At 46.7% G+C, this 143,128-nt stretch overlaps 2 protein-coding genes across 3 annotated transcripts; one reads left to right on the top strand and one right to left on the bottom strand.

The window, feature by feature from the left end:
- The first annotated feature begins 47,877 nt into the window (after nucleotides 1-47,877).
- On the top strand, nucleotides 47,878-86,691 carry COG2 (component of oligomeric golgi complex 2). 2 transcript variants are annotated; one of them, XM_074373194.1, is made up of 18 exons: nucleotides 47,878-48,085; nucleotides 53,929-54,090; nucleotides 55,172-55,237; nucleotides 57,299-57,379; nucleotides 58,925-59,028; nucleotides 61,656-61,764; nucleotides 62,947-63,126; nucleotides 64,790-64,914; nucleotides 68,119-68,245; nucleotides 71,593-71,732; nucleotides 76,054-76,115; nucleotides 77,373-77,524; nucleotides 79,181-79,378; nucleotides 80,261-80,333; nucleotides 80,626-80,771; nucleotides 83,172-83,311; nucleotides 84,355-84,538; nucleotides 86,041-86,691. In XM_074373194.1, the coding sequence occupies exons 1-18, from the start codon at nucleotides 48,014-48,016 to the stop codon at nucleotides 86,143-86,145; spliced, it is 2,226 nt and encodes a 741-aa protein (XP_074229295.1). In that variant the 5' UTR covers nucleotides 47,878-48,013; the 3' UTR covers nucleotides 86,146-86,691. The 2 variants fall into 2 exon arrangements, with proteins under 2 accessions (XP_074229295.1, XP_074229296.1); XM_074373195.1 differs by having other exon boundaries at nucleotides 80,629-80,771; nucleotides 86,041-86,357.
- A 4,654-nt stretch (nucleotides 86,692-91,345) lies between these two features.
- Nucleotides 91,346-102,857, bottom strand: AGT (angiotensinogen). Its single transcript, XM_010962837.3, has 5 exons — nucleotides 102,701-102,857; nucleotides 97,195-98,052; nucleotides 93,850-94,117; nucleotides 92,681-92,825; nucleotides 91,346-92,019 (listed from the first exon to the last, which is right to left on the bottom strand). Exons 2-5 carry the CDS (start codon nucleotides 98,021-98,023, stop codon nucleotides 91,828-91,830), a joined length of 1,434 nt encoding a protein of 477 aa, XP_010961139.2. The 5' UTR covers nucleotides 98,024-98,052; nucleotides 102,701-102,857; the 3' UTR covers nucleotides 91,346-91,827.
- Nucleotides 102,858-143,128: the final 40,271 nt, after the last annotated feature.

The following is a 143,128-nucleotide window of genomic DNA, read 5'->3' as shown; positions in this document are numbered from 1 at the left end:
ATTTCTGGTGTAGAGCATAATGCTTCAGTCATACATATACATATATATATATATTCATTTTCATATTATTTTTCATTCCATATGCTTTTCCATTGCTTTTTAGCATGTTTTCATTTCAATTTGAAGAACTCCCTTGAACACTTCTTGTAAGGCAGGTCTAGGGGTGACAGATTCCTTCAGGAAAGGCTTTACCTCCTCTTCATTTTTAAAGGATAATTTTGCCAGGTGTAGGATTCTTGTTTGGCACTTTTTTCCTTTCAGGACTTCGCATGTATCATTTTATCCTTTCCTGTCCTGCAAGGTCTCTGCTGAGAAGTCTGCTGATAGTCTTATGGTGACTCCCTTACATGTGACAAGTCCATTTCTCTTATTGCTTTCAAATTTCTCTCCTTAGCCTTGACGTTTGATGGTTTGATCATGTGTGTCTTGGTGTAGTCTCTTTTGGGGTTGATCTCATTTGGGACCTTTTCAGCTTCGTAAATCTGAGTGTTCATTTCTCTCCCCCAATTTGGGAAGTTTTAACCATTATTTCTTTAAATAAGCATTCTCTCTTTCTCTCTCTCTCTTCTCCTTCTGGGACTCCCATAATGTGTATATTGTTTGTTGGATGAAATCCAATAAAATCCCATAGGCTGTTTTTACTCTTTTTGTTCTTTTTTTTTTTTCTCCCCTGGCTGGATAATTTCACATGATTCCTCTTTGAATATGCAGATCCTTTCTTTTGCTTCATTGAGCCTGCTGGGCATACTCTCTATTGCATTTTCCATTTCATTCATTATATTCTTTAGCTCCAGAATTTCTATTGGGTTCTTCTTCTTCTTTTTTTTACTGACTACTCTCTTTCTTCATTGTCTCATTTTGCCTATGTACTGTTTTCCTGGCTCTTTTGAGTCATCTGGGTTCTCTTGTAGCTCGCTGAGCCTCTTTAAAACAATCAGTTTGAATTCTTTGTCAGGCAGTTTATAGCTATCCATTTCTCTGGGGTTGGTTACTGGAAAATTATTGTGTTCTTTTGGTGGTTTCACATTTTTTTTGCTTTTCCATCTTCCTGCAGCTTTGCATTGCTGTCTGTCTGTGCACTTGAAAGAGTGGTTATGTCTTCCAGACCTTATGGTCTGTATTCAATGTGAGAAGACTTTCATCAATGAGTGGGTGTGAGGGCACCAGCTGGGTGGGGTGCAACAGCTCCAGCTTAAGGGGGTGCAGTGGTGACTCTGGCCCCAGAGGACTGCAGCAGCATGGACTCTGGGTAACTCTGTCAGCTGAGGAAAGCGTTGATAAGTTCTGCAAGGGTCCTCAGTGGACAAGACTGTGGTGTCTGCAGTGGTGGCAAGGCCTGTGGGGGTCCTCCTGCTCCCCTGTTCCTCTGCAAGGGGTAGTCACAGCCAAGGTGATCCCTCTGGGTGCTGGGGTCTAGGACACAGGCCTGCAAAGGGACTGCAGGGCCAAGGTCCAGGGTGTGGGCATGTGCAAACTGGCAGTGGTACCAGGGTCCGTATTCCAAACACTCCTGAGAGTGAATTTTCTTTTTAGTCTACCTACCCTGCAGAGCATGAGTTTGAGTTTGGGAAATGCTCATATAGGAAATTATTTACCTGACAGATGGAGAGATACCCACAGGCTTTTCCCCTTTACAACTTAAAGCCCTGATTAGCAATGTGCCTGGGAAGAGGGTTTCAGCCTCATCACACAGGATAGGCTGTGGTTATCTACATTTTTGTCATTTTTGAGAGTGATGAACAAAGTTGCTGAAATATAACTCTGAAGTAAGTAGGCCATTATAAATGCTAAGAATAATTTTATGAAGCACCCTGGAGTTGTTATTCTTCTGGGATCTGCTGATGGCACCCAGAGTGAAGCCTTTTGTTCTGCTAAGTTTTGGTTAAGAAAATCTTGTTATCCATTTATAATGTGCTTCACTGAATAAGGTATGACTCAGGGCCTCCCATGCTCACACATCCCACGTGGAAATCAGCATGACATTCAGAGTATTCAACAATCAGCAAGCATGGGCAGTCACCACGCACGCGGACCCCGACCAGCATGCCACACTCATGCTTATCAGCTGAATAGCACTCTCATTTAGTGCTAACCTGTGGCCCCACTTTTAGAATGAAAAGGTAATATAAAGGTAGAAAGGTAGAAAAGGTAAATTTCATAGCCCTCAAAAGGACTTAACCCAGAAACCCCTATCAGTGCAGCTGTGCATGAGAATTACAGCATTACATCCCCAGAACGCTTTACTTAAGAGAGAGGATAAAGTAAGTGGCAAAGCCAGAGGCATTTTTGTTACAAAAAAATTATCTGACTACAAGGTGGCTTCCTATAACAATGAGATATGTGATGGGAAAGTTTGCTGAAAGGAAGAGTAAAGAAGAGTGGTGAAAATTACTTTTAATGCTATTTAAAACCCACTTTGTTTTATCCAAATGTATTTAAAACGTTCACAGGGAAAATGACTGGTCTCTTTGGTTAGTTGTCTTTAAGAAGTTGCATGTGGAAGCAGTTTGGTAAAATGTGGGGTCTATAACTCAATCAAGAAATCCTTTTCCGTGCTAAAATAGGCGTTATTTGGTGGTGGGGGAGACTGGAGGGTGTGCTGGGAGAGGCGGTGAGACAGTGATTACAAAGTGGGGGGTAAGATATCTTGACGCACCATCTGTGTGCTGTGTACGGCAAATGCTGGGACGGACCCTGAAAGCAACCCACACATTTCCACGTGCATCACTGCGGAGCCAGCCTAGTTTCGTAGCAACTTCAAAGTGGAGGATAAAATGGCTGATCATAGCTGATTTGATGGCTCCCTGCCCCTCCTCAGCACACCCCAATTCCAGACACGATGAAGGTGTGGAGGGTGAGGGGACTTGGCAGAAATCACGTGGCAGCTGAGATTGGCATTTCAGAGGCAGGAAGGAGCCCAGATTCAAGGATCAGACAATGGAAAATTTTGGAAGTGGTAATGATTGTCCAGGGCATATGTCCTCCTTTACTGATGGACATTCCTCTTAAATTTCTTGATAGGAACTATTCATGCATGTGCAGTGAAGGGTTAACTCAGCAGGTTTAGGGTATTCAAACCCTGCACATTTCAAAGCAACTAGCCCTTGACTAGCTCCTGGGAGATGAGCTGCAAGCCGTCAGACCAGGCTGCCTGGTAAGACTGTTTCTGTACACCTGGAGCTTTGGGTCATGCCAGATGGTCTGTGCTAACGATGTGACTTACGGTGGGGTCCTGGGGCCCAGGGCTCAGTTTGAGCCCTGGAGTAGCTGGAAACTGAGAACCGAGGTCACCATGTGGGCATTCCATGCTTGTGTGACCAAACCCCAATGAAAACCCTGCACACCAAGGCTTCGGGGAGCATCCCTGGTTGTCAGCGCCGCACGCATGTGGCCCCACATCACTGCGGAGAGAAGTGTGTATACACAACTCCGGGGAGAGAGGACGTGTGCAAGCTCGAGCCTGGTTTCACCGGGACTCCATCCCCTCCCTCCTTTCCCTTTGCTGACTTTAACCTGCGTCCTTTCACCGCATTAAACAATGACCATGAGTATAGCAACTCTTCTGAGTCCTGTAAGCCTAGTGAATCATCGGCAAAATTTCTACCCAAGGGTGGTCTCTCTATTTACCCTGAGGGTGGTCTGAGGGACCCCTGGCCTGTTCCTGTGCAAACCCAGACCATCCTCCCCGAGACGGCCCCAGGCTGTGGTATACACTGCCCTCTGCTCCTTTTCATCAAACGTCCATTCCTTCCAGCTTATGCTTAAGACCCAGACCGTGTTCTTCCTTCTTGGCTCCCATCTTCCCTAGGGCTGAACCCTCTCCTCCATGCCCCCAGGAGCCTCCAGGCCAGTCATACACATCCCAGACTGACCACCCTGCTCCAGGTTCTGCCTCCAGGTCACTGTCATGGTTAAAATCATCCCAGTGTCCCTCCTCTGAAACCTACTGAACCAGGGGCAGGACAGATTAAACTTCAAAAAAATAATTTCCAGCTGACTGTTATCTTTATCTCAGCCTCCGCCTATAAAGGACAAGGCAGTGTGTCCTTTGTTCTGGGAGGACCCAGAGCTCTAAGCAGGAGGTGAGTGTTGTGTCCAGTCACCGGAAGCTCACCGACTTGGCTGCCTCAGGCTGCCCTGCCCCTTCTAACTCCCACTCATCGTTCGGGTCTTGGTTTGGGTTAACTTCTCCAGGAAACCTTCCCTGTGCTCCAGTCTAGGTCAGGTGCCTTTGGGCTGCTGTTTCATAAGGTTATGATCTTTTCCTTACAAGAGTTCAGCTGTGTTTGTAATATTGTATCAGTATCTATTCCCCTGCAGACTGTGGGCTCTGTGGATGCTATGTTGATTTTGCTCACCGCTGTATCCCAGAGCGAGCAGCATGCCTAGTAGGTAGTAGGTGTTCCAGATAGGTCTCCTGAATTAAGTATGAAGTGTGTGAATCATGTCATGATCACCGTGTACTTAAAAAAAAGTTATGACCCCGTCCCCCCCCCATCTATGTAAACTCAGTCTTCCTGATCTTTCGCTCTTGTAATTTGGTCATCTGTTCACCACCTTGAAATAAATTAGAGAAGTGATTAGTTGCCAAGGTAACCCTTTTATAATTGCAAAAAGTCAGCCCTGAGGGAAGCAGATGTGCAGGCATGTGGGAATCAGTCAGGCTCCTTCTCCACACCTCTTCCATGACGGGGGAAGGGAACAGAGAGCTAATTCCTCGGAGCACCATGGACCACCACACAGAGAAATTCTCCTTGCGGAGCGGCTGGGAAGATTCTGGCATGTGCTGCAACACAGGCGGATCTGCAGTTCCTCATGCTAAGGGAAATAAGCCAGTCACAAAAGACACATCCTGCATGATTCCATTTATATGAGGCACCCGGGGTAGTCAGAGCCGTAGAGACAGAAAACAGAATGGTGGTTGCCAGGGGCTGGGGAGAGGGGTGGGGAATTGTTGTTAACTGGTACCTAGTTACAGTTGGGGAAGGTGAGAAAGTTCTGGAATGGATGGTGGCGATGGTTGCACAACAATGTAAATGTGCTGAATGCCACTGAGCTGTACACAAAATGAGTTAAATTGGAAATTTTCATGTTGTGTATATCTACCACAGTAAAGCAAAGTGAAAAAAAAGTTAACTGGAGTGATCTTTCCAGTTAATCAGGAATTCAGAGGAAGCATTGATACTTTCCTGCCTAAATACCATAATCAAAGAAGTAGAAATTCCGTAAAGACACACGGTGGGAAAACACGGCCCACAAGCAACAGTTAGGGGGAGTCTTCCCGTGACAAGGCTGAGGACACCTTGGTCCCATGCAGCAGTGGCTGAGGATCAAATGTATTTATGTTTATTTAATCTTTGCCCATAAAGTATGAGGGAAGTTTCCCTCTTCCTCGAGAGCATCCCTGCCAGCGTTACTCAGATCTACAGGCTTCGTATGGGGACAACGTAGTCAACACTTTGAGGACCATTTTCCCAGATGCTGGAGTGGGAGGTGGCATGTGCGTAACCCCTGCTGTGCAGCAGCAGCCTCTTCTTCATCAGTCCTCAGACACAAGAAGCACACCCTCGACCTAACTCAGGAAGCTAAGAAAACTGAGGTTCTGAAAGAGAAAGAACGGTCCAGAGGTTGCACGTCTTCTAAGAGGTAGAGGCAAACTTAGATCTTTCCGATGCTACGGTGGGCAGCCCCATCTCAAAGGCTTCGCAGCTTTCCGAACTGAAATCGGCTACAACCCTCTCGGCTGCCCCGCGCCCTGTGTAGTTGTGTCGCAGACACTCCGTTTGTGAAGGATGCTGGCTCTTTCCTTGGTTGGTAAGGGGGGGGACCTGTGTCATTCTGCAGATTGGCTGCAAGAGAAGCTCAAATGCCAAAATGTCGGGCAGAATATCCCCAGTACAAAGGGTTCACCGGGAGATGCTAGAAGGGACTCTCCCCAAAAAAACATGTTTAAGCAAAAGGCAAATTTCCCAATGTCACGCCACCCCTTCCTGTCTCTCTGCATAACGTTCTCGCGTGCTGTCAGGCAACGCAGGTGGTTTGGTGTTCAAAGTGGTTATGGTGCATTTGGAGAGGACACGAAGTGAGGCAGCTGGGAGAAGCAGGCTGCTGCTTTCGTGGGTAGCCTGCTCCAGAATGCCTCTTCCAGCATCCAAACCCTAGGTCCAAAGGTCACGACTTCTGAAGAAGGGACCTGATGTAAAACGCCAGAGTCTGCTTCTCTACCACTGCTCCCCAGAAACACATGTCCAGGTGACGTTTTCTCCCAAGCAAAGAGAAAGGAGCTGGTCTGACTACACCCAGGGAGGGAGTTTGGCAAAACAAGTCAGGCAACTTTCTGAAACACAGACTGGATGCTGCCCACTGGAGGCTGGAGGAATGTCATCGGGGGGTGACAGCCACCACAGTTCACACTGTCATGGCAGGAGCGGCGACAGACAGCAGGTGAGGAAAGTGGACCAGGGCCCCGGAGGGACACGTGGGCTGGGCAGCGGGGTCAGCGTGGGTGGGGGCTGCAGAGAGGGGGGTCACCCGTGAGGGGCTGAGATGAATCAGGAGCCGGGGCTGAGGCCAGGAGCCCGGGACCCGGTGGAGCGGGGCAGGGCGGTGTGCAGGACCAAGCAGTAGGGGAGGAGTAACGGGACCACGCAGAACTGGGAAGCTCATTCGTTGTAAAAGAAGTCAGAAAAGTGATAGATGTTCCATGTCAAGAACTCAAACAACAGAGAGGTATGAGAGTGAAATTAAAAGTCCCTGCCTTCCTTTCCAGCAATTTCTCTGCCCTCCCTAGAGATAACCACTGTGCACCGGCTGCTGTGAACACGTCTCTCGTCTTCTTTCTAGGTATTTGGAAAGTGTAGACTTCATTCTTCCAAATCAGATGTCATAGGAAATGCGACATTCCTTTATTTTTATTTGAATCAAATTTGATCTGAACGTAAGCCCCCATCCTCTGTCCCTGGGGCTGCCCTACCCCTAGAGCGGTACAAAGGTCCCAGGGTCCTGGGCCAGCGATGGAGCGCACGAGCGGTGGCAGAGCCACGGGGTCCTTTCTGGTCTGGTGGCTGTGCTGCTCCTGTGCATTTGAGGCAGGGTCACTCCCATCTTGGACAAACTCAGACACTGCTTCCTTGGGTCCAGCCCCATGGGGCACGTGGAGCTCTAGCTCGGTGAGGTTTGCCATCCTGGGGACAATATCAAGTTTCCGTCTGGGTCTAAACCCCTAAGTCCTGCTGCCTCTCATTTGGAGGGGAGTCTAACTTGTTCCTTTTTCTTGTTGCTGATAAGCACTCTCTCTCTCTTCTTACCCGCACACCACACTCTAGTATAATCTCTTTACTAAATGTATTGACTTTGAACAACCTCTGTTTTCTGCCTGCAAAAATCACTAAAGCAAGACATTACTCATCGTAATAAGTGCTGGAGGTAGGGGATGAGCCGAGAACAAGGCACAAAATGATACAACATGCATACACACAAATATGACAGTTTGCCATCCATGGGTCCCACTGTGCATAGTGTTCTCAGCTCGCTTTTCTCACTGAAGAACATGTGAGCTCTGTTTCTTTGCCAGTGTATCTAGATCACCATTTCCCTTTTTTAAACAACTGAGCAGTATCATATCCCGTGATTTAGTTACTATTTCTCTCTTAATGGAGGTGTCAGTTTCCTTAAACACACACCCCGTCAACCCCACGGTTATCTTTAAGCACACAGGCACGTCTTTCTGTAGAAGAGAACCTCAGAATCACCGAGGGCTCGTTCTGGATTACTGAATATGCTCTTTATATTTAAATAAATATTGCCAGCTCCTTAAAAATGCTGAAGCAGTGTATACCTCCACAGGTTCTGAGGCCACCGGTTTCCATACCTCCTCACCAATCCTGATCATTGTCTTTTTTTTTTTTTAAATCAATTCTGAGTGTGAAAAATAGCACTTCATCATTGTTTTGTTTTGCGTTTCCCTAATTATTGGAGAAGTTGAGCACCTTTTGAAGCTTATTGGCCACATCCATTTCTTTTTCATGAGTGATCTTCTAACTGCTGCTATTAGTGTTAAACAATTCCTTTTTTTTTAAATGGAGGGACTGGGGATTGAACTCAGGACCTCATGCACACGAAGCACATGCTCTACCACTGAGTTTTCAACTCTGCCCCCCAGTTTTAAACAAGTCTTGTTGACACGAAAGAGAATGTCCCCTTCTGTTTCATGGGTGTTAAACCTTTGTCTTATGTAAGTGACAGTTTTTTATTCCAGTACGGCATTTAACTGTCAGCTTGGTTTGTGGTTGTGATTCTGACTTAATGGGTTGCCCTTTGGTGGGCAAAGTCAGTGGATTTTTCCAAGCTCTATCAGGTAATTCTAATCAGTCAGGGCGGTGAACCACCAGTGCACAGAGTAAAGCAGACAGGGACCAGGAACCAGAGAAAGCTTCCAGATGTAAGGCACAGTCTCAAGTCACTGAGGTACAAAAGTGAGGCCATTTTCATACCAGGCCTATAATCTCCCTAGTTCTGTCTTACTTTCCATCTCATTCACCAAACGGAGTCCAAAGGGAGTGACGTGTTTCTCTCCAGCCAGACACCTTTCAATGGCACCCCATTGTCCTTATGATAAAATCCAAACTTCTTCCCTAACTCCTAAGGTCCCGCATGATCAGGCCCCTGTCTAGTCAACTTCGCCCTGAGCCACGCCCCACTCTGCTCCCATCAGTCCCTTCTTCCCGTTCACTCAGGGACTTTGCACCTGCTGCGCCCTGCTTTCCCCGCCTGCTCCCACCTCTCACGTATACACGGAGCACCTTCTCATTCTCTGTCCTTCACAACCCTTCAGGGATGTCTAAGGACATACCCACCCCATCATTCTCCACTCTTTGCCCTATTTATTTCCTTCATCACCTACCACGACTTGGAATTCTTTAATGCATTTGTTTATTTGTGTTGAAAACAAGTATTCCCACTGACTTGTAGACTCCACGGGGGTGTCCACCAGGATACTCCACCGCCTGGCCACCTTTTGGCTCATAGAGGCTGTTCTATCACTATTTGTCAAACGATCGAGTTACAGCTCCTCCCCACCAGTGTTTCCTCCGCCCCCGCCCTCCCCTCGGCATGGAGCCACAGCTGAGGAGAGGAAGACACGGGCCTCAGCTCCCAGGGTGAAACTTGCACGAACGCTGTCCTCCCCTATGGCCCATGTGTCCTGTTCTCCCAGGTCACCGAGGTGCTGGTGAATCTCAGCCATCGGGGGTGCCAGGGCCTCTACCACTACTGGAAGTACAGGACCCCCACCCACTGGCCCGCAGCCCAGGCCACTGCTCTCTCGGACTGCCACCCTGACCCCTACTCTGCAGCACCAGGACTCCTCTGTCTTGGACAAACAGCCCCTCTTCCAGCTCAGGTGGCCTCCTTTCGCCTCCCACAGATGGAAATGCGAGGAGTGAACGGGAGTGAGAACGTTGCCCAGAAACGTTTTCTCTCCTTTCTGAAATGGACTTAAAGCTCCCAATAGAAGCCAGGTGTGGACCCTCCTCACATTTTCCATTTCCACCTCCGTGTATGTAGGAAAACTCTGGGCCAACTCAAAGGATCCTGATGCCAGACTTTCACTCTTTCCAGAAGTCCTAGACTCGGCAAGGGGAGGGGCGGGGCTGGTGGTCCCTCGGCTCCAGAGGCCGTCATCTCCGAGGGAGACACCCCCACTCCCAAGGCGTTCTCAGTTATGGGCAAAACATCTGCCCAGCATCGAAGTGCAATCACCCGGTCACTTTAGATTGTTTAACATGCAAGTCTTGCCAGCGACAAGTTGTCACATCTCTTTATGGTGACAGCATGCAACCCATCCATCTGGAAAATAGGAATTTTACATCCAGGAGAATGCTGAGGAAATTGAGCACCGAGTACTGCTGACCACACCTGGCTTCATGGGTGTTCTTGACTGGGAGGTGGCATTGGTCAGTAAATCTACACGCTGCTTCAAGGGGACCACAGACAAAGTTGTGGGTATGATGACAGAGAATTGGTTCCTTGACCTGAGTCTTTTTCTGTTAAATCCTGGGTATTCTGAGAATGGCTGCCATCTGAAAAAGCCAAGGTTTTCTGTTTGGTAAGTATTTTTGTTTTGCTTTGTTTTTTGTTTTTTGTTTTTTTGTTTTTTGTTTTTTTTGGAGAGGGGAGAGTAATTAAGTTTATTTATTTATTTTTAATGGGGGTACTGAGGATTGAATCCAGGACCTCGTGCATGCTAAGCACGCACTTCTACCACTGAGCTCTACTGTCCCCCCAAGGTTTTCCCTTTGGGACGTAACCTCTGAAACATTCATCATTCGCCTTTGACTGAAGCTCGGTAGATTTCCTGGAATAACCCACAAGGCTCCCCAGTCCCTGGGGGACAAAATGTTAATCACCTGGAGAGGCCCTTGTACAGTTGTGATTAATATCAGTCACTCCAGCTTATTTCTAAACAGTGTCACACAATCTTAGGGGAGCACAAAAGAAGTGTCGCCAACACGCCCTGTCCCGCCTACACTCCTGTGCCACCACCTGTTTAAGTCCCCTCTAGATTAGCTGCTCTGCCTCTCCCTGGGGCTCTGGAGCGAGTCCTGCCCAGACCTTGGGCTGTCTTGTGCTCCACTGCAGGTAATGGCGCCGCTCCCCAGGCCCCAGCCCTCCAATTCCTGGGCTCCAATGGGTCATGGAATTTACTACCTTCAGCCTATATTCAGTGCTCTGGCTTAAGGATGAAATTTTTAAAAAATCCAAAATAGAAAGAACTTTACTGAGCCTCGTAAAACACATTTTTTGCAATTGAATCACCTACTTTATTGAATAAAGGGGTGGAAGGAGAAATCTGGGAATGCCTATTCGCCATTAAAATGTCAAAGCTCTGCTGTCTGTGAGAAGCAGGGACAAGGAAGCAGTTCTGCAGGGTTTCATACTGAGATCAGTCCGGGCCTCTGCCGGCACTGGGCTAACTGGTGAGAGCTCTTCACTGCGTTTCCTGCTCTCCTGGTCCTTCCATCCACCGGCTTGGAGCCAGCTATTATCTGAAGATGATGGCTGTGGTAACCCCAGGTCCTTGTCTTCAGCCCAAATCTCTCCAGATCTCCACATGGATGTCCTATGGAAACATCTGCTCAAACGTGCTTCCAAACAGCCTCATTCTTTCTCAACCCTCCACACTTCTTCCCTGGTTTCAGCTCCTGGTGTCCAGACCCTCCAGCCACCCACGCAGTGGCCTGATCCTACAATGAATCAACCACCAAGTGTTTTGAACGTGCTGCACCTACGCCTTTGGGAGATGCCACCATCTTTTCTTCTTACAACCACTTCCTTTGATTCAGACCCTCTGCCCTGGGCTAGTTTTTCTTTCTCCAGTACCCCCTGGCATCCTCAGGCCCACCACACGGCATCATAGCCCCCTGATTCCCCAGTGTGGTGGACATCTGTGTCCACCCTGCCCCCCTCCTCTTTTGCTAGGAGCTCGCTCCCTCCAGGCACACAGTGGCTGCCCAGGAACCCCATGATCCTATGTCCCTGCCTCTGGGTCACAGTAACTGGTCCAGGGTGGGCACACAAGGCAAGCTGGGCCAACCGGACGCCTACTCTGGGATCCACATCGGGTCCCAGTAACAGAGGTGATTTCTGGTGGAGGGAGGTATAACAGGAAACTCCAGAGAATTTGGCTGCATGTGGAGGAAATGAAGCCCACAGACAGAGTCAGGGGAAGGAAGCGCATCCTGGGGAAGCCTGAGGCTCAGGTATATCCCTGCCCCTCCTCTGGTTTTGCTCAGTCGGCTTTTCCCTGGACTCTGAGAGCCTAAGCTAGTTGAAGTTGGTTTTTGCAGGTTTATCTTCTTTGGGGAGGAGATTTTATTGTTATTCACAACCAAATGAGGAGGGAGGTGTTGTTTTTGTGCCCCCTCCGTCCCTGCCCTGCCCCGGCATCTAACACAGTGCCTGACGCGTATTAAGTACTTGAGTAACGTTTCCAAGTGCTTATCTCTCGCGCACTCTAGAATAAATCTTGGAAGGCATAAAGCCATGTCATGTTTCTCTGTGTGTCCTGCACCAAGCACAGTGCTTGATATGTTCACAATGCTCAAGAATGTCTACCGCCCTCGTCTTAAAGAGAGAAAAAAAAGAGCCAACTTAGAGTCACGGAGACAGAGACAGAAAAGAGGGCTGAATTGGACCAGCATTTGCTGGTAGAATCAACGGACCTCAATGAGCCAATGTGTGTGGTGTGAACAGAGACGAATCAGGGATTCGCTCAGCAAATATTCCGACTTCCGGCTTCCTGGCTTTGGTAGCTGGATGGGTGACGGTGCCCTGCTCTGCGTGGGGAACACAGGAGAGAAGTATGTTTCTTCTCCTTCTCTCAAGGTCCCCTGTGCCTCTCTTTGAGCCCAAGGAAGTTTCCAGCACTTCCCACCGTGCCCCAGGGACGGAACCGCAATCATCCTCATTAACAAACACCTGTGAACACCTGCTGTTTAGAACATGAGGAGCTATTTTTGGATTCCTCTCAGTTAAAAAAATAAAATTGCCCACAAATTTCAAAATCTCAAAGTTCTCAAAATGAATAAGGGCTTCTTCTTTAAAATCTTACTGGGAACTGATGGCTTTAACTTGAAAGTTCAAAATTTTATCAAGTGAATAAAGATAAATTCAATGAATTTCATGCACTTGTGATGCAGACTCAGTCCCTCAGGCATCCCTCACCTGCTACCGTCCTGCCAGCTACGTGGCTCTACTGAAACTCAGTGTTTTCCTGCTTCTAGAGAATGACTCGCCCTGGTGTGTTGTGTTTGTTTCCATCTGTCATTTGGAGCCTTTGGAGGTAGGTCAATCTACTGTCTCACAGGAATACTATCGGTGCTCAGTTGAGGAATAATCATAGGCTGAAAGGAAATTAAAGCTCTGTGTGTGTGTGTGTGTGTGTGTGTGTGTGTTTGTGTGTGTGTGTGTGTGTGTGTGTGTGTGTGTGATGAGAAAGAAAGAGTGGACCAAGGAGAGACAGACGTCCTAAAGAGAAGTCCTTTTCCCCGGCCACCCATGGAAATCTATTTCAGGTCAACCGGGACCAACTGTGAGTTCTGGCCTTGGGCAAAATCTCTATTTGTAGTCAGTAAATGAATGGGTGACCCCTTGAAACGGGGTGACTTCAGCTGAATCAGTGTCTGCTGTGGCAGTCCTTCCTTGGGCCAAATTTGCACTGAGGTCCCTGGGTTGGAGCTGACCGAACAGATGGTTGGACCCTTGGACTTCTCAGTTCTGTCGTGTATTCACTGAATGTCCACTGAGGTAAAGAAAAGGTACTACTCTTACAGAGAAGCTCTTTGCATTATGACGAAAGCCTTGGTCTGCACGTGTCTTCATATAAATCCAAAATGGCTTCCACTTCTTATTCCTGAAATGCGTACTTAACAAGCAGACTACAGAAGCAGTTTTTTGGGGGTTGATGCCACACTTTGCCAAGATTGGAGAGTAACTCATCCTTTTCCTCTAATTTTGAGGCAATTTTCAAAACCCTCTGTGGCATGTAGGTGAACTCAAGCTGCCCTTCTAAGACCTGGAGACCCGGAGGCTGGAAACCAAATTATCTCTACCTTAGAGAAATAAACAGTCACATGGCTGCACAAGGAGGCAGTGGTGTTTGCAGCATTTATTTACAGCAGATAAAAGCAGACAACAACCTGAAAGCCATGTGATTGTAAATCATAGGGAAATGGCTAAATAAATTCTGATTAGCTACGGTACAGAACACTATAAAACAGGTAAAAAAAGAATGAGGTGAAACTCAGGCACTAAAAAGGCTCCATCTCTAAGACACAGCAATTAAAAAAAAACAAAACCCATACTGAACCCTTATACATTGCTGGTGGGAATGTAAATTGATCAAATTACCGTGGAAGACCACATGACGGGTCCTCAAAAAATTAAAAATAGTTCTGCCATCTACCATACAATCCAGCAATTTGACTTCTGGGTATATACACCCCAAAATGAAAACAGAACTTTGACAAGATGTATGCACTCCTGTGTTTATTGCAGTGTTATTCACAACAGCCAAGATTTGGAAACAACCCAAATGCCCGTCATTGGATGAATGGATGAAAAAGATGTGGGTTATATACACAATGGAATATTATTTAGCCATAAAAAGGGATATCTTTTCATCTGTGACAACATGGATGGGCCTTGAGCACATGCGAAGTGAAAGTCAGACAGAAAGACAAGTAGTGTATGATATCGCCTGGAATCTAAAACAGCTAAACTTGTAAAAAACAGAGTAAAATGATGGACACCAGAGGACAGTGGGGAGAGGGATTAGAGTTATGGTATTTAAGGGTACAAACTTGTAACGAATAGTAAACAAACCATAGAGATCTGATGCACGGTGTAATGAATATAGTCTGTAACATCACACTGTAATTATGTAATGTGACAAATATTCCTACATCAGTAATCATATTACAATATATAAATGTATCAAAGTAATGTGTTGTACACCTTAAGCTTACATGATACTACATGTTGAATTTATTTAATGATAAAAATACTATTAAAACAACCCATACTATTTATATTAAAAACATACCCACATAAAACAATACTTTATAGTTTCTACCTTGAAGAAGGTCTGTTAAGGAAACATAACAAACTGATAAAAGGTTTCCTTGGGAGAGGCTGGGATAGAATTGGAATTAAGAATAGTGGTGAAAGGGGAATTTAGCCTTATATGAAACATTTTCATTTTTTTTTTTTTACAAAGAAACTGCATCCATGTATTATTTGCATAACTCAAATTTAAGTCCTTTTAAACAATCACAGAATTATGTGGTTAAAACATTTATTTCTTGCATTGCTCTATTTAGCCTACCCTTAATACTATCCTGAAAATCAGCTATCCTTCTTCCTGAGGCTTATTTACTCCTGAGGTTCTGTTCTAATAGACAAATGGGAGAAGGAGGCTAAACAAACTAGAATCTGAACTAAATCTCAACACGGAATAAAACAGTTCAGCAGAAACCCAGCCATCTTCAAGGCTGGGTCTTCCCCACTTTCCCGGTGTTTAAGATCACAAGACTCACATGGGGTGACCTGGGAGACAGCTCCTTCCCAGCAGATGAACATTTAAGGGACTGATCTTTTGTATATTTCACCTCCCCAGACAGAGGAACCGTCAGCCACATTAGAGCCACTAACAGCGATTCCCAGAATGGAAAATGCAGAGTTGTCCTCTTGGAAGTGGAGAGAAAAGAAGGGAACAGAAGAGGGCGGTGCAGTCCTGGGCGCCGAGCTGGAGGAACGCTGGGGCCGCAGAGCAAAGTGCCGGTTTGTCAGCTTTCACTCAGCACCAGAAAGAAGGGGCACCAGAAAGAAGGGGCCCCAGACTACGGCATTATGAGAAATCTGACCACTTAAAGCGAATCCTATGTGACTTTTAAAGTAAGCATTTCTCTCGGAAACAGGTTTTCTGCTGGATTTGCAACTTTTCACCTTGTTTTCACCAGAGCTTGTCAGGAGAGTTCAAGCAATGTTGAGGAGGAGTTGAATCGAATTTTCTGCGACAAGCATGGAAGAAAATATCTGTCTCAAAATATTGAGTGACGCTGTGTGATGATATGATGGAAGGTAGGGCACTGCTGTTAGCCAGGCCACTGCCAAGATGTGACGGCTGAATTGGCTGGAGCAGGGTGTACTTTAAGGAGATCGGATGTATATTTTACCACGACAAAAATCTGAAAAAAATTAATAAGCCAATACATTCTCTTTTTGCTGAAGCTTGTCTAAGTTGCTCTATCTGTCAGTTGCAGAAGAATCGTGATATATACACCACCTCTGTCCCTGGTTTTATCCCAACCATGAGTAATCCTGTTGAACAGGAAAGAGCTGCCCACAGGGTCCTGGAAACCTTCCTTTAAGTTGATATCAGTCAATTAATCAATACACTTTGAGGATGGTTATTAAACCAGTGACTCCTCCTCTTAATTGCAAATATCATGCAGTCCATATCTCTCTACTCAGTCCACAAGCACGTCACGAAAAACTGTCGAAGTCCTGGTGTGCTTTCCAGACCCACCTGTCAATCATCAAGGAGGAAGACCTTCCAAAGTCACGTTGTGGCCCGCTCGGCCACCACCCCGATAGCGCTGCTTGTGTCAGTGCTTTTCTCATCTTGCAGTCCCCCCGGACCTCTTCTTCCCTGACAGTTTGGAGTTTGTAAGGGCTCTTGATGGTTTCTCAGATCTCACTCAGGAGCCTCCTCCTCTCACAAGACTGGGTTCTTCAGGGTTTGGGTACCTAGAGGCTGGTCTTCCCACAGCACTTAGCAAGAACTTAACCTGCGTCAAGTGTCCAGTTACTGTGTGTTTCCCAGATTCTAGCCCTTCCAAGTCAATTCATCCTGCCTTTTTTTTTTTTTTTAAGTGATTGGTTGCAAGGCCAGCTTGGAGTGACTTTCACTCTTGTTCTTCCAAACGTAGCACCATCTGGGAACTTGTTAGAAATGCAGAATCTCAAGCTGCCTCCCCGACTTACAGAATCTGAATCTGCGTTTTAACAAGATCTCAGGTGATCTGCACAGTATACTTTCAGACACGTAGATTATTTTTCTTTTAATCTATTTTTATTGAAGTACAGTGAGTTTACAACATGTCAATTTCTGATGTGCAGCACAGTGCTTCAGTCACAGAAGAATATACATACATTCGCTCTCATATTCTTTTTCACCGTAAGTTAGAAGGTATTGAATACGGTTCCCTGTGCTCCACAGTAAACTTGTTGTTTATCTATTTTATATATAGTAGTTTGGATCTGCAAGTATCAAACTCTCAATTTATCCCTTCCCACTCCCTTCCCCTCCTTGTAACCATAAGTTTATTTTCTATGTCTGTGAGTCTGTTTTGTAAGTAAGTTCATTTGTCTCTCTTTTTTTTTTTGTTGTTTTTTAGATTCCACATATAAGTGATATCATGTGGTATTTTTCTTTCTCCTTCTGGCTTACTTCACTTAGAATGATGATCTCCAGGTTCATCCATGTTGCTGCAAATGGTAGTATTTTATTCTTTTTTATGACTGAGTAGTATTCCACTGTATGAATATACCACAGCTTCTTCTCCTCTGCCTTTTGATCACAGGTATATCACAACTTTAAATAAATCATTACAATTATTACTTCACAAATGTTGTTACCTCCATACCCAAGGATCATATTACGATTGTATTTCCTTTCTCTTTTGGGGGGGGTAATTAGGTTTATTACTTATTTACTTATTTATGTTTAGTGGAGGTACTGAATCCAGGACCTCATGCCTGCAAAGCATACGCACTACCGCTGAGCTCTGTCCTCCCACTCCGTGTTGTAATTGATTGTTAATTTTGGATTTAACAACTACATCAAGTTAATTTCCTTAGGCTTTTATGCACCTACAGCCAGTTCTTCTCACTTTCTCCACAGCCTCACAATATAATTTTCACACGATCAAATAAATGTTAATTTTCTTAAGATTCTATGTATGTGCAGACAGTTTTTCCCATGCCCTCCCTGAATTAAATTCTCCACGTGGTGAGAAGAATCTATTGGCTGCAGATCTGTTCAGTCACATCCCTCCTGAAGCCCTGTGGCTTCTGCTCCAGTTTTCCTGAATCGATGGACAGGCCAGCTGCCCCCTCTAACGCCCCAGGGGTTCCCAGCATGGTCACCGTCAGTTTGGGTCCAATCGGGAGACAGAAACCATACACTTAAAAACAGAAAGTTTAATATAAAGAATTATTAAACTGTTACAGGAGAATGACTTTAAATATGTAAAGAAAACGAAAGAGCATGCCCTAGGGTCGAGGGAGTGTCCCCTGGGAGGGGGCCTCCTCGCTGGACAAGGCGTGGTAGCAGCTCCCTGGATGGCTGAGAAGTTTGCTGGGCTGCTGGGCCAGAGCTGGTCCGCAGTCACCGGGTGAGCAGGAAACAGGCCTTCAGGGTGCAAGTCAGCCAAGGCTGGAGAGACAGTTGGGGTCCACCGTGGTCCGCAGGCCTGAAGTGCCATGTCTGTGTCAGGAGGGCCACACAGATGGTCCCTGGGTCCCAACCAGATCTTCACAGTCTCCAAGGGGCTCCCACTCTGGACCTGTAGCTGGGGCAGAGCACCACCTTTGATGTCTCTGTGCAAACACACTGATGATCAGTGCAGCCGGAGCGGTAAAAAGCAAAACAGAGCAACTGCACCTGGGCAGAGAACCTTGCCTTCAGTGCCCTCTGCTGATGAGGCTTAACTTGATGTTCACTGTGAAATAGGAAAGCTTGGGGGTTTGGTCCATGACTGCAGAGCAGGGACTGGAGGTGGACTGGAAGCTGAGAGGAGGTACGGATGCCGGGCAGCTCACCCCTTGGACCACTTTGCATCCCACACACCTTCTGCTCACATCTGATTCTCAATATTGCTACCTAACAAGATAGAGCTGTCTGGCGTACAGGAGAAGGACCACTCTCCCTTCCCCGAGATGAGCAGACACACAGTCCCAACAGTGCTTACGTCCATCCCTGGCTTTGTTAATTAATCTTCAAATTTAGTCCCAATCCCCATGGAATATTCTGTTACCTCAAGACTATATTGCAAAGTTAACCTCCAACAACTTGTATAAAAATGTAAAGATGGGAAGGAGATAAGAGAATAAATTGGTTGGCATAGGCCAATAAATGCTGGAGCAGAACAAGCAAAGAAAAAAGTGTGCAAAGTTTCTACTACTCTTAGCAGGATACCAAGTTCCATGAGCTCTGTTGATGTGTAAAGACACCTGCACAGAGATTATTCAGGAAACGGCAGCTGTAATTGGAGTCTCACCACTTGATTTAGTTTAGAATGGTCCATAGTGATTGTCCAGGATCCATCTGGCTTCTGCACAGGCCACACAGGTGAGTTAAAGGGGGGTGTGATAGGTACCCCCTTTCAGGTCTTTGCGGTCTTAATCTCTGCAGTTCGACCAGGGCTGCAGCATTGCTTCTGGCTTTCTATTTTGCCAAGGAGAGGAAGTTCCAGGAGCTACTCCTTAGCATTTCCTATTGTAATGTCCCTTGTCGCTAAGTATTTAGGAACTGGACAAACAGCCACAAAGTGGGTCCACTGTGAGTTAAGACTCAGTTATCACCTGACCACCATAAGCCTCTGCTTCGGTGAGCTTCAGTGTCATTTTGAGTGAGCTGACATTGGGCACTACTTTTCCCCTGGAGTCATTTGTTCTAATGCAGCACCTTAGACACTGAGAAGCTAAAATAAAAAACAGCTAAAAGACTGAGAAGCTGAGCGGAGTCTTCAGCACCTTCATGGGGGCAGGAGAGACAAGCATTAGGACCCACAAAGAGGAGAGACCCTGATAAACCCCACGGCTTGCATTTGGGACCCCAGAGGGCTATACGGTGGAAGGAAGGGAAATCTGGAAATAAACCTGCCGTCGTGAGATTAAAGCAGCCCAGCTTCCAATCAGCTCAGCCTGTGATTGTTTTAATATGATCTGCCCCAATGTGTCTGCAAAATAAAAGCTAATCCTCCTGGAAAAAGATAACATCATTTAAAGCCTCAAATTATCCCTCAGGTTTTTGTACTTAATGTCTAGCACTCAATTAAAAATAAGCACACATACAATAATGCAGGAGTTGAGGGGAGGGATAGATTCTTAAATAAATGATGCCAAGTTAATTGCATATCCACATGGTAACCCCCCCCCCCACCAGAATGTAAATCGGTGCAGCCACTGTGGAGGACAGTATGGAGGTTCCTTAAAAAACTAACAATAGATGTACCATATGATCCAGCAATCCCACTCCTGGGCATATATCCAGAGGGAACTTTAATTTGAAAAGACACATGCACCCCAATGTTCACAGCAGCACTATTTACAACAGCCAAGACGTGGAAATAACCTAAATGTCCATCAACAGATAACTGGATAAAGAAGATGTGGTACATATACACAATGGAACACTACTCAGCCATGAAAAAGAATGAAATAACGCCATTTGCAGCAATATGGATGGACCTGGAGATCGTCATTCTAAGTGAAGTGGGCTGGAAAGAGAAAGAAAAATGCCACATAATATCTTTATATGTGGAATCTAAAAAATAATAATAATAAGGACACAAATGAACTACTTATTATTTATACCTTAGATGATGGATTTCTTGAATACATGTGAGCGTATATGACTGTCCTTTATGATTTGATTACTGCATTCTGTGGATTCTTATTTTGTGGTTGGCTTTATTCCTTTGATGACTATGTAAGTTTAAAAAGCTAAAGCTCTAATCTGTTCTTAGAAACAATGATCAGTACACATATGTAAACTAAAAAAATGTACAGTATACTGTATATATGTATTTACATGCAATATAATGTGTATGTGCAGGCAAACTGTAATAATTCTACCTAATAAAACTGAAAAAGGAAAAAAATAAAATATAGAAATTGGACTGGGAAAAAAAGACATTGAAGCTAAAATAATTGAATACCACCATCCACCTAAAAGATTGACAGAGATTTTCAACTTTGTTACTTGGCATTGCATTAATACATTGGTGGGGTGATTATATATTGATACAAAGTTTTTGGAGTGTTGTTTGGCAAATTTACCAAACACTTACCAAAATAATTTTTCACAATGAAAAAATTTCAATTTGCGTTTATGAAGTATTTTTTGACTCACAATTTCACATTTCAAAGTTTACCCTAAGGAAAGAATTAAAATTAGTTGTGTAGGTTTAGTTATTAGCATGTTTATCACAGGGTTGCTTTTGCTAGTGAAAAATCTGAGTGAAATTAAATGTCATTAAATTGGGATTGATTACATAAATAAGGTACATTTCTACAAGTCTAGTCATTTTAATACAATGGGAAAACTTTGGTTAACTCCACAAAAAGGTCTTTGTTTTAAGATCTACTTTAAGTTGTTCATTAAGATTTACTTAATGAAAAAGAAAGCAATTTATAAAACAATATGTATAGTATAACGTGACCTTTGTAAAAATAGCTTTGTTTATATAGGCAGATTTACACGTGTAGGTGCTACAGATGAATGGTAGCCAAGTAAGTAGGTAAATACGGAGGTAAGTGGGTAGATAGCAAACTGAAAGTCTGGCAGGAGACACACCAAAACATTAATAGTGTTTGATAGCTGGAGGGTGGGACCACGGATGATTTTCATTTTCACTCTTATCTGTATTTCCTAATTTCTTCTCTGATGTGTGCGTATCTTGTTTAATTAAGAGTTATTAAAACAGACTCTACACCAACAAAAGATGTCAAGGTCAGGTCAAGTTTGGCTGCCAAATGAGCTGTGAGAAAACATCTCAGGGCTTTGTTTATCTTGCAGTTTCAGCCAAAGCATCACGGACTATAACGTTATCTGCATTTGAATTTTATTACCTATTTCCTCTAACTGGTAGGGTGGCTTGTAGAATACGGCCACTGGGATATTATTTTTTATAACTTCTCCTCTTCAATTCTTACCCTGTGCTCCGCCAAGACCCTCCCTCCCAGGCTGGATTTCAGGACGTGCGGTGAAACCCACCCTTGCTGACAACAGTCTGCGGCTTCCGTGTAGACCAAGCCCGTCCATCCTTGGGTTCCAGCATCTTGCAAATCTCTGTGAAAATCACATTTACCACTCTTGTGTTCCGACTCAAATTCACTTTATTCACTCTGCATATTCTATAACAGAATATAAACATCTGAGGTCACAAGTCTCATGTCCGGCTACCTTTCTAGGTATATTTTCTTGGGAATCACCAGATACCCCTTTCCTTGACATAATTGCTGTTTTTAATAGTGATTCTATTCAGTTAGGTGCTTCCCCTTTCTTATTCACATTCAGCTGGAGTCACTTTTGATCAGACAAACCAGCCTTTAGGCAAATAATAACCCAACAGCCATCAAAATGGATATCATGTTTACATCACACCATGTCTTTTAGAAAAAAGTCTCATGGATTTGAGTTATTAATAAAATTGTAAACTAGGATCATTTGGTCTGAAAAACATCTGTTTAAATAAAGGGAGAACGTTATTACTGTTCCCTGAGTGTTAAGACTGGTGCCGGGAAAGACGGGGGCAGCACCCGCACCAAGGCACCAGGGCTCCAGGACCAGAAAGGAGGTTGGCAGACGAACCTCCCTCTCTCTCAGCCCCTTTTCCAGGCACTGTTCTGCATAAAGTTGCTTTCATTACAAAGCCACCTACCTGTATCATTTAAAGATGGTGTGAATTATATAATTAGCCTACATAATAATGTTATTTATGGCACACCCTTCATCTCAGGATGTGCAAGAGCTGTAAAAGCTGCACTTACGCAGAATTACCGGTGCCTCACGTTTGACCTGTGAAGGCAGGTTCCTGTTGCTGAGATCATCAGGTCTGGAAGTGAAAGGATGGGAGAGGACTTCCTCTCTCTGTAGACAACCTGCAAAACTGTCATCAGCCGGTTCTCAAGATGACACCTATAATTGTTTAAGTGCACCTTAACCCCCTCCTGATCCGTGTGACTCTGGAACCCTTGAAAGAGATGCTGGAACACGGCCGTTCGAAGGAGTCGATGTGAGGGCTTCTGTGAGCTGCAGATGTGTGGGCTAGAGAAAAAGCCGGGAGAGACTTAGATGCACCCCTAACATCTTTATGACTAAAAAGCTAGCCTGGTACTAATAGATATTCTTTCTCTCTCAGAAATCAACAATCATGCTAAGTGAAATAAGTCAGAGAAAGACAAGCACTGTATGATATCACTTATGCATGGAACCTAAAAAATACAACAAACGAGTGAATATAACAAAAAAGGAGCAGACTCACAGATTTAGAGAACCAACTAGTGGTTGCCTGCGGGGAGAGAGGAGGTGAGGGGGCAAGATAAGGGTAGGGGAACAAGGGGTACAAACTCTTAGGTATAAAATAAGCCACAAAGATGTATTGTACAACCCAGGGCTTACAGCCAGTGCTTTATAAAAACCATAAATGGAGTATCACCTTTAAAAATTGTGATTCATTATATTGTACACCTGTAACTTACATAATATTGTACATCAACTATACTTCAATTACAAAATAAATAAGTCAGTAGTAGACACAAAATGAGTTTAACATTTAAAAAAAAGTAAATAAAAGAAATCAATAACTTGTAGGCATGTTTGGTAGCCCTCACAAGTCTCACATTTTTTTCAAATGTAGCATTATAATCTTCAAAAGACTGTATTTTGAAGGTGTTAGTTATTCCGTGTCATAGTTTGGAGGGAGAAGGTGGGTGGCCGTAAGGGCCCAAGAGCGGAAGTGACTTGCTTAGGGTTACCCCGCTGGTCAGGAACTCGCAGGGTTTTAAAAATTAAAATTGCTGGCAGGAGGGTACAGCTCAGTGGTAGAGCGTATGCTTAGCATGCACAAGGTGCTGGATTCAGTCCCCAGTCCCTCCATTAAAAAATAAATTAAAATTGCATGTAGACCATCTTACCTTATAATCTAGAGGGCAGAGAATGGGGAGGTAAATATACAAATAAACAGCTTAGCTACTGAAAGTTAATGTTAAAGATATTGAAACAAATAGTTTTAAAGATAAACTTTACAGGTCAAAAGAATTCAAGAGAGTGACCAGGAGTTCTCCAGTGTGACGAATCTGATCCTGCTCTGTTCTCTAATCCTTCCTGGTGGATTTTAGCTTCATGGTGCTTTCCAGCACTCCAGCACCCCCAGAGATTTGTGGGGAGTCAGGGTAGAAGTGAGATGGAAGCCAGCTATGTGGTCCCCGTGTCCCCAGGCGGACCCTACCCTCCTGCTATAGCCATCTTATGCTCTCCTTTCTTTCCCACCCCATCTGCCCATCATAAGTAGCCCCTGACCTGCACCCCTGTTCTCATTACTGGAGGCTGAAGATGTTTGCATAATCCATCCTAACCATCAAATTAGAAGCCTCGCCACATTTCAGGGTCATAGCAATGCCAAAGTGAACGCTTTTGTGCAAATGTGTGTACAGAGTGGATTCCTTCACCCCTGCTTTCGACCAAGGGGTGATAACAAATTCTCCGGAGAGCATCACACCAGAGGGCAGAAGATTCGGGTTAAGGGCCTGCTCTGCCTCGGCAGAGCTGAGCTGGGAGAAAGCAGCAAAGGGTAAACACCTCCTTGGTATTTTCCTTACATGCGGAGACACACAGAAAGCGAAGCAGAGAGAGCAGCTGGCTTGAAATCGTACCACACTGCAGATGGTCAGCCCAGAGGCACCATTCACGATCCACTTAACCCGTAGCAGGGGCCGCCTTCCACTGACCAGTCACGGGCAGGAGGAAACGGACCGCGGCCCACTGGCCAACAGCTCCCCGTTTTCTTGTCCAGAGCTCATCTGTCGTCCAGGCCTTTTCCGTCTGCCTCTAACTGAAGTGGCAGCCAGGGGTGAAAGCGGGCAGACTGGCAGCTTGGGGACTTGTACGCGTACCTGGATAACGACCAGGGAAGTGCCAGCTCCTCCTTTCCTCTCATCCTGCCCCGCTCCCCGAGGGCTCCACCACACTGCGTCCTTAACAGGCTAAAAAGGCTTAAGACATCCAACTACAATAGGGAAGAACAAATCTGCCTCCATCTTAGATCTGTCCCTTTGTCTCTAACCCTGTGCTCTGTTTCCTGGGCTCAGCCCTGCTGGTTCTGCATCTTTTGTAAAAGAATGTTGCCTAGAGCCTGAAATGTGCAGGAGAGCCCATTCTCCAGGCTCTGACCTTTAAGGGTGCACCACTTTTCCATTCTTACAGGGTTAAAAAGTTGTAGAACAGAGGGTAACATTTGTATCGTTGGAGAGTTGCAGGAACATCATGACCTGACCTGCATGGACAGCTGCAAGAACAAAGGATTCTGACACCAAGAACTTTGTAACAGTCAGCCACACCCCCTCCCCTTTCAGTATAAAAGAAGCCTGAATTATAGTTCTGGTGAGATGGTTCTTTGGGACACTAGTCCCCCGTCTTCTCAGTCTGCTGGCTTTCCAAATAAAGTCACTATTGCTCGCCCCAACACCTCATCTCCGGCTTTAATGGCCTGTCATGTGGCAGCAACACTAAAACCTCCCCCAGAGGACACCAAATCTCAGGCCATCTCAGCTCTCTGCTGGTGTGGTAAGGCGGCTTACAGGCTGGAGCCCCAAGAAGGCCACAGGTGCAGGCCATTAGGAGAAAAGCACACGGAAGTCAAGGCCGCACAGAAATGACAAGAAGGCTCCAAGGGCACCAGTAATTTCCCCGCAGTCCTAAATAATAGTAGAATAATGGTAAAAAGCAGGCATGAAGGACTCCATTGTGCACACATATTTGCATGTGTTCAAAAGGGTCCTTGCACAAGGGTGTTCATTTCAGCACTGTTTTAAAATAACAACCACCACTATCACCACCAAATACTGGGAAACCACTTAATGATTCACGAATGTTGGACTGGATACATCAATTACAACATGTTCAGATTATTAGCTGTTCAGAATACTATTCAGTAGATTAAACAAATTATTAATATATTCAGAATATTACTCAGGATATTAAAACGTGTACCAGATTTTTATGCTTTTCAAGATATATTAAGTAAAAAAAAGATTGAGTTGCAGATGAATGATCTTGACAAAAAGTGGAGTTAATTTCCAGAGACCCTCCCCTCAATCATGCTGGCAGAAGGGCATAACAGTTTTCTGTTTTCAGATGACGTTCTGTTATGCAACTAATTGGACTCACATCTCTCAATTCTTCAAGGTTGAAAGGGTCTCCCATAACCCTGTTTTACCAGGAAACATCCCCAAGCCATGCAAGATGCATATTATAAGACCCTCGAGGATAGTGCGTGGGCCATGTTTCACATCTGGGGTCTCCTTGAAGCCTCCAGTCCAAGCTCTTCTCAGGGTGGAGGCTGGCTCTGTGTTGCTGGCTGGCAGGCTCCCAAAGACTCTCCAGGTCCACTGGTGCTTCGTTCCTTGAGGCTGCTGAATTACATACGTGAATAAGGAGCTCACACCTCGTAGGGCACTTTGATTTGAACATAGCTTGACTGACTGTAATGCAGACATGAGATTTTCATGTGCTGATATTGGTACTGAGAAGACAGTGGCAAAGCATAAAGAATATAATAATTTTGAAGTTAGTGGTAAAGAAGGGTAATAAGAGGAAATGATAGAATCATTTAAGAGAAACCACAAGATCAAGAAGAAGGGATGGAGCGTAGGTAAGCAATCGTGTAGAAACTGAACGAGCATTCCCTGGAGAGGAGGTTACTCTGTGACTCGCTCCCCTCTGCTGCCTCCTTCGCTTCAGCCTATAAAATACTCTCCCCTCCCAACTTAATAAAGGGACCCTCAACCTTGTCTCATGTATCTGTAGCTGCTCCCACCCCCCTCCTTTCTCCTTCTCTTCCCAGTCAGTGGTCATGAATAGTTCCCTGGGATCATCGCTTCCATAGCTCTTCCACTCGGTCCCACTCCTCCCTCTCTTGTTAAGGGCATCAGTATCTCAAATATCCGAATCGGATGGAGCATTTTCAATTCTTAACCTTATTTGAGAGGCAGTTGGGTGTCGTGAAGTGAACCTCAGCTTGCTTCTCTTTTGAAATTTGACCTACATATCACCTCTCTCAGCCAGGCTCCCACTGACACCTGTCAAGAGTCAGGACCTCTCTGCTCTTTCCGTGCTCTATCCATACACCCACTTGACATCTCCTGTCTTATCATTACTTACAGGCTCGTCTCCCTCAACGGCTTGTGAGGTTCTTGAGGGCAAAGGCTGCGTCCCCTTCAGTACCCTGTCCCTGGGTCCAACTTTGGATCCAGTCAATAGAAGATGTTCGGTAATAGCTGTTGAATGAATGCATTAAAGAATGAATTAGTACATGAGTGCTTATGGGTAAGCCTGGAGAACAAAGATGAAAAGATCCTAATTCTTCAGGTGACTAAGAAGACAGAGCTCTAACTCAGACTGACGAGCAAGTGAAAGAGGAAGCAGAAAGGAAAGACTGAAGAACCCCAGGTTTGGGTCTAAAAACATAAACCCTGGGAATAAAATACAGAGAGACAGTTTTTCTGTGCAATAACAAACAAGGCTGAGACCTTCTCTGAGTAGGTAGAATAATAGAAAAGTTTTCCTCTAGCATCTCTGCTTGTGCACACACGGTTCCAGGTATCATCACATGGCAGCAAAATGGATAAAATGGATTAACTCCATTCTGCTGACGGAGTCTCTGTTTGCTATTTCAGACAGCAGGCTGGGGAGAGACCTTCGTATCGGGCACTCAGCATATAAAGGAAAAATTCTGCCAGTTCCTTGAACGGTGGGCAGGAAGTCATGAGGCCATGATGTTGGGGAGCCAATAGTTCAGGGCCCATTTCATCACAAAGAACAAAATAAATATTCAAAGTAACAGAATTTATTCACTCTTGTACTTCAGGCAGAAACTCACCTTGGCTGTCAGGTCTCAGGAAGAGGCCCACATCCGTCCTTTGCTCTCACGCCTCCTCTTACAGGCAGCGAGGAGGCAGGGGTTCTGAGAAGGGGTGCTGTCCTCTTCTTGGAATAACACCTGACCGTCTGGTGCCAATTAGCTCAGTGTCCTGGCAACAAGGTTAGCAAAACTCAGCGTCTGCATCTGGCCTCGGTGTCGATGTGCCTGCCACAGTTCTGCTTAAGGGGAAGCATCTAAGAACCCCACCATCTGTTCCTGGGGAGGCTGGACCAGGACTGGCAGATCCGAGAGCCTCGGGGAAATGACAGCGATGCAGTGTCAGGCCCCTGCTGCACTGGTATTAGATATAACTGACCGGGTCTGTGGGCCTCCTTCCTGCCTCACACCTACAGACCAAGCTCCGGAGGGGCCAGACCCTACCGCCCCCAACCTGAGCCCGCTCAGCCCCATGACTCTCAGTGTGAACTTGGACATCAGTCAGTCTGGGCATATGTCTCCCTTGTGCTTCTTAGCTAATGATCTAACTCAATCAACTTAGTTTCCTCACGAGTTTAAGGACACAGTATTAGGAACTCCCTCATAAGGTCATTTAGAAGACTGAACCAGATAACAGATGTAAAGGGCTGGGCTCTCTGCCTCGTTAGCCTTGGCCATTATTGTTCGTCTTGGCACCGTGGACCAAGGTCATGGTAAGTGTCCTCCCTGTTGGATAGACCAACAGAGAGCCCTCCTCGGGGTGGACAGTTGCTGCTTAATACCGTCTTCCTCCCTCTGGGCACCAGGGTGAGAGTCCTGCTCAGAGCTTGAGAGCAGTTCCAAGTCAGATGGAATGCTGGCTTCTTCACTTACGACCTGGTACTTGGGCAAAAGGCGTATCATTTCTGAGCCTCATTTTTCCCATCTGTAAAATGAGGATAAAAATATCTGTGCTTCCCAGGGTTGAGGGTGAACCTGGTGCCTGGATAAATTGTGTGTGCTCGGGAAACTGAAGCTGTTACTAGCGTAGTATTATTTTTCTTATTATCATCATCTCTAGTTTCGGTGTGGTAGGTCAGGAAGATAAATTATGGTCGTGGAACAGAGAGTTTTGCTCAGGCTTGAACCTTTTTAGATAAGAAGAGAGGGGAAATTCTGGGAAAAATGCTCCAAGAAAAGAGGTAAATATAGACAGTAAAATCCAGTCCTTTAGTGGCTGGTCTTTATTTCTTTCTAAAAATACATTGGGGGTGAGAGGATAGCTCAGTGGTAGAGTGTGAGCTTTGCATGCACAAGGTCCTGGGTTCAATCCTCAGTATCTCTGTTAAATAAATAAACTGAATTACCTCCCCTGCTAAAAAAAATAACAGTAAATTAAAAAAATTTTTAAATATTTTAATTAAGAAATAAAATAAAAATAAAAATATATTGGACTTCAATGGAAAAGATATGCGTACAGGAGTTAGTTGGATGGTCTTATATTTCAAAGCATTTTGTTTTTATTTCCTATAAAACATCTGTCAAATATTTGTAAATCATATGTCTGATAAGGGATTAATATCCAGAATATATAAAGAACTCCTACAGCTTGACAAGAACCAAAAAACAATCCAATTTAAAAATTGGCAAGACTTTAAGACACAAATGAATTTATTTACAAAACAGAAACAAACTCACAGACATAGAGAACAAATTTATGGTCACTAGTGACAAAAGGAGTGGGAAGGGACAAATTGGGAGTTCGAGATTTGCAGATACTAACTACTATATATAACATAGATAAACAAGTTTCTACTGTAGAGCACAGGGAACTATATGCAATATCCTATAGTAACCTATAATGAAAAAGAATATGAAAACAAATATATGTATATATATGTTTGGCTGAAACATGATGCTGTGTACCAGAAATTGACACAACATTGTAAACTGACTATACTTCAATCAAAAAAAAAAATTGGCAAGACTTGAACAGACAATTTTCAGAAGATATAAAAATGGCCAATAAGCACATGAAAATATTAAAATCACAATGAGATACCACCTTACACCCACCAAGACGGTTACTAGAAAAATAAAACAAAAGTGGAAATAACAAATGTTGGTGAGGATGTGGAGAAACTGACATCTGTATGCACTGATGGTAGGAACGTAAAACATGTAGCCACTATGGAAAACAGTGTGCAATTCCTCAAAAACTTAAAAATAGAATTACAATCCAGCAATTCCACCTCTGGTTACATATCTCCCAAAATTGAAAGTGAGGACTTGAAAAGATACTTATATATTCATATTCATAGCAGCATTATTCACAATAGCCAAAAGGTGAAAACCACCCGAATGGCCTCAATAGAAAATAAAAAATTTCAACTGAGTTGAATTTTAAAGACCGTATTGGCTTTATTCAACAATTCATGACTTCTGCAGCATCCAATCTAGCAAATAGGAAGGAGCTCTGTGAAGCTGTTTCACTTCGTTTTCCTGTTTCATTTCACAAAATGAGAGACATTTTTAGGCAGAAGGGAGCAGGAACAAGGAAGTTACACCAGCAAAAAGTGGATTGGTTGTGATAGTCACTTTCCTTTTCGGGGTAGCAGGGGTCTAGCAGACAGATTACCTAACTTGACTAGTGCTGATCAGATGATTCCTGGTTGACTAGTTTAAGATTCTAATCCTGGGAAAGACTAAAACTGTAATGACGTTGTCTCAATTTGGTGATGTGGGTTTCGCATATGTGACATCATGTTGGACCTGTTGTCTCATTTTTAATAATGGATGGACAAAATGTGGTACGTACAATGGAATATTATTCAGCTTTAAAAAGGAAGGGAATTCTGTTGCGTGCTACAACATGGACGAAACTTGAAGACGTTACGCTATAGTGAAACAAGACCAACACGAAAGGTCAGATATTGCATGATTACACTCACAGGAGGTACTCAGGATAGGGAAATTCATACAGACAGAAAGTGGAATAGAAGTTACTAGTTGCCTGGGGAGGAGAGAATAGGCAGTTATTACTTAGTGGTTTTGGAGAGTCTGTTCGGGATGTTAAAAAAAAAAAAAAAAGAGTTCTGGGAGAAGGGTGTAGCTCAGTGGTAGAGCATATGCTTAGCATGCACGAGGTCCTGGGTTCATTCCCCAGTACCTCCAATTAAACAAAGAAATAAACCTAATTTACTACCCCCCAAAAAAAACCCCAAAAAGTGTTTTAAAAAAAAAAGAACTCTGTGTTCATATGATATCACTTATATGTGGAATCTGAAAAAAAAAAGATACAAATGAACTTATTTACAAAACAGAAATAGTCTCACATAGAAAACAAATTTATGGAAACCAAAGGGGAAAGTTGGGGTGGGGAGAGGGATAAATTAGGAGTTTGGGATTCATTGAATCACTTTGCTGTACACCTGAAACATTGTAAATCAACTATATACTTCAATTCAAAAAATGAAAAACACAAGGAAAAAAAGAGGTCTGTGGATGGATGGTGGTGATGGTTGTAACAATAATATGAATTTCCTTAATAATACTGTACACTTAAAAACGATTAGGATGGACTTATCAAGGCCTGAAAGTAATTAACAGTTTATCTCCTTCCAATCATTTCAAGGATTTCAGAACACTTAAATAATGCACAGTAATGAACACAGCAATAATGTACCGCTGTACAAGAATGTACAAGTCAACTGTGACAGGTCAAAGATGCCAAGGCTAAGTCAGACACCCCATTTCCAACAGTGCATCAAACTCATGATTGTTCTGCGACATCTAAGTTCTAGGGTTTATTTGAACATGGCTTCTATGTTCGGCACTGCATAGAATGGGAAAGGGGAGCCTGGTCTATTTTTGCTCACAAAAATAGGGGTTTTATCGGGCCCTGGGATTCAGAACAAAAGATCAGTACTTAATAAAACTCTTGTTAAGTGGTTTAATTTGTTGTCTTGTTTTTCCTTTTTTTTTCCTGCAAGTTTGATTTAAACAAGTGAATTGATTTGATCCAAAGAAGGTAACTTGAAAAGGGATGGGGGAATAAAATGCATGAATTGCAGTTAAAACTGATTAGGAATCCAGTAGAGGATGTTGCTACTTTTGAGGGTTTTTTTTCAGTTACTCGGATCCTTTACCGCGTGCCCCTTCAGGAGAAAAGCAGTGCTGGACCATTGCTGGAAATACATCAGGAGAGATGCAGGCTGGCGCTTCTCTGGGACTGGCTGGAAAGCATTTCTCTCACTGAGTATGTGTGTGGGAAAACGAATCATCACCTTTACTTTATAACATAGCCAAAAATTAACTTGAAATGGACCATAGATGGAAACATAAGAACTAAAACTTTATTCTTCTAAAAGGGAATGGAGGACAAAATCCTCGTGTCCTTGGGGTAAGCAAAAGTGGGTGGGGCCAGAGAGACTGCCTTGGGTGCAAGGAATTTGGAGGCAGGAAGTATGGGGTCCTCTTTTGGTCTTGAATCTCAGCCATGGTGATGCATCTAGCCTTAAAAACCTGGCACACTGAGCTGAATTTGGCTTGTAGCTGTTATCAGCCTGGGTTGGAACCCAGAAGAAGGATGATTCATTGGCACCTTCCCTGATCTCTAAGAGCACATGTGTCGAATGTTATTTCTTTTTCCTGGATTTGGGAATAACCATGACAAGGGTGGAGGAGTAGGGGCTATGAAACACTCTAAGATCTCTGGAAGAAGGACAGCTAAGATTTACAAAGGACCCATAGGGTAGCTGCTCTTCCCAAGAGTGTGTCTTCCCTCTGACTTGTTGCCAAAAGCCTGTCTTTCATCTGTCTTGGGAGGTCTATGTTTAAACATAATAACAGTGAATTACCAGGTTGGTGGTGGGGGTGGGGGTAGGTGGGGTGGTCATTGAACGCAGTGGATCCCACCTGTTCTGTGCCCTCTGTTTTCCTCGCTTCTCTCCAGCTCCCCTTTAGCCTATGACAAGCATAATTAGCTTAAAGAAAGTTATCAAACAACCTTGCAGTTAACTTAGCCCCCAGGTGTCAGAAGAAACAGCCTAAGTCCCTGAGACATGATATGAGACGTGTCCCCAGCTCACCGATGTAACACCCCAGCCCTGCGCACTGTGGGAAGCACTAATCACATAATCCAATAGGGGCCCCGTTGCAAAGCATACATCAAAGGAGCAGGGCAGACGTGAGGAAAGACAATTATGTTCAGCAAATGAACTAAAACAATTATGCAGCCACCCACTGGGTACAGAGCTCTGAGCTCCGCTTCAAACGGGCTATGACATAATCAACTGAGAAACTGCATCGCAGTCGAGCTGGTCAGTTCTTTCCCAGAACTCATTCCGGGATGAGTACACCAATGTTGTCAAGGAGGGCAGTCTGAAAGGCGCTCCCTCCTCAGATCTCCCGTGAGTCGACACTGATTCCCCATAATCATTAGGCACCCAATAATGGCCATTTGAAGACATTAAGACCCTACGCCTGGTGATCTTGTGATCATCACGTTTGTCATAATTTGTGACACCCTTCCTATAGCTGAGGAGTTGCCCCCACTCTACCTTTCCTCTCCAAAGCAGAATGAGAAACGTATATTCTTCTTTTTTTTTTTAATTGAAGTACCATCAGTTACAATGTGTCAATTTCTGGTGTTCAGCACAATGTTCCAGTGATGCATATAAAGAAACACATTTTCTCACTCCACCCTTCAACTGACCTTACGTTGTGATGTGACCTAAGAGGGGCCCATGAGAGACACCCACATGAGGCTTTGGAGGGAGAAGAGGCCGGCACCACACGGGGTCTGTTTCTAAGAAGAATGGAGGCAGCCGCATGGAGCTGTCCCACCAGCTGTGGCCGAGATTCTTTCCAGGGCCCCCATTGGGGTTTCACTGCAGCATCTCCCCTGGGCAGCCCCGGCCAGGGGGAGCCCGGCTCTGGTTGTGACACAGCCCCCAAACCTGACTCTGACCTCCCTGGAGATTCTTTAAGGCCCCCAAAAGTCTCTAATAAAATCTTTTTCTTTCAAACTAGCTGTAACATTGACTGACAGTGTCGTTTTTCAGAAGCTAAATAACAGGAAAAAACTTGTAAGTGCTTTGGAAACTGTAGAAAGCTGAACCAACCAATGGTGGCAGTCAGAGCACGTGGCTTTTCGAGGTAAGAAGCATCAGCCCCAAGCTTGCACATCAACGGATCACTTTCTAGCTTGTGAAACATGTGGCATTTTACAAAGCAACACGTGGGTCACAGGACCCATGTCAGAGATGTTCCTTCGGAGCCACATGACAGGAAGTCTAACCAGGATGAAGAGATGGGTTCCAGAAGTTTCCAAGGCCACTCAGGGTAGGAACTGACAAGACAATTCCTGTCCCCTGTGCTCTGACATCGGACACTTTGTCCTTTGGGAGGGCAGATGACCAGAAATGCCAAACTGGTGGGCAGTTTCAGGGGCCTGTAAAAGAATTTGGTTTAGTTAAATCTTGTCAAGGAGGGACAGGGCATGGGGTCATGCAGCCCCCGTGCACTCTGGTCTGAGCCCTTCAGCTTATCAGCTCACAAATTACACCCTCCTTTTGTCTGCAGGGAGCATCAGGTGGGGTGAGATGATTGGAGAGGGTGCCCTAAACCAGCATCCTTACCACAACATCTTTCTAGAAATATTAGGCGCTGAACACATGGAGCAAACTGACAAGTTGTCTGAGCCATGACTTCTCAAGGTTTGCCCAAACAGTGTTCATTTCAGCGTGTGGGTATGTACTGACGTCTGCAGGGCTTTGGGGGGTGTGCACATCTTTGGTAAACAAATAAATTCCCCCAAAATGACTTTTGGGATTCTGGGCCAGGCCAGCTGTCTCAGGTCGAAGAAAGGCCAGGTGTATGGTAGAAAGACCTGGAGAACTCGAGGAGCTGTCTGGGCGGCGGCTGCCACTCGGGCAGGCTCTCAGACAGATGGAGACGTGGTTCTGGGGATGAGTCAGCTTGGGGTCACCCTCAGTGGGAGGCCCCCACCCGGCTCTAACGCTCTGTCCTTGCCGGGATTCAGCTGTGCTGACACCCCCTCCTCCGGTCTGGACTCTGCATCGCCTTCCGTCTCGGCTCCAGATCTCTCTCTGCCTCATGGCTTTTGCTTATTCACAGCCCAGCTGCCTCGTGGCTTCAGCTGAACGTCCTTGCCTTGTGTCTTTCAGCGTCTGGCCCCCTCCTGACAGCGGATACTAATTACAGGAGTTCTGTTCAACTTCTCAATGGGAGGCTCGGATGGTTTGCTTTAGTCCCTCCCTGCACCCCAGACCTTCTCAGGTAGAACTCCCCGGGGGTCCCCCAGAATGCAGGTTGGGCCCTGGTCATATGCCTCCTCCAGTTCCATCCTCCCAGTCACCCTTTTGTGTCCCCTCACAAATGGATGCCCCTGCTCCCCACCGCCCCCGCCATCACTCTCTCTCAGGGGTCACAGCACAGGTAAGAGAAGTGCTTCCGGCTGATGGACACCCTGAGCTCACAAATGGCGAGCTGTGCAGAGCCTCTCTGGACAGATTGCACTTTCCAAACATCACGGCACCTGCATAGCCCCATCCTACATGCTCTCCTTAGAACAGGACGGCGACCTTATGAATCTGTGGCCCTTCTCCTTGAATCTGGTGATGGCCAAGGCTGAGTCACACAGTCAAGTGAGGTGACTCCCACTTACCTTCTTAGACCCCTTGCCCTTGGCATCCAGCCAGGACACTGTGAAGCGTCAGCGAGCGGGGGAGGGGCGGGGATGGCCCTTTGGAGGGTCTGCAGCCCAGTCCTGTGTGGGGGCCCGGCGACAGTGTGGACACCAGACACGTGAGCGAGACAGGCAGCGGTTGGCCCGGCCCCAGCTCACGCTGATGGAGAGACAGACTGCCCCCAGCGAACTGAGCGCGGGCTGCAGATTCACAAGAAAAAAAAAAAACACACACTTGTATTTTAAGCCATTAAATCTGGGGCCCCCTGTTACACAGCACCAGGTAACTAGAACCACCCCTTACTGTCTCCTCGTGATCTTACCCGTCAGCAAGTCCCCCTTTCCTGTGCTGCAAGGTCACCCCCTCCGCCAGCCCCTAACCCTTTGTCTTTAAACATGCTCTAGCTGCTTCCAACCTAAAACTGAAAGAAAGAAAGAAAGAAAGAAGAAAGAAAGAAGAAAGAAAGAAAGAAAGAAAGAAAGAAAGAAAGAAAGAAAGAAAGAAAGAAAGAAAGAAAGAAAGAAAGAAAACAAAGAAAGAAAGAAAGAAAACAAAGAAAGAAAAGGAGAAAGAAAGAAATCCTTTACAAATTCCTTCAAACAATCCAAAATGCAGCTCCCTCACCAGGCGGGGTAAACACTCGTTTGCATGGCGCAGTGTTTTTTGGGTAAAGGCTCCCTCTTTCCCTTCACCCCCAGCCACTTCCTCCCCATGTTGGGTCTGAGGGTAGGGTGGGTTGGAACTTGAGGGTGGTAGAATCAAAGGCTCTTGGATTCATGTTGCATCCTGGGAATTGCTGGTCTTTGCTGGGGAACACTGGCTTGGGGACTGACCTGAGTGTGTGTCTTGAGCTCCCACTGCCTGAGTCTGCCTTCTGTCATGAAGTCCCAGGGCGCTGTGACCTTCTCATCCCAGCCCATTCCTCTTGGTCTCCCTTCTGCTCCCCACCAGGAGTGGGGGACCCCGGCATCTTCTGCATCCCACATACAGGCTGCGTGGAGCCAGCCCTCAGCTCCCATCTCCTCCTCCATCCAGGCACTAAGCCTCTTGGTTCAACTTTAATGGTGGAAAGAGCATTCTTGCACACTAGGAAAAAAGCGCTACCACAGTGTCCGCCAAGCCTGGCTCTTAGAAGTTAAAAGGAAGAAATTTTTTCTAGCTGTGGATTTTTTAAAAACCCAACTTTGAGACTCAGATGCGCAATGACTTCTTTGATTTCAGTGGTACCTGCTCGCCTTCCGGGGACTTATGGCTCGGCTGTAGGGATTGAAGTCCACATGGAATGTAATTTCAGGCCAGACTGAGAATATATTGATGTTGTTTATGAAAAAGACAATCCCCGTTACTCAAAGTCAGTCTTAGAACAAGCAGGGTTTTTCTTCCCCGTCGTTTGGGAGACCCTGTTCTGGTTCCACAGCTTTCCCCGCGTGCTCCCAGCAAACCCCAGTGATCTTGGCGGGGAGGAGGTGGGCTCATTCACCTGAGAAGGTGACGTGGGGGCCCAGGTTCTACAAGAAAATCAAATCACGGGGGATACTTGCTGATTTTTTTAAATTGAAGTGTATTTGATTTACAATATTAGTTTCAGTGTACAGCAAAGCAATTCACTTATACATATATATACATATACTTTTGTTTCTTTTCAGATTCTTTTCCATTTTGTTATTACAAGAAATCAAATATGTTTCTTTTTAATGAATTAAAATGTAAATGGATGTTCCCATCTTTGAAAGCCAAAGCTTGCCAGCATCTCCAAATTCCTAAAACTAACTCCCACCTCTTCCAGCTCCATGTCATGTGGGCAACGTCTACACTCTGACCTGCATCCGGAATCCTGGACAGAGCCTGGCATCACTTTATGTGCCCCTGTTACTGACCTGGCTCACTCCCAGGCCCTGCTTTTTGGAAGTCAGGGAGGCGCAGTAATATACAGAACCAGAGCCTTTGCATGGAGGCGGAAATTCCTTCCAGAACACCCACAAATGCCCCCCATACCTGCCCTTTACATCTGCTTCCCCTCAAGTGCCCAGTCAGTTCCTGAATCATTCCATTTAATTTTATGTTTATATACCTGGGATTACTCTTTATGTTTTTTATTATCTTGAGTCTTCAGTGTTTAAAATAAATGATACATTGACCTCCACTTTCCCCAGCTCAGTGATGGTGTGTGACATACAGTAAGTGCTCAGTGTAGGAAGAGTTTGGACTCGATCCAAAGGATACGTGGGAGATGCTGCAGGATCTTAAGCAGAAACGTGATGTGACCAGACTGGTGTGTTGTGGATGCAGGGTGTGAACTTGGTCACGTGGAGGCAGAACTGGAAACAGGCAGTCAGAGCAGTTGGGAAGCTGCCGCAGTGACCTAAGCGTGCTTCTGTTTGAACTGCCCTGGGGCGGGGACATGGAGGTGGCAGGTAGACAGACAGGACAGGTGGGTGGTAGAGAGAAACACAGAACTTGACGATGGATTTGATGGGATAGATGGAAAACGGGGAAATGACTTGGGCCACCTGGGCTGGTGGTGCCTTTCACTGAATTTGGGACACAGGACATGGGACAGACTGGAGCAGACAACAAATGTGGTAGAAGTTTGAATCCGTCACCTGTGTGATAGCCACACAGACCTGCAAGGGAGCAGCAGTTGGATACAGGGGTCTGGAGCTCAGGGAAGCGGTCTGAATAGGGTCCCTCATGGGTGTTGTCATCACTTTAGGATCACAACTCAGATACCTGAGGGGAGGGAGGGGAGACACATAGTGTAAATGAATGCTGCTATTTACAACAGCCGAGACATGGAAACAACCCAAATGTCCAAAATGTTCATCAACAGATGACTAGATAAAGAAGATGTGGTACATATATACAATGGAATACTACTCAGCCATAAAAAAGAATGAAATAATGCCATTTGCAGCAACATGGATGGACCTGGAGATTGTCATTCTAAGTGAAGTGGGCTGGAAAGAGAAAGAAAAATGCCATGTGATATCGCTTATATGTGGAATCTAAAAAAAAAAATAACATTAGGAAAACAAGGGTACAAACAAACAACTTATTATCGATAACTTAGATGATGGATTTCTTGAATATGTGTGAGCGCATCTGACCGTCCTTTATGATTGGGTTACTGCATTCTGTTGATTCTTATTTTGCGGTTGGCTTTATTCCTTTGATGACTATGTAAGTTTAAAAAGCTAGAGCTCTAATCTGTTCTTAGAAACAACGATCAGTACACATATGTAAACTAAAAAAAAGTGCAGTATACTGTATATATGTATTTACATGCAATATAATGTACATGTGCAGTCAAATTGTAATAATTCTAAAAAAACTGAAAAAGGGGGGAAAAAAGTGCTGCCAGTCAATGTGACCAGGAGGGAGGGCTCGGAGGGCCTGCGGGGGAACCAGAAAGTTCCAGGGCTGCCCCGAAGAGATGGGTGTGCTCAACATCACCACATCTTCTGCCAGAAGATGAAAGCCTTTATTTTTAATACATTCTCGCAGCCAGGGCTTCAAATAAAATGCCCCGCATGGAAGCAGAGTCCAGACAAGAGGGGCCAGGTCTTTCTGTTGCTCCGATCACATCAAGGCTGCCCTGGGAGTCTTCACCCGGCACAGCCTGGCTGGGAAGCTCCCTCCTGTGTCCCTTGGGGAGGGAATAAAAAGGGAAAGAAAAGTTCTGGAAGGTTTCACCCCAGGTGAATGGAAGGTGGCGATGAGGTTCGTTTCACATTTTCCAAAGATCACTGTGGCTGCTGAGGAGAGAACGAAAGGAAGGAAGGCAGAAATAGAAACAAGCTATTCTTCAGTATTTATGGAGTGGCTAGTCTGCACCAGGTGCTCTTCTAGAGCCTGGAGATGGAGTTGTTAAAGAAGAAAAAGAGAAACTTGCTGCCCCGCCATGAAGCTCCCATTTTAGTAGGGGAACCAGACAATAAGCAAATTAGTACACTTAGACACCAGAGAAGGTGTGGTAGGCAGAATTTTAAGACAGCCCTGTGATATCTGTCCCCTTGTGTTATGTCCTCTGAGTGTGGACAGGACCTAGGACGTGCTCCTAACCAGTAGAACTGGGCAGGGTCAGGGGCTGTCACTTCTGAGATTACAGTGCATCACATTGCATTCCATAGACTGTTTTTGCTGACTGAAGTGAGAGGCCCTCTTGCCAGACTGGAAGAAGCAAAGAGTCATGTTTCAAAGCACCCACGGAGAGAGTCGTGTGGCCGGGAACTGTGGGCAACCTCGGGGAGCTGACGTGGTCTCCAGGTAACAACCGGAAGGAAGCTTCCCCCCATGGCACACAGGTCCAAGGACATGATTTCTGCCAACAACCTGAGCAAGTTTGGAAGCAGACTCTTCCCCAGTTGAGCTTTCGAATGAGAACACAGTCCAGTAGACACCTGCATTTCTGTCTTGAGTAAGACCCTGAGCTGAGGACCCAGTTAAGCCTTGACTCCTGGCATACAGAAATTATGAGATAATAAATGTCTGCTGTTTAAAGCTGCTAAGCTTGCTATTTGCTATGAAGTAACTGTTAAAAACAGGACAATGCGGCCAAAATGGAGTTGCTTATGCTAAGCCCCATGTCACCAACTCGAGTCTTCATTATAATTTCTCCTCTTCCAGAAATGGAATCTTTAACCAGTCAGACAGGACCCCCCTGATCAGTGCTAGTTAGGTGACCTGCCATCCTCTAAAGCAAAATAACCTTGTGGTACCCAATCAGCGCTTTTGCCTCGTGTAACTTCCTTGTTCTGCTCCCTTCTGCCTATAGGAGGCTCACTTTGTACAGCTCCTCGGGGTGTCTTCCTGTCTATGTGGTTGGATGCTGTCCAGCTTATGAATTGTTGAATAAAGCTGATACAATCTCTAAAATTGACTCCGTTGAATTTTGTTCTTTAGCACAACGGAAAACTAAACCTGCAGACCAGAGTTCTGGGCACACCAGTCTTCAAAGGTCAGGAAGTTCCAGGTTGACCAGCAAAGAAGACTGAAAGACATGACCAATGACAAGGGTGGAACAAAAGGTGAGTCAGAAGCTGGGTGAATAAAATATAATACCTAAAGGAAAATAAAGGGACGGCTGTGTCATTTAGGATGGACAGGCTGAGTCCTTTGAGATCTGAGAATTAATCACCGGATTTGGCCACGTGGTGGTTCTTAGAAACCTTGTGAAACATCTGTGTAAGTGTAGCAGCAGGTCCAAAGCCTGTTTGCGGTATCTGAGTTGGAAAAAAAATTCAGAATTTGGATTCAAATGGGAGCAATGGCTATGAGGAGCAGAGACCAAGTCTGAGTTCTGTTCAGTGGTAACATCAGTGGGATTTGCTGGTGGATTGGATATGGGGGTAAGGGAAAGGCAGAACTCATCCTGGAGCGGAGGCTTTGGCTGCTAGGCAGGTGGGGATGCCATTCACGAAGATGGCGGAGGCTGGGAGAGGCACCCGTTGAAGAGGGAGCAGGTTAGAAGATAATAAAACACCTGTTACATAGTCATAAGGAGTAATGCTGTGGGCAGTTGGAAATATGAGTCTCAGGTCCAAGAAAGGTTAGGATTGGAGGTATGAGCTTCAGAGCCTTCATTTTTTAGAATGTACTTAAATCAGTGACACTGGATGGAATCCTCTAGAGTGGTGGGTCTTAAACTGAGTGGGTGGGGGTCATTTCCAGGGCACATTGGACACCATCCAGAGACACTTTTGGTTGTCACAACTGGAGGAAAAGATGCTCCTGGCATCTAGCGAGTGCAGACCAGGGATGCTGACAAGCATCTTACCGGGCACAGGGTGCCCTGCAACCGGGAATGTCCAGCCTCAGCATCAACAGTGCCCAGGTTCCTGGTGACTAGTTCTCGTCCGATCACAGAAAGAATTCAGAGTCAGGACGCGGAGGCTAAGACAGCAAAGCGAGGATTTATTAAGGGGTGGACGGTACACGCTCGAGGGGAGAGCGGGCAGGGCCAGGTGAGCGGCTGCCCTGAGTTTCTTTGGCAAGTTGGTTACATAGGGTGTAAAAATGGAAGGGCAGAATATTCATTGGGGAGGGAAGGGTTTGGGGTCGTGTTCCCCGATTTCCATCCCAACTCTACCTTCCCTAGAGGAAGGATTTTTGTCCTTACTTAATCTGGATTGGAAGCATCTTGGCATCAAGGCATGATGGGTACTTCTAATCTGCAAGGCTAATTTTATTGTAATGAGGGCATCATGAGCAAAAGGTTACATTTGGACACTGGAGATTCCTGCCTTTTCCCATCTGTCTTTGTCCACCTCCAGGGCACTTGTCACCCCAAAATATATGACCATTTATCAGCCCAGAGTTGCCTGCTTTCTTTCTCTGCCCAGGGACCACTGGTGCTTACGTGATGTATGGTTTCCTGCATTTGACCCCACGCCCCTGTTTTTTGCCCAATTCTTAACATTTGGCCCGTGTCCCCTTTTCCTGGCTCATATCTAGCTATCTGCCTGCTCTAACACCGGGGTTGTGAATCCCTGATCTGGAGAGAACATGGCCCCAAGAGAAGAGCCAGGACGAAGCTCTAGGGTATTTAAGAATGTAGAGACCAGCTAGAAAAGGAGGCTGAGAACATAGGTCCAGAATGGTAGGCAAAGAAAGCATGTGACAGGAGTGTGCTAAGGAGAGAAGGGATTGTGAGGACCTGGGGTCCCTGAGCACCTGTCAGTGTTTGCTAGTAGTTGACGCCTTTTGTTCACGTACCCCTAACAGCATCTGTGTACCATCCGACGCATTTTTAGGTTGATACCTGAGATTATTCATCCTACACTTTTCATCACAAGTTTATATACATTTTTATTAACTAGAGTTTGAAATATTAAATATTTTTGGAAAATGAAATAGAAAAGGATTGACTTAATGGAATAAAATTTTCCTGTGACTATTTGATGTTCTAAAAAATACTGACAGTCTCGTTTCCTATTATGTTATTTACTAAAGCACACTGAATCTGAAAGAAATCAATTAAAATGCTGATTTGTGTTTGTTCCTATTGTATCTGGAAATATCTGGTAGCCCCTCCAAACAATATAGTTGAATTTAGAAGAGTCAGTGTCACAGACCCAAACTGATTTTGCTTTTCTGATTTCAGAGCATTTCAGCATCAGCCCAAACACCCTTTCTCTCTTTTTTTTCGGCGGCGGGTGGTAGTGGTAATTAGGTTTATTTATTTTATTATTTCTTTTAATAGAGGTCCTGGGACTTGAAACCAGGACCTCAAACATGCTCTACCATCCCCTCACAAATATCCTTTTCTTTCTTTTTCTTTTTCTTTTTTTTTTTTTTGACTCAGTGTGACTTAACAAACACCCTTTCTCTAATGCTAAGCTTCAGCTTTAACAAGGAGAGGAAGCCGTCAAGGCAGACGGCACCACGACGCACCACTGAAGGTTCCCTGGCGTGGAACCAAGGTTTCGCCTTTGGTGTCACCCCAAGGCGCACACTGGAAGAAGATCTGGAAGGACGGGAGTTTGCTGCTCTGTGAGGAAGTGAAGGGAGGAGGACTGTGATGCCAGGCTCATCCTTGGGCATGTCAGCTTCAGTGAAGGACAGGCACAGAGTCGGGGATCTGGAGACGGACTCCCTTAGGATGGTCCGTGCGCAAGGATTCTTCAGAGAGTTTCCAAGGGGATGGTACACACCAGCTGGGCAACCGCAGGTAGAGACGAACATTTTAGAAGTTATACTGTGAACAAGGTGGGGAAAGAAATGCAGAGGTTGCAATAGGAAGATGTAGGGGCCAAAGTAACTTTTTTTGTTTGTTTTTAAAGATGGAAGCTTGTTTGTATGCTGATGGGAATAGTCCATTAGAAAGGAGACATTGATGTTAACTCTGGAAACGGAAGCCTTGAAAGGGCTGGAAGGAATGAATCCCAAACACAAGGAGGGGCCTGGGTGACAGCTGGGACACACACTCCCCTGTAATCAGCTCTTACTGCCCTTCTCTGTCATCTTGCTTTATTTTTAGCAAATGTTCTCTTTTTTGTTGTTGTTCACTGTACATTTCTCCAGTTACAATGTAGATCCCATGATGATGGACTTTTCTGTACTATAAACCACTGAGTTACCAACACCCAGGGCAGTGTCTGGCGCATAGTAGGTACTTAATTAATACATGTTGAGTAAATGTTAACAAAAAACAAATAAAAATGGACACAGATGCAGGTACAGATTACCTGATGGTGGGGGGATAAGGGAAGTCCTGCGTAATTTGCTTTTATTTTTCTCCAAGGGTGACACTGGGCGTGAGCTGAGAGTGAGGGGATGTTGCTTGGAAGAGGTAGGGCCGGGGAGTGTGGAGGCAAGTCGTGAAGGTGGGAAATGCTCATTTCCATTAGAGGGAGAGCAAACACACTGGGGAGACAGCCCCGTTTGAGGTTGTGGTCCAGCAGGCAGGCTCAGGTGTGTGATTGATTCCCGGGTGTCTGGAATAGGCAGCCGACCTTTGGTGGGGCCATTTGTCAAGAAACAAAAGGAAGGAGGCTGAGCAGGTCTTTCAGACAAGATGATGAATGAAGTTTTGAACATGCTGAGTTTGAGGCACCAGTGGGACATCCAAGTGCAAGAGGATACGTCAGGGTGGGTGACATGGACGTGGTGGGGAAATGAAGAGGCAATGGGAGCTGAAACCAAGGGCATAGTTGAGATCCCTCCAGGAGAGGGTAGCACAGGAGAGAAAGGTTAACCGAGCCCTGAGGACGAGCACTGATGGGAAAGTCACATCATCTGTCATGCTTGACAATGACTGAGTGGGTCACAGCTCTCCAGGGCCAGGTGCCAGGTGCCAGATGCCAGGTGGTGAGCCTCATTCATTCCCTGTCTCTGGCAAAGTGCTGGCCACACAGAAGTTAATTTTGAAATTTACCCTGATTTGATTCCTCTGCACTTTCATTTACTAGAATCCTAACACGGTTTACTATTTGAAACGCTGCCAGGGGATAATTTTTTTAAAAGGTAGTATTATGACTTTTGTACAAATAGGAAAAAAAACGCTTGTAAAGGTTTTACTTAATTCAGGAATAAACAAGGAAATCAGTAAGATATCACCACCACTTCAAGGAAGAATCCAAAAAGCAGATAGATAAACAGTGATGCTGAAATGAGTTTTCTTCTATAGATGCAAATAGATGCAAAACTGGATCCTTCCAAAGGAAGGAGGGGGGTCAGTTGTCTTCCAGTGGACAAAATTCAGTTGCATGTCTACAGACAAGAATCGGAGCACAATATTTCTCTTTGTGATTTTTGAGTGTTCTGTGGTGAGCCTGCCAAAAAATGTGACAACTATAAATAGGGAAGAGTGGGAAGGAAAAATGGGGACGTGTCACGACGCCACTGGAAATAGGGAACTGAGAAATTTCCAGAGATTCAGAGTCAAGGGGGGGAGCATTTACTCAGAAATGGAGTAGGAGGCACAAGCTTTATGAGACAAAGGGCAGAAGCGTGAGATTTGGGAATATTAGAGAGACTTGAAGATAGAAAAATGTGTCAAATTGAAGACTCACGCTTAAGGAAAGGACAGATCAGAGAATGAGGGAAGGAAATTAGGATGTACTGACTGCTTATTACGTCTTGCACTGATCAGGAACTTAATATCTACTTTGTGTGTGTATGTGTTTGATGATTGATTTAATATTCACATTTGCTTTTTTTCCTATTGAAGTATAGTCGGTTTACAAGGTTGTGTTAATTTCCAGTGTACAGCATGGTGATTCAGTTATACATATATATTCCTTTTCATCTTCTAACTGCTGTATATATCTACTTTTTAAATTTAATCTTTCAGCCCTATTTCGTATGAAATAGGTACCATTACTAAAGATGATATTCAAATATTTAACAAGAGACAAATATTTAATGGCACAATTAACCAGTCGGAAGCTGGCCAGAGGACCCCTGCTGAGCCAGACATTAACCCTCTACTGGCAGGCTCCCAGGATCACCGTAGGAATTTTGGGAAGGGGTCAGGGCAGCAGAGGGGCATGAAGCAGGGCCTGGACAGAGGCTGTGCACCAAATTTTGCATGAGTGAAACGGTGTGTAGCAACTGAATATCAGCTCTGAGAGGAGCAGTGTCCTCCGGGCAGGGGCAGGCTTACTCTCCATCTTCCCTTTGTCTTCTCCAGGCTGCTCTGCTAACATCTGAGGTCACTCCTGCTGCTTCTACCTTTGGTGGAGGGCACCACTGCCACAGCCTGTGGCTCCAAGTGGCAGCCTGCTCTGTGGAGTCTTGGCTGCCTCCCTGCTGTCTCTCAGGAGGAGAGCAGGCATCAGGGACCCTCATTCTCCTTTGCCACCGAATCCCTTCAGCATCCCCAAGATTTAGCACAGCAGGCTGTACGAACTTAGGTACATTTCTTTCCTAAAGGCCTGGGAACAATTTCAGAAGGGAATTAGAATAGAGGAAGGAAAGCGTTCAAGTTCTAATTCATCTAGACTTCTAGAGAAGCCAGGGTTTCCCAGGCATTTTCACTTGGTCTGCCCAGCATCCTTGTCGCCTCTCTGGGTGCCTTGGTTAAGAGTGTGGGCTTTGCAGGCTGCGCGACCTGGGTTTTCACTCATCACTCAGTAACAATGGGGCCTTGGGCTAAGTGTCACCTCTGGGAGCCAGTGCAGATTGGTTATTAGAACTGGTAATTCTGTTAGGTGTGATGATGGCTTTGCGGATGTGCAAGGAAATGTCTTCTCTTTCTTCTTCTTTTTCTGTGATGTGTTAAACCTAGGCCTTTGGGGAACAGGAAATGGTACGGTGTTTGGAATTTGTCTTAAAATACATTGCAGGCAAAAAAACGGGGTGGTGGTGGTGCAGGCGCAGGAGAGGAGATGAAACAGATGATGTTGAAGCGGGTGACGAGTACCTGAGGGGTTCCCTCATGCTCTCCAGACTTGTGCGCATTTGAAAATTTTCATAATAAGAGTAAACAAACCAAAAACCAATCATGAGGCTGTCAGACTCCAGATTTTTAAAAAAACAAAAACAGGATGTACTTTTCATAATTGCAACTTATTTTGATTTTCTAGACAGATTCCAGCTCTCATCCTACCCACCAACTTCTCCAGACATTAGCTGGGAATACTGCCTTTGACAAGGCTTATCAGGACCAATACTAGTGAATATATTGTTTCCGATTTTATACCCACATTTTAAAAATGTGACCAGTTTCTTATTTGGAGTAACGGGAATGCAAGAGTCTCATTTGAAGGTGTTACCTTCTTCTGTCCAACTCCTTTTTTAAAAAATTCTTATTTTTTATTGAAGCATGGTTGATTTCAACGTTAGCTTCAGATGTACAGCAGAGATTTATATACATACAAACACACACACACATATGCATTTTTCAGATTCTTTTCCATTACAGCTCATTACTAGAAATTGAATATGGTTCCCTGTGCTATACAGTAGGTCCTTGTTCTTTATCTATTTTATATATAATACTGTGCACCTATTCATCTCAGACTCCTAATCTATCCCTCCCCTCCCCTTTCCGCCTGGTAACCCCAGTTTGTTTTCTATGTCCATGAATCTATTGCTGGTTTGTAAATAAAACCTGTCTATACATTTTTTTAAGATTCTACATGTAAGGCACATCGTATTACTCAGCCATAAAAAAAGAATGAAATAATGCCATTTGCAGCAACATAGATGGACCTAGAGATGATGATATTAAGTGAAGTAGACAGAGAAAGACAAATATCAGATGATGTCTAACTTCTTTTTAAGGGCTGTTCGGGGTTAATATTATCTCCAAGGAGAAAACATCGCTTCGGGGAGGCACTTAGACCTGGTTTATAAAGGCAACACTGCAGGAAGGAAAGATGAAGAAAGTCACCTGAGGTTTGTGCTTTGAGTTGTCGGAGTCTCAAGGAGAAAAAAAGAGAAACGAACCATCATTTGACCATAGTCTGCACAGTTAAAGGGAGGGACAATGGGCGAAAGAGCAAGGAAAAGGAAAAGAAAATGTCAAAATAAAATTGGGACAGAAGGGGGAGGAGGGCAGGAGGAGGGAGAAAGTCTGAGATATTAGAGTGGGGGTGGTGAGCGCACCAATACTGGCCACAAGCACAAAAATTTGCCCATTCCTGGTTTGAATTCAAAACAAGTATGTCTGCACACGTACTTGTCTGGGTTCTGACTTGGCAGGTCGTGAGACGCTCTTTTAAGAACCTTGAAGACCCAAAGTTGTGCTCAGACGGCCCACCTGGAACTGAGCCCAAAGTTGAACAGGGGCTCAGGTTGCCTGGCTGACCACCTTCTTCCCTATAGTTTCCTAGAACTGAGCCCAGGGAGGGGGCGCTCTGCTGGTCCGCGGGTACCAAGGCCAAGTCCCCGCAGAAGCCTCAGCGCGGGGCAGCAGCGGCGGCCACGCACCGGGACCAGAGGAGCACCCCGGGCGCGCTCCACATTGGACCACCCGCTTAGGAACCGAAGGGCTGCCACACGGCCATGCACGTTCTCTCTGCGGAGCAATCTCGGGGAGAAGGCGCTGGAAGGGCGGTGCAGGCAGATTTTTCCCAGCGGAAGGGTGGGTGGGGAGGGAGCCCCAGACCCCTCCCGCCTGTGCTCTTCACGCTCTGCCCCGCCTCCCTGGGACCCTGACCCCCCCGGCCGGAGAGGGCGCGAGCTGCAGCGCCGTCCTCCGCCGCACGATGGCAGCACCACCTGCAGGGCGGCAGTGGCAGCTGTCCGGCGCCTCTCTTTGTGGCGGCGGGCGGAGGACGGCCCTCGACGCCTTCGCTGATTGGCTGCGGCGCGGACGCTGCCATGTTGGCGGAAGCGGCGCCTTCTGTGCCGTGGAAGCTGGCCGTGGCTGCGGCCACCGCGTCTATGCGCTTAGGCTCCTGTTTCGTCGCCTGGTTCGTGTCTCGGCGCTGAGAGGCGGCGGCCGGCGGGATGGAGAAAAGTAGGATGAACCTGCCCAAGGGGCCGGACACGCTCTGCTTCGACAAGGACGAGTTCATGAAGGTGCGCGCCGGGGCTCCGCTCCCCGAGCCGGGCCGCGGGTGGCCTGCCCTCCTTTTCCCCGGTGCCCCTCCTCGGGCGCTCCGGCCGCGTCCGGCCCGCGCACGCCCCGGGCCGGCCCTCGGCGGAGCCTCGCCGCACTTCCCAGGGAGTCTCTTGGCCCCAGGTTTGGCAGGGGCAACCCAGAGAAAGCACTTCTGTGAATTCGTGTATAGTGAGTGAAAGGGCCTGCAGGTTCTGGGCAAGTGGTTTTGAGCTAAATGTAAAAGCCCCTGTTATTACCCGACCTCGTTACCATGCAGTGCAGCCCCCTTGCCAGACGGAATCTTGTTAACCAGTGCCTTGCACCTAAAAGCTCAGTACGTCTGTATTGACCAAAGCTCTGAGCCCACGTACCTACCTGGGGATCAGGTGGGATGGGAAAAGGCGCGTAATCGAAAGTTTTCCCTTAGCATTCACCTAAAGCTTCTGAATGGGGTATTTAAAAGCTAGAATAGTCTCCATGATTTTGTTGCAGTCAAACAAAGCAAAGCATTCTGCTTTTCTAAAGCTGCCCTACTTCTCTTCAGTAAGGTGAACTTGAAGTTGGTTTGCAGGTAGCTAGTACACAAACTTACATAAACAGAATAGAAATGTAAACTTAAAGTATTTTATGGATAATCAAAGTTCAAGAGGCACAGCCTTGAAAATGTCCAAGATTTGAATCAGAGCCAGGAGAAACTCTGCATACCTATTGGGTGTAGCCCTCTGGGTCTGTACTTAAGCCATCAGAAAATAGATTTATGTTTTATTTCTAAGGACTTGGATTTTTGATACCACTTATTGGCTGTTTTCAGTGTTAAAAAGTTAAAAGTTTTGGCTCAGAAGACACCTAAAATTTAAGCAAGTGAATTTAAAACTCTCTTACTGTTCTCTTTTGATGACTTCAAGACATAATAGGTTTTTTTCTTTTTTAGGTTAATTAGTCTATCTCTTTCTGATATTTGCATTCAGATCACATCTCTGGCTTTTAAAGTATTTTCATCTGGATCCTCTCCAGTGTGACCCTGTCACTTTTAATATGGGGGGCTACCTAGACCCAGGAATATTGTACTCTTGTTCTTGTAGTGATGGTTCTGCTAAACCTGTAATAAAAGATGTAACTTGAAAAGAATGTCTGAAAGGGAGTACAGAGTGAACTCACTGATCCAGGAACCCTTTGTTCTGCCCCCCTGGCTGAGAGCTGCCCTGAAGGGAGAATAGAAAGAAAGAACAGGAGTAGAGGAGCATAGGGAAAAGAAAAGGCACTAGCAGGGGCCTCATTCTGACTTCTGATGTCAAGGGTCTCAGAATAGAGAACACACGACTTGTCCGACTTTGGACTTCTTCAGAGCTTCCTTCAGGCTCAACACCTGCATTCTTTCTGACCTGCTGGCCCCACCATCTTTCTTGCTCAGAGCTGGCAGAATGCCTTTGGGAAAAGCAGCTTCAGAAAACAGAGATCTCAAAATAAGTTTTAAGGTTGGACTTAGCTGTAAGGAGAGAGCAGACTGGGGAGGTGGCTGGAATGGCGGCAACATGCCCTACCGTTTTCGTGCAAATAAATGGGACCACTTCACACAGAGGAGAAGAGTACAGAGAACAGCTGCTGTGTGTTAAGTGTTGTTGATTTTCTAGGTGAGACCTGGAGATAAAGGCTATTTGCAATTTGCGTTTCCTTGAAAGAGACATCTTAGAAGTTTTAGATCCTTGGCAGAAATGATGGGTGGGCTTGCTTCTTGGCCACTTGTGTGTCTTCTTTGGAGAAATAACTGTTCAGAACCTTTGCTCAATTCTTTTCTTTTTTGTTTTTTTATTGAAGTATAGTCGACTTACAACGTTGTGTTAATTTCCAGTGTACACTTTTGCTTGTTTTTTAGTTGGGTTATTTGTCCTTTTATTGTTGAGTTGTAAGAGGTTTTTAATATATTCTAGGTAGTAGACCTTTGTCAGATACATGATCTGCAGGTATTTTCTCCCATTCTATTGGATTGTCTTTTCATTTTTTGATAGTGCCCTTTACACACACAAGTTTTTATTTTGATCAAGTTCAATTTATCTATTAGTTTGATACTTTCTGTATCATTTCTAAGAAACCATTGCCTAATCCAAGGTCATACAGATTTTCACCTTTGTTTTCTTCTAAGAGTTTTATAGTTTTAGCTCTGATATTTAAGCCTTTGATCCATCTTGAGTTAGATTTTTGCATATGGTACAAGGCTGGTGTCCAGAGTCATTCTCTTGTACGTAGATACCCTCTCGTCCTAACATCAGTTGTTGAAAAGACTATTCTTTCCCCATTGAATGGTCTCAGCACCTTTGTAAAAAAAAAAAAAAAGAAAAATCAACGGACTATAAATGTGTGGGTTTTAAGTTCTTTCTTTTTAAGTGTTTAGTAAATCTCCAGTAAAAGGTAAAACTATTTCTGGTAAATGAAGTGTGTCGGTCATTATATGCCCCTGTGAGTTGGGCGTTGTTTGTTGTCACAGTATTCACAGACTTTCTAAGTAACTTAGCCTGTGCTGTGTGACATTTATTGATCCAAGAACAAATGTATAAGTGGCAAATTGAGTACTAATGTCACCTAATAGCATTTGTTCGTTAGGGCTGACTTACACAATTTAAAATGTCATCCGGAAGGTCAGATCCACCTGAGGCTCAGAACTTCAGAGAATATGTAACTGAGGCAGCAAATCTCTGCTGTTCTCACGTTGTACAGCTGGCTAGTAGCAAGGCCGGGCTGTGGAGCTGAGTCTGCCCCCTGTTCTTTCTGTGCTGTGCTGTGCAGCTGTGGGCAGAGGGTGTTATCTTAGGTACTCTCAAGAAGCATAATCCAGGCTAATTCTGGCCCCAGGTGAACAAGCAGATGCTTTTTCAGTAGGTGGCTGTGAAATTACGATTTGATAAGCAATTCCCTTCTCTGATACTAGCAGAGCAGATATTGGGCTGATTACTTAAGAAAGTCAGTTAGAAAAGTATTTTGAAACATCCCTGTGCACATTTATTCTCCGCTGATGCGATGCCAAGCTCTTCTCTCTGAGAATTTGTCTGCTGTTAGATTTCTGTGTCTTCCTTTCAGTTGAATGAGGACCCTAAGGCGTCTGCAAAGCATCTGGCGTAGAACCCATTGAGATCTGTATGAGCGCCTTCCATCTGCCCTGCCCGGTTCCTGGTCCCCTCCCCCATATATAATTGAATAAAAATTTTCTTACCAATTTCTCAGTATCAAGTCTTTCCAAAGCATCTGCCTTAGCTTTCATGAAAAGTTATCTTTTTGTACTCATATTTTGTTGGTTTATATGATGTGTAATAAAATTCTGTTATTTTGATAAGTACCAGTGGCTTTAACAAGTTTGGGAATCATCACATCTGATTCTTGATGACTAAACAGCTCAGTTAGGTGCAGTAGACAGTCACCTGCTGGCTCTACGCATGTCTGCCAGCCAGGGGTGCCAGAATGTTATAAAGCTGAAACAGAGCATAGCAGTCCTGTGAGACCAGTACTTGGAATTTGGTTATGAAAGATTCTGAACATCTGTTCAATAGAATACTCAGCCTCCATACAAAATGTCAGTACAAATTTATATGTATTATGAAAGACCGCGAAGTTATATTTTTATACAGGGAAAGATTTATTAGGATTGTGTGTGTGTGTGTACACAGAAAAAGGTCTGGGGTTTGGTTCAAGATGGAGACAAAGGAGGATCCTAAACTCCCTTCCTCCCACGGACGCACACAATCTGCAGCTACGTGTGGAATAGTTTCCTCTGGGAAGAAACCTCAGAGCCAGCAGAGCAACTCCTACACAGCTGGCCAACCAGAGAGAAACCCCATCAAAGCGTGTAGGGAGCGGCTGAGACCCGGTCTTGCCATAAACCCCACCCCCAACACGGTGACCCCAAATCAGGAGGGAACTCCCATCCCCAAGCTTCTCCCCGAGGAATGAGGGTCTGAACCCCACACCTGGCCCCCCTAGTTTTGAGCCTTGCACCTGAGAGATGAACCCCCTCAACACCCAGCTTTGAAAGCCGACTGGGCTTGCACCCACGAGACCCACGTGGCTGTAGTGACCTGAGAAGCGGTCCTTCCAGGCTTGTGTGGCCTCTCCCACCCCAGGGCCCAGCACAGAGGCAGCGACTGAAAAGGGCCCAGACTTTCTGTGAAAGAGGCCAATTGGTTTATCTTAAAGCATCAGCCTGAGGGGCAGGCTTCTCATTTAACTCACGTCCGGGGCTTGGAGCCGGGCAGGTGCCGCCTTGGCGCTCTGCCTCGCTCCAGCTCTTCAGCGCCTCCTGGAAAGGAACGTGTATACTTGTCGGGTGCCCTGATTTTACAGCTGCTGCCCGGGGACACCTCTGGATCACCTGGCTCTGGTGGCCAGTGAGGCTTGCACTCATGGGTCCCCGGTGTTCACAGCAGTGCTGTTCATGACAGTTAAGGCATGGACGCAACCTAGTGTCTGTCAGCGGATGAATGGATAGAGAAACTGACACGCACCTCACACATGCTGGACTGTTACTCAGCCATGAAAAAGGAGTCCGCCATCTGTGACAGTATGGATGGACCTTGAAGACATTAATGCTAAGTGAAATAAGTTAGAGAAGGAGAATTTTGGTCTCACTTATATGTGGAATCTAAAAAACAAAACAACAAACGTGGACTCATAGGTACAGAGAACAGACTGCTGGTTGCCAGAGGAGGGGGTGGGGAGTGGACGAAGTGGGTGAAGGGGGTCAAATGGTACAAAGTTCTAGCTAATTAGATAAATGAGTCTTGGAGGTGTAATGTACAGCATGGTGACTATAGTTAATAATACTGTATTGTATATTTGAAAGTTTAAGAAAGTTAATCTTAAAAGTTCTCATAGCAAGGAAAGAAAATTTGTAACCCTGTGTGTGACGAGTGTCAACTAAAACTTACTGTGGTGACTATTTTGTAATAGATACAAATATGAGATCATTATGTTGTACATAAAACCAGTGCAATGCTGTATTCAGTTCTGTCTCAATTTTTTAAATGATTTATATTTTAAAGAGAAGGACCAAAAAATTCTGGAAGGCTGTGAATCGCAATGTTAAGTAGTGAGAAAAGAAAAAAACATTAATAGGGCTTATCTGTATAGCATCAGACTGTGAATGATATTTTTGCTCTTTGCCTTTTATATAATTATAGTCTACCTCCCCCCCCCACCCTTGGGTTCCACATCTTCAGATTCAACCAACCAGGGATCAAAAATATTTGGAAAAAAATTCCAGAATGTTTCAAAAAGCAAAACATGAATTTGCTGCGTTGACAACTATTTACATAGAATTTACATTGTATTTACAATTATTTACATAGCATTTGCATTGTATTAGGTATTACAGGTAATCTAGAGATGATTTAAAGTGTACAGGAGGGTGTGTGTGGTTTGTATGCAAATACTACACCATTTTATGTAAGTGACTTGGGCATTTCCAGATTTTGGTATCCTTGGGGGTCCTGGAACCATTCCCCCCCCAGATCCTGAGGGACAGCTGTATGTCTTTGTTGGTTGAAAGTTTTAACATTGAACATTGTTGATGTACCTATTTAAAGTGTGTAATTTAAAAAAAAAATCAAATCCCTTGGTAGAATTTAGGCAAAGGAAAGAAAGCTCTTGGTCGGCCTCCCCCTTGGCACCTTTATAGTGAGCAACACCTTTCTGCACCGTGTGTACTGGGTCCCTACAGCAGTGCAGCCTTTCAAATAAGGATGGTGTGTCTCTCTTATTCTTTCTTTCACTTTATTTTTTTTATGTGAAACGTGGTATCGTGGCAGTAACTTTTCTTTGCCGGTTTTATCTCCAGGAAGATTTCGATGTGGATCACTTTGTGTCCGACTGCCGGAAGCGGGTCCAGCTGGAAGAGCTGAGGGCCGACCTGGAGCTGTACTACAAGCTGCTGAAGACGGCCATGGTCGAGCTCATCAACAGGGACTACGCCGATTTTGTCAACCTCTCAACCAACCTGGTAACGGCGAACTCCGCGCTTCCTGCCGGGCGGTGCGTTGGCACGCGCCCTGCGCACAGTCTTTCTCACTAGTGTTTGTTCTTTAAAGTACCGAGTGTTTTTAGAAACCTTGGTTTTTTTTCCCACAAGAAACTTGAAGAGATGACTAATCTTATTAATAAAAGAACTACCACTCTAGTTTATGTTTTGAATTAGTTATTAAGAAGTAGTGAAAAGTAAAGGATAATAATATCGAGAGTGGTTGTTTCTGTCAGTTGCTGAGTGGTTGCCCTGAAATCTCTCTGGTTTAGGTGGATTTGCAAGAGCAAATATCAGTTACTCTTAAGGAAATGTTTAATTTGCTTTCAGGTACGTATGCCGGTCAGAGATAGGCCGAGGAACCGCTGGCCGCTGTTCATCTTTAGGTGGCCTGGTTTTAGAAAAATGTAGGAATGGTTTGTAAGGAGCAGATCAGTTACTTGGAAACGTCCTTTAGAGATGCTGAGTTTTAATGCTTGTAAGAGCCGCCTTGTTCATATTTTATTCTGTTTTTAAATCTATTTGTCCAAAGAAGTAATAGGAGGTAGTCACCTCCACGGGAATTGCAAGAAGCACCAAAGTTAATGAGCCATGTTTGCTCTTGGGAAATACACCCCCAGGAAAAGTGTTCCAGGAGGATTAGAAACTCTGAAAAGTTTATTTTCATTCTATTTAATTTGGATTTTTCTCAAGGGCTATAATAATGCTCAGGAGAGGCCATAGCCCACTAGCTTTCACATCAGCTGGTTGAATATCATAAGTACAGAGATCGCTGTTTTTCCCCAAATGTTCTGAATTCATTTAAAATTTCATCCAAAGGCAAATTGTGTGTAAGGAAGCTTTGAATTGTTATGACTTCCCTCATTTTTATAGTTTCATGTATGTCAATAGATTTTTCATATTCCGTGAGCAATGTTTATGGCGAAATAGCATTTCTGTTGTTTGTCTGGTTATTACCAGTAGACGGTTGTGCAGAAAGAATAACCTGTCCGGCACTGCTTCAGTCAGTAAGCAGGTGTTGCTCCTGGCTGATGTGTTCACACCAACATGATTTTGCCTTCAGGTTGGCATGGATAAGGCCCTCAACCAGCTTTCTGTGCCTCTGGGACAGTTACGAGAAGAGGTTCTGGTAAGTCCTCAGATAATAGTAAACAGTCTACCGCAAGGCAGACCAGTCCTGCTTGCCTTCTCCAGGAGGAGTTCCTTAATCGGCCAGCTTGTTTTTTGTTTCTGTTGTTTTGAATGATCCATGATTACAGTACTCGCCTGCAAAAGCGTTGTAAATGATTCTGTTTTTTTCATGTGATATTGCAACCTAAAAAACATGTTTGGTTTAAAAGTGACGGATTCTCAGAGTAGATAGCTTTAAAATGTCAGGGGAGAAGAAGGGTGTTTCAAAATTCACCTTGTTGATACCTCCTCACCCATAAGTGGTCCCCAAATTAAAACTGACTTATGTTTAAAAATCTGTGATTTTACAAATATTTCCCTAGACAATATTTTACATGTGGTTAGGTTCCTAGACCAGTCCATGAAAGCTGTTTAACCCCTGATGTAACTGAAGGGTGATATAAATGTCCTGTGATACCTGATTTCTCTGAGAAAATGCTCTCAGCCATGAGAACAGGGACGATGGAGGGGGGTTTTGGCATCACCCCCGGCAGAAAGCTGCCCTGTCCCCGCTCAGCCCCGAGCCTGTCGGGTGCCCCGACCTCCATCCTCCCTTGGTTCTCACGCAGCGTCCTGGACTTGGTGCACCATTTCCTGCTGTGTCACTGCTGGACCACGCCAGCCTGAGTGGCCTTGTGCGCCCTGCCCCCGAGCCAGCGCCTGGCGCCCCGAGGCTCTCCGCAGAGACTAAGGAGAGAGGCCAGCCTGGTTGGAGCAGGAGAATGGGGTTGTCGGTGCCGAGGAGCCCGAGGCGGAGGGTGGGGTGGCAATAGGAAGGACTCCGTGGAAGAGAGACGTCTTGAGCCGTGCCTTGAGCTAGCAGATATTTTTGAATGTTTATGTCTTGTTTGAACTTTATGAAAGCTTGTTAAAGGACTTTCCCTGGGAATGGAAGAGAGGTGGGGTTTGCCCTCCCCTGTTGGACCCCCGCCAGCCTCTGCGAGGCTCTTTCTTCTTTTCGGTGCTCTTCCTCCCCCTGCCTTGGAGCTGGGGCATTTCCTCGGCCTTTATTAACCTTCCTGTCTTCTCCCTGAGCTCTCTCTGAACCGCCCGTCCTGCCCTGCCAGCACCACGTCCCCTCCCTTTTCCTGCAGCTGCCTCTGTAGCCACCTTCCTCATCAGCCACAGACCTCACCTTCCTTTTTGATCTCAACTCAGGAAGCCGCTGTGAGATTCTAAGATTGTTGAGGGAGAAGACTGTTTCCGTCTTAATCTGTCATTGTACCCTCATAGGCTACCACAGTAGTTGACATGTATGTTTATTAAATGAATGGATTCACCTTGCTACAAAATTTTTGTGATTTATCTAATTTATTCTAATCATTTCTGTTGTCTCCGTTTCAACTCTAATTCCTCCTACTTGACCCAATTTATTAGCTTCTGAACATGTTTCTCCACCTGTAACCCCTGCCTTTTCCTGGCCATTCTGTTTCTTCTTGATTCCTAGTATCCCCAAACCAGCATCTCATCATGGTCCATCAGCGCCTAAACATTGTCTCGTTCTCCAAAGTGCATGGAATCTAGTCTCATGTCCTCCTAAATTGACCCCATTTGTTTGTTTCTACTTCTCTCCAAAAGGAAGCCTGCAGTGCACCCAGGTGCATGCTTCACCCACCCTGAGTGTGTCTACTCAGTTCTATCTTCCCCGTCTTGTGTTCTGATAACCTCTTCTCCACCCTTGTCAGCTTACACAGATTTTCACTGTCAAACTCAAGTCCTGTCCTCTTGCCAAACTCTCCTGTACTTTGATTCAGATGATTCTTCTTCTACTCTGACTGCCTATGACATTGACTGTGTTTGTGTTGTTATTCTGTAGGCTGTTCATCCTGTGTGACCTTGGCTTTATTTGTCATTTTGCCCCCAAAGCGTGATAGCAGTTTTGTCTGATATTTTGTATTTTTGTCAATATCTGCACAACACTGGGCTGTAGGTAGTTAAGTTCTTTGGAATTTAATTAAATGTCTAAGTTTCATCATGTCACAAAACGGCTTCTGTAATATATTTCTTTATTCTTTTCAAGAGTCTTAGGTCATCTGTCAGTGAAGGAATTCGGGCAGTAGATGAACGAATGTCTAAACAAGAGGACATTAGGAAAAAAAAGGTATACTTGAGTGTCCTTGGGGTCACGGAACTTGTATACGCGTGGTCTGATTTTCTCCTCCTGGTACCTTTGCAGAGAGGAAGCGTGGGGAGCCGAGCGGGAGCTGCAGCCCAGGTCCTCACTCCTGGTCTGATTAGGGTCCTGTTAATAAGGGGGTATTTTAATTAATTGAAGGTTATTCATGGTAGCATTACAGGTTTTGAAGGAAGCTGTAGATTTCTTATGCTACGTGCCAGCTAAACGCCCTCACCGCGTGTCTTCTCACGCTTTGCAGTACTGTGACACTGGCGTTTTTCAAAGCTCTTTTGCATGTATGTATTGATGCTTTAATGTCATGCTATCTATTTGAAATAAGAAGACAGAATTTTAGAGATACCCAAATGGTACCAAAATGAACATTCCTCACTTTTTTCCAGAACAAGAAACAGTAATAACTGGCATCAGTGAAGCACTTTACAGTTTAGAAGGCATATAATTCATTTCTCAGCTCCCCTGTAAAGAAGAGACTTACATTTTAGAGATTAGGGAGTAAGTGGGCTTTCCAAGGCCAGCCCTGCCAGTGTCCGACTGCGGGCTGACGGTTTTAGGAAAAGTAGTATGTTGCTCCTCATCCTGCCACGTTTATTTCTCCTTTTGTTTCCACCTGTTGACTGTACCTCCACACACGCTGCCTTTACTTCCTAGTGGGCCCATGTTTTAGTTTTATTTTCTGACTTCAACGATACAATGGCAGAGTTGGGGTTAGAGTTCGAGACTTCTGATTCCAGCCTGGTGCTCTATTCAGTATTTTCTACGTCTGTTTATTAGCATGTTTTTCAAAATCTCAAGAAAGAGAAGCCTCTTTTTAGCAACCTTCTGTTTAATTCTCCTTTAAATCTCAGCTTTTGTCCAAAGGTTTTAAGGATTTAGTGTCTTTCTAGAAAAGAGCGTAAGCTTCGGGAGAACAGGGAATTTTTGCCCATTTTATTCACTCATGTCCCCACTTCTGGCTCACAGTAGGTGTTCTGTAACCATTTGTTAATGAATGACTTTGTATCTTTTTGTTCTTTTAAGGTTGAGAGTTTTTATAATGTTCCTCAACCTCTTTGATAGTGTTTATAGGACAATACTGTCTTCAGTGAATTGACACTTGGGCATATAGGTGTGTCACATTCATGTAGCTTGACCATAAAGATGGTCAGAAACTAAAATTAAAACATGAAAAAAAGGGTCATAAGAAAATAAACATAGTGCCCACGGAGAGATTCATTTAGAATGGGAAAAAGTGCAGGGAATGAGAATGCAAAAAGTCCAGTTTTTTTTTTTTTTTATTTAAACTATAAACTTGGAATAGATTATCGATATGCTTGTTCTAGAAAGCTAAAATTAAGATCTGCATTCTTGGGAGTTCAGTGTTATGTAGAAATATTCAAAATGTGGTGTGCTCTAAATAGTCTAACTTGACTTTTGGTTTTGTATTTTCCTGCATTGAAATGGGGAAATAAGATCATTAAGATTAAACATCATGATAACTTTTTTTTTCTTGCTTAATTTTTATTTTTATAGATGTGTGTGTTGAGGCTTATACAGGTTATTCGATCAGTTGAGAAAATTGAAAAAATCTTAAATTCTCAAAATTCTAAAGAAACATCTGCACTAGAAGCAAGCAGGTAAGTTTTTTTTTTTGTTTTTATTTTTAAACTAAATATCCTGTAGGTTAATACTTCACAACCAGGCTATTTTTTTTTTTTTTTTTGAGTTAAAACTCTTCTCCAAAAAATTAGAAAATCCAAGTTTGTGGCTTAGTGTTTTTGAATGTAGTCTCAAGAAAAGCAGAGGGCATGAAATGGTAAAGTTTATAATATATCCTTATAAAACCTTGGTTATAGGCAATATGTATTTTTAATATATATATAACATAAAGGTTTTATATTATATATAATATATAATATAGTATATATAATTTTATATACTGTATGTTATATAGTATATATTATACATATGTGATTAGGTTGTAGGTGGTTATAGTTCCAGCACATCACCTCACAGGGAATCAGAGGAGTGTGCTTTCAGGGGAAGATGTTTATCCTTGGAATTGCCTTGTGAAAGCCCTGGCGAAATCCTTGTTGATCTTTGAGGTGTGGAATAGCATCCACGTTTCTTAGATTTATTTCGACAGGCCCAGAGTACTGCCATTCGTGTGTCTGCACTAGCTTTGTATCATTAAGAAACAGTACAGGACACATTGAGTTACAATTTATAAACAGGAAAAACCTTGCGAAATTAGGAAAAGAGGACCGCTGCATCTGTTCCACTGCAGCTGTCTTACTGCCTTCCTGGTCTGAACTGGGGATCAGCCGAGTGGGTGAGTGACGCAGAAAATGAGTTGAGTAGAACCCCCCCCACCACGGGGAGCGCCGAGGCACAGAGGACGGAGCGCAGCCGTGCACCGTGTGTACCACCAGGCAGCCCGTGTCACGGCGCTTCAGCCCTCTGTGCCGTCTGTACTGTGAGGCCACTCACACCATGAGCAGGGCGGTCCGACGGTCGCTGAGATACAGTCAGCCAGTACCTGGCATGTCTCAGGCCCTCAGACACATCTAACTTGAGTCTGACATGAGCTTTTCTTATGGTCACGTGACAGCCATGCCGTTTTTCCGTGGGTTTTATTGGATATTCTGCTGCAGAACCAGCCAGAGCAAATTGAGCGTCCCTCTAGTTCAGTGTCTTGGTCATACGGTAGAGGCATGTTGGATTTCTTCATTGTAGGAATCAAATTGTTAGATTTGGAAGGGGCCTCAAGGACAGTGTGTGCGCCCCGTGTCTCTTGTGGTATTGATGAAGAAACTAGGTATCCAGAAAGGAAATGATTCTCCTGTCCCGGGTCTCTGCTTCCACTCATGACTAGGATGTGCAAATAAGTGGTCAGCACCTGCCGTCTGCCCTCGTGCTCCCGCCCTGACCCTCCTTGTTGGTGTCTCTGTGGCGTCCCTCTGACCTGCCCAGTGGCGCAGTGTCTTGTGATCTGCTCCGCGTCCCTGTGGCCTCAGCAGCTTCTGCCAGCTTCTTCTCACTCAGCATCCCTGCCTCCTGGTTTTATTTTCATTTTCGTCCATTCCGACTCTGTCCTTTTGATAGAAATGCCTCACTCGTGTCTTTTTCTACAATACTTCTCCTTTGTGATGTTCCATCTTTAATGGACATGATGCTGCTGCTTGCTCAAAGTCACCTTGGAGGATTTTTAAAAATTCAGATCAGTAACTTTGGGCTGTAAGAGAAGGGAAAACCAGGGCAGTGCAAGTGAATGATAAATATATCATGCTTGTTAGGCCAAGAAGCATTTAGATGGTTTATACGTAATAGATCCACACTGGATGACTCAGAGAGGAGTCAGGGGTTAACCTTGGGGTTGGTCCTGCTGGGGAACTGCTCCCCCGTGAACCGCAGACGGAGGGCCGGCAGGCCTGGCGTGGATGCATTCACTTCCTGTGATGTGGGTGGTTTTCCTCACGAACTAGTTGGTGATCATCAGATAGAAGGATGCCTCGGAAAAGCCCAGCAGATGCTTCAGCGCCTTTATATTTCTCTTCTTTGCTGGTTAGCTTCCTTTTGAGTGATACTGTTTTATAATGTGTTTTTTGGGGGGTGCATGTATTAGACCTTTTCACAGCGAATGTCCTGTCACTAGGAGCATACGGGTAGACCACCCTTCAGTGATACGGGAAACGTAAACGTAAAGTAAGCTCCTCTGACTGACTTGATTTGTTGCTGTTAGAAGGCCAGTTTTATTTTATTGGGGAGACAACAGTAGTCGGTACTTTTAAAAGTACTAGAGACATCTTAGAAGGAGGGAGGATGAGACAGGTAGAGCAGTGGAGGAGGGTTCAGGTGTAAGTAGCAGATGGGGCGAGAGAGAGAGAAGGATGGTTAAAGAAGAAGAAGGTCACGAACAGCAGAGCCTGGAGGAGGTGGTGGAAACACGTAATTGCACCCACACTGAGCTGGTCCAGCTCCTGCTTCTTGTCTGGACCCTGTGGCCAAGGCCAGGTGGCATTGGTGGCATCTCCTTAACTAGTTCTCTGCTGTCCTAGAACATCCTGGGCATGTGGCTTGTGCAGACCAATGGCACAGAGGATGCTTTAGCTTCTGCCTTGTAACACGGGGGCCACAGAAAAACATTGGCTGAAGGAAGTTACAATACACTGGGTGCTGGAACGTCGCCGTTGCTCATCGTGCAATGTGTCCTCTTGGAAATTAAAAACCGTTAGGAATTATATTCTGTAATTATCTCCACTAGCCCCCTTTTGACCGGACAGATTTTGGAGAGAATTGCCACCGAATTTAACCAGCTGCAGTTTCACGCTGTCCAAAGCAAAGGCATGCCTCTCCTGGACAAAGTGAGGCCGGTAAGCGCCGTTTCCGACTTTCACAGTTCGGTATTCAGGAATTTGCTAAATAGTTTTGGTTTTACCTAGAACAGGCAGACCTCGTTTTATTGCCCTTGGCTTTTATTGCACTTCAGAGACGTTGCACGTTTCTCCAAAGTGAAGGTTGGCGGCAGCCCGGCATCAAGCACGTCTCTCTGCCTGCCAGCGTTTTCCCAGCAGCGTTTGCTCGCTTCCTGTCTCTGTGTCCCGCTTTGGTAATTTTCACAATATTCCCAATCCTGCACCAGCGAAATACTTAATTGCAGCTCAACTGAAGGCTCAGATGATGGTTAGCATTTTTTAGCAATAAAGTATCTTTTATTTAAGGTAATTAAGGCATATACCTTGTTTTTTAGACACGGTGCTGTTGCACACTTTAACATACTTCAGTGTAGTGTAACGTGACTTACACATGCACCAAAAAATGCCTGTGACTCGCTTTACTGAGATATTTGGTTGCGGGGGTCGGGAATCACCCCTCAGTATCTCCAGGGTCTGCCTGTAGTGCCCCGATAATTGTTGAGCTACAGGATTTTTTATTTATTCATTCATTTTTATTTGGGGGAAGGTAATTGTGCTTATTCAGTTATTATTTTTAGTGGAGATACCGGGGATTGAACCCAGGACCTCGTGCATGCTAAGCACGCGCTCTACCACTGAGCTGGACTCTCCTCCCCAAGCCGCAGGGTTTTGAAGCTAGCTTTGAATTTTTTCTTTCAGTTTGTGTTTTTGGGGTGTCTGCTTCCTAAGTGTCACACGTTGTAGATTTTGTGTGAAGACACAGGCCTATTCTCTGAATTGTAAGAGTAAAATTAATTCTGGATTTCGTGTAACTTGACACCATCTGATGTAGTTAATTTATCCAGAGCTCTCGAGTGGACTTCACTTTCATGGTGTTTTTCAGATTTACTCTGCAGCTTAAGAGGAAAATAACTTACTTTCTCATTCTGCAATTCTGTCTAAATCCTCCTTTGATATGGTAAAGATTTAATTATAAAGAGATTATGGGGAGGAGGAGAGAGTCATTGTTACTCTCCAGAAAATGCTGCTATTTTAATTTCACACAGATTATCTCCTGTTGGAATAAGAAATTTGTTACGGATAAATTGGAATCTTGAGAAATAGTTCTGCGTGGAGCTTTCTTGCCTGTTCCTCTTGCAGCGCATCGCTGGCATTACGGCCATGTTGCAGCAGTCCCTGGAGGGCCTCCTGCTGGAAGGGCTGCAGACCTCCAACGTCGACATCATCCGGCACTGCTTGCGGACCTACGCCACGATTGACAAGACACGGGACGCCGAGGCCCTGGTCGGTCAAGTCCTGGTGAAACCGTACATGGACGAGGTCTGTGCCCCCAGCGCCTTCATCCAGCAGACGTTCCTGGAGCATCTCCTCTGTCTTGGCGGCCTCCCCGGGTGTGAGGGGATATATCAGAGGAAAGACCTCTGCAGATTCTCTGTAAAGATTCTCCTAGTCACTGCAGTGTCAGTTGTAAGGAAGGGTTGGTCTCTGGTGGTGACAGCCGGCGTGCCAGGAGTCGGGCACCCTCTCGTGTGTTGCCTTGCGATGCTGTAGCCCAGGGGTCGTCTTCATTTCGTGGGGCAAGGGTCTTGCCTAGGGAGAAGGTCTGTGTCAAAACATTTTTAGGTCAGTTTTATGGTATGTAAATTATACGTCAATGAAGCTTGTAGAACACATTTCTGAACCACTGGTCCAGTGGGTGGAACAGGACGGTTAGGCAGGTGACAGCGCTGCACATAAGTGCCCGGGGGAGGAGCGTGTGAGAGCCGTGAGCACGGAGGGGCATCCGCAGAAGAGGTGTGGCCGAGGTCTGGAAGATACTCAGGAGTTTGCAGGCCAGGATGGTAGGAGGGAGAGGATGTTCAAAGGTGAAGGACTTTTAGAGGCAAATTGGCAGAGTAATACCTTAAATCCAGAATTGAGTGTCCACTGTCCTTCACCTCCTAGGATGCAGTTAAAATTTGGAAATAAGCATGCTTTTGAGCAGCCAGAATGTAGATTGTACTGTGTGAAGTTGTCAGTACTCAGCATTTTCCGACACACAAAAATGGCAACTTTGTCTGCTTCAAACTGATAGAAGTCACAGGCCCGTCCTCGGTGTTGGCGGACTTTGTTCAGTCACCCCTCAGTGTGGGAAGCGCAGAGTCCTGCTTGCCTTGACTTTGGGATGAAGGTCTTCCGTTCTGAATGGGAAAAACTGAATCTCATTGATAAAAAATGAGACTTAAGGCCTAATTTCAACAATCCTGTCCACTTCATTAGGATTGCTTAGAAGCAAGTGGTCTGTCACTTCCCTCTGTATCCTGCTGTATTTGTTAGCTGTCTCTATACAGGTGAAAAAGACAAAGCACCTATATTATTTCTTTCTCAGTAAGTGAAAATGGTTACTAATTTATGCCTTTGTTTTTCACTGAACTGAACCTAACGTGCTAAATTAAAGATGCATTTGGCATTTCAGTGGCACATGGTTTATTTATTCAGTAAACAAACCATGGCCACATTTTAATTTCATGTAAATTCATAAGCTTATCTTACTGTTCACCCCTTGACTCTCAACTTTAACACAGAAGATGAAATGCCACAGTAAAATGTGTTTTCTTCCATCTTCCTCTGTCTCAGACCTTCCCCTGATCTGAATGATGGTAGAAGAAAAGACCAAGGTCAAGGTGGTGAGGGGCCAGTGTCGTGGGGAGTCGTCGTCTTACTTCCCTTTCCAGCTCAGAAGGGAAGCAGATGACTGTGCCTGGCTTTCAGCTTCAGACCAGTCCGTCACCCAGCCTGTGTGCCCCCACAGCAGAGCCGTGCACCCTCATCCTCGGAGCTAGTTCTGAGTGTGACTATTGCTGTTAGAAAACGTGTCAATCTGGGAGGGTGGGGGGGAAATGAGGAAGCCTATTTTTAAGATTTTCTTTATTCTTCTCTCTGTAGCATATAATTCATATGTCTCTTTCAGATGTATTTTTAAAAAGGATATTCCTTTTAACAGGTGATCATAGAGCAGATTGCTGACACTCATCCAGGTGTCCTTCAGCTCATGTACAGCAGGCTCCTGGAGTTTGTCCCCCACCACTGCCGCCTTCTTCGAGAGGTCACAGGAGGCGCCATCTCAAGGTAGGTCACTCGTCAGGTCGGGGGGAAGCGGGGACCGCCCCCGGTGACTCCTCGCACGCCAGTGATTATTGCCAACTTGTAGGGCCTGGGTTGCAAGTCCTTTCCTGTTTAATTGCCAGCACGGAGCTGTGGGGTGACTGGGGGTCACTAGCTTCATCTTACAGGGAAGGATGCTGCGACTGGTGTGTGAGGTGAAGGTCACGTCTCTCTTGAGTCCAGGACCAGTGCTTTTCCCGTCTCTGTACTTTTTCCTAAGTCAGGTCTTAAGTAAAAACTGGTTTCCTTCCATTATTCTAATGTCATAATCTGTTTATCAGTATCAATTCAGTTTAATTTAGCAAATTCTATGCTAATGTGATTAAAGTCATCTTCACTTTTGTCTCCTTTTATCTGATTTCCAGACTTTTTAGTTCTGTTGCACGAATATCCCCTTGCCATTCACCGTTGCCACTGTCCCAGTCTGGGCTTTTACCATCTTTTGTCCAGGAGAACAGAGTCTCCCTGCCTGATTTCCCTGCCCCCACCCTCTCCCTCCTCAGTCTGTCCCCCAGCTGTCCCTGGATTCTGAGACTCAGAGTACCTTCTTCCCAGGTCTTCAGTGGCTTCTCGCTGGTCCCTGAGGAAGATCCAGGCTTCTGGACGCGGCGTGCAAGGCCGTTGATGCCATGGCCCGGGTGGCTCTCCGGCGTGCGTCTCCTGTCTGTAGAACCCGCCCTTCTGCCACTGGTCTCCAGCTCACGGTTGCACCTGCTGCCCCAGCTCACACCATGACTTCTCTGTTTTGCCTCAGAGCCCCTGCCTTTCCCGTTCCCTCTGTCTTTCTGTTGACTTGTCACTCCACGTGAAGCCCCAGCTCAGATGCCACTTCCTTCAGGAGACCATCCTTTATCCTAACGTTGAGCATGAACCCTGTTCTCTGCCTTCCACTGCATGTGGCTCTGACTTCTGTCGAGGGCCAACTTCCATCTTAGCTGTGCGCTCCCCTCCTGTCCGGCCCACACCTCCCATCCTGGCACAGTGTCCCGAAGACAGCAGCTACCCAGTGTTTGCATAACGACAGAATTAACCTATTTTCAGGTCTCTGTCTTAATAGAGTAAGCATTGCATTTGATCTTGAATTTTCGTCCTTCGAAAAGAAAAAAAAAGTCTGGGGGATAAATACGCTGTTTGACCTGTGAATTCCTCTCTATTTCCACTCCCCGATTTCAGGTGAAGCCCATTCTTGCCTCTTTTGTTTAGGCACCGTGAAGATTTAGTTGGATTTGGACTTGGGTAAGAATTCAGTAGAAGTCACGAGGCAAAATTAAAGGAGCCACAGTTGTGAAACAGCCAGTCATTAGATTTGATGAGGCTGCGGTCCTGAAATGACAAGTTTCAGAGCCTCACACGTTCTTGCCCACAGTGCCCAGTGTGGCAGAGTTCTTGCGGAAGCCTCAGGAGTTTGAGGACTCTAGCTTGTGCCTTGGTGGGTTGCCGTCGCCATGCTGTCCCTGCCTCCCCTCGCTCAGCTTCTGCCTTCAGGGGCCCTTTCTATCTCACAGCCCCAGCGCGTCCAGGACTTGCCTTCCAAGGAATATGGATCGGCTCTTCTAATTGTTAATCTTGCAGATTTAAATGTTCTCTTTGGGGCTTAAATTAGGTATTTACTCTGGGAAAGAAGTGTCTTGTCATTCAGTGTTGCTTATGTCACGTACATCTCTTGTGTAAAATCCTCAGTTTTGTTCTTTTTCTCTTCTGATACCTTAATAGAGCTGGTTCTTATTATGATTAAAAGTATATGATACAGTCTGTGGGGTTGGGTATGTGGGAAGTAAGCATCTTCCTTGCCCTCCTCCAGCCTCAGTAATTTCTCATCGATACCTAAGATTATGTGATAGCTCTTTCGAGATAATAAAGCATAGCTTCTTTAATAAGCTGTCCATCTTAATGGTTTTTGCTAAGCAGGAAAATTTTGAAAACTTTTTACTGTGTATTTTTAATACTTACCAGAAATGTTAAATGCCCATTTGACTGGCCCGGCTCAGCTACACAACTCCCAGTTTTGCTAAAATAAAACCGTATGTTGAATTGATGACCATTTTTTAAAGAGAATTATCTTAAAATAGAGCATATTACTCAGTAATACAGCAGTCAGAGTGGATAGATAGTGAGATCGTGTTGCCCAGAAGATATTAACAGGTCTTCAGAGTTCAAGAGCAACTTAAGGAAGTTGCCTTTTATATTTATGTTCTTGTGACTTAACCGTTAATAACGTAGCCCTTACTCCATGTGAGGCGCCGTCCTGAGTGCTTTACAAACACTAATCCATGTAATGATCCTGTGAGGAGGGTATTGTTATCATCTCTGTTTTAAGGATGAAGAAAGCAAAACCCAGAGGAGTGGAATGACCTGAGATTTGACCTCAGGTACTCTGGCTCCTGAGCGCGTGGGTTATCTCAGTGTTGTCTCTCCTCTGAGTTTGTGAATTAGAAATCCAAAGTCCAGCCCCTTCACTAAAAAACACAAAATAAAACACACACACACACACACGCAAAATTAATGTTACCAGTTTTTTGTATCAAGATTTGTGATTGAGCTTTTATATGAAATAGTCTTAGAATTTTAGAACTGAAAATAATCTCAGCGATAGCTTCATTGCAAAGCCGTTAGTAATTGGTAGATTAGCATGGTTTACAGTCTTCATCAAGTTGGGTTCATCCCAGGGACATAAGCGTGCTTCAACATACACGAATCAGTCAGTGTGATACACCCCATCAACAGGAGAAAGGACACAAACCACATGATCGTCTCAGTAGATACAGTGCTTCAGAGTTGAGTGATGTTAAGGTTGAATACGGAGATTGCTTTTCTTGTGGTGTTAGACTGCTTCTTTTCCGAGATAGAGTGCAAACCCATTTCAGCACAGAAGAGAGTGCTGAGGCAGGTCGGTGTAGTAGTTTTGTACTATTCTTGACACTAGCTTGGCTAGTATGTGATAGATGTAGGGGTCAGGACACAGAGGGTGTGTCAGGTTCAAGGTGAGACTGAAATCAAAGAGTGAAATAGATGTTAGAGTTTAGCAACAAATTAATTGACGAAATAAAGGTTGAAATAAATTTTAGGCTGAGGAACTTTTATTTTAATAAAAGCACCACAGTGGAATTTTGCTCTTTGTAAATAGAAGATTCTGGTGTATTTGACTGAAATTTTTCTCTTCTCTCACAGTGAAAAAGGCAATACTGTTCCCGGATATGATTTTTTGGTGAATTCCGTCTGGCCAGAAATAGTACGAGGATTAGAAGAAAAATTGCCATCACTTTTTAATCCTGGGAATCCTGATGCATTTCACCAGGTACCTTTTCCTCCATCATCTTGATTCTTGAAGATGTTAACCGGAGGCTTTAGAATAATCGTGTTCTCTTCTGCACTGTCTTGGTTCTGTGGTTTATTAAAAACCAAATTTTGAGTTGCTGAGTGAGTGAGCACCTTAAAATCCACATGTTGTTTTACCCAAGTCATAGTCTCTGATACTTTGGGGACTAAGGATATTTTTAGAATGAATGTAAAGTAAAATTCAGTCTAGACGTAATTATGACTTAGAAATGTATGTTATTTTTTAACTTTTAAAACAAGATCCCAAGGACCGTTAAAAACAAGTCTCTTTGCAGTTCTTTTCCATGAGAAATTAAGTTTCTAGATCTCAACTGCACAATGTTGAAGGAAAATAAGACATACTGATTGGGTCTTAAAATGTAGTATGTAAATGTCGTGTGTAATTTAAAAGATTAAGAGGCCTTACTATTTATTTTTTAAAAATCAGGTGATCATTTAAAAGACTTCATGGTTAATATTTCAAAAGTAAGTTCATGCATTTGTGTTCCATTGTACCATTTTTAAAAGACCGGGTGCCCGGGTGAAGAACGAAGGCGCCGGGCGGGTGGCCCGAGGCCGCCGCCTGCTGTCCTGCTCGGCACCCATGTGCCTCAGCCTCTTGGTGTCTCTCCTCCTCCGCCTGCCCTAACTTTTGATTTTTGGTTTTTGATTTTCGATTTTTTTATTCTACAAGACAGTCTTTGTCTCTTAATTAGGGGATTTATTAAACTTAGAATGATCATGGTTACTGATCTCTGGGTCCTTTTTTACACTTCCTGTTTGTCCCACTTCTCTTCCCTCTTTTCCTTTATCCCTTCCTTTTTTACTCTCCTTTTCCACCATCTTTGTATTTTGGACTTCGAGGGATTTGTTTTCCTCATTTATTCTGTGTTTGTCCGCCCACTAATTTGGAAGTTCTGCCCTTTGTTTCTTCGTGTAAGATCCCAGTAGCACAGGGGGCTTGGCGCGCTTTCATGCTGGCCGCATTCCGTAGCGTGTATTATCGTTCCCAGGGTCTCGTTTCTGGTTTGACTTTTTTATCCCCAAAACTGGGTGTTATTTTTATTGTCTCGCAGGGTCATCATCCTCAGAAGTACCCTCCGTGTTTATCATTTCCTTTGCTTGCTGTTTCTTCTTGGATGTTAGACCTTCTTTCTTGGATCATTTTCCTTCCTCCTGAGATTCGTCTATTAGAAGACTTTTTAGTCAGGGTCTGTTGATAGTAAACTTCATTTTTTATAATTAACCCTCAGTTTGTATTTGTCTGAAAATAACTTTATTGCTTTTGTGTCTGAAAGAGGAAGTTTGGCTGCACCTAGAATCCTCTGCACTTGGAACGCTGTCTCTTGACTTCCGTTATGAAGTCAGTCATTGCTGTCGTTTCTTTTTAGTCATGACACCTTTTTCCTCTGGCTCCTTGTAAAGTCTCTCTGTGACTGTGATGTGCCGTTCCGTTATGGTGTATCTAGTGTGGGCGTTTTATTTATTGTATTTGGGATTTGCTGGGTTTCCTGAATCTGAGGATTGGTGTTTTTTCAATCAGTTTTTTGTCATTTTTATTTATCAGCCCTTCAGTTGTGCTCCTCTCTCGTTCTTCTGCTATTTTCTTCCAGAACTCTTAATAGAGTTCCTCACTTTATCCTCTGTGTTTCCAAAATTAACTGTTTAATTTTTCAACTGTCTCTGTGCTGCATTGTGGATAATTTCTCGGGGCCTTTCTTCTAGTTCACTGATTCCTTCTCCAGTTGTGTCTAAACTCTTTTTCACCTGTACGTTGTTTCCAATTCTAATTACCATTATTTTCATTTCTAGAAGTTCTATTTGCTTCTTTTTCTAATTCTGCTTGGTCAGTTTGCTTATTAGGTTTTAAGCATCGAGAGGCACAAGGTGAGTGTGGTGAGCCTGGGGCATGGTAGACTTCAACACAAACACAACAGCAAATTTGGAGCTTTGTTATCCCAGAAGTACCTCTTCTCTGTTCTCGTGGTTAATCATCATGTTTTACATGATTGAGTCATATTTTCAACAAATTGTGTGACGGTGATTTTTGTGACTTTAAAAAAGTAGGGTTTTTAAATGGGTACCTTACACAGAATGCAGCAGTGGCCCTAAGTGTCAGCAGTTTAGACTCTTTATGTCTCCCTTTAGAGAGTCCTGTTGATCATGTTAGCCTCGGGAGATTTCTCAGCGCAGAAATGAAGCTTTCTGACGGAATGTTGACTTTAGAATTCTAACCAATACACAATGCTTGTGGGTACATTTCTTGCAAGACATGCTTTCAGCTTGCAGCTTTAAGATGACATGCTTTTGTGAAGAGGGAAATATTTTTTTATTCCTTTAACATCCATTATATGCAGAGGTATAGTTTATCCCACAAAGGGATGAGTAATACCTTTCTTTGTCTCAACTCCACATCTAGATCACACTCGGGAATTCAGTAAATGTTGCTTGAAACCAATTGAAAGAAATGTAACACCTGCAGTAGTGTTAACTGCACCAGAATTCCCATCTGAGCACATGAGCACAGTCAGCTGAATGGTTTGGTGACCCAGAATTGAGCCCCTGTTGAATGAGAAGCGCGTGGAAAGTCCTGCAGTGTTCTTGGGGAATAGACCCCCCCCCCCCCCCCCCGCAGAGGAGCACGCAGCTGCAGGTTTGCGCTGCTGACGGTGAGGGTTCTGCTTCCTAGCTTTGTCTTCGGGAAAATGCTCTCTGAGCCAAACAAGAGGAAGCATCATCTGCAAAATGGGGATGATAGTAACAGTAGTTACCGGGTAGGGTAATTTCCTGGGCTAAATTAGATAATACAGTTTGAAGCACGGTGTGTGGGTGATAATGTTAGGCACGGCTGGCTGCTGCTCTTACTGGTGGCGTTCGGTCCCCCATCAGTCCTCACGCTGTCTCACCTATAAAGTGATGTACGTGCTCATGTGGTTTGAGTCTTTCTTTTTAAAATCTTCTGCTGCTTCTGGAGAGACAGTGGAAATTTTACCGCTTGATCTGCCGTGTCCTCCGATTCCGATGGACTGGGCTGGGGGCGCCCCAGAAGACGGAGGAGAGCTGTCACTTGATAAAAAGCACCGGACTTAAGTGTCTGGGTTTCCTGACAGGCTTGCCCCCCGAGACCTGAGTGTGTCTTGGAACCACTTTGGACATGGCTTGATCTGTAAGTGGGGGCCTTGGAAGGAAGATCCCATGAGGTCCTTATCAGCTCTAGAAACTGGTTCTGTGTGTTGACCTTTATCTTGATTACAGTTTTCAGTATAAGCTCCCAATCCTGGTTATTTCACTTACAATGAAAATTCCACCTGTTTGTTCTTATTGTAGAAATATACCGTAAGTATGGATTTTGTAAGAGCGTTTGAACGGCAATGTGGATCACAGGCCAGCGTGAAAAGATTAAGAGCGCATCCCGCCTACCACAGCTTCACTAATAAGTGGAACCTGCCTGTTTATTTTCAAATAAGGTCAGTAACTTACTCCCCACACCTCCGCCCGTCTGAGGTAGAGTTTGAATACCGGTTAAGGACGTTGCTGCAGTTAACAGCCCCTTCTCCGTGGTTATCGTATTCTTCCTTGGGAAGCAAAATTTAAAGTAGAAATGCACAAGAAGTGTCATGATCGCCAGAGTTCTGGCTCGGGTGACAAAAAGAGAAGTTTTACTCTTTGGTCACGAGAGAGCTGAGAACCCTGGACTCATTGAGCTCGACCAGGCCCAGCCGCACACCCGTGTGCTGTGTCTCATGTGTCGTGAAGAGCCGGATGGAGCTGGAGTCACAGCAGCCGTTTCTCCCCACCCTCCTCTCTGCTCACCTGATCAAAGAGCAGACGCACGCCCTCTCTGCTGTGTGGCCCGCCCGTGGTAGTCTTCCCCTCGGAGGGAGGAGGGTACAGCGTAGCCTGAAAGTCTTCTTTGTCACTTTACCCCTCTGTCCATTTATAAGCATTCCAGGTGTTACCTTGGCTCCCCTTATGATCTTTGTGACATTTCTCCCTCTCATTCTGGAAAACAGTGACACTTTTCTTCCAGGTGTCATAATGCTATCACCTCTGTCAGTAGGTGGTTCTCTAAACTGCTTGGGGAGATTTAGGATAAATTCTTCACAACATACATTCCTCTAGAAAAAGAGATGATAACAGCCACTTTGCAGATTCTCTTGTGTGAGATCATAGTCAGTTCCTCCATGGAATGGCATTTAAATGTTCTTTAAAGCACTGTAGGTTTTTTTTTGTGTAAATTGCTGGATGCTTTCATTAATTACGATGCAGTCTTTCCCCAGAGTTCTGAGGGAAAATTACAGAGAGGGAATACAGTAAGCATTAGATACCTTGATTATAGTTGCTTGCCATGATTGAGAAGGTATGTAATCATCTTTCAATAATGAAACCATGGCTGTAAGAACGGTAGTGAGATGCCCTTTCACATACAAAACTGGGTTTTGTGCTTAATTTTTCAAGGTTACATTATCATGTAGGTTGTCTTTTAGTAGGAAATTAAGGATTTGTGTATCTGAGATACTCATGGACGGGGTGGGAAATAATTGTTACATGATAGTCAAGATTAAGTCAGGGCCAGAAGCCCTGTTGCTTCATGAGCAGAACTTTAAAATGGTGAAGCATCACTTTATCGTACGAGACTACAGTGGAGAAACGGTGTTTAAACTGTCCCGTGTCTTCTGTAGTCCAGGCTCGGCGTTAGGTTGCTGCAGACATCTAACCCCCTCATGGCACAGACTTCTGTTTTCTAGCTGTTTCCTCCAGATCCCATGACCCCCCCCCCCATTACAGGTTCTCTCGGGGCTGGTTATTGAGCCTTAAACTCTGTCGAGACCCTGAAAGACTTTTTTGCTTTCACCAGATTTTAGCCTTAAGCATTCAGGGAGATTTGGTTAAGTTTTCTTTGTAAACAGTTTTATTTAAAATCTTTAAAATTTGCAGAAGTTGTTTGAGTTATGAAGCGTGGAGCTTGTTTTCAGTACTTTTGTTTTTCCACTGAAAAAAATAAATTCCGGCAGTGCTTTAGAGGCCTGTTCTGTTGATTTTTATCAGGTGTTGGAGTGATTACCCTGAGGCATGACAGAACACTCTGCAAACACGGCTAGGGTCAGAGTGGTATTGTGATCTGACTCACGTCAGGGTCATTTAGTCAGCGTGACCGCCAGCGGGGTGGTGACGGTTGGCCGTGGTTCCAGGAGCAGTGTTAAAGTTGCACTCGCATAGCGGGTTGGCGCTCCTGGGTCTGACTCTGTTCCATCCTCTTCGGGGAAAAGGGCCGGACTCCCCACCCGGCACCAGGCCTGAACACGTGTGCACCCCGCACTGTCTCCGATACCCTGCTGTGTCTGCGTCCACTTGTCCTTCCAGGAGGACTAGAAAGTCGGGTTAGGACTTTGTTTCTCATAGGGAAGGAATAAATGCAGATGTGCCCCAAGCAATCTCAAATGGTGGTGAATCAGTGGCTACCTGGGTACTGTGGATTTAGCCCCTTAAATGCCGAAGGCAAAGAGGTCTTTTTTAATTGATATCTTTTGAGAATGTTACATACTTCTAGAACATTCACATGTATGCCCCATGTATGTGACATTCAGTACGTGCTGCACATGGTCTGTCCCCTCCTGTACAGTGCGGAGGTGATATGGTGGTCATGTGCCCCCCCCCTGCTCCCTCAGGTCTGCGTGTGCACGAAGCAGGGGTGTGCGTGGGGTGGTGTGTGTCGAGGCCTTCCCCAGACTCGAATTTAGAAACCTTTGTGTAGGGGTTGCCTTTCTTACAAATATCCTGTCAAGAGTAGAATGACATCCCACAGACATGTGAAACTGCAGCACAACTCTGCAGGCCCCACCAAAGCAGCCTCCCACACTTTTTATTTTCCAAGAACAGATAGAACCCATCACTTCAATCCTGGGAGCAACTGCCCAGCGAAGCCGCCAGGGGCTAGTGCTGGGCTTCTGGCTGGGGAGGCACCATGATGCCCCGCGACCCAGCCGGTCTTACCCCCATGGCCCTTGCACTGAGTCGCGCGGAGCTGGGACGGCTGTGTGAAATGCGCCCCCGTCCGGGGTCGGCTGCGGTCGTTTCTTGTACTTCCTCGTTGGTCTGGTTTCAGACTCGTCGTACGCAGACGTGTCGCTTTGCTCCTGCCTTTACTTGCTGCTGAACTGCCCTGGTGCTTTAGAGCTTTGAGCGGACCCCTGCCCAGGCTGCTTCCAGGGTGAACAGGCCACGCACCTACAGAGCCTTCCCCTTCCTCGGGGCGCGGAGTTGCTCCCAGGTTTCTCTGTTATAAGCCGTGCTGTGTTCGTTGTCAGGCTCTGGCCATGTTGGAGGCGACTTCCTGTGTTTTGTGTAGAGTGGAGGGGAAGTGGGGTCGGGGGTCTGAGGCTGCAGGCAGGCGCTGGCATGCTCTCCCCGCCGCAGGGAGCCCCCTCTCCCCTCCTCCCCATGCTCGGGGTCCCCGCCTCCTTCACCGCCGTTCCTGTGAGGTCTCCGGGGCGCTCTCCTCTGCCCCCTTTTCTTCTGCCTGTCCCTTGTTCCCTCTGTGCCTGTCCCTCAGCCTGGGGAGACCAGCCTTTCGCAAGCTTCACCAGGCCGTCAGGGAGCTCCTCTCTGCCCTGTGGTAAAGGGCAGCTGCGGGGACCGGGTGGTTCAGAGCCTGCCGCCCTCGGCGCTCGAGCCTCTGTGAAGGGCTGGGCTGCTGTCTCTGCGGTGCTGCTCCTCTGGCTCTTCCCACCATTTCCTGAAGCGCTCGGTCTCCAAACTGCTTTTAAAAAGCACATATGGGGCGGGGAGGGTATAGCTCAAGTGGCAGCACGCATGCTCAGCATGCATGAGGTTCTGGGTTCAATCCCCACTGCCGCCTCTTAAGAATAAATAAATAAGCCTAATTACCTCCTCCCACCAAAAATAAATAATAAGTAAATTTAATTTAATTTTTAAAAAAAAGGATATATGTACCACCAAAAAGCCCAGAATTATTACTTAGGTAAGTCGATGTTAAGCACGGGTCAGAATTTATTGCTCTTGGGAACTAGCAGGCGACAATAAGAGAGTGGGTTTTGTAAGGAAAGTCTGAGGAGGGGAGGGCTGTACAGCTGGCACGGAGGGTGCTGCGCACGCAGCTAGTTATGCACACACGCACGCACACGCGTACACGCAGTTTGACGTCCCAGAGTCATACAGATGTGTCCGCTTCAGTTCTGAGCACCACAGTCTGTCGGGAAGATGTGGGTGACAGACTGGCCCACAGAGAGAAAAGGCAGCTCGTCCAGGAAGCAGATCCGTGGCTGCGGGGCCGGCAGGGCTGGTTGCCATGACAGCGGGGGTGGGCAGAAATTCGGAGAGCACCAAGCAATGCCTCGTTCTAGTCTTGACTGGCTCCTTTCAGTGATTTTCCTCAGGCTGCAAACAAAGACACAGAATACAGCTGCCCCACTTCTTCGTTTGGGGACGTTGACTTTCCCCCGATAGTATTGAGGTAGGAAGGTTGGAGGGACCGCAGTCTGACGGCCTTGAAGTCTGACGGCCCACATGATTAGAGCCTGGCGAGACTTGCCAGAAATGGCTTCCCGGTGGATTAATGAAGAAAAGTTTATCTCCTGCTTAGTTTAAAAACAAAAGAAGTGTGGAGAATAAGCACCCCGAGTGGGTGGGGCATCTCTGAGAGCGGATGGTGGCTTTACCCACCCACAAGCCAGCGGAGGAGGGTCCTGTCCCACGGGAGTGGGGTGGGGTGGGGAGAGGCGCCTTGCAGCAGAGGGACACTGACTTCCGCTCTTGTTTTTATCTCAGATTTAGGGAAATAGCGGGCTCCTTGGAAGCAGCACTTACAGATGTCCTGGAAGACGCGCCAGGTAACTTCCTCAAAGTGACAGGTGACAGGTATCACTGAGTGAGTGAGTCAGGCTCCCCAGGGCTTCTGGACCTTAGTGCCCTGAGGGCTCTTGCACATTTCCTAGCATCCAGCAAGGTAGACTCTAAAGACAGGGTTTAACTTCTTGTTTTAAAAGAGATTTATAGATGAGGGCAGGTACAGCTCAGTGGTAGAGCATATGCTTAGCATGCACGAGGTCCTGGGTTCAATCCCCAGTACCTCCACTAAAAAGCAAATAAATATAATAAACCTAATTACTATCCCCCCCCCCAAAAAAAAAAACAAAGGCATATTTATTTTTAAAAAAGAGGTTTATAGAGCTTCTTGGTTTATAAAAATGACAAAAAGGATGCTTTAAGATCACAGGAAGGAGACCTCATTTTCATTCCTGAATATCACCTGTCAAGGGAGTGTAACCCCTGTTGTGCTTAAGTGAGCAGCCCCTTTCTACAGCAAAGTGGCCATGCTGCCCTCCCTCTCAGGCTCAGGTCAAGGATCAGATGGCCCTTCGCTCCTGGGGGCAGGCTCACAGCTGGGGCTCCTGCCCCTGGCCTCCAGAGCCCTTGGCCCCAGCCCTTGGACATTGGGCAGGTGGCCCGGGTCAGTGTACACCCTCCAGACACGTCAGCATCCTCACAGCCTCAATCGTCTTGTGTCATGTGTTCATCGTTCCTCGTGGCCACCCACACAGTATGTAGCTGTTCTGTAGCCACAGGGGTCTCTAGGCAGCCGCCCTGGAGTGTCTGCTCCCGCGTGTGTGGCTAGCTTCAATCTACACTGCCCTCTTTTGGCCTCAAAGTTAGTTTTCATCTGTCTTTGCCAAAAGTGGTCACGTGTAATTGACTTCCTGTATTTAAATATATAGCATATTCAGGCAGGGACAGAGAAGACAGGACAGATTCCAAACCAAGGTTACACCCTTGCACATGTGACGGCCACTCCAGCCTAAGTTTGTGGATTTGGTATAAAGCACCTATTAGCTGATCATCTCCGAGTGCTGTTTAGTATTTATCAAATTCCTGGAAGGGGGAATCTTGTAAACTTAGAAAACCGCATTGCCGGAGAGATATGCAAACATGGTCTGTGGCCTCTTGGTCATCACGCTTCGGCTGCTGAAGCCTTGCTGACCTCGCCGGGTGCCTCGGGGTGTTGCGGCTGCACACTCGGATTAGACGCTGACAGAGTTAGGTGTTAGCCCTTCAGTGGCCGGGCCTCCTTAACTGTGTTTTCTTTCCAGCTGGCAGTTCCTTCTGCCTTTTGGCTTCTCACAGCACGTGGAGCAGCCTCCAGAGGTGCTGGTCGGACAAGATGTTCTTGCCGCCGCTGGCGCACCGTCTGTGGAGGCTGACGCTGCAGATCCTGGCCCGGTACTCCGTGTTTGTCAAGGAGGTAGGGCTGGCGGGCGCTCGCCCCTCCCAAGACCGGAGCAGATCAGATACGTTAAACTAACTGGGCCAGGATGTTTAAGGGCGTATTTCTTGAGAGGTTAATGGGGCAATCGGCCGACTTCCCCAGTTTGTACAGAGTCCGTTTCTGGATTTCCTTTTCACTCTTGCACGTGTGGCCTTTGGGGGTCTGTTGTCACATGTTCGGTACCTCGTCTTATTGAAAAGCACCACACTGACAACCTCCTTCTCCCTTCTCAACATCAGAATCTTTGTGCGGTGCCTCCAAACTGAAACAGAGACGCTCATTTTAATGAAAATGATTAGAAGTAAAAATACACATATTCTAATGTTTAGGATTGGGAAGTTTAAAAAATCATACAGTCGTCGAGATGAAAAGGAAATAAAATTAATTAGCCTTCCCTTCATTTCAGAATATCATTATTTTTCCCTTTACAAGTAGTTGAATGCAGTAAGTGTCCACACGCCTGTGATGGTTTCTTAGATACTGTACGTAAAGCCACAGGAGGATTCGTACCGCCCAGTGCAGGGCACCCAGCACCCCCAGTATCGTCTCAGAGATGCCCCGTGGCATGGACAGCTGGTGACAGACGTGTGCCCTGGCCCCGGCGGAGTGATGAGTGTGAGAGCAGAGAGGTGTGAGCAGAAGTCCAGGGAGAGACGACTGGAGAAGGCACATCCGTGGACAGGAACGCACGTGTCAGTGGAAAGCGGGCTTTCAAGTCAGAGAGACCTTGGCGCTCCACCCTTCAGCCTTGTGGTCTTAGGGAAAGCAGCCGGGTCTCGGGTTCTTCGTCTTTTAAAGAGGGAAACAGCTTCTACACGTCGCTGCCATGAGGAGTAAGGACAGAATCATTGACCAACAGAGTGATAACTGGGGAGCCTGGCAGGTGGCAGTTTTCCAGAGTCCCTTTCCTCCCCCGCCTGGCCTCCCTCTGCTCAGGGGGGTCCCCGCAAACTACCTGCTCCATCAGGCCGCTCCTGCAGACCATCATGCAGGTCCCGGGACACGTGGGGCTGGCACGCTTCTCAGTCAGCCGGGCCTGCTCCATCACCTGAGCAAGATGCCAGCCAGTAGTTCTCACGTCTCTAATACGTTTCTTTGCTTTCAGTGTGATGTTCCCTTCTCTTCCTGACGCCCTTTTCCCCTGTAGCCATCCCTTGTGCACAGAGCACTTTTGTTACATGTATTATGTGAAGCATCATGAAGTTTGGATTCTGACTGTTGATGCTTATAATAATAATACTTTTATTAAGTAAATACAGTAAATTATTTACCTTCAGTAGTTAATTTATTTTCTAATTCAAATTTAACAGTGATTTTTTTAATTAAAAAAATTTTTAAATTAATTTTTTAAAACCTATGATGTTCCAGGTATTAATTTCCCTGTGGTTTAGGGGCCTGTCTTATTTTTGCCTGTTAACTTCAGACAAGGAGGGTCAGGGCACCGGGGGTTGCAGTTGGTCCTGTTTCTCTGGTTTTGACACCTGTCTAGGGGGAGGGAAGGTGGTGGTCTCTCCTGAGTAAACTCTCGCTGAAGACTTCGCAGGCAGCTGGCCTTTGGTGGTGAGTTGTTGACTCAAACACTTGTGTATTTTGCTTGTGGAAACGTATTTAATCATTGAAATCCTTCTCCAGCTTTTGCTCAGGCCCATCTCTAATGAAAGTGCCAAGGATATTAAAAAGCCTTTGGTCACTGGCAGCAAAGACCCTTCCGTTACCCAAGGAACTAGTGAGGACCAAGGAAGTGGCCCTTCAGAAGCGAAGCCCGTCGCCTCCGTTTCCAGCACTCAGCTTGTGTACGTGGTGGCGGACCTGGACAGGCTTCAGGGGCAGGTGAGCCGCGGCCCTGCAGAACTCCGAGAGCAGGGCTCGGTGTTTTCGCCGGAAGGAGTTACATGCAAAGATAAGAATGATGCCATCTGGCCTCGTGGGGCTTAGAATTGTGGGCCCCTGGGTACCCCGAGAGAGAGCATCTGGTCCTCTCCCTTCCCTTCCAGGGGTTTCTGCAGCTTCCCCGACAGGCGTGCTCCCTCCTCCTTACTCTCCCGCCTTGCCTAGTGCTGTGTGAGCCCCGGGGCTCTGCTCCCCTCCCGGGAGGGGTGTTCAGGCTGAAGCAAGCTGGGCTCTGCTCTTCTTCCCATTAGCTCAGCTTTTTCTGTGCAGGCATGATCTTTAGCGGGTTGGATCTGAATTATTTCAAACTCACTCGCCCAGTGTTTCGCGGTGGCGTTTTAACCTTCAGCTACACTTGAAAGCGCTGTGCTGTTAAAGCGTGCTCCTGTTCTCTCCGTGTACGTCCCGCACGCTTACTTTTACCGCTGACAGGGCTTTGTGGGACGGATGTGTTTCAGTGCTGTGACTTATAATTCTGCTTTTCTCAGGTTTAAATATTTGGCGGTGCTTGGACAAATATTCTGTGTTCTGAGCAAAAACGTCTTTATCATGAATTTTTTTGGTACTGGGAAGAGCTACAGAGTAGAAAATGATTTTGCATGTTCTGTGGGTCTGTTAGTAGCCATGAAAATGCTATTTCAACCCACGTTGTTGCAGTCTTTCATAGTGAAAGTATTAAGAATTTTTGTTCGCTTCTGATGAAAATTACTGAAAGTCCTGTTTTCATCATTCATTAATATTTCAGAGTTTGTAGATGCAAATAGAATCGCCTCTTTGATTTTTAAAAGGTAACTGAACATATAAAGTGCTTGTTTATTTCAGCTTCCAGAACTCTTGGAAACAATCAAGCCAAAACTTGAAATGATTGGCTTTAAGAATTTTTCTTCTATCTCAGGTAAAAATGAATCATTAGATTCAGCAACTCTTTGAATGAGAAATAATTTAAAATAGAATTTTAGAGACTTGAGGCTATATCTTAACTAACCATTTTCCTCGCTAGTTGGAAATCCTTGGTTGGTTCTGTATTCTGTTCTGTGATTATAGCTTCCCTGAATGAGACATTTTGTTGAGTTCTAGTGATTTGATGTGATTTACTGTAGTGCACTCTCTAAATGCTGTGACAGCGTTTAAAACAGAATTCCCGCCTGGGCCTGAGCGGAGTGACTGACCGTGCCTTTACGTCTCAGTAGCAGCCCTGGAGGACTCCCAGCTGGCTCTGTCCACCTGCCTGCCTGCCTTGAGTAGCAGGATCATCCAGGACTTGAGTGAGTCTTGCTTCAGTTACCTGAAAAGTGCCCTGGAGGTTCCCAGGCTTTACCGAAGAACCAACAAGGTCAGTGCCATTCATGGAAGAGAGTTTTTTTTAATTGAAGCACAGTCAGTTACAGTGTGTCAATCTCTGGTGTACAGCACCGTGTCCCAGTCATGCATACACATATGTTTATTTTCATATTCTTCATTAAAGATCATTACAAGACACTGAATATAGTTAACCACTATATATAAAAATAGATTAAAAAAACAAATTTCTTCCATATAGCACTGGAAAAGAATTTTGAGGTGGGGAAATACATGTATTAGAAAAGCCAAAGGGGAGGGAACGGTTGAGCGAGGGACAGGCGTAGGCCCGCAGGGAGAGAATCGGTCTCATTCAGAGACGCCGCATTTGTGAGGAGGACGCTCCTCGGTGGACGTCCACGTGCCTGGGGCAAACGTAACTCAGGTCGTGAGACTTGGACAGTATGGACGTCTTCTGGATTCTTCTGCCCTTGAGGAAAGATCATATTTTCAAAGGAAGCATCATGTAATAGAGTATTTCCAAGTCCTGCCGTTCTTTCGGTCTTCATATCTTATATTTGAAAAAATTTGAATTTACCTTGTTTCTTTCGTATTGTCGTTGAAGTACCTGCTTTCTCCTGTCTTTTACTGGTTTGAAAACCTACATTAAGAAACATTAAAGGCATTTATCAGATGAGAACTTAAGCCCACGCTGGTGGTCAGAGTCAAATCCCCCTGCGTCCCCACTTCATAGCGCAGTGATCGGGGGCTGTTTTCACCAGTGTGTCAGGTGTCCCTGTTGAGCGCTCCTTTTCATAACTTGTGCTCATTTCCTTCTTGCTGGATCTCACTTATTTTCCTTCCAGGGTTCTTTTCTCCCAGCTGTATAGGTGGATCTTGGGCAGCTTACCACTAAAATTATCCTCAGAAACCATGAAAATCTCCTAAGGCGCCGTGCTGTTGGCACATCCCTGGAGTTCCCGCAGACATGCCTGCGGCAGGGACCCCTTTGTGGTGCACGCCCTGGGGCCGGTCTCGGTCCTGTCACTCTTCCCACCCGGCCCCGTGCCCTGGAGGCAGGAGAATGAGGGCTGCGCTGAGACTGAGCGCATCTCCTCCGTGGCTGTTCTCCGTTTCCCTTTAAAACCTGGGACCCACAGTAGAATAACCACTTTTTTTTTTTCTCCTGTTCCCATTTCCTTATGCCTCACACACATTCATAAGGTTATCCCTCACGTTAATTAAACCTTCACACTATCATTTTGCAGCATATGCATTCCTTAAATTTGCTTTTTCTTTGTGTGTATGTATTTTTAATTTTCTGATCTATTTATTTGCAGTATTAGCATGATCTGTCTTTCTTTTGTATATATATTTTTTATTGAAGTATAGTCAGTTACAGTGTCAGTTTCTGGTGTGCAGCACAATGCTCCAGTCATCCATGAATATCCGTATATTCATTTTCATAGCCTTTTTCATCGTAAGTTACTACAAGATATGGAATATAGTTCCCTGTGCTCTGCAGTATGAACTTGTTGTTTATCTATTTTATATATAGTGGTTAGTACCTGCAGATCTCCCAGTTCATCCCTTCCCTCCCTCTTCCTCCCCTGGTAACCATAAGTTTGTTTTCTATGTCTGTGAGTCTGTTTCTGTTTTGTAAATAAGTTCATTTGTCTTTTTTTTTTTTTAAAGATTCCACGTATGAGTGATATCATACGGTATTTTTCTTTCTCTTTCTGGCTTCCTTCACTTAGAATGACGATCTCCAGGTCCACCCATGTTGCTGCAGTGGAATGACCACTTCTAGCAAGAGTACCTTACCTCCTGGTTTTCTTTCTGTCCTGAATGAGAGGCAGACCTATTTTATTTTGCCGCAGTCATTGCTTTTTCCTTTAGCGGTCTACCACCTGGCCCTCTCTCTTCAGCAGGGTGGTGCAATATATTTACCGAGCACTCGCACTTGGGTGTGGGTGCCAGTGTCCTGACTTACCGACAAGGAAGCCAGAGCTGAGAAAAGCCAGTGACTTGCCCTAGATCCTCGCTTCTCCAGTGGTGAATGGTCTGTTGACCAGAGCAGTTGGTCACTGGTGGGAGCGCGTCAGAAATACACCGTCTCAAAACCCAGCCCCACCACCCCCTCCCCACACACACGCAGAGTTGGGCCCGGAATTAACGAGCCAGCCAGGCGAGTGGTGTGGCCAGGAGGCTCGGGGCGCAGCACGCCAGGCACCCGAGCCCAGCTCGTCGGGCGTCGTCTCCCCTCGCCCTCCGCTCCCTCTTGGTCCCCAGGGGTCTTTCTCTAGACTACACCAGTGTTACTTCGGGGCGGGGATGGAGGTCATGTGTGTCTCAAATTGGTACATCGGTCATGTCCTTTTGAACTTGAGGTTTGAGTAACTTACTCTTTTTTTTTTTTCCTGTTCATCCTTAACCCCTACCAACATCATTCCAGGAGGTGCCAACCTCAGCGTCCTCTTACGTGGACAGTGCTCTGAAGCCGTTCCACCAGCTCCAGAGTGGACACAAGGATAAGCTCAAACAAGCCATCATTCAGCAGTGGTTGGAAGGTGCACTCTCTGAAAGCACTCATAAGTAAGTAACTTAAAAGTGGACTGTTGGACTTCCTTAGAAAAGCCCTAAGGCAGAGATCGCTAGGACCGGCACAGGTCGCCTGTGAGTAAGGTGGTGAGAACGTCAGACTGCAGCCGGGGTCCACTGCCCCTGACTGTCCTGATGCCGCTGCGGGCGGGCACGTTTCGCGGGCCCAGGCGCGTGTCCTCCTCTCGGGCCCTCTCTGCCCTCGCTCCATCAGTCCACGATGTCTCGGCTCAGGCCAGGTCATCAGCGGACTTGGGTTGGTGAGACCAGTGTCATCAAGGAAGAGAAAACGTTGTGAAGTGTAGGATCAGTCTAACATCTGAAAACTAACGAGTCTAGTGGAGCTCTTCAGAGTCACCGCGGTTCAGTGTCTCTTCGTTTGTAATTCAGTCTGCTTCCCCCAAATCCAGCATCGAGTTATGTCAAAAATTATATTATTTGACTTGGTTGTTGGATTTTATTTATTTATTAATTTTACTGTAGCCTTTTATTTCTTTCAATTACTAATGAGTTAAGTAGCATTTGTGAGTTAATTTAGAACATAACAATGAATTATACTGCTGTTTCTGTGGGCAGATGTGTTCTAAAGGCCCAGTAACCAGCTTTTAAACATCTGAAATATAACATTTGAAATATAATTTGGAAATTATATTGAGAATATTTTAAGGGCAATTAGTTCTATTTAAAATTTTGTAAAAGATGAACTGTTCCTGGAAGTGATCGTAAGTGAATTTGCTGCTTGCATTTGGGGGATGAGCCGCAGTATATATGATACGTGATTTCCTCTTAGTGTTCAGGACTGAAAGTTTAAACGAAATTCATGTACATAGTTCTTCAGTTCTGAGGGGATACAGTGCCAGTCAAGACCCTGTTTTTCTTTCAATCTTAAGAAACGGTATTTACCATGACTGATTTTTTTTTTCAATCAGAAATGAATTTTTATCTTAAAAATCCCTTTTTCAGTCCACAAAGCCAGTCAGTGCATTTGTTGCTGCACCCACACTTCTCTTCCCCCGTCTGTGTGTCTCTTGCTCAAGGTACTACGAGACCGTGTCGGACGTCCTGAGCTCTGTGAGGAAGATGGAGGAGAGCCTGAAGAGGCTGAAACAGGCCAGGAGAAGCGCCCCCACCAACCCCACCGGGCCCGCGGGCGGTGGCATGAGCGACGACGATAAAATCAGGCTGCAGCTGGCCTTGGATGTGGGGTACCTGGGAGAGCAGGTAACCCCGCGGACCCTGGCGGTTCACTGAGCCCAGAGGTGCTGGGAGGGGCTGGGGCGCCCGCTCCCTGGGTGCGAGGAGAGAGGGCTAGGAGCCCAGAATACCTGAAGGGGAAGGATGTGCACCTCGCAATGATGAGAAAGAAAAGACAGAGCACTAAAGATGGGCTGTTCGAGTCTAGCGAATTGACCGCTGGAGTGACTGACATCCACCTGGCATTCACAAGGCCCGCTGGAGCGTGAGCCCCCAGAGACGGGGTCCTTTGGTCCACTCTCTAGAAAGTGCCTGATACGTCATTGGTGCCAAACGAGGGTCTTTTGAGATGCTTGTTAGTGTGACTTAGAGCAGCTAGAACCAGCCCGTTGGCTTCTCAGTGTGGTGCCTGAGGAACCATCTGAGCCCAGCCTCTTTGCTTCCTTACCTGGGTTCTGTAGGTTTTCTATAAAACACAGATTTTGGAGTCACGGCGTATGGTGAACATGCCTGCACGTACCATTCTGTAAGGGCAGGTGTGGGTCACAGCAGGGCCTTCCATCCTCGCGAGTATCACGAAGTGTTTGGATGTTCAGAAGCTGCTCTCCAACCTGCTCGGATTTCCTGTAGCAGGAGATCCTCAGGGAGGGCCCTGGAGCTGGAGAAAAAGAAGTGACACCGCAACGCCCCCGTCAGAAGGTGTTCGGTTTTCTGGCAGCTCAGCTCTTGTTTACCATTCAGGCTCATCCCTGAAAATCCAACTTTTCCTACTTTCGGGTGACTTTAGAGAAACATTCTGGCCTTGTTTATTTCACAAGAGAAACTTGAAGGCTTTTTACAGGCAGGAAAGTTGATCATAGACACGTGGAGAGAAACTAAGTGGAACGGGGAGGGGAAGGAAGGGGCGGGGCCAACCCGGCCCTGGCCAGCGCGGCTCGCTGTGGGCTCCCAACGCCGGTCTGGGTTTCCCGGACCCTCCTGTCCCCGGGCATGCGCACACGTTGTTTTTTGTTGTTACACACCGAAGTGGGAAGAACACGGCGTGCCGGGCCTCTGGAGTAACCCGCAGTCGTTGCGGTGCCAGAGGGTTTTCCAGTTCATCAGTTTCTAAGAAACAGTTGCTGATGACATGTTAAGAAATTAAGAGCTCAGGCCAGTCCTTTTTTTGAAAATTCTCCTCTTAAGAAAAGCCCTTCACTTTAATTCTTCTAGTGCGAATTGCCTTTTCTAGTCCACAGAAGGAGCTGTCATCCTGGTGAGAGTCTGATTGAATGAACTGAGATAAATTGGCACTGGCTTCTTGGGCTGGCCCCCCCCCCCCCCGAAAGTAAAGTTTTACAACAAGTCAAGTTTTTTTACTTCATTTACTTGAAAGGAAACAGTATCCTGCGGTCTTTAGTGAACTGCCTTTTTCTGGCTTAGTCAATGGGGAGGCGAGGGTGGGTGTTTTGCTTTCTTTTCTGTAAAGGTCTTTTTCCCCCGTTGAGCTTACATCACAGTAACTTGATTCATTCTCGGGGCCCCTGCAGATACAAAACATGGGCCTGCGAACGGAGGACTTGAGAAGCTTTCCAGCCCTCGCAGAGCTTGTCGCTGCTGCCAAGGACCAGGCGACGGTGGCCGAGCAGCCTTAAGCATCTTGGAGGAGCCGGGGGAGAAGGAAGCTGGGCCTGGAGCCCGCGGGGAGAGCCGCCGCCACAGGCCTCCGGCAAAGAGGTGCTTCCCTGGGCCCCGCCGCGCAGCCTCCCTTGGCCTGTTTGGGTCTTCGTTCACCCAAAAAGAACACAAAAGCCTTTTTCCGTTGTATGGAAGACCTTTTTTATGACATTTAAAACTTTCGACGATAGTTCACAGAGCAAATTATTTTATTTTTATCATAAATCTTAGCGTGGAAGCGCTGGTTTCTAAACTACGATCAAAGTAAATATATACGTATGAACAGGGAACACCGTCTCCCCGATCCGGCGGCAGCGGGGTGACCGTATCGTGTGCGCACGCCCTTCTCCAGGATGAGAATAACTGTCCACTTACGGCTTTTTTGAGGCCGGGGGTGGCCTGCCATTCTCCCACGGGGTGTTCAGGAACACTGCTTCTGATCACACTCACCCCCCAGGCCTCCATCGGGAGCTCCAACCAGCAGGGGGGATTTATTTCCTGAGTAAAAGACGCATCCGCCAAAAGCACGTGTACCTCTTGTCTGCGAATCCAGCACAAGTTAAATCCTGCCCCCAAGTCTTGCCCAGGGATGCCGCACTCCCTCCTTGTCACCCGGAAGGGCCTGTCCCTGTCCTGCAGGTGTGCGGGAGTTCTGGCCCCAGGACGGTGACCCGCAGTCAGCAGCACCCCTCCTGGCCGGCTGCTCCTGCCCACGGGGGAGGAGGAAGAGTTGGGAATATTTGAAAGTGGGGCTAAAAGCGTGTGCTTGGTTGGCTGATTGACATACCGACCTGGCAGCGATGTGAGAGCAGGTGTGCGTCCCTCCAGCTTTACATCTCTCTGTGTCTCCATCTCTGCTCACGGGTTAGCTTGAGAGAGAGAGAGGAGAGTAAGTGCTGGGGAGTCCGGAGCACACGGGCCTGGGGGTTAGCAGGAATCAGAGAGCAGAGCCAGAGAAGTGAGAGCGGGAGGAAGGGGCCCCGTGAGAGCAGTGAGCCGCCTGGGCAGGTGGGGGGAGGAGCCAGGTGCTTCCCACCTCCTCGTCTTGCGGCAGCTTACACTCTGTCCAGGCGACCAGCCTCCAGAGAGTGGCGCCCTGGCCTGTACACTCCCTGGGGAGAGCGTGTGCTCTGGTCTTAGTAAGGAAGGCCCTGTCCTGGTCAGATGAGTGTCTTAACTCTGCATAGTATTAGGAAGCTGGGTCAGAAGAACAGAACAATGAGCCAGTGGAAAGGATTTATCCTAAAGGTTTGAGCCCGCTTGGCTGTGGGAGCTGGCTCCCCAGTCTAGGCTGGTGATGCCTGGTGTGGTGCTGGACCCGTGGGCAGCAGGGGCTGGTGGGGAGGACAGGTGGATATTGGTGGGGAGAGAGCTGGGCTAAGCTGGGACCCTCAAGGATGATTTGGGGCCCTCAGGGGTGAGCTGGGACCCTTGGTGACGAGTTGGGGCCCTCAGGGATGAACTGGGGCCCTCGGAATGAGCTGGAACCCTCGGGGATGAGCTGGCATCCGCAGGGCAGGACAGAGCTCACCTGTCTTGCTGCCTGCAGGTCTCCACGTTCAGCAATGGGGTGACTGCAGGTGTGCTGTCTCCAAGCTGCCTACACACCTAGGATTTGAGGAAGCTGAGGGAAGAGGTCCTCGGGTGCCCACGGCTCAGTGTGACGGGGCGCCCTGCTCACGCTGTGTTGCCGCCCCTTCCGCATCACATGGGTCCCCTGGAGGCTGGCACTGACCTCGCTCCACACCCGGGAGGATGCCCTGGGGAGCTAGGGCCCGGCCCCGCCAGGTTCACCCGGCACAACCTGCTACGGCGTCAGGTGGCCGAGCTGCTCTGTCCAGCCCAGCCTGGGTCAGCAACAGACTCCAGTACTGTCCCCATCTCTCCAGCTGCTCTGCCTTTCTCAAATCGTGCTGGAGAGGGATGCAGTTTTGTTAGCCCCTCCAGTTCCATCAGTGTTACTCCCAATTTGCAGAATGAGGGAGCAGAGACAGAAACTTAAAGGAGTTGAGAGAACTAATAAACGGAATTGAGACCCAGGCAAGATGGGTCCAGACCCCAGTTTATTCACCACTAGGTAATTCCCTCTCCTAATATGAGCACGGGAACAATGTTAATAATCCGGGACTGGAACCTGGGTCATTGATTCCTTTGGCACCTCTCAAGCCCCAGGCCTGGCCTCACCTCAGTCACACCACATTTCCAGGCTTGTTTCACGATAGCAACATCCCTGACCTCACCATGTCTGTTTCTCAGCTTAAGAAATAAGAATCTTTAAATAAGAAGCAAAATGTTCCAGAACGCCTATCTCTGGCTTCCTGAAACGACTCCTTTGTTTAGCGTTTTATTAATCGGCTTTGCTTTAGAGAATCATAACTGAGGAAGGTTTAGAGATGAGGTAGCACTTCATTACAGTTGAACTATCATCATTTTTTACCTGGTAACATACAGAAGCAAAAAGGGGTCTCAAGCACAAGAGACGTTACTTCTCCCCAGGGCGGTCTGACGGTGCCTGGGGTCCAGCGCTCAGCCACAAGGGGCTGGAAACTAGCCTGGCTGCGTGCCCAGGAGGAAGAGCAGGAGACGGATTTTGGAGCTTCTTCAGATACACACGTCAGTCTCCCATTGCAGATCTTTGCCCATAACTCCTTGCAGCTCCCTAGAACCACGGCGTGGAGCTGCCCACCTGGGAACCTCGGTCGCACAGCCTGCCTGTGGAAAGGGCTGCCCCGGGGTCTGATACCTCTGGTGACAGCCTCGTGTCTGTTCAGGTTGGGCTCTGCTGCCAAACCAGTAGCAAACAAAAATGTTTCCATTTTCTAATGTCAATAGAAGATTTGGGCTCTGATGGGCCCTGAGACACATCCCTCATCCATCCACGCCCCGGGGTTCCTGCCCCGTCAGGATCTCAGAGGAAAGGTAACTAGTTGGCTGAGTCAAGACCAAGGTGACTGGGTGAGCACCTTGCGACGCCGGGAAGACGTAGCCTTTGGTGCAGAAATGCTTAAGAGCAACAAACCCCTACAACTAATACTTCTCTGTTAAGTAATTCGCAAGCTGCTACCCAGCTTCCCATGTAGAAAGAGCTCCGGAGCAGAGACCAGCAAAGCCGTTCATCTCCTGCCCATTGCTTCTTAAAATAAGATTTAAAATGCGAACACTCCCTTTCCTTCAGCTGCCATGTCAGTGCTGCCTCAGGTCCATCCAGGTGACGTCAACACCCCAGTTAAGATCCAGGACGGTCCGCAGGCTCCCTGCCGCATCCCCGCACCCAGCACAGAGCCGGGCACTCGGTGGGCCTCTCAGATATTTGTCACATGAAGGAAGGCGTGTTCTGGGGGGATATTTTTGGAAAAAGCAGCTCTGAGTCCTAGCGTCAGCATGTATTTCAAAAATGAAAACTGTTTTCCGTTTGCAGTTGTTTTGGGAGTTACAGAAGGAAGTGCCACTGGGACAGCTCTGATTTGAAGATCAGACCTCCTTGAGATCCTAAATCCGAATGGTGGGGCCTGACTGGTGGTGGGAGCCTGTTCTTGGAGGGGAGGTTCTGAGCACCACTCAAAGCAGTGCCTCCTAAACTAGTGTGGTGCCCGGGCATCCGGTAAAAATCCAGATCCTGACTCAGGAGGTCTGGGTGGGGCCTGCGGGTCTGCATGTCTCATCTGCTCCAGGCCCGTGCCCCTCTGGAGGCTCGAGGGGAGGAAACTGTCCCTTGCCTTTCCAGCTTCCCCATTCCTTGCCCCGTGACCCCACATCACGTCGCATCACCTTTTCGCCCAGTTTCCAACATCACATCCCCTCTCACCCCTTTAGTCTGCCAGCCTCCCTGTCCCGTCCTCTTACAAGGATACGTGTGGCTGCACTGCAGGCCTCCGCAGATAATCCAGGATCATCCCCGCATGTCGGGACCTTTAATCACATCTGCGAAGCCCCCTCTGCCATGTCAGGTCACGTTCACAGGTTCTAGGGACTAGGGCCTGCATATCTTTGGATTCCATCATTTAGTTTGCCTCAGTTGCCCACAAACACCCCCACTCCTGCTGTGCCTTTCTGGAACAGGACTCAGACAGCGTGGAGGTCATGATCCTTCTATGAGTTAAGTACCATCGACAAGAGGTGGTTATTATTTGCTTATTCATTCAAGTGTTTCCCATTTTACAAATAAGAGCGGGAGGCCCAGAGAAGCAGCGTCACTGGGTCCGGGTCACACAGCAGTGGGTGCTGTAGCTGGGCTGCCTGCCCCGCCCGCCCATCTCTGGAACCCACGCCTCTAAGGACCTGCCACGCTGCCTGTCGTGTGCCTGGCACCGCAGACCAGCAGCCTCTTCAGGCCTGGCCCACACCCCCAGAGGTGGGAAGGACCAGACATCTCCCTTGACGTCAAAACTAGGGAGAGGTGTTCCGACTACAGAGGAGGCACTTGGGCGTAGGAGGAGAAGCCGAGATGTGAAGGACGCTGTTGCTGCAGGCCTCAGTCAGAGGAGCAGACCACCCCCATTCTCCTCCCTCCAGAGGAGCCCGGCCCCTTGGAGTGCAGCTGCAATGGTCCAGCCCCAGGGCTGAAGGGGCAGCTTCTGCAAGCAGAGCGCAGATGCTGCCCCACTCCCACCCCTTGATGACTCCCAGCTCCCTCCCCTGTCGTCCCGTGCTCCCTGGCCCATGTGAGTGGTGGCCGTACTACAAGCCTGCTTAGTCCTTTCAATACTTACGGAGAGGATGCTTTCGAGCACTTCTTGGTTATGGGCAAGCAGGGCGTGCCAGCGGGGGCCCACCTCCCTTTCAGGCTCTGCCCGAGATTTAGAAGGTGGGGGTCTAGTCCCACCCCTCCGACCCACGGGGACAAGCAGGCACTCAGCAGCCAGATAGGGATGTGCAGATGTTCATTTGCAAAGATCTCTTTCTCCATCCTCTGCTCCCGGGCCCAGCGTGAGCAGTAGTCAGCTGGTGTTCCGGAAGGAAGAGGTGCAGGCTGCCCTCCCCACCCCCATCCTTCCCGTCGGGGTCCGAGCAGCCGGTCACCATCACCCGGGACTCCTCCAGACTGGATTAAGGGCGGCCTGCGCCTTCCAGGGAGCCTCTGCCCAAAGCGCAGCTCCCCGTCCTAGAAAGCCCTCTTGTCGGTACGGTCTGTCAGCGAACTCGCATAGGTTTATCCCACCGCTGCTTGAGTCAAAGAACTTTTCTTTTTTGCTAATGGTTGCAAGACATTTATTAATAACACAGGGATAATCAGCAGTGGGATTACATCTAATGTACATTCAGACACTTTCGTTATGTGTTTTTCAAAAACCACAAGTCTCAGGGGAAAGAAACACTGAGCAACCGAGAGAAAGGACAGTATTGTGGGACCCCGTGCAGGCCACCTGTCACACTCAGCAAGCTAAAGGTGAGCCTGGGGCAATAACAAATGGATGTTTTCATTTTAAAACCCAATTTCTCCATGAGAAAGGGAATCATTGGGGGCTTCACAAACAAACAGGTGTGTTCAAGCCCTCTTGGGAGCAGCTAAACATCCTTCCCCCAGAAGCCTGAGGACTGAGGCCGCTCCTCATTGTAACAGCACTGGGTCCCAGAGAGGATCTCTGTTCTCTGGCTCCAGGCAGACTCAGTGGAAGGGGACGGAGCTGGGGTGGTGACCCTGGTGGCCCTGGCGGCAGGCCTCACGCGGTGCTTAGCGGGTTGGCCACACGGCCCAGGAAGTGCAGGGCGGCCGACTCGTGCTCCAAGACGGCCAACAGGAACGGGCTGTTCAGGGTCACCTCCAAGACCTCGGGCCCAGCCTGCGGCAGGGCGGACTCCGTGGGCAGCTCTCCCTCATCGGCTTTTAGTTCAAAAAGAATGCTATTCAGCACCTGCAAAGCAGCATGCCTCGGGGTCAGTCCTGAAGGCCTTTTCCAGCCCCCCACCCTGGACATGGCTGTTCCTCCTCAAGTGTCCCTTGAACCCATCCACTCCCCTGTCACCTGCTGCCCCCGGCACATCCTTGGCGCCTGGGCCCCAGCCACCAGTGCTTGCTTCGTTCCAATAACTTAGCACAGAGAGCTCTGAGGCCAGGGCTGTGAGCCGCCCTTCCCCCCAGCGTCCAGGCACTTCTCAGTTCAGAGGTGCATTGTCCCATGTGGCCCTGGGACAGTCGGTCTGCTGCCAAGTGTCTCCCTGAAGCCAGGAGCTGCGTGACCGGGCCGGCAGCCGGCCTAGGGGCACTCACTCTCCCAGCCTAGTCCTGACCCTGCTGCGGGATGTGGGGAGGACCCCCGAGGCCAGCCCCAGCTGGGCAGAGCCACACAGCACGTGCTGGGCGGGCTGCGCTTCTCTCCATCTGTCCCCAGAAAGCCCCAGAAAGCTCCAGTCACTTCCCTCCCACCCCAGGCGCCCACCTACCTGGCCATGCTCTCCTCTCCACCCTCTCCCCCAACAACCAAAGCCTCCTCTGTGTCCCTCCCAGCCGAGCCTCCCACTCCATGAACACACAGAGCCCACGTCAGAGACATACAGACCCGGGCCGCCTGGTACCTTGCCGACTCTGGGGTTGGCATCGCTGATTTGGCCCAGGTTCGCCTCGGCGCCCAGCAGGGTGGGCAGCTTGGTCTGGGCGAGCAGGTCCTGCAGGTCGTAGGACCCCTGAAGTGTCAGCTGAGGCATGGTCAGGCGGATGGCCCTGGGGAGGTGACGCACAGTTAGGAATGTCCAAGGTGGCTCGCGCTTTGAGGCCCAGGCCACACCCAGGGCTCTTGGAAGACAAGGGAAGCCAGGTGGCACACGTCCCTGAAGGAGGGGACATTGGCCACTGTCACCCAGCTAGGGTGTCTTGGGAAAATTTTCAGCTACAAGTACAATTAAAAAACCCTTCATTTTCTTTGAAATACTCAGGGAGGGATGTACGGCATTTAACAGCAGCGCTCTCTGGAGACTGACTATGACCAGTTGTCATTTTTTTCTACTCCTTTTCCAGGCTGTTGGCATTGAAGGTATACTCACTGGATAATCTTAAAACAACATCCTCAGGAGGGAGGGGACGGAGGGTACAGCTTAGAGTTAGAGCCTGTGCTTAGCATGCACGTGGTCTTGTGTTCAATCCCGTCCCTCCATTAAATAAATAAGTAAATAACCAAATTAACCCCCCAAAATAAATAAAATTTAAAAATAAAAAAAACAGAATTTTAAATAAATAAATAAATAAATAAATAAATAAAATAAAATAAAATAAAATAAAATAAAATAGGAAGGAAGGAAGGAAGACGAGCAGATGACCCCGGCAGCTAATGAGGGGGGAAGCTCTGGAGTCAAGGGCATCACCCCAAGGAAGCCCCTCCCCCAGGGGTCCTAAGGCTCTTAGGAGGTCTGTCCCCAGGAAGCTGCTGGGATGCAGCCAATCATTCAAGGCAGAAGGTCCCCTCTCAGGGGGTCCCAAACCCTGTGGATAAATATAAGCATAAGAACAAGCATTCCTCCTCCTCCCCTCCCCTCTCCTGAACCCAGAGAGAGACGACCAGTCAGAAGCTGGGTCCGTGGGTGAAGGGAGAGCTGGTGGGCGGATGCTCACGGGCGCCACTTGCTGGGCCCAGGCTGCACACGTGCCCACCCACGCCCCCTCCGCCCCCGGGGCAGGACAGGCCTCGCGGCTCCCCGCTCCCCAGGGGATGCCACCCGGGAAGGTCCAGGCAGTCTCCCAGGAGCCGTACCGGGGAGAGAGGTTCTTCATCCAGGTCAGGAAGTCGTGCTGGAAGGCGAGGGCCTCGACCTTCCGCAGGTCAGAGGCGCAGTGCGGCCGGATGAGCAGCAAGCAGGTGTTGGCGCTGAGGGGCACGCGGGTCACAGAGAAGTTGTTCTGGGCGTCGGTCCAGTGGTGGAAGGTGCCGGTGCCCGAGAGCATGGGGACTGACACAGAGGTGGTGTTGTCCACCCAGAACTCCTGGAGCCCGGGCCGCAGGGAGAACCCCTTCATCTTTCCTGGAGGCGAGGCAGGAGACAGGAAGGGAAGAGTCAGGGAGGGGACAGGGCTGGGGGAGCCCGGCCTAGGGGGCAGACCCCCCCCACCAGCAAGGCACCACCCCTGCCCGCCTCCCTACGCCCCAGGACCCTGACCATCAAGTCTTCCTCCTGCAAAATCCACCAGCTGCCGGTGTTGAAGATGTGGGACCCACTCCCACCTGAGACTTTACCCCTGTCACCTTACTGAAGGCTCACAAAGGAAACCAGCTCAGGGATCCAAGCCCCCTAGTAACTGGCCAGGTACACTCAAACCCAGAGCTTCCGGGCCCAAAGCCAGAGGCCTGCCAGACTCACTTAAACAAATAATAGTACTTAATTTTTTTTAGAGCAGTTTTAGGTTCACAGCAAAATTAAGAGGAAGGTGCAGAGATTTCCCATATATCCCCTCCCCCACCTCCCCCACACCCCACCCCCCACCTCCCCCTCCCCGGCCGCCAACACACAGCCTTGCCCACTAGTGACACGCCCGCTAGACGGTACATTTGTGAGCATGGAGGAGCCCACACTGACACGTCATCACTACCCAGAGTCCGTAGTTTACGTTACGTTAGGGCTCCTTCTTGGCGATGTGCATCTTACAGGTTTGGACACATCCGATGTCCACTGTCCAATGACATCTCCCCCATTACGGCATCACCCAGCGTAGTTCCACATTTCTCAGTACCCCTCGCTGCTGGGGTCAGACAGACGCCCCAGGGTGGCCGGTGGCTGTGAGCAGGCGCGCTGTGTGCTGCCTGCGTGCTGGGCCTTGAGCCGAGGCGCGAGCCCTCCCTGTGCCCTCCCTCCTCGCTGGCCGGGCTGTGGCCTGGCGCTGGCTCAGCCGTTGCGGAAGAAGTGAGCAGGCCGCTGAAGGCACTGTCGCTTGGGCTCTCTGCATAGCAGCAGCCAAGTCTCCATCCGGCCAGGCACCCCACGTCCCCGCCCAGCCGTCCTCCAGTCACCCCGAAAGGCCCATCGTGTGATTATTTCTGGGAGAATAAGGTGAAGCTGAGGATGAGCCCATCACAGAGGGGCCCACGGGCACCTGGCACTTGGGGTCTAAGCAGAGGTGACTTCAACAAGTCCAGGCTCCCTTCTTACTGAATCAGAGGTGCCCGAGGAGAGAGGGGCCAGGGAGCTGGAAGGACTGGCCTCTGGGTGGGAGGCAGCCGGGCCCTTGTGAGAAGCGGGTGGCTGGGGGAAGTCCTCTGTCCTCGGAGCGCTGTGAGTATGGACAAGGTCAGCTCCCGTGAAGGCTGCAAGCGAGAGGCTGCCAGGTCTGTCCTCGGACCACCCCCTACCCCCAGGGAACCCAGGCTTGGCAGGAGACTTGTTAGTTTACAGGGGAATAAGGACTAAATTTGTTTTCCACCAACAAACTAAAACAAAAAAAGATGATTCGTCCAAAAAGAAATGAGGGCGGCTGTCCTCTCCTCTCTGCTCGTCTGAAGAGCACAGTGCCCCATCCTCATCCAGAGGTCACGGACACCTCTCCAGCGAAGGCTGGCTGCAGCCCTCCGCTCTGCCCTTCCTGTCCAGCTCTGTCATCTGAAGTGAGGCCAGTTTCTGGCGTCAGTGGCTCTCTGGCGTTGCCTTTTGGGGGCAGGACTTTCTCAGTGAGCTCTCCACCCTGGACTCTTCTTAGGGACAGTGGACTGAGCCCACAGTCCCCTTCCATCCTCCGGGGGTGTGGCCACATCCAGCTGCGTGTCCCCCACCTGGACTCTGCTGCCCCGACCTGTCGGTGCTGGGACCGGCACATCCCAGAGCCATCACCTTCCTCCTGCTCCCAGAGGAAGGCTGGAGCCTCTGTCTTCGCGGTTTTTCAGACTTCCAGGGTATCATCAGAGTAAGAAAATGGCCGTGCTTTATTCAGACTCTCTCTGCCTCCACAATTCTGTCTTTTGACCGCCTGCTTACTTGTTGCTCTGTGCCCCTGTCTGGATAGCACCTCGAACGCAGCCTCTCCCGCCCACCTGTCCATTCACAGAGCCACTGTGTCAGGGCGTGTTCAGGGAGAGTTTGCCAGACAATTGCAGAACCTTCCAACCACTCCCCCCGCCTCCTGTGCCCACAGCGCAGGCCGGGGACGACCTCGACCTCCCCGCCTGTCCGCTCAGCTCCTCGCCACCCAGAACTCCAGCCTCCCCCTCATCACAAAGTCTCATCATCTAGTCCCCACCCATCTCCCCGGCCCTGCCGGACGCTGAGATCCAGCTGAGCAAAGCGGCTCCTGCTCTGGTTCCTTACTGACCTTTGCAGACTTGAGTCATCCAACAGGCCTCCCTCCTGTCCTCTCCCCGGTGACACCTCTCGAGGGTGCTCTGAGCCCTGAGGCAGCTCACAGAGCACCTTGACCTGCAGGGTTGTGGCTGAGGCATTGGTCTGTGGGATCCGTCTGTCTCCCTGGTCACCCACCTGGGGTCGGGGCCTGTGCACCCTTCCTCCTCATCCCCTCTGGGACATCACTTAAAGTCTTGCAGGTAATAAACCTTCAACGATTACTTGTTGAAGGAATGAATAACCTGTATAATAGGGATTCTTTTTGGTAATTACCCCTCCCGACACGAAAGTGATTCAGGCACACAGATTAGTTATTTTTGCATGGGACAGTGATCTTCTCAAGAGACAGGAACCCTCCTCTTCTGAGCGTGGGGCTGGGCCTCGGGGCCAGGAGACTGGGTTTGGATCCCAGGACCCCCGCTAGTGGCTGTGCTGTCTGGAGCACTAGATTTGTTTCTCTGAGTCTCTGTTTCCTCACTGGTGAACAGAGGCAGTCACACCTCACTGCATCAAGAGGGGATTAAGTGATGAAAGTAAAAGGAGGCAATGTAGTGGCTGCACATAGTAGGGCAGCAGGGGGGGACAGACGCTCAGCCAGTGCTCATCCAGGGAGCCCGGGGGGCAGCCACTTCCATCTCCCATGAGGGTGGCCCTAGGTTTTTCCTAGCGTCTGCCACCCTGCCCGCCTCCAGGCCCAGCCCTGCTCAGCTCAGTTGAGACGTCCGTAGAGACAGGAACCGCCGCCTTCTGCACCGGCCGGGGACTGGCCTTACCTTGGAAGTGGACGTAGGCATTGAAGAGCAGGGTGCTGTCGGGGCTGACCCCAGTCAGGGGCTTGCCCATCTTCCACCCCGTCACCGCCTGCATGAACCTGTTGATCTTCTCAGCGGCGAGATCTGGGTCCGTGGACAAATCTAGTGAGCGTGGGAGGGTGACCTGGGCAAAGGGAGCCAGGCCTTGCACAAAGGGCTGCTTCAGGCGCAGCCCGGGGGCCGTGAACAGGCCGACCACCGTGGACAGGAGCAGCCTGGCCCGGCTGCTGGCCCCGCCCTGGGCGACCAGAAGGCCCTGGATGGTCTGCAGGGCGGACAGGACCTTGTGACCATCCAGCCGGGAGGTGCAGCTCTGATCGTCCCCAGGGACGCCCAGGAACGCCTGTAGCTGGCTGGCCGTGGGGTCCAAGGCTCCCAGATAGAAAGAGGTCAGGGTGCCAAAGAGAGTCACTGGGGAGAGCACCGCCTCGCTGGCCGCGCTCTGCGCCTCGCTCAGCGTCTTGTACATGTGGAAGCCCATGAAGTTCAGGAGCATCCCCACCTTGGCGGCCCTCAGCCGGTCTTCGGCCTCCAGCTGCTCGGTGGCTTGGACCAGCTGTTCCCGGAGAGCCTCCTCATCCACGGGGGACGTCTTGGCCTGAATCGGGGCGGGCGTGAAGGTTGGGTCTGCGGGGGCCTCCACACTCGGTCTCTTCAGCTGGTCACAGCTGCTCTTGCTGTAGACGAGGAGGTGGAAGGGGTGTATGTACACCCGGTCCCCGGCGGCCAGGCCAGCCCAGGCCACGAGGCAAAGGACGGCGGCCCCCAGGCTCAGGCCAGCGGGAGCCATCGAGGACGGGGCGCTCGCTTCTGGGTACCCTGAAATATTTTGGGAAGGGTGAAAGGGAATTATTAAGTGCCCTCCAGCAATATTTCCTGCAGCCAGTGAGCACAGGAGAAGCCCATCCACGTCTACAAATTTCAAAGAGAAGAAATGGTTTCAAAGCTCTGTGGAAAATTGCTCCAAATACAATCCAGGTGCAAAATGCCTGGTATCAGATGCGTTGTGCTGTGGTGGTGCTTTCTCTGAGGGTTGGCTTTGGCCTTTTTTTGTTTAATTTTTATAGTGGTGGGAATGTCTAAATATGGAGACATTTGTAGATTTTATTTATTTATTTTCTTATATTTTTTATTTTATTTTGCGGGAGGTAATTAGGTTTTTATTTATTTATTCATTTTAATGGAGGGACTGGGGATTGAACCCAGGACCTCGTGCATGCTAAGCATGCCCTCTACCACTGAGCTATATACCCTCCCCTCAAGACATTTGCAGCTTTTAAAGAAAAATATGAGATGGGTCATTATGTCAAGTAAGATGTAAACAAGTGTTTCCACAAAATATTGCAAGCATTTTTCTTGAGAATTACGTGAATGTCTGATACCATTTTTTCCTTGTGTTAATCAGTGTTATGATGCTTTAGTCAATAATTACTTATTTAATGAAAGAGTAATATGGAAACTGTTTAACATATTTTTAAAGGAACACTTTGAGTAATAAAGTGTCATGATATTTATGCAGAATTTTAAAAATCCGTATGTTGAAGCTGATGGAAGAACGTTTCACATATTGAGGTCTGGGGAGGTCATTCTGGCTTACACACAATTTGGTCTGAACTCTCTGCTAACTAGAACGATCCGTCTCATGGCCTGTGAAGTATTCATGGTCCATCTGCTTTAACCATTGAAGCAAAGAATGCATTTGAAAATCAAAATGAAGTAACTTGGATTCAGGCATCCAAAATGGAGCTGGGTGGCCTGCATCACAGAAAACTTGAATTTTCTAAACGGTGTCACCCTCAAGGACACCACCAGCCCTTCTCAAAACCGTATCTGCGAGCAGCGGCCAGCTGCAGCCTGTTGGTCTGAAGGTCTCCCCTCGTTACTATGCAGCCGTTTTGGACTCCAACCAGTCCTTGCTTGACAAACATCCTCATGTCCTGCCAGCTCCAGTCCTAATTCTTGACAAACAACTTATGTAATTTTGTGGGTTTTGCCTTTATAAGCCTCCTCTATTTTGTGGTCTAGCAGAATACAACTCAAGTGCTTCTGGGCTGCAGTCCTCAGTTTGCCTCAAATAAAACTCTTTTTTAGCCTCTTGTAGACTGATCATTGATAATTCCCATCAACAAAGTCCTAAACCTCGTACCTCAAAATGTGACTGTATGTGGCGACAGAGTCTTTAAAGAGGTAATTCAGGTTAAATGAGGTCGTCAGGGTGGACCCTAATCCAATCTGACTGGTGTCTTTATAAGAACAGGAGGTTAGGACACAGACAGAGGGAAGCCATGTGAAGACGCAAGGACAAGACGGCCATCTGCAAGCCGAAGGGGAAGCCAGCCCTGCCGACCTGCCGACACCTTGATCTTGGACTTCCTTCCTCCAAAATCATGAGAAAATAGATTTCTGTTGTTAAGACCCCAGGCTTTGGCACTGGTGGTGGCAGCCGGGCAGACTAATATGCACGCACATGCTCATGACTCTTAAGTTTTCCCCGGAGAGCAAAATGTGGGGCAGACAGCCGGTCTCTGTGGGCCTCCCACCCCAGAGGGTAAACCAGTTTGGAATACGGGATTAACACACACAGCAGATTCCCCCGAGTTAGAAATCGGCCTGGCATGAAAAATTCAGCTGTTGTAACAGCACCTGGGGAAACAAACGCTCCCCTCCTTCTCAGATGAGGTGCAAAACTTAAGAATGGAGGTGCCATATCTGTGTGCTGTGTGGCAGCTCACACAAGCCCTTTCCCTTGGATTACCCGATCTAACCGCTACACAGGCAGGCAAGGGAGGAATCGCAGACACGGAGAGGGGAGTTCTGAGATGGAAAAGAATGTTCCCAAGGCCGTACGGCAAGGATGTAACAGAGATCCAGTTCCAGCCTCCTTTTATTTTCACAGGTTATTCTCAAGCCCAGTGCTCACTGGACCCACCTGGGGAGATTAAGAAATTTTGAGGATCTGGATCTCACTCCCAGAAATGCTAGTTAAGTGGCCCTGGGGGGGCCTGGGAAGGGCTTTTAGACTCCCCATGGTCCTAACAAGCAGCTGGGCTTGAGTACCACGCACTTAGCGGGGGCCAGCCCAGGCATCTCCCACCTGTCTCAGCCCCCAGACCTGGGGAACCCCTGGAGAGCTCTAAATCATCCCTGCCCAGCCCCACTCGCCACCGGCCTGATTTCATTGGTCACATCCGGAGACTCGGATGTGGCGCCATGGTTTAGAACCTCTGCCCTCAACACGGGTCACCCGCGGTGGGCGGGAAGATCTCCAGCACCTTTCTCTCTCTAGAGCCCTGCGATTCTGCTCCAGCCTCTCCTCTGGCCGAGAGCACATGGTCTAGACTGAGACCCCGGCAGAGAAGGCTCCCAGGCTAGCTCTGCCTATTCATTCTATTATCCGATGGTTCTCATTGAGAGGATGTGTTCACTGTGTTGGGTTCATTCGGTACCAACAATGCGTGCGTGTCCCTCGCTCTCCGTGCAGGGGTGTACTGTGCCACCAGGTTACTTCTCAGCCTCCCCACGCCCCTCCTCACCGAGCCCGGCCCTCGAGAGCTGGCCCCGGCCTCCGCAGCACGTCACCAGTGCCTAGCTCTTTCCTGCAGACCCACGCGCGCCCGGTCGGTTTGCTCCCCTCTCCCAGGCGCCGTAACTGCCGCGGCTCGGAGCGTGGGGCACTCGGAGCGTGGGGCACTCGGCTCCCACGCGCTGCGTGTTTGCTCTGCTCTAGTCACCAAACTGCTAGAGGAACTTTGACCTCTGAACTTTGACATCAGCCCCCCACCTCCCTTCCTTCCAGGGCATTTGACCCAATCCACCGCTCTCAGGAGAAGCCATGTGACATGGAAAAAGGAAACAGAAGCTTCTCCCCTCCTTACAGGCCTTCCTGTCAGACAGACCAAAGTGGCCAGTTCGCGTCCCGTGTGAAAGGATGTAAAAGGCCGGATCAAGTTCAGGCGTCGGGGAAGCCCGTGGGGCCGAGTGCCAGGCCTGATGGTCCTGGGCTGGGGCCGAGCAGGTGACCACAGCCCATCCCGGCTTCCTGCAGGCCTGGGCACCAGTCAGGTGGTTTTCAAGGCAGAGGCCGTCATTTGCTCTCAGTCATGGTCCGGCTCTAAGTCAGCACGCGGCGAGGTCCAGCCTGACGCCCCCTCCCTGGGTTCTCTCCCCCACCTGCCCCTCTCTGGCCTCCCCCTTCACCAGCCGCTCCTTCTAGGCACCCCTGCTCATCCCAGCTCTGTGCTTAAGGCTAGGACAGCAGCTGACGCGTGTATAAGGCTGATAATTGCAGACACCATTCCAGCACTTTCGTGTACCAAGTCCTCTAACCATCACAGCCACACTTGTCCTCCTGCCCAGGCCTCATCGACACCAGAGTTCCCCACAGTGACTGTCCCTGCCACTCCTGAACTCTTGTCTCCTGCCCTTCTTACCTTTCCCATAGCCCTAGTCACCGGGAACCTTACCACCCGGTTACTTGTTTGTCTGTTATGTTTAGCATTTGTTGCCCGCCTCCTCCCACGGGAATGCCACGAGAGTGGGGTTCTTGCTCTGTTTTGTTCACTGATCTGTCCCACATTCCCCAAACTGTGCCTGGAACATAGGACATACTCCGTAAGTCGTGGCTAAATGAATTAATTAATGCTGTTTTGCAAAGGAACAGAGAGGTTCAGGGCCTTGCTCAAGATCACACAGCAAGAAAGAGACAGAACTAGCAGTCAAACCGAGAACCCCCACTGACTTGACAGACCACATATTTAAACATCAATCTCTACTGCTCTTGAACTAAAATAAGAATCTGCCTTTTTAGTTGATCCTACAGTTGAGAAGTCACCTCCCTGTTGTATCAGCTCTCTTAAGTTACAGCATCGTCCCTGAGCAAGGGAGGCCAGGCATTGCCATGAGTCCCATTTTACAGATGAGCACACTGAGGCTCAGGGAGACAGAGTGATGAGCTGGAGTGCACAGACCCAGACCAGAGACAGCACCACCTCAAAAGAGGGGCGGGAGACTGGACCACCCCTCTCCTGAGCCTTGTGGGGACGCAGCTCGGGCTCTCTGGGCCTGGCTCTCCCCTCAGCTCTGCTACCTGCACAAGTCTTGCTGTTTCTCTGTCCAGAAGAGGACCCTATGGACTCTTGACTGCAATGACCCTGCTCCCGCACCAGCCCCCAGCACCCAGCCCTGCTCAGAGGGAGTGGAGGACCGGGCCTGCAGCCGAGGGGAGCAGTTCCCTTGGTGAGACCCAGGGTGGGCGGAGGGGAGGGGGCCCAGCCTCTGGGTCTTCAGTGGTCATGTCCTCTGTGACACAGGTCCCCACTGGCCCCTGGCTCCTGGGTGTCCTTTAGCCACAGACTTCCAGCAGCATTTCCCTTCCCACACAGCCCCTCGGCTTCCTCCTCCAAGCAGGCAAGTCACCCTCCATGCAGAGCACCGGGGAGGGGTGCGAGTGGAGAGGGGCGCCCCTTACCTTCTGCTCTCCTCCCCGGTACAAGGGCAGCCTCTTCCCCCGCCAGGCCTCGGAGGCCCTATTTATGCCTGAGGGGTGGGGATGGAGCGGTTCCCAGACCGTCCTGTGCCTAGGCCAGGGGGAGGGGGTGACATCATTTGGCCGGGCCGTGGGGGTGGGGGCCTCAGGCAGAGGGAAGGACGCCAGGCCACTGTCATGCTGGGCCTCCTTCCAGGAAGTCAGGGTGATCGATGCACACGGTTGCTGTTGAACAGCGCGGGCTGGTACATGGACGGGTTACACATTTACTCATGTTGTCCCAAGCTGCAGCCGCTCTGACCCGACACAGGAGCATCCCACGTGGGTGTGTGATGTGCCTGCCCCGAGGTATGGCGGCCGGCCAGCCACCCAAGCCTTGGGACCCAGCCCCCTCGAGGGGGTGCATCTGCGAGGCCCCAAGATGTGTGGGCTCGTGGGCCCAGCGGGAAGGGGAGAGCCCAGCTCACCCCAGGGGGTGGCCTGACCCCACAGCCTTGAGCAGCTCAGGGGTTGTCCAAAGAGCCACTGGGCGCCCACCCTGTGCAAAGCCCTCTGACTGGCAAAGGGAGGAACACATAACCAAGTAAAAGCACCTTCTAGAGGCTTGTGGTTTATCTGGGGGAGACTTAGACACCAACCATAGTGAGACAGGTGGGAAGGTACGCCCAAAATTCTTTCAGATTGCAAGACAGATCAATCCATTAAAGCTGGGGAAGGTTTCAGGGAGAAGCGTTATTTGAGTCAAACCTTGCAGGATAAGTAAGTTGAACTTTGAAACTGAAGAGGGACTTTTCAGAGGTAAAGGCTGGTATGACAGTGACACAGGTGGGAGGGCGCGGGGCTCCTCTGGGGAACACCAGCGGGCCCAGGCGCTGGAAGGGAGGCCCGTGACAGCAGCAAAACTGCGGCTGCTGCAGGTGCCTGACCCCAGGGACAGGGAGGGTCCCCTGGACACAGAGCTTCAGGCCAAACTCCCCAGGAACTGGAGATGACACTCAAGATGCACCCAGGTCGCCATCCCAGGTCTGGGCCATGTGAAGCGAGTGATCTGGAAGGACAGATGCTGGTTGGAGTCTGAACACCACACTCGGAGGGCAGAGTCGATGCCACGAGAGGGAGAGATGGAAGCCATCTGAGCAGGAGAGTGACAGGATGCTTGACTTCTGCTTTAAAAAAAAAAATTACTGTAATAAAGCAATGCTGCCCTGGGAGGGCCGGGAGGGAGCAGGAGAAGGCGCAGCATGATGTGTCCAAGTTCAGGCTCATGGGAGAATGATGACCCCGGTAACCCAGAGATGGACACGGGAAGGACAAATGTCCCGGGCAAGGGCTGCGCAGAGCCTGAGTTTGGATGGGTTCCCTTTGAGGCATCCTTTGGACCCAGGGGTGAGTACTTGTGGATACAGTTCTGCTGCTCAGGAGGGAGATCCAGGCTGAGGACACGGATGTGGGAGGCGAATACATCACTGAATAATTTAAGGCCTGTGGGCAGAGACAAGTTACCCAGGGAGGGTCAAAAATGAGAGGAGAGGGAATCCTGCGGAGATGGGGGACGGGAAAGGAGTCGGGGTGGGGGGCATCAGTGCAAGAAACAGGAGATGGTGTTCCAGAAGCCAGTGGGAGGGTTTTGGTAAGTGAGGAGTTAGGGCCTGAAAGAGGTCTTTATTATTAGAGAAATGCAAGTCAAAACTATAAGGAGGTATCACCTCACACCAGTCAGAATAACCATCATTAAAAAGTGCACAAACAGTAAATGCTGAAAAGGGTGTGGAGAGAAAGGAACCCTCTTACACTGTGGCTGAGAATGTAAACTGGTGGAGCCATTATGGAAAACAGTATGGAGGTTCCTTAAAAAACTAAAAATAAGCTTACTATATGATCCAGCAATCCCACTCTTGGGCATATATCCAGAGAAAACTAGAATTCAAAAAGACACATGCACCCCAGTATTCATAGCAGCACTATTTACAACAGCCAAGACATGGAGGTAACCTGTATGTCTACCAACAGATGACTGGATAAGAAGTTATGATATTATATACAATGGAATACTACTCAGCCATAAAAAATAATGAAATAATGCCATTTGCAGCAACATGGATGGACCTAGAGATGATCATATTAAGTGAAGTCAGCCAGAAAGAGAAAGACAAATAGCATATGATACCACTTACATGTGGAATCTAAAAAAAGTGCTACAAATTTTACTTACAAACCAAAAATAGACTCACAGACATAGAAAATAAACTTATGGTTACCAAAGGCAAAAGGGTGAGGGAGGGATAAATTAGGAGTTTGGGATTAACAGATAGACATTATTACATATAAAACAGATAAACAACAATGACCTACTGTATAGCCCAGGGAGCTATATTCAATTTCTTGTAACAACATATTATGGAAAAGACTCTGAAAAGAAAAAAAATTTGTATGTGTATGTATAATTGAATCGCTTTGCTGTACACCTGAAACTAACACTGTAAATCAACTACATTTCAATAAAAAAGAAAATTTAAAAAAGGCTCAGCTGTTTGCCAAATGTCACCCAGAAAGAAAATGGTGAATTCAGTTTGTCTGACCCCGGCCCCCATCCTTTCTTAACCACGTTTGTTCATTTGTCCAACAACTATTTATTGAAAACCTACTACATGCCAAGAATGGAATTCATCTCTGAGGTGACAGCTGGAGATAACTCAGGCACAATCCCCACCCTCATGAAGGCTGCAGTTCTGCAAGATGTCCAGATTAATTGGTAACTGCATAAATAATGACTAATTGGGAGCTGGGATACAGCTTAGGAAGAAAAAGAGTCGGGAGCAAGCTGAGGATGTGACAGGAAGCCTGAGGGTCAGGAAGACTGACCCTGAGGAAGGAGAGAGAGGGTAAGACCTCGAGAGTGAGTGGGAGTAGGCCCGGGAGCAGTGCGGGTGGGGCCAGGGTCTGCGCTGCCAGGGGGCAACCTGGACCATCCCCAGGGCTCCCCCATGTCTGACAGTCCACGATTCTTGCAGACGACTTATTCCTCTATGCAGCTCTCTGTCCTGCCAGGCGAGGGGCCTCCCCTCACTCTTCCCCGCCTCCAACAAGGCCATCCAGCTGCACTGAGTCACCATGAGCACCGTTCTAGCCCTCAGCTCCATCCCATCATCTACCTGCTCAGTAAGCCCGCCTGGCCTTGCAGATTTCCCTGCACTGACAGCCCGATGCACCCAGCCTGGGGGGAGGTCTTGGCTGAGAAAGGTGCTCTCCCATTTGGCAGCCCGCCTGCCCTCGGGGCACCTGATTTGGGCATTACAAACAAAATGCAGATAGTGCTCATGGATGTAGAATTGAAGTTTAGTTTCTGATAGTAGGTCTCAGCCCAACTCTCCAAGGGACCGCAAACGTTTCACAAAAATGACAGTAGCAAGAGGCAGGGGGACATCTGCCCTCCAGACAAACCATAGTGCACACGTTTTTATTAAACTAGTGAATTTGAGGGAGGGATGCTAAACTCCAAATATGCGTGTAACTAGGTTTCACTGGATTATCTCAAAATGGCCCAATAGCCGTGGGTAAACCGAAGCAGAAGAACTGAACCGTGGGGCCCCTTTTAGAAGGGAGCCTCCTGATAGTACTCCCCTTGGATCCTGCAAGCCACACTCTAGGGCAGCAGGACCATGACCTGTGTGGTCCCCGGTTCCTGTTTTTCCCCTTCAGTGCACTGATCCCCACCCTCTACTCATCCCCCAAGTGGCATCAGGGGTTGACCAGATGTCTGAGTAGCCCCAGGCCTCTTGCCTATGGGGTATCCCAGTTGTAGGAAGGCGGTCTACTCATTGGATCACTCTTGCTGGTTGGCACTGGTATTAAATAGTAAGATCAAGCTTCCAGGGATGGCTGTCTTGTCTCTTCTAGGGACTTCCAAAATCACTGCTGGGTTAGCGAAGGGGTCCTTCTGATAGATGACCTCTCTTCCCTCAAATCATCGCAGTAACCTTTTGCTCTTTGGGGTCGGTCTTCAACCATGTTGATGAGGGCGGGACATTCACTGGGACAATGAAACCCTCTTTTCCCTCAGGTCTTCCATGCTGGTGTCGCGTGTGGAAGGCAGGGTTTGGTCAATACTGAAAGAGATTACCCTGGAGGAACCCACCCTACCCACATGGCCCAGAGTTTGAGAGAAGACATGGTTGGAAGTCGTGTTGTTCTGTACTTATGCTATAAAAACCCCAGACAGTACATTTGACATGACCAGGAAGAGCACTGTAATTCAGACTTTCCTATAGGTAAGACTGCATCATGGTCACCATCAACAAATCAATCTTGGTGAGCAGCGCTGGAAGCCAGCATGCCCAGGTGACACAGTGGATGCAGCTTCAGGAGTGATGACCAACCAGCTTTAAACGCCCGACATTAGAGACACACAGAGGTAGGGTGTCTGTGTTGTTCCATCACAAACAGGCTCGTCTGGTGTGGTGGGTATGCAAGTCCCCAGGAAAAGGGCACATTTGACAATGAAGGACAGGGAGAGATGGTGCTGAGACACCAAAAGCAATCTTTATGTTCACTGATGATAAACAAAGACATCAATACTTCTTGTCTAAATCTTCATTTTAAAAAATCACTATAAGTTTTAAAATTAATTCACTTGTATAGACAGGGCCCCCCTCAAAAACTACTCGTCTGGGGCTGCACATAGCTTAGTGGGGGCCCCTCCTGGAGAGAACATCCAATGGCCAGAGCCTGAGAGGGATTCCTGTGGTGTGGGAGCTACGCCCTCCCCTGGGATGCTGCAGGTCTGGGTCCCGGGTGGGGCTCTAGGATCAGCTAGTTGTCCAATTGCATGAACAGGCTACCTGGACACAAAAGGGAGAGGTGAGGAGCTAGCACCTATTGGGGACCGACTGCGTGCCTGCTAGAGCAGGTAGGTAGCTAGATATGAGCAGAGAAAGGGGGACACCGGGCAAGTGGCAGGAAACCAAACATCTTGTGAAGAACAGGGGTCCTTGAGCAGACAGAGAAAAGCAGGAACCTCTGTGCTGAAAAGAAACCACATATTTTGGGGTGACAAGTGTGCTGGAGGCAGGCAAAGAAAGGTGGGAAAAGGCAGGAATCTCCAGTGTCCGAATGTAACCTTTTGCTCATGATGCCCTCATTACAATAAAATTAGCCTTGCAGATTAGAGGTACCCATCATGCACTGAAACCACGACGCTTCCGACCCAGACTAAATAAGGACAGAAATCCCTCCTCCCCTTGGGAAGGTGGAGCTGGGATGAAAATCAGGAAATACGACCCCAAACCCCTCCCTCTCCAATGAATATTCCACCCATTCATATTTACACTCTGTATAACCAACTTGCTAAAGAAACTCAGTGCAGCTACTCACCTGAGTCTGCCCACTCGCCCCTTGAGAGTGCACTATTGCTTGATAAATGCTCACTTTACTATCTTGACCTCCGTGTCTCATCTCTGAATTCTTTCTGTATCGAGACAAGAATGTCATCTCCAGTAACACGCCTAGTGCTTGAGTATTTCAGCTCTTCAAAGGCTCAGAGTTCATTTCATTCATTCACTTAATAAATACATATTGAATCCTGTTCTAGGCGGTGGGGGGACATCGGTTAACAAAAGAAAGATCCTCGTCCTCAGGGATCTTTCATTATGCCTGGGGCTGAGGGAAAGACTCAACAATAAAGATATTAATTCAATAACTTCACACGCTGGAAAGTGATAAATGCTGTGGGAAAAGAACAGATCTGGAAGGAGGACTGGGACTGTGGGCAGAGAAGAGGAAAGGGGCCTCTTACAAGTCAGGAAAGGGTTGGGCAGAACAGACAGTACCCAGAAGGGGTGTGTTGCACGGCACCCCACAGGCTTGTAAGCCCTGTGCTTGCCTGGCCTCCAGACTGAAGAAAGAGCCTGGAGACAGTGACAGAGACATCAGAGCTTTGATGGATGGGGGATCTGACACGTCTGAAGCGAGGTCCTGCAGCGACACCTCACTGTGTGGCAGACATGGCAACATTCTTCGCTACCAGGGGAAGAGGGAGGTTACCAGTGATAGAGGGAACTGGCTCACTGGTTACCAGGGAAACTGACAGAGGAGCACACTCTCACCACCCGCTTTGAAAAACTATCACTTCATAGTGGAGACTTCCTATCTAAAAATTAGAAAAGCTGCTACTGAACCAAACTTGGTTTCACTTGCCCACATGTGGTAAAGCCATTCTACTGCCCCCAGGTGGTGGTGAAGGAAAGTGCAGCATTTATTGCAGGCGCCAAACAAGGAGTCCAGGCAGCTGGTGCTTAAAGGACCTGAGCTCCCTGATAGCTTCCAGGGAAAACTTTTTTAAGACAGGGTGAGGGAGGCGGGTTGTGGGGTGTGTGATCAGCTCGTCGACAGTCTTCTGACTGGTTGGTGGTGAGGTCATGGGGAGTCAACATCACCAAGCTTCTGGTTCCAACCGGTCTGGGGTCTCTGTGCTTGTGGGCAGCACACGGTTAACTTCTTCCACCTGGTGGGGGTTTCAGTGTCTGCAAAACAGCTCAAAGGACATGGCTCAGAATATTGCCTAGAGCACTTGAGGAGGAACTAAAGGTCCTTGACTTTGCTTAATGGCTAAACAATTATTATTTTGTCCTGCTTGACTATTTTCCTTTCTTTCTGCATTTTCTCACTTCTCTGATTAAATGTACTCTTTGGAACTTGGGGAAGCCTAGGTGACTAAAGTACTTGCACAGACAAGACACAGGCGGAGGACCTGGGGGCAAAGGGGGTGTGTTCCAGGAGGGCCCTATAGGGTCCTGCTCGGTTACACAAGCACTAGCTGGGGCCGGGGGCAAGTGTGTAGGCATTTACTGATTGGACTTTACGATGAAGAGGGAAGGTCGGTCAGGTGAGGAGGTACAGGTGAGGCAGGGACCAGTCAGGCAGGGGATGCACGGAGAGCAGGAGAACAGCCATCGTGGGTGGCCTGACCATGCAGTATGCAGTGACAGTGTCCCAAACAGTGAGGGCACAGAGGCCAGGCAGGGCCACAGCAGTACAAGCTGGGTGTGTGTGTTTAGGGAGGGGTGTCAGTGGGAGCTCCCCATCTGTGTCAGCACTCCCCCTACTCTTAAAGACACACACACACGCACAGGCACACTCACACTGAAGGGAGATGGGAAGAATCCATACAGAACTAGTAAAAGTTTGGAATATTAAATAGGATTATGGGGAACCTTTATTTTCCACTTTGTGGTTTTCCAATTTTTTCCCCAAGTGTTGTCTTTCACAATGAGTCAGTTTTCCCTTACACACAAAAAATTATGTTTAATAAAAATGAAAAATAAGTGAACAGTCCACTGAGCATGTCTGCAGACTTTTAAAGGGCTGACAGGAGAAAACTGGACTACAACCCTGGAGAATTTTAATGGTGAGCGATGAGTTTCCTGGCAGTGTGTTTCCTCTGCAAGGCAATGAAGGGGGTTCTCCACCATCCATATGCTGCCTCCTGATGCTTTCCCAGCCTGAACTCTCTTCCCCTGAGGCCCTTCGTCTTGCCTGTGGCTTATCTGGCCAGCTGGGAGGACAATTCAAAGTCAACAGGACCTACTGAAAGGAAAGCCATGCAGAGGACCCAGCTGCCCCCAGCTCTTCCTGCTACCAAGTCCAAGTTCATACTGCTCACTGCACAAGAGGCCAATAAATCAAGAGACAAGTTGTTGGGGCAAGGAATAGTGACTTTATTCAGAAAGCCAGAAGACCAAGAAGATGGTGGACTAGTGTCCCAAAGAACCATCTCACGTGAGTTAGAATTCAGGCTTCCTTTATACTAAAAGGGGAGGGAGTCAAGTCAAACATCTCCTGGTTCCGGTCAGCCTCCAGAGGGGACATGTTCATTTCTTCCTTCCCGCAGTCACTCCCAGGTGGCCCTGGTCAGGAGGTTTCTGGTGAGCTGGACAGAGGTGGTTTAGCTTAATGCTCATCACCTGGGAGACAGGGTTCCCAGAGACGGGCCGTTATGTATAATTTAAGCTTATAGGCAGCATCCCTTTAGTGATTAACTTGTAGCAAAAGCAATAGAATACAGAGGTTAAAGTAAAAAAAAAACAGATCCAATATGGAGTCAGATTTGGTCTTCCCTATTACATATTTGTGCTGTGTGTTTATGTGTGTATGGTGGGTGTGTGTGTGGTGTATGTATGTGTATGGTGTTGTTCTGTGGTGTGCGTGGCATATGTATGTGTCACATGGTTTGTGTCTGGTGGGGTTGGGGGGATGTGGGTATGTGTGGTGTATATGTGTGTGATGGTGTGTATGTGTGGTTTGTGTGTGGTGTGTGGTAGGTGTGTGTGGTGGTGTGTGTATGTGGTGTTGTAATAGGGAAGAACAAATCTGACTCCATATTAGATCTGTTCCTTTAGCTCTAATCCTTATGCTCTGTTTCCTGGGCTGAGTCATGCTGGCTCTGCACCTTTTGTAAAAGAATGTTGCCTAGAGCCTGAAATGTACAGGACAGCCCATTCTCCAGGCTCTGACCTTTAAGAGTATAACACTTTCCCATACATACAGAGATAAAAAGTTGCAGAGCAAAAGATGAATTTGTCTTTTTGGAGGTTCACGGGGACACCATGACTTGACCCACGCGGACAGCTGCAAGAACAAAGGATTCTGACACCAAGAAGTTTGCAACAACCAACCACACCCCCTCCCCCTTCTCAGTATAAAAGGAGCCTGAATTCTGACTTGAGGAAGTTGGTTCCCCAGGATGTTAGTCTGCCATCTTCTCAGTCTGCTGGCTTTCCAAATAAAGTTGTTATTCCTTGCCTCAATACCTCGTCTCCTGATTTATTGGTCTGTTGTGTGGTGAGCAGAATGAGTTTGGACTCGGTAACAGTGTGGTTGGTGTGTATGGTGTGGTTGTGTATATATGCGTGGCGGGGTGTGTGGTGTGGTTTGTGCATTTCTGGTGTGGTTGTGTGTGTGTGTGTGTTTGGTGGACCAAGCATATAGACTGATGTTTTCCCACCCACACATCCGTCCCCTGTGTTTCTATGGAAACAGCACATTCCCGCCCTGGGTGACTGACCCAGATGTTTGGCTCCCGGCCTCTCCCCCGGTTCTCTCTGTGAACTGGAGGGTAATAAATACTGTGTTGCCTGATTCTTTCCTCTGCTCTCCAGGCTTTCACTGGGTCCAAGCCTTGCTGGTCTGACCCCTACCATCCATCTTATTTGGAACTCATGGATTCCCCAGTTTATGCCCAGACCAACTCCTCCCTGTGCAGGACCGCTGCTCCTTTGGGTCCTCCCATCCAAAGCTCTCCTCCCCTCCCTCCAGCTTCGGCCATGCCCACCCACTTCCTAGACCCAGGTCGCTCTGTGTGGTCCAGGAGCTTCAGTAAACTGTGCCCTGAGTAACTCCCCTTGGAGATTCCCCTCCCCTCAGCCCTGAGAGCTCCTCTCACACAATCGTCCATCTTTTAGTATATTTGTAGCCGTTTCTCAGGGCTCACAATTCATGTCAGAGTTTGTTTGTCATGGGGAGAGAGGCTCTAAGCTGAAGTAGAAATTTCTCTCTTGGTAACGACACGTTTGTTACTAGGGAAAAATAAAGAAGTCATCACTGTTAGGTTGGACACAATAAAGAATGTCTGCTTGGCCTTTCTGCAAGATTGGTTCAAGATCCTTTAATCAACGCTCAAGGGCAACTATCAGCTGGGTGGATTTTCTATGCTTTTTCAAGGCTTTTAAGCTCAATAAAATAAATCAGAAATTTGCTAGAACATTTTATCAAGAACGTAAATTATCCACAGAAGGAGCAGCCCCTCAAGCAAACCACCAACTTTTGACCCAGTCAGATTTAGGACAATTTTCTTTCCGATAGGTGCTATTTCTTGTGGTTTCATTCCATCAGTGGAAGCTGGGGACAGTTTATCCCTGGTGAAATAAAGACCGTTGAATGAAAGTGAATGCTGGCTGTGGACTAAGCCTTCGCTCGACATCGGATCCACGGACCCAGCCATTGATGCCATCGGCAGAGCCAGGCTGCAGTGACTTATTGGTCAGAAGGTGCCCCTCGGGCTGGCAATGTTTGGGGGTCACGTCTATTCTGTGGTTGTGAGTTGAGGCTTGATCTGAACTAGAAGTCCTGCTTTCCCAGCTCCTGACCAACCAGCTAGTCATGGGCCACATGCAAATGCACAGACTCCTACTGCAAAGTGAAACAGAGCCAGACTGAAAAGGGGGGAGTCGCTCTATTGATACACGTGATGCAATCCGACCTGGAACCAGCCGGCAGGAGGGAAGGGAAGAATGAGCGGTGAACACAGGAACTGAGTTTCCATTTTTGCATCTAGGACAAAACTCATTGTTTCACATTGGATTTGTTTCTGCCTGGACCAGACTGTTACACCATGAGCGTGCCTGGTGTGGGGCACGTGACTACTTAACTCATCCTTCACTGGAACCAGGGTGGAGGTGGGGAGCTCGCCGTGCTACAGCCAAGTTTTTCTGTTTATGACAAGGATGCCTTTCACCCCTCCTGAGTCCTTATCGCTGCTCATCTACATCAGGAGAGCCGGGACAGACCCTTGGGGCTCTCGGGTTGTAAAATGGGCTGTTTTGGGGAAAATCCATTTCTTGCCAATAAAGTGCAGTTACATACATACATGGGCTTTAGACTCCTGGTAAGTAAGCAAAATAGTCCCACTTCCTCCATTTCTGTTTCCCCTTCTTAGTCCTGTTAGACCTCGCAGGATGCCCCGGGCCGCGCCCGCAGACCTCTTTCTGGCAGAGGTGTGGCTGCCAACTAAGACACAGCAAACCATGGACTGGAGAAGATCGTGATTTGGGATAATGAGTTCTGGGAAATTTTGTGATTGCGGCATGTTTCAGAATTTATAGCCAAATTGATGGCTTTTCTTGATCATCAATTATACTTGCAGAAATTAGAAGTCAGTTACTGTGTTTATCAGTTTTAACATTAGCTGATATAATTAGTGAATCCAGTTCCAGGTTCTTGTGAAAAGTGGTAATAAGCTTTATGCCAAGCACTGTCGGATAGTGACCTCTCCTCTCCCCCTAACAGCTTTCTCCTTTGTCCACATCCAAGTGGAAATTGAGAAAAGTAAATACTCACTTTCCTAGTCTCCTCTGGAACCATTATGGCCAAGTAAGAGAGCTCTGGCCAATGGGACATAAACAGAAATCTACTGAGGGCTTCTGGAAGTTTTTTTGCTTTTGCTTTCCTTTCATTAGCAGAGTCAGTGGCTCAGACTCTACCCCTGCTTCTTCCCTCAAAAATTGATGTAATGTCTGGAGCCACAGCAACCATATTGCAACTATGAGACAACAAACATAAGGACCAAAGGCCAACAAGCTGAGATAATAGAGTGGAGTGATGGGAGAAACCTGGGCTTTGGATTGGCACACACAGCTGTTAAACTAGTACCAACAATTGCCTGTCTTTGACCTGTACTTGTTTGAACCCAATGAGCAGTGTTTTCAACAGTTCTGTGCAGCTGAAAACATCCCTAAATAATACACCCTTTATTCCCACCCAGAAGCCAGAAGAGCATTTTCAAAAACTCAGTTCCACTGAGTACAGTATATTTCCTGTCAAAGTTCAGCCTCTTTGTAATGAGTTTCCCCTTTTACATTTGTTTTAGTTGGCTTTATTTTCAAAGAGCATGCAAAGTATAATAGAGTGTAGCAATTTCCCAGTGAAGCTCAGGACTTAATTTGCTATGCTCAGAAGAGGTTAGTGACTCTGAACTTTGAGTGAATAACAAGGTTGGTGTCATACCTTACTTTGCTGTTAGTTTTTATTTTATTATATAATATGTTCCTCCCACATTAACCCTGTGCTAAGAGTCTGGACAATCATTCTGCCTCCATTTTCAATATTCCATTTCAAGGGAATATGGTTCCCTTCCCTCTACCCATTCCCAGGAGGTTTTATGGTTCTTAATTTAAGTTCACAGGGTGTTGAGCTCCTCTAAGAAAGCTGAGTATGCCTCTGATGACCCATGCATGGTTGGTGTACAGTCTTTTAATAACAGCTGTGGTCCTGAATGACTGGATGGAGAGAAACCATTACTAATCTGTAATCCAGGAGCTCCCTATGGATGGTGGTCTGTGGTCCTTCCTGGCAAGTAAAGGGTACTTTTATAAAACAAATAGAATGAACATTATTCCAGGGACTGGTCAAACTACAGCCCATGGGCCAAATCTGGGCCATGTGTAAATAAAGTTTTATTGGAACACAGCCATGCTAGTTAGTGTACATAGAGTTGATGGCTGCATTTAGGCTACAGCAGCAGAGATGAGTGTTTGCAAGAGAGAACATATGATCTGCAAAACCTAAAATATTTATTACTGTTACCGTATCAAACATCAGTCTACTTGCCCACATGTGGTAAAACCAATCTACTGCCCCCACCTGGTGGTGAAGGAAAGTGCAGAGTTTATTGCAGGTGCCAACAAGGAGTCCAGGCAGCTAGTGCTCAAAAGACGTGAACTCCCTGATGGGTTCCAGGGAAAAGTTTTTAAAGACAGAGTGAGGGAGGGGGGTTGTGGGGTGTGTGATCAGCTCGTGGACAGTCTTCTGACTGGTTGGTGGTGAGGTCATCAGAGTCAACATCATTAACTTCCTGGTTCCAACCCATCTGGGGTCTCTGTGCTTGTGGACAGCATGCAGTTAACTTCTTCGACCTGGTGGGGGTTTTAGTGTCTGCAAAACAGCTCAAAGGACATGGCTCCAAATATTATCTACAGCCCTTGAGGAGGAATTAAAGGTCCTTGACTTTGCTTAATGGCTAAACAATTATTATTTTGTCCTGCTTGACTATTTTCCTTTCTTTCTGCATTTTCTCACTTCTGTGATGAAATGCACTCTTTGGAACTCAGGGAAGCCTAGGAGACTAAAGTACTTGTACAGACAAGCGACAGGTGGAGGACCTGGGGGGCGTGGGTGGGGTCTGTTCCAGGAAGCCCCACGGGGTCCTGCTCAGTTACATATCCCGACCCTTTACAGAAAAAGCTTGCTGAGCCCGAATCTATCCTGTTAATTCAGATTGCCAATGACAGAGGTGATAGACCTCTGCTTACTTGTACGTGGTTCTTATTTACCAATTAGCTTTGGAAACATGTACTGTATTTACAGCACTTATATCATGTGTGAATTAATTATTTCATTCCTACCTGAAGGAATGACCATCCATGTAATTCTGAATATAATAACACACACACATTAGGTAACTTATTTTATTCACTTCATAATGAATATGATCGGTAGAAATAGTCTCCACAGCCTGTCCAGAAAATAGCATATTACAAACTTTGTCATCACCTAAGAATTGATTTTAAAAAATGCTATTGGCAAAATTTAGATCACCTTAAATTAAAACTGGGCTGTTGGTTTTGACCAAAGGGGAGAAACAGGAAAACAAAAGGAAACTTTGGATCTGGCCGGGAGAGAAAACTGTCTATGGCAGAAGCTCTAATCAGGAAAGTCTGATGTGGACAAAAGCTCATTGATTTATCAGCTCTTCATTATAAACTCTAAATGGAAAAGAATTTTTCCTGATGAAAATTCCTTTTGAGAAGTCAAATGGACAATGCTTCATTAATTAACTTTAGAAAAATGGAAATGATTTAACCATGCTACATAGAAATTGATTAAAGAATTGAACTGACTTCATGGATTTTATTCCAGAAAATTCATCAGCAGTCATAGAAACATGAACACAGTATGCTTATTTAAATATGACACATTCTCGGGCATCCTCAGTTTGTGTCAGGGTGCCTCCCTAGTTCAGGGATGGCCCTAGCCGGGTCTGGGGAACTCTTTGTGTGTCAGTAGAGTGAGGCACTGTGAAAGCAGAGACAGAAAGTACTATTTCCAAATCTGTTTCTCCATTCAGACTCTCCTGTCCTTATCCTCCTACAAGCGAGGTGGCTGAACTCCACGTGTTTGCCTTGGCGTTTGTGCAGCTGGGAAAAGTCTACTGAGAACGGTTCCACTCACCATTTAATAAGTTTAGATAAGGAGCAGCTGTCGAAATGGAAAAATGCCGTCACCCCTTTCCCACTGAAGCCCAGCGCTGTGATGATTGAAATGCTGTCCTCGTGGGCCTGAGATGCTGTCTGTTACGAAAACGAGGTTCCAAAAATAATATTTACTTAATGATCAGTTTCTCTTCTATGAGAAACACTGCTAAGAAGTTTGGAAAGAGAAATATTAGTTAGTGCCTTCCTAGTGCAAACGGGAAGGAGCGGAGAATTCAGAGTGCGGTGGGTGGCAGGCGGCCACAGGGGGACTGCAGGGAAGGCTGTCCCCCACCCCCAGCCCTGCAGGGAGGCCGGGATTCCTCATGCCACACTACCTGCCAAGGCGGGAGACAGCTCTATTTGGTTTGCACTTATAATATTAAACAAACAAACAAAAAGTTAGCTTGATCGACCCCTTACATCACTGTGATATATCTTTAAACAGCAGTAGAGGGTCTGATGGGTGAATGAGTCCCTTCCAGCATCCTTTCCAAACCTCCCTGCTCCATAGTCCAATGAAGACTCACCTGTGTATGTTCTTCAAACTGGAAGATGCATAACGGTCCACGTTCCCCCAGGGTCAGCCACCCCATTCTTCCTCCTGTTTTCAGATTCATCTCAAATCTGAGCCCCAGATCATCAGACCCTCAACAGGACCTCACTGAGGGTACCCAGCCACCATGTCTCCTCAGCGTTTGTCTTCCCACCTCAGGCCATTCCCTTGTATCTCAAAATGTTTTCCAAGAAGACACCTGGCTAGGTGAGTAAGGAATAAGAAGTTTGGATAAGGAACTTGGAAGCCCTCCTTTCTCCCTGTCTCCAGATGGTCATGTCAACAGTGGCTTCTCAAGGTTACCACTTCCACTGTCTACACCATGAATGATGAATGGTGGGAATTTCTGGCAAGAATGCATGAAATTGGCACCACAGTGGGCCTTGGAGAGCCCTAAACTCATACCATTGGGGCCCAGATTGGACCTTGATGCCCAGAAAGGACTATCTCTCCTCCTAAAGTTTCTAGGCAAGAGGACAATACGACTCCCATCAGCTCCCTGCCCCAGACATCAGTGTCTCTCTGTGCCAGGAATTGTTTTTCCTACCTGAACCCGATCTGGCAGCGCCCCAGGCCAGGGCAGAGAGACCACCTTATAACATCAAGCACCCAAATTGGGAATCCCAGGTCTTCCCCCACGAGGCAAATATCCAACAGCGCTTACTGAATCATTCCACCATCGCAGCCTAAAACTGTCTACTGACTCTCAACACATATTTACCAAGCACATGAAAACAGACTACAGTTACAGAGGAGATTAGAAAGTTGAAAATGAATACTCTATATGGCATTACACCCTTGTGAAATAAAATTCATATTTTATGACAAGAAAAATTTAAACATAAAAAATTCTCTGCTTTTCAGCCTCCTCTCCCTGCACCGTGCATTGTGAATCGGCATCATAGGTCAACTCAAAAAAGAAAAAAAACTTATAAAACTGTGCTGTGATCTCTAACCAGCAAAACAGTTCTCAGAGCTTTCTGAGATGCTCAAATTTAGCTTGAATACAATTTTCCCTTTCTTAAAAACTTACAACCAGGAATACTCTTATCTAGCAAGGCTCTCATTCAGACCTGATGGAGAAATCAAAAGCTTCACAGACAAACAAAAGCTAAAAGAATTCAGCACCACCAAACCAGCTTTACAACAAAGGTTAAAGGAACTTCTCTAGTCATCAAACCATAAGTAAAGAGAACAAAAAGAAGAAAGAGAAAGAGAGAGAAAAAAAAAAAAAAAGACAGACCTACAAAAGATTGCTTTGGCTGTTCAATATCTTTTGTGGTTCCATATACATTTTGGAATTGTTTGTTCTAGTTCTGTGCAGAATGTTGCAAGTATTTTGATGGGGGTTGCACTGGATCTGTGGATTGCTTTGGGAAGTGTGGCCATTTTGATAGCGTTGATTCTTCCAATCCAAGAGCACAAAGTATCCTTCCATTTCTTTGTATAATCTTCAATTTCCTTCATCAATGTTTTACAGTTTTCAGAATATAGGTAACCTCCTTGGTTAAGTTTATTTCTAGATATTTTGTTGTTTTTGATGCAATGGAAATGTTTATGCCAGTTATAAAATTCTGGGTTTTGAAGTGGAAAAAAAAAGTGAATGAAGGGCCACAAATGGCAAAATATCCTTCTTTCTTATAGGTGAATTGTATTCCATTTCATTCCATATATTTGTATATGGATATAGATACATAGATATAGATACATACACACACACACACACACACACATATATATATATATGCTGCATCTTCTTTATCCATTCATTTATTGATGTGCACTTAGGATGCTTCCATATCTTAAAAAAAAATGCTTCCATATCTTGGCAATTAAAAATAATGTTGCTGTTAATAGTAGGGTGTATGTATCTTTTTGAGTTAATTCTTATTTTGTGGCTGGCTTTATTCCTTTGATAACTATGTAAGTTTAAAAAGCTAAAGCTCTGAAATGTTCCTAGAAACAATGGACAGTACATATATGTAAATTTTTTAATGTGCAGTATATTGTATACATGTATTTACATGCAATATAATGTACATGTGCAGTCAAATTGTAAGAATTCTGCATAATAAAACTGAAAAATAAAAAAATTAAAATTAAAAAAAATTTCCCTTCTTTAAAAATTTAATTTTTTAATTTATTTTATTTTGGAGGGGAGACTTTATTTTATTTTTTTAACATTTTTTATTGATTTATTATCATTTTACAATGTTGTGTCAAATTCCAGTGTAGAAAACAATTTTTCAGTTATACATGAACATATATATATTCATTGTCACATTTTTTTCTCTGTGAGCTACCATAAGATCTTGTATATATTTCCCTGTGCTATACAGTATAATCTTGGTTATCTATTCTACAATTTTCAAGTCCCAGTCTATCCCTTCCCACCACCACCCCCACTCCCTTGGCAACAAGTTTGTATTCTATGTCTATGAGTCTATTTCTGTTTTGTATTTATGCTGTTTGTTTTTGTTTTTGTTTTTTTTAGATTCCACATGTGAGCGATCTCATATGGTATTTTTCTTTCTCTTTCTGGCTTACTTCACTTAGAACGACATTCTCCAGGAGCATCCATGTTGCTGCAAATGACGTTATGTTGTCAGTTTTTATGGCCGAGTAGTATTCCATTGTATAAATATACCACCTCTTCTTTATCCAGTCAGCTGTTGATGGACATTTAGGCTGTTCCCATGTCTTGGCTATTGTAAATAGTGCTGCTATGAACATTGGGGTGCAGGTGTCATTTTGAAGTAGGGTTCCTTCTGGATATATGCCCAGGAGTGGGATTCCTGGGTCATATGGTAAGTCTATTCCTAGTCTTTTGAGGAATCTCCATACTGTTTTCCACAGTGGCTTCACCAAACTGCATTCCCACCAGCAGTGAAGGAATGTTCCCTTTTCTCCACAGCCTCTCCAGCATTTGTCGTTTGTGGACTTTTGAATGATGGCCATTCTGACCGGTGTGAGGTGATACCTCACTGTAGTTTTGATTTGCATTTTTCTGATAATTAGTGATATTGAGCATATTTTCATGTTCCCTTTCTTTCTTAGATCGAGTGATTAATTTTTTGTGAACCCCATGAAGTGTCAAAACCTAGGTAACATGTACAATTCTCTAGGAAAATTCAGATAATCAATAGGGCTCAAGAAGAAATGGAAACCCAAAGTAAATAACTGAGGAGGAAATAACTTTATAAGTTATTTATAAATAAAGTTCAGAGTTCAGAGTTCAGAGTTATAAAGTTCAGAGTTCTACCCCTCACAAGACACCGTGCCTGAGTGGGAAAATGGCAAGTTCTCGACACTTATAAGGAACCAATAATTCTCATCTTTTGTGAGTAATTCTTGGGCATCTGCTCTGTGGAAGGTACTGACCTGGTACTGAGAGACACGTAATGTAGGAAGTTCTCTAGCTAAGGGTCTTAGGTCAAGCTGGAAAGGTAATATTGATACACATGAAGCTATAAACTGTAAAATATTAGCAACAATAATAAGATACTGCCACTTACTAAAGCACTTTGATGTACTTTACATCCTTACCAAGCATTTCACATGTACGTCTTCATTTTCATTCTCCCCAGCAGGGTACCCAGCACAAGGCTGTACCATTTGCACCGTAGGTCTTTACTGGCATTATTATTACAGGCATTATTTTTGCTCTTGCATCATCTATTCCTTAATGAAGGTCAGGAAACGTAGCTGGCACATTTTTACATTCCCTGCAACTTCCAGTAGAAAAACTCCTATCTTGGGGTGGTTGTGAGGATTAAATCAGTTAACATATGCAAGGGTTTGGAACAGAGCTCAGCTTGCAGACAGCGTGGTACAAGCATGAGCTGCTCTTACTCAGGAAAGGTCAGCTGGTGATGTGGTTTTCAGCCAGTACGCCAGAGAAAAGAAAGGAGGTCCCCACGCAGCCACCTCGTGCAGGCTCACAGCAACAGCAATGCGAAGGCAGCCTGATCCTCCCCAGATGCAGAGCCCACAGCTTCTGCAGTTTCTCCATCACTGACCCTCCAGGGATCTCACCGCCCTTTGACCACCACTTCCCAGCCTCTCCCTGGACTTTAATCCACACTCAGCAACAGCCCGATGGTGCCCAAATAGCCTTCGGCTGAAACTGCTCCCTGTGGGCCTGAGGCAGGTTTTTTCCAACACATAATAAGCCCTGTAGGGACAAATATAATTCTAAAAATCTTCTTGTTGAGAATGGGAAACAGATTCCCCTCCTATCCTTCTGGTCAGAGAATTTCCCTTAGAAAGCTCAACACTATAAATACTTTCCATTCCTTTTGAAATATAAACATTAAGGGAGACAGTGCCCCTTCCTCCCAGTTCAATGGGCACCTGGCTCCAAGCTGAAAAACTACCTCTTGTCATAAAGACGTGGGAGTTTGTTTTTCCTCTGGGTAAGGCCAATTAAGTAGCCAACACAGATGGTTCCCCAATTATCAGGTAAAGCTGGGATGAACTCTGGGTGGCCAGTGTTGCTATCAAGCCCACTTACTTGAGGACTAGTTATTGTTTACTGGGAGTACATACGTATAATTGGCTGCATCATCTTGTCTGTATAAAAGGGCAAGGTTGCATTCTGTCTTTGCTGTTTCTGCCAAGTGGATTGCCTGTGATGCCCATCACACTATGGTTTAACACTTTTTCAATAATAAAAGATTTTGCCCAGAAATAGACTCATAGACATAGAAAACAAACTGTGGTTACTGGCAGTGGGGTGGGGAAGGGGAATGGATATATTAGGAGATTGGGATTAATAGATATACATTACTATATATAAAATAGATAAACAACAAGGACCTACCAAATAGCATAGGGAACTTTATTCAATTTCTTGTAATGAGCTGTAATGGAAAACAATCTGAAATATATATATACCAGTATGTATATGTGTAACTAAATCACTTTGCTATACACATGAAACTAACATTAAATTAACTACACTATTTCAATAAAAGAAATAAGAATTTAAAAATAACAATAAAAGTGTTTGCTTTCCCAACTACTACGTAAAGAGGATTTCTGGGTTGGGAGAATGCTTTTTTTTTAAATTAAATGTCCTCAACAGTGCCCTGTAACTTTGTTTGATGCATGCGTGGCTCCCTGAGATGTCCGTCAGGCTCCTAACTAGGCTCTTTCTCTCCCTGCTGCCCCTTGGACCTGTGATTCACACGGTTCACAGTGAGCTCTTCCTTCTGTGTGAATCGCAGCCTAGTCCCTCCCAGAGTCAAACTCCCCAAAGGCAGCCATTCCCATGACCTCCCAGCCTCTGGGCTACTGCCTCTCTCTAAGCCTCACCCCGTGCCCCTCCCTGCCCTCTGGGCTCCAGCCACACTGGCCTGTCTGTCCCTGAACACAGAAACACCCTGCTACCCTCATTCTTATTCCCACCCCCTGCCTGCTTTCTTCCTCGTCTTGAGCAGAGGCTCCTCACCACTCCTGTCTCAGCTGGAATTGCAGCCTTCAGGGCCCTTGTGTGATCACTCAGAGGAGCCCTGCCCACACCTCTCTCACGCCTCTCCCCAGGGCAACCTTACCTTCTTTACAACAATTGTCATCACACGAAATTGCATTATTTCTGTCTGGGTTATGCACAGTGAGCTCTCTGAGGGGTGATTTTCTTCTTTGCAATATTCCCATACCTAGAACAGTGCCTGCTCAGGTAGGTCCAAGAACCAGTGTGCCCTGCAAGTTGTGGGGCAGGTAGGGCTGGGGGAGAGGCGGCAGCCTACCCTTTCTGGGTGACCTGGTTGAGGAGAACTCTGATTTGGCACAACTTGGGAGAGGCACCTAAAGCCACCTGGGTCTCAAATGGGCTCAAATGAGTAATTAGTTCACCACTTTAAAAGTCAGCCCCTTTTTGTGAAAATTCCTTCCAATTGAAATGATAGTGTTACCAGATGCAAGTTCGTGTGTCCAGCGCACAGTGAGGCTGGACAAAGCACAACATCAGAGTTTGGAGAAGAGAAAGTTTTATTGCAGGGCCGAGCAAGGAGAACGGGTGTCTCTTGCTCTAAAACCTTGAACTACCCAAAGGATCTCAGCAAAGCATTTTAAAAGGCCAGGTAAGGCAGGGGTGGCCCAGGGTGTACAATCAGCTCGTGCACAAGTCTCTGATTGGTTGATGCTGAGTTAACAGGGTGGTCAACATGATCAATCCTTAGGCACAAGATGGTCTGGGGGCTATGTGCTCATGATCATCAAGTAGTTAATTCCTTCCATTTGGTGGTGGTTTTACCATCAGAAAAACCCCAGAAATATGTATCAGATACTATTATCAGAGCAGAGCTACAGCAGAGGATATGGGGGAGGGGTCTGTCTCCAGAAGGTCCCATAGGGTCCTGCTTGATAACAGCTGAATACTACTATCAACTCCCAAATTCAACTTTTTACTGCTTGTTTCCAAGCACACATCTGTGAAAGGTAGTGTCTGTGACAAATACTGGCAGGAACTGATGCCCAGTGATCACCTTTGGTCATGAGGCTGTTTCTCTTACTAAGTGATATGTACGCATTTACCTATACCTTGTTGACAAAAAATTTAATCAGTCAACCTAAGAAAGAAACAGAAAATTTCATTCAAGCCAAATTTGAGGATTATAACCCAGAAGAGCATCTCAGGAAACTCCGAGAACTGTTCTGCCTGTTAGAAATCAAGACACAGTTATATAAGTTTTTGAGACAGGGGACTGTACATCAAAGGACATATTATTGACAATTTACATAATCCAGATCTGTGCCATCCTGGTGGGTCATGTGACCCCCTTACAAGATCAAGAAGAAATGTTATCTTTTAAGGATTGTCTCATTGATGCTGGGAGAACGCTGCTCTTCGTGGCTGAGCAGGTTTGGTCCACACTTAATGCAGATACACCATGCACAATCAGGGGATAGAGAAGGCAGAGAAGAATTTTTCTGTTTAAATTTTTCTTGTCTTGCCATAAAATATGAATTTTATTTCATAACCTTAAAGGCTGTCTTATTTGTCACAAGTTGATAAACACAGTCAAGCCAAAGTGGCATCTTTGCTTATTGTGTGAAAGCGGGAGGCATCTGAAGGTCTGACTTTTCCTCTGGAGAACTTGGCAACTCACCTGATCATTCGTTGTCACAGATAAATTTCCACCACTGCTTCACCCGGGCTCTGTGGGCTGTGACATCTGGTTTGATGGGGTCATTGGAGGGCTGTCATGACAGGACTGGAAGAGTCTTCATCTTGGCTGACCTCCCACTGAGCTACTTTGTGCCCCTCTTCTACCTGGAGACCACAAAACAGACTTGTTCTGCCAGCTGGCAGGGACCACCTCCCCCATTTGCCGGTGAGAGACAGGGTGAGACATCACCTTGGATTCCACCTTTGTGACAGAACAAGGAGCTGAACTCCACCTCTTAAAGCTACAGTCTACACTCTCACCTGTGGCATAGGTGTTTTCTAGTCTCTTTTACAGACAGTCCTCTAACAAGTGGGGCCCCGGGGATACACTGGAGTTTGTTTCTGAGTGTGTATGCATTTCATTTTGTGAATGAAAAATATTGTCTGCCATATCAGTAAACAAAGGATGCCGCAACCATCGAACCATCACATTGCTGCTGGCCTGCATGCTGAGCCCTGAGGGAACTCATGGTAGAAACAGGATGCCCACCACCAAGCCCTCAGCCACTGCGGTCATCCCCAGTGGTGCCCCCGAGGGACTCAAGATGGAAGAGAACAGGACACTGGCCCTAGATTGCTATGGTCCATCTCAAAGGAATGATTTCAGTGAGCCCAGACCCTTGCACCTTCCCGTACACTGAAAAGCACTAAATTCCTTAACTTGAGATGTCTGGTTTTCTTTAATTAACAATAATCTTTTGATGTTCCAACTACCTGGTTTTTGTTGCAAAACCTCCTATATGTCCTGGCTCCTCCCTTACCTCTTCAGAGCAGCTCCTCGGAGCCATCTGACAGGCTGCCTCCCAGGCTTGAAGTCCTCAGAAAGTCCACCAAATAAAACATAATTTCCCATTTTTAGGTTGTGCATTTTTTTTTTCAGTCAACAAGTCCCAGTCTCCTCTGTAAGTCTCCTAGCAAAAAGGGAGTTACAATTGGCAGCTAGATGTTTTCTGCAGAAGCTGGAGTCTTGGGATCTAAGGGAACTGGCTGAGGATTTTGAGATGGGGGGAACAGGGGTGCAGAGATTCAGAAGGCCTTCTGGAGGGTTAGGAACAGGGAGTTGGGAACAGAGGATCATATAGGAGAGAGGAAAAGGGGAATCTCTATATCACATACGGCTTTTAATTTTTAAGTCTGACTTGTCCTTTGATTTTATTAAGGATTCCCTGAGTCTAGATCTTACACTTCTTTGGGTTTTCTTTGCAATTTGATCCTTCCATAAATACCAATATGGCAGCCGCTCAGAACGAGAGCTCTCTAAAATTTGTTTCCAATAGAGACTTTTTTTTCTAATTCAAAAGATTCATCTTCTGGCCATTGATGAGTAGGATCTCCATCAGTATTTTTGTTCCAATAGCGACTCTATCCAATAAGTCTATTTATGGAAAAAACCCAGAGGCAACTTTCCAGGCTTAGAATCAATCTTTACCATGGATGCAAGAGGTGTCCGTGGTGTGGGCTCAGATGATGCAGCCCCCGTGATCCGAAGGTTTATTCCCAGGAATATTCTAAAAAAGGTAAAGATCTTCATTGCATAGGTGGTAAGTATGGTATTGATACCAAGCAGTACCCTGTGGGGCCCCCCCTGGTACAAATCCTTCCTCTGCCCCCCATTTCTTGTTTGTAGGAAATAGGCTTCATTCAGCCTCCTTGACCTTTCCTGAGTTCCAAAGGGCAGATTCAAATAGTTTCTAATCAGGGAAGGAAGGAACAAGAAACAGTAGTGCAGCCTTGGGGTACGGTCCTGGTTCCTCCTTAAGGGACATGGATAACAATATCTTTAATTTCCCTTGCAGGGACTAAGGCCCCTCAACCCCTGACTCTTGTTTATGGCTGAGCAGAACCTTTGGAGGCAGCTTTTTGGGGGGGACACTGGGTCCACCAGATTGCCAGCATTCTGATTAAAAGCAACTTTCCCTTTTGTTACCAAGGCTGTTGCCCCCAGGATTATACCCCTGCCCCTCCCTCAACTAGAAACCAATTACTCTTATCCAAGCCTCAGGAGGCAGCTGCAAAGAGAAGAAACAAGAACTGGTTAGAACCAGCTGAGCCCAAGATGGTGGAGGATTTGACTTCCACTGGACCTTGAGCCTCATTATACGCTCACTGTGATGCATTAGCTGCTAAATGACATGCCCACCAGTGCCACTACAGTTGACAGTCGCCATGACAACAACCACAAAAGCCTGTACAAGGATGGGGGGAAAAGGCAGTTGGCTCCAGCACACCTGGAAGGAGGACATGATGGCAGAAGCCTCCCATCAAAGTCCACGTGGCTGGACAGCGGGGGCTGTCTCCACTAGCCATCTTGGCCAATGGCTCCTCGTTTGAGAACTGTTTCCTGGCTTGAACACCTTTCTTTCCTTTTCCTCTTTTGAGAAATGAAGCAGCTTTTTCTTATTATCCCTCTGCCTCTGCTGAAAATGTTTTCACAGCCGGCGGCAAGGACCCACTCTTTGGGGGGAGCTTTCCAATTTGGGGGTGTCTCTACTCACCAACAGCATAGTGAAAATGGTGCTCTGGTGTTCCACAAAAATGTAGGGCACCTCCAGTTACAAACCCACAAATTTATGGCACTGGGCAGGTGCTCCTGGAATGGGACATTTCCAGCACTGACAAGCAATGAAGGTTGAAACAGCAAAGGCCCCTTACGGACTGGGACCCCTTATGACAATTTCTGAGAGCTGGCTTGCCTGCAGAAAGGGGGTGTTGTTTGTGGCTTTGTGTCTCAGAACCCCAGTCTGGCCACTAGACGTAGCCCAGGAAACACACCTTCTGGATGGCAGAGACCAGAGAGCTTACTCACTGGCCAACAAGCCAAGTTCTTTGGGACATAGAAAAAGACAGAAAAACAAAAGAAAACAAAACCAAACCGTCATCCAGTTTTAACAACTTTTGCTAGGCCTTGGGTTTCTCGGAGCCACACCAGTGCCTAAGAGGGACGTGTCTGGGGGTCAGGTATCGTGTGATATTTTACAGGTTAACTCGTTGCATGGAAACTTTCTCGAGGCTGGCGGGTGACCTAGTGTCAGTCTAACCGTTTTTTCCATGACCAACTTACACTTCTTGGGTGCTTACTGAGGTGCTAAGGGTCCTACTGTCTGTGAAATGTTTGACTTACAGCCACCAATGGGGTGACTGATTTCCAGAATGTTACAAGGTTTGCCACTTGGTGGATGTTGAGCCAAAAGACACAACCAAGCCGAAGATCGGGAGAAGAAAGGATTTATTACTCTCACCGAGTGAAGACAGCGCTGGGGACCTCTCCCAAAGCAGTGCCTCCCCAAACATCAAAGGTGGGGAAGTTTAAACTGAGGAACAGCGTATTCATGAAGGGCTGGAGCGGAGAAGTCAGCATAGAATTGGGGCAAAGGCTGACGGAGTGCAAGCTTTAGTTGACTGCAGTCAGGACGGTCAGCATTATCTTTTTGTTCTCCACCTGGGTGGGGGCCTTAGTTCCTGCAGAACTCAAAGACGGACTGTTATGTCTGTCCCTTGAGGAGGAGCTAGGACTCTGCCTTATCACTGCACTGCTGTTTGACTGCCTTTTCTCTGTTCCTGCGTCCCATTTTTCCCTCAAGGTCATTATTACTGAGACCTATTCAAGGTCAAGCATGGAGGTCAGGCTTAGACCAGCATGGCATTGGCCAAATGGCCTCTCTTATGTTAAGAAAGCCAGGCCTGGTTCTCATTCTCCAGGGACCCCCCAACTTGCCTGCTTATGATGTCCCACAGCAACGTCTGTCTACACAGGCACCAGTCTGCTGAGACCCGCAAACCCACCAGTCAATGGGGTCGGCCAGGGCAACAGGTTTATAGTGCTTACACATGCGTCCTACCCCACGGAATGTCTTGTTCTGACAAATGACACAACAGAGACAAAGAAAGACAGCGACCACTCTGATGGGGCAAGGATCAACCAACCAAGAGCCCTCTACCAAATTTCAAATCAAGGGTCACTGAGCCAAGGACATAGCTCCGTACACGTTTTCTCCTGCTAATCTAAATTGTGAGAGGGAGGAAAAAAAGGAGATTCTCATTGCATTCACTCCACCAGACCCCACAGAGATGCTGGGAGGCTGGCATGGTAGGAAGTCTCCCCCGCTGCTGGCCTTTGTCAGGTGTCCCAGGACCCCTTCACCTGCAGCTGTCTTAGGAGGAAGCAGTATTCCACCCAGAGAACGGAGTTTCTCAGCCAGACTTCTGTCAGCCAGGGAAGCCTTCTGACTACATCAGTGTGGGGGAGAGGAAATCCCCTCCCTTTTCCCCTCCTACGTCTTTTGTGTGGCAATTAAAGTAATATGGGGCAGGTTAACAGGGGGAAAAAATATATTACATGCATACGAGGGAATCCACGTAAGTAGGATGAATTCCAAAGGCAGCCAGGCCAGGTGAGGTGTATATGTTACTGTGGACTCAGGGGAGGGAGGGAGGGGTCTGAGGTTTTAAGGGGAAGTGAGGCAACCCACAGAAGATAACAAGGGTTAATGTTTGGTGGACACACGTTTGCTGGGCCAGCCAGAGACAGTGGGACACAGAGAGGACTTTGGTCAAAAGACCTTGCTGGGCTCCTCCCTGCCCACCACGCCTAAGACTTCACTAGAGCTGTCTATGGTGTCTGAGGGCTCCTTCCTGGAACAGACCTCCTGTCTTGAATTCTTTTATGCAGTAAAAGGGGGAAGTTCAAAGGTCTTCCCTGAGTCTTTTGGGCCTTGACTGTTTTCAGCTCAAAATAATCGGCGTGCCTGCTGAGGCGCACTGCCACCTCCTGAAACGAGAGACGAGAGACGAAGACCTCAGGAAAGGCTCCCGTGCCCCTGCGGGAGGGGCTGGGGCCTCCGGATGCGGACCGCGGGGGGCCCCCCCGGCGCTGGGTCTCCTTCCTCCTCCTCTCCGCGGAGCACACGGGCAACCTGGTGTCACAGACCCCAGGTGTCATTGGTTATGTCAAATGAAATAATTTGTAAGTCATTTTAATATTTTTACCTTTTCATTTTAAAATTAATTCATGGTCGTTTTAAAAGACTTAGGACAGAAGTCACACAAAGTGACAGCGTCACTCCTGTTCCCCTTGTCCTCGCCCTACGCCCAGCCCCACTTCAGAGGCTTGCAGCCCGTTCCGCAGCGGGGTCCAGGGCCGGCTGACGTGGTTGTCCCTCTCAGTGACTTGCTAGGCTCGTCCAGCCTGCTCTGTCTTTGGAGGCTGATTTACAAGGATGGAGACACAGTCCTCCCTTGCCCCAGGTTTCCAGTTGGTTCTTGCCAGTGGGGAATCTTAGCAGGTTATTATCTTATTTATCCCACCCCCCAGCTCTGCAGTCCCTCCTTCCTGTAGGATTCCCTCAGGGTGAATGCACCCTCTTCTCTACCTACGCCCTGCTCTGGCCCGGCTCCCCGCCCTCGCAGCTTCAGATGTGGAGGTTCTAAATGTATCCTGCTGCTCCAAGCCAGGGAACTGCTTCCTCTATTGCTTTTTCCTGCCCACATCTTACTCAATGAATGATTAAATTCGTCTCAGTTGCCTCACTGAGTGTGCTTTTAATTTTTTCCCAGGATCCTGACTTTACTATTGAAAAGAAAAATGCTTCACCTACACTTAGGGGAAACGTAACATGTGGAAAAGAGTGTCAAAACGCAAAGGGGGATGTCAGCCTCATGGCGGAGTGAGATGCTCCCTTTGTCTCTCCCCTTCAATCTATGACTAGTAAACCATCCACAGCTCAACGAAGGTGCCTCCGCCCCACACACCAGAATGCCAGAGAGTCCCACACATCTGTACATCTGAAGGTGGGCGGACTGGCACACAGAGGGCGTGGCATCAGGGGATGGCGGGGGCGGTGCTCGCAATCCCAGTTTTCTAGCAGCGGTGGCTGAGCCCGCAACCCGAGAGAAGCTGCCAGCAGCAGGGGAGGCAGTGATGCAACTTTGGCCTCCCAGCGATGGAGCCTGTGAACCTGACAACACAGGACCCAGCAGAGATGCCTGTGCAACCCTGGCTCCTCAAAACCCCCCTTGCCCACCCCAACCCCACCCCCAGCACTGGCCAAGCCTGTGACTCAGAAGGTCCCAGACTCAGCAGAGAAGCGCACCATCTCAGTGCCCCGGGCAGTAATGCCAGTGATACTGGCAGCAGCAGGGCACCAATGACCCTGGAGGCTCAAGCAGCAGTAACAAGGCACTGGCAACACCTCCAACAGAGGTGATGGAGTTGGAAAGTGCCCGCTCTCAAACACAGCTAGGGGCAGCCCAGACAAGAGAAACGAAAAACTTGTGCTATGGCGCCACCTACTGGAAAACTAGAGAAAGGCTTCTAGTGCTAAATACATTGAATCATTAAAATCAAGCAGAAAGGCGTTTGCTACTTAAAAGAACCAGCAGAGGAACAACTCACCAAGCACCATGAAGAACCACAGTATCATTTTACCACAAAAAGAAAACGACAATTCTCCAGAAGCCAAACTTTAAGTCATGCAAAATTGTCATCTGACCGATAGAAAATTCAAATTAGCTGTCACGAAGAAACTCAATGAGCTACGAAAAAATTCAGAAAGGCAGTTCTGTGGACTCAGGAATAAAATTAACGAACAGAAGGAATGCTTTCCCAAACAGCATGAAACTCTAAAAAGAACTAGATGGAAACTTTGGAGCTGAAGAACTCAGTAAACACGGTGGAGAATGCTTTAGAAAGCACTGGAAATAGTGCAGACTATATGGAAGAGAGTTGTGGCTAGCTAAAAGATAGAAATCTAGAAATGATGCAAGCAGAAGAGAAATAAGAAATAAGACATTTTTAAGAATTAGGAATTCTATGAGAGCTTTTAGGAAGGGCGAAAGAGGAATGAATATCCCAGAAGAAGGGGAGAGGGACAAGGGAGCAGAGAGATTATTTAAAGAAATAATAGCTGAAAACATCACAAACCTGGAAAGGAAGTGGATATACAAGCTCATGAAGCTAAGGGAATGCCTAACACCCTCAACACAAACAGACCTCCTCCAAGACACACTATATTAAAATTGTAAGAAGTTAATGACAAAGGATTTTAAAAGCAGCCAGGGAAGAAAGGATGGAACCCTGCAAAAGAAACCCCACTAGACTGTCAGCAGATTTCTCAGCAGAAATTTTATAGGCCAGGATGGAATAGAAGGACATTCTCAAAATACTGAGAGATGAAAAGTGTTAGCCAAGAATATTCTATCCAGCAAAGTTGTTGTTGTTGTTATTGTTATTATTATTATTATTATTATATTAAAAAGAAATAAAGACTTTCCCAGACAAACAAAAGCTTGGGGGAATTCATTGACACCAGAGATGCCTGACAAGAAACATTGAAAGGAACTTTTCTCCCTGAAATGAAAAGGCAAAAGTACATAAAACTTTCAGGAAGGCGATAAATAGACAGATGAAATCAGAAAATTGCATCTCTATATCAAAATAAGTTTTTGTCGCTTTATTATAAAGAAAGATTAGAATCAGAAATGAAAGAGGAGAAATAACATATACCACAGAAATACAAAGAATTATAAGAGAACATTATGAACAGCTATACACAAACAAATTGGACAACCTAGAAGAAATGGACAAATTCTTAGAATCATACAATCCTCCAAGACTGGATCATGATGAAATAGACAATCTGACGAGGCCCATTACTAGTAAGACATTGAGTCAGTCATCAGAAACCTCCCAAAAAACAAAAGCACAGCACTGGATGGTTTCCCAGGTAAATTCTACCAAACTTCAAAGAAGAATTAATACCAATCCTTCTTGAAGTCTTCCAAAAAATGAAAGAAGAGAGAACTCCACCAAACTCATTTTACAAGGCTAGCGTTACCTTAATACAAAAATCCAGACAAGGACACCACACAAAAGTAAAATTACAGGCCAATATTCCTGATGAACTGGATGCAAAAATCTTCAACGAAGTATTAGCAAACTGAATTCAACAATACATTAAAAGGATCGCACGCTATGATCAAGTAGGGTTTCACCCAGGGATGCAAAGATTCCACAAAGAAAAACTATTGGAAGTAATAAATGAATTTGGTGAAGTTTTGGGGTATAAACTCAACACACAAGAATCTGTTGCATTTCTACACACTAACAATGAGCTTTCTGTTGAAAGAGACATTAAGAAAACAATCCTGTTTGCAATCACAACAAGAATAAAACACCCAGGAATAAATTTAAGCAAGGAGGTGAAAGATCTCTACACTGCAAGCTACAAGACACTGTTGAAAGAAACTGAAGACACAAAGAAATGGAAAGATATTCCATAATCATGGATTAGAAGAATTAGCATGGTTATAATGTCCACGTTCCCTAAAGCAATCTACAGATTCAATGTAATCCCTATCAAAATCTCTAGGATATTTTTCAAAGAAATAAAACAAAAAATCCTAAAGAGTATATGGAGCCACAAAAGACCCAGAACTGAGAAAGCAATCCTAAGAAAAAAAGGACAAAGTTTGAGATACCACACTTCCTCATTTCAAATTATACCACAAAGCTATAGTAATCAAAACAGCATGGTACTGGCAGAAAAGTAGACACATTGATCAATGGAACAGAATAAAGTGCCCAGAAATAAACCCACGCATATATGGACAATTGATTTATGACAGAAGAGTGAAGAGCATACAAAGGGGAAAGGATAGTCTATTCAACAAATTGCGTTGGGAAAACTGGACAGCCAAATGCAAAAAAAATAAATAAAACTAAACAACTATCTCACACTAAACACAAAAATCAACTTAAAATGGATTAAAGACTTGAGTGTAAGTCTTGAAACTATAAAACTTCTAGAAGAAAACATAGGCAGTATATTCTTTGACATTGGTCTTAGCAATGTCTTTTTGTATATGTCTCTTCAGACACGGGAAACAAAAACAAAGATAAGCAAACGGGACTGCATTAAACTGAAAAACTTCTGCACAACAAAGGAAACCATCAACAAAATGAAATGACAGCCTATCAAAAGGGAGAAGATATTTGCAAGTCATATATTTGATAAGAGGTTAATATCCAAAATATATAAAGAACTCATACAACTCAACAATAAAGCAAACAAACAACTTCATTAAAGCCTGGGCAGAGGAGCTGAATGGACATTTTTCCAAAGAAGACATGCAGATGGTCAATGGGCACATGAAAAAAATGTTCAACATCATTGATTATTAGGAAATGCAAATCAAAACCACAGTGAGAGATCACCTCATGTCTGCTAGAATGGCTATTATCAAAAATGCAAGAAACTGCCTGGGACATTGTCCTGTACACCAGAGACTGGCACATTGTAAATGACTGCACTTCAATAAAAGAAAAATGCAAGAAATAACAAGCATAGGTGAGGATGTAGCGAAAAGAAGCACTCTTGGTGGGAATGTAAATTGGTGCAGCTACTATGAAAAACAATATGGAGATTCCTCAAAAAATTAAGAATGAAACTACCATATAATCCAGCCATTTCTCTTCTGGGGATTTATCCAAAGACTGTGAAAACACTCATTGGAAAAGATACACACACCCCTATGCTCACCGTGGTATTATTTACAACCTCAGTGCCCATCGATGGATAAATGGATAAAGAAAGTGTAAGATATATACATAATGGAATACTTCTCAGGTGCATAAAAAGGATGAAATCTGGCCATTTGCAAGAACATGGATGGACCTTGAGGGTATTGTGCTAAGCTGAGTAAGTCAGAAGGAGAAAGACAGACACTGTAGGATTTCACTCGTGTGTGGAATATAAAAAACAAACCAACAAAAACGATGAACAAGCCAAAGCAACCAAAAACAAGGAAGTGAATACAGAGAACACAGTCGTGGTTATCGGAGGGGAAGGGGCAGGGCAGGGGGAAGGTAGAATGGATGAAGGGGATCTGCTGTGTGGTGATGGATGAACACTGATTTTTGGTGATGAGCACGCTATAGTGGGTACCAAAGTAGAAATACAATGTTGTGCACAGGAAATGTATATAATATTATAAATCTCTACTCCCCCAATAGAAAATAAAATTTGGGGTTGTGGGGTGCTGAGGGGAGGTAATTCGGTTTATTGATGTATTTAATTTTTCTTTTTGATGGAGGGACTGGGGATTGAACCCAGGACCTTGTGCATCCTAAGCACACACTCCACCACTGAGCTGTGCTCACCCTACTCAAAAATAAATTTTAAGGACTCAGGAAGATGATACTAATATACTAATTCCAAAGAGTCTATGTGTCTTAAACGTCTTGGTACAGTTGAGAAAAAACAGGTAGTTTAGTAATTCTCAACTCCTAAAATAGTTTTCAGTTTCCAAGCTTGTGAAACAGGTCCATTTCTTCACATGTGAATGTTTAGTACAAAGCTTTTCTTTGGATCAAGGTTTTTTTGATCGACGACTTGTCCCTTTGGTCTGGATCAGAACAATTATTTCAAACATTTTTGTTTTCTCAGGATTCTCCAAACACCTGGGACATGAACATGGTTCTCAGATACAAATGAAGATGGAACAAGGAATAAATGTTACTCAGGTGTTCAGGGTTTAATTAGATGGTTTTTCCACCCCAGGTTTTTTGTTTGTTTGTTTTTTGGGTTTTTAATTTTTTTACTAAATAGCCATGTGCTGCTATCCTACCTAATGCAATTCTTGGAGCAGCAATTTGGGTTCAAAGTGCAAAGTCTGGAAGCTCCGTTTCCTGATGGCTCACAAGGTTTGACCTGGACACGATTGAAAGTTTCCTAGAGAATATATTTCCTGAAGTTGGGGGGGGGGGAGGTCTCTGTCTCTTTTTGGCACCTGGACCCCTGTGGTTCTTAAGTAGAGTCTAGGAGGGCTGTTAGTTGGAAGCCCTGCCCTCCTGGGGCAGAGGGCCAGCCCACAGGGGGTTGGAGTCCCAAGGAGAGAGGCGCAGATGCTGGGGACAGCTGGCCCCCTTTCGTTTCACCTCTGACTACGAGGGAGAGGAATTCATCCTCTTTTGTCTGGCAATTAAAACGACACAGGGCAGATTAACAGGAGAAAATCGAATATATCACGTGCACATGAGGGAATCCACATAAGTAGGATGAATTCCAAAGGCAGCCAGGCCAGGTGAGGTGTAAATGTTACTGCGGACTCAGGGAAGTTGTGGGGGAGGGAAGGGGTGGTCTGAGGTTTCAAGGGGAAGTGAGGCAACCCACCGAAGATAACAAGGGTTAATGTTTGGTGGACACACATTTGCTGGGCCAGCCAGAGACAGCGGGACACAGAGAGGACTTTGGTCAAAAGACCTTGCTGGGCTCCTCCCTGCCCACCACTCCTAAGACTTCACCAGAGCTGTCTATGGTGGGGCTCCTTCCCGGGACAGGCTCCTGTCTTGAATTTTTAGGCGGTGAAGGGGGAAGTTCAAAGGTGCTTCCTGAGTCTTTTGGGCCTTGACTGTTTTCAGCTCAAAATAATCCACACGTCAGAGCGGCACGCCCTGGGCCCCCTCGCAGTCCGGCTGCCAGAACATTCCTGTTCCCTGCTCTTGGGCCATCCCGTGTTCCTGCTCCTTTCCACGCCGGGCTCTTAGCCTGCCAGTCCATTTTCCAGGCCCTCAGTTCCTCTTAGCAAATGCCGTTCTGCCTCCTTCCCCCAACTGGTCTATGTAACCTGAAGGAGACCCTGGCATCCACAGGTCACCTGCACAGAACAGCGTGTGTAGCTGACAGCTAAGAGGCGTGTGTGGAGATCCTTTCTTATTAATATTATTATTGTTGTTATTATTAAAACTGAAGTCACATTTGCAGCACGACAACTTTGCGAACCACTGTCAGAAGCAAAATGAAGCACAGATCACACACATTTTTTTTAATAAACAGCTTTATGAGGTAATTCACATACCGTAGATTCACCAATTTCAAGCGTGCAATTAATGATATTTACTTAGTACATTCACATGTGCTTAATCAATTTTAGTACATTTTTATTGCATCAGAAAGAAACCTCATTTAGGCGTTTGGGATTAACAGAAACACATTACTATATATAAAATAGATAAACAGCAAAGAACTACTGTAGAGCACAGGGAATTATATTCAATTCCTTATAATAACATATAATAGAAAAGAATCTGAAAAAAGTATGTATGTACGTGTATGTATAACTCAATCGCTTTTCTGCACACCTGAAACTAACATTATAAATCAACTACACTTCAATAAAAAACAAAATTTTAAAAATTGGAAAGGAAAAAGTAAAAAAATTAAATTAAACTAAAAAAGAAAGAAAACCCACATCCTTTAGCTGTCACTCCGCCCCCACACCCCGCTCCCACGCTCCCCCAGCCCTAAGCCACCACCAGTTTACTTTCTGTCTCTATAAATTTTCCTATTCTGGACTCTCCTATGAATGGAGTCATATAATATCTTAGTCTGTCTGGGCTACTGAGACAAAACTGCCAGGCTGCATGGCTTAAACAACAAACATTTCTCTTTTTTTTTTAATTTATATCTTTTAATGGATTAATGAATGGATGGATGTTACTGTATAAATTGTTGGACTCTCCCTGAAGGCAATTTGGAAACATTTACTGGCTTTTAAAATACTTGATCTCATATTTCAGAAAATAAAGTGGTACAAATGCACCAAGAGGTAAATTCTAGAACAGTAACTAAAGAGAGAACTTTGGTTGCCACCTGGGATTAGCGTAAGCTTTAAGGAGAATCTTTACTTTCGTCTATATTTTTTTTAATTAAAAGGACATTTTGTACATATACAGCTTGGATAATTAAAAATCTAAATTTTAGGAAAACAAATATAGTAATTGTACTATAGCCAAGATAAAATAATTCTTGCCATTAATCATTCTATCCATTGGCTTTTGGTTCCTGGCTGCCAAAGGAAAATGAACAATATGAAAGATTACATAATATTGTCTAATGAAATGAAACAGGTCAGTTGCGATGTTTTATTTTTACTAAGCTCCCAATATTAAATACTATGCAAACATTTATTTCTTACAGTACTGGAAGCTCGGTCATCTAAGATCAAAGTGCCAGCAGATCTGGTGTTGGGTGAGGACCTGTTTCTTGGTCCGTAGAGACGGCCATCTTTTCACTGTGTCCCCACATGGTGAAGGGACCGGGGAGCTTTCATGAGCCTCTTTTATTAAGGGCACTGACCCCACTCATGAGGGCCCTGTCCTCAGGGCCTGATTACCTCCCACAGGCCCCACCTCCAGATACCAGCAGATTGGAAGTTAGGTTTTGACTTACAAATTTGGGAGGCACATAAGCATTTCAGCCTCTAGCATGTGACGCACGGACTTCTGTGACCAGCCTCTTCTGGTCAGCCTAATGTTTCCATGGTTTGTTCAAATTATAGCATGTATTTCATTCCTCTTTGTGACTAATGCTGCACTGTGTGGATATGACCCATTTTTTTTATGGATCCATCAGCTGATAGACACTTGGGCTGTTTCCACCTTCTGGTGGGAGCCTACTGTGAATAATGCCGCTGTACACATTCAGGGACAAGTTTTTGTGTGGACATGTGTTTTCATTTCTTTTGGGAATATGCTTAGGAGTGGAATACAGTAACTGTTGTGAAATAAAATTCACCTTTTATGGCAAGACAAGAAAAATTTAAACATAGCAAAATTCTTATTGGGGAAGGTAGAGCTCAGTGGTAGGGTGTCACATGCTTAGCATGCACGAGGTCATGGGTTCAGTCCCCAGTACCACCATTAAATTAAAAAAAATAATAAATAGACCTAATTACTTCCCCCCAAAAAATGAAGTAAAAAAAATTTCTTCTCTGCCCTTTGGCGCCCTTTCTCCCTGGATCACGCATGCTATGTCTGCGCTAGGTGTGGACCAAACCGCCCCCATCATCAGGAACATCCGCTTAGCCACAAACAGCTGCATTCTCCCAGCGCCAACAAGACAGCTCCTTAGAAGATAACATTTCTCCTTGATCTTGTAAGCGGCCACAATGATGCTTAGATCTGCACTGTGTAAACTGTCAATAATGCATTATTTAATGTACAACCTTCTATTTTAAAAAACTTACATAACTGTACCTGGTCTCCTAAAGGTGGAACAGTTCTGAGATGCTGTTCCTAAGCTATTAGCCTCAGTTTGGCTCGAATAAATTTTTCCATTTCTTTCTTAGATCTACTGATTAATTTTTCATCAGCATTGTTTAATCATTTGAGGAATTACCAGACTGGCTTCCAAAGTGGCTATACCGTTTTACACCCCTCCCAGCTCGCGCATTTTTAAATCACCTAAATTAAACAGGAGATTATATCTATAAATTATTAACGTTTATAAACTAGTAACTGAGCTCGTTGCTGGAGAAGTTCACGCTACAGCGCTCCGACGTAGAAAAGCCCTATCAAAAATAAGCGATTATTATGTTACTTTATGTCCTCATGGCTGTGATTGACAGTCAGTGACTTTATACACGATCTTTTCAAAGGAAACTAAGCTAATAAATTCCTTTTGAAAGTTGGACCATAAAGATTGCTATAAGATTTTATGAAAGCCATTAGCTCAAGGGAGAAAAATAGTTCTTTTCCTGAGCCATTCATCCTCACGAACATAGCGTGTCTGCTGCCTGGCACCGCCTTCCCAGAGTCGGGTCGATACATCAGTTATGAGAACCCAACAATGGCGTGTCAAGAAGAGGAAATGGAAAGTGACAGAAGAGAAGACACATGAGCAAATGCTCCACATAAACCTTCACTGCAAAAAAAGATGAGAATTAAATAAGATCTATGTCACATAACCAAATAAGCACCCGTGGATGCAGGAGATAGCTCCAATGAGATTTTAATTAAATCAATTATTTTAATAAACCCAAGCAAGGTGTGCTCGGAGTATCTCTGTCATGAAATCTATCATCTATGTCTATCTCTATAATGAAAGTTTTTTTAATTACATGCCCTTCTGCTTCATGATCTTTGCCCTCCAGCAGCAAAGAACATGATTTGTCAGCCGTCATTCACATTAGTCACCTCTTGTCACTGTACCCCTGCTTGTGTGCACCGATGACGTCGTCCATGTTCCCTGTGATTAAACGTGACAGATGCCCAATCACTAACATTGTTGATCATAGGCTGCATGTGAGGAGAAAGTATCTTTTTAAATTATGATTATCGTTTTGTGTTATGGAACCTCAAAAATTACAAAAACGTAAGAACTGGAACCCACATTGGAGAGAAATTTTTTTTACCGACGTGCAGTTGATTTGCAATGTTGTGTTAGTTCCAGGTGTACAGCATAGTGGTTCAGTTATACACATACACATCCTTTTTCATTATAGGCCGTTACAAGATATTGAATACAGTTGCCTGTGCTCCACAGTAGGACCTTGTGGTTTATCTGTTTGATATACAGTAGTGTGTATCGGCTAATCCTGAACTCCCAATTTATCCCTCCCCCTTTGCCCCCCATGGTAACCATAGTTTTTTTTTTTCTATGTCTGTGAGTCTCTTTCTGTTTTGTAAATAAGTTCATTATGTCATTTTTTCAGATTTCACGTATAGGGGATGTCATATGATATTTGTCTTTTTCTGTCTGACTTATTTCACTTAGTATGATCATCTCTAGGTCCATCCATGGTGGTAGAGATAAATGGTTTTTAATTCAAGGGGAAACAAGCTCATTGAAGAATCTGGTGGAAAGTGTGGACTTTTTTCCCCAGGAAAGTGAATGGCGACCACAAGCAAAGCAACATCAGGGTTGCTAGTTAACTACCCTTGGTCCACCTTAACCTGTAGGGTGGTGACTGACAACCAGAGACTCTCCCCTGCAGGATTCTCACTGAACAGATGTCCTTAGAGTCTGCAGACGGGGCGGAAAGAACCCCAGGTGAAGGAGGACCTTTGGAGCTTGGCCCTTCTGGGGCAGGCACACAGACTGCTTCCAAAGGCAAATGACACTTGCTAGTTTAAGCAGAAAAAACATTTATTTAGGGATATTAGGGAGCTGACAGTTCCAAAGGGAGCCAGAGACTCAAGCTCAGAAAGAGCATAGCCAGACAGGGTACTCGACCCCATCAGGAGGCTGCTTTAGCGACATGGAGTTGTCACTGCATCCAGCAAAGACCTTGCTCCTCAGTCGACATGCTGAGCTCACGCCAGAAGCTCGCCACCCAGCCCAGAGGGGCCAGATGTCTCCACCCGCCGCTCTGCACACGCGATGCGCACGCTGAGTTCCTTCCCTCCTGCTTCTCCTGGTCGCGAGCGTCTGATGAGCAGAGTCACGGAGGCTGAGCCGCCGGGAAAAGCTGGGGACGAGATCAGCTTCCAGCCCTGGGAAGTGGGGCTTGTGACATGGGGAAAGTCTCTAGTTGAGAAGACGGACGCCAGGCGGTCCAAACACAGCAGCTTTCACTGGCGAGGAGAGGGTGGCTGAGGCTCACTGAGTGTCGGAGGGGCTCCTCATCAGGGGAAGATGCTGGACTCCAGCTGAGCTGAGGGGAGCAGCAATGGTCCCCAGAAAGAAACTGAGGCACAGTTTACACAGCCGTGGCCCTTCCCCAGAGGGCCGGAGGTCCCGCCAATGCCCTGGGTACATAGGATTCCTCCTGTTCTGCCGCTGTTGGAAACAAGAGAAAGGAAGGCCATGAGTGGGAGAAATGGACCTTACAGGGCGGGTAAACTTCCCAGTGACTGCTGATTTTCAGAGAGAGAGGATTTGAAAATGAAAGAGTGTGTCGTACAGCAAAATTTAAATTGAACTTTTTAGTACTAGACGGAGGGCTCCAGAGCAAGAGGAGCAAAAATATACAATTAAAAAATAATAAAAATTAGAACTTTTGCATCCTAAAGCATGCAGAGTAAACTCCCACTATGCCGCGCCAGGGTTCAGGTCGCCCTAATTGCTGGACATCGTGGCTGCCTACAGCCCCTGAGATCAAACAGCAGGGAGAGTGGGCTGGAGGGCCAGGACAAGGAACCAGGGAACTTTCGTCCTTTTGGAACACTGGATTTTTAAAGAGTGGAGCTCCTTCTCAGAGGTCCAAGGGCAGTTTCACCAGGTGTCAGCCTGGGCCTCAGGGACAGTGGTCTAGAGTTCACTGGAGAGACTAGTCTTTGTGTCTCCAAGCTGGAATCCCTCTGCGTCAACTGAGGCCCCAAGACTGGGCAGAGGGCGTGAGGGGGGTGGTCTGGGTGAGTGTCTGAAGATGACCTCTCACCCCAGGATGCGATGCCTTTCTGAGGCTCATTCCCACCAAGGGGAAGCTGGGCTTCTGGAGGGGACGAGGGGACAGCCCAGTGGGGGACACGGGTGTTCCAGAGAAGGACAGACCCCAGGTTTGCTGAGATGAGCTTGGGAGGTGGGACGGGGAGCCCTAGCTCTCACCTTCGAGGACACGCAGTGACACTCAGGACCACAACTGAACCTCCTGTGCCAGCACAGACTGGGGAGTGGGGCACAGGAGGGGAGGCAGAGCCCACCTGGGACCACGACATCATTGCTTCTCTCTGAGTTTCAGCCAAGACTCTCAGGTTTACAGCGAGGCTTTGCAAAGCTGGGCCGTCAAGCAAGAGCAAAGGATTTTTCTGAGAACCCACAAAATGACATTTGTTAAAATCAAGATCAAAGCTTGGAGGAGTAACCGGAGAGTACACCATAAAGCAGACTGCCAGGGGACAACAGCCACAACGTCAAGTTCATTCCCATCTGGGAGTGAGAGCCCTCTGGGGCCAGGGAGGGGGCCCGTCCCCCGCAGGCCAGCAGACGTGGGCACCCGGGGAGGTTGGCAGCTGCGCAGGAGGGCAGGCTGACCACAGGCCCACGTGCCACCGGGGGGAGAGCGGAGGTGGCAGACACCCTGCAGACAGTGCTGACCCTGAGACGACTTGGCTTTGGCCTTGAGAGTGATGGAGAAACTGACCGAAACTTACTGCATTGGACCGAACACCTGCAGAGGGCCAGGATAGCTGTGTGCTCCGTGCAGGTTTTTTGGCTTCGGGCCACGAGGAAGCAGGGACTAGAAAAGACGGAATTGCATTTCTGTACACACGGATGCAGGGTGCGAATTGTGGGACACCCGCCCCACACTTACTGCAGAAGCTGACATTTCTCCCCCTAGGTGGGCAGAGTCTCTCTGCCCAGGCCGTGAGTGCCACTCACTGGTACACAGAGGTCGGGTGGGAGGTGGGTGGCCAGGAGAGCCAGTAATGGAAGAGGGCAGGGTGTTCCTTGCTGCAGGAACGTACTGCACCGGGATCCTATGGCAGACGGACCGGGAGCCTGAGAGAGGAAGATGGGGCACCTGGTCCCCAGAGCTGGGACGATGGCCTGGAGAACACGGGTGCAGGGTGACCTCCAGGAAGCTAGGGGATAGCTAGACCCTTTCAGTGTATTTCCCGCTCGCAGGCATTTCTGCTCTGGTCACAAATGATAATGCAGTCTCTGATTACCTAGTAACTAAAATAGGGCTTTAAATAAAAAGACTGGTTTATCAAATCCACAGGGAGACCACACGGCAGCACAGGGCCCCTGCCTGGAGAGGTGTTTGTAACGGGCACAGCATAAGCGCATACATCCCTGGAGCCTGGAGACAGTCCAGCATCACATAAACCCTTCATGACATTGAGATTTTGTTGAATTCCACTTCAAGGTTCTTTCCCCCAGCCTCAGGGGTGTTTGAAGGGGAAATTCTGAGAAATCCGGGCTGGCGATCACTTCCCTGACCAA

The sequence above is a fragment of the Camelus bactrianus genome, chromosome 11, assembly GCF_048773025.1.
Source record: "Camelus bactrianus isolate YW-2024 breed Bactrian camel chromosome 11, ASM4877302v1, whole genome shotgun sequence".
NCBI lineage: Eukaryota > Metazoa > Chordata > Mammalia > Artiodactyla > Camelidae > Camelus > Camelus bactrianus.
This window is presented reverse-complemented; position numbering and strand designations above follow the sequence as displayed.

What these genes read in the sequence shown, in the direction of transcription:
- AGT (XM_010962837.3), bottom strand. Translation starts at nt 98,023, where the DNA reads ATGGCTCCCGCTGGCCTGAGCCTGGGGGCCGCCGTCCTTTGCCTCGTG. An exon ending in ATGAAGAACCTCTCTCCCCG is followed by an intron (nt 92,826 to 93,849) that starts GTACGGCTCCTG and finishes TCACCTCCCCAG; the next exon opens with GGCCATCCGCCTGACCATGC. An exon ending in CCAACCCCAGAGTCGGCAAG is followed by an intron (nt 92,020 to 92,680) that starts GTACCAGGCGGC and finishes GCTGCTTTGCAG; the next exon opens with GTGCTGAATAGCATTCTTTT.
- COG2 (XM_074373194.1), top strand. Translation starts at nt 48,014, where the DNA reads ATGGAGAAAAGTAGGATGAACCTGCCCAAGGGGCCGGACACGCTCTGC. An exon ending in CCTGTTTATTTTCAAATAAG is followed by an intron (nt 71,733 to 76,053) that starts GTCAGTAACTTA and finishes TTTTTATCTCAG; the next exon opens with ATTTAGGGAAATAGCGGGCT. An exon ending in ACTCCGTGTTTGTCAAGGAG is followed by an intron (nt 77,525 to 79,180) that starts GTAGGGCTGGCG and finishes ATCCTTCTCCAG; the next exon opens with CTTTTGCTCAGGCCCATCTC.